Source organism: Chrysoperla carnea, chromosome 1 (assembly GCF_905475395.1).
Source record: "Chrysoperla carnea chromosome 1, inChrCarn1.1, whole genome shotgun sequence".
NCBI classification, from domain to species: domain Eukaryota; kingdom Metazoa; phylum Arthropoda; class Insecta; order Neuroptera; family Chrysopidae; genus Chrysoperla; species Chrysoperla carnea.
The window spans coordinates 76,697,738-76,841,916 of record NC_058337.1 but is presented as its reverse complement, the minus strand read 5'-3'; the positions used below and the strand labels follow the sequence as shown (position 1 = coordinate 76,841,916).

Below are 144,179 nucleotides of genomic sequence, written 5' to 3'. Positions count from 1 at the left end.
TCTACGAAAACAATTTATTTTTGATAAACTTTTCCACATAAAATTTTGTTTTATATATCTTAATTATTTATAAAAGACTGTGGAAGAGCATCAAAAATGTTTTTTTGATATTTGATTTTAATATTAAAACTTTTTTATGATAGTTTTTGTGTTTTATAGGTCTTTATTTTATACATCGAAGCATCGCACTTAATTTCATAATTAAAATAATTTCATCATCCATGCGCAAGGAATGTCCATAATTTGATCACTCAAAAAATATGTACTTAGAGTAATAATGGTTTAACACAAAAGCACCCAACGAGTTACAAAATACGAGAATTTAAAAATTAGTAAATGAGTGTTTGGGTTCCTTAGAAAGTTTTTGATAAAATTTAATCATCAGGAAATTCTTCTGCAGTGGAAATCGAAAAAAAACATTTGAATTTCTTTTCACAAAAAGGAGCTACACCGAATTGCGGCAAATTTATCCATTGACGTCTTTTACATGATCCAACATAATAAATTAAGTGAGAAAGAAAGTAAAAATTTTCTCATTGACTTTACATTTTGGAAATAGCTCTATATTTATATTTTGAAACTTGAATTTTAAATTTTACATTTTGATTTTAATTCTTTGTATACTCGTTATGCGGTGTTTTTATGTAGGTATATGCATTGTGTGGTTTATTAAAATTTTCGATACGAAATCCTAAAGAAATTATTTAAAAAAAAAAAAATGTTTTTTAAATGTTACAATTATGATCTGATAATAATGTCGTCATGTCAGTATTTTTTCAGTATTAAATTTGGTAGACATTTCCTTTGAAAATATTAATTTCCGCCATTAAAAATAATTAAATATTAATTGTGTGTTGAAAATTTATTTTTATTTTTTTTTATTTTTCATAATAAATTAAAGCAAAAATAAAATATCTTTTGGAAATGGAATTTTTAAAAAAATCTGTGAAAAACATTAAAAACAGAAAATATTTTATCGTTTTTATATCAAATAAAGTATAGTCAAAAAGTGAGCAAAAGTTAAAAATTGCGCTAGTTGAAGCGTAATGAATATAATTAAAGAACAAGCTTGGTTCAATAATGTTGGCCAAGCTGTGGGCGAGAACTGAAATACTAGGGCTTGGAAAATCAATCTTGGGTCAATCTTAGGTAAGGGCCTACAAATCATTTCTTGATTTTTTAGCCTGGCTCAAGAAATTGGCGTTAGAAAATCAAGACTCGATTTATTAGTCTTGACCAAAGCCCGAACCAAGTTTGACAAACGGAATGACACAGCGCTGGAATGAAAGGGTTTAGTGAACGAATTTTCAGCGCCTAGGTCGGATAATCTTATATGCAATGCCATCGAATGCTTTCCAAAATTTTTATCAATACATGAAATAATTAACTCAAAATATAAGAAAAAAAATCAAATTACTTACGGAATTTTCGACAGTTTTTTATTCGAAGCTTAGACCTAAAAATTTATTCTAAAGAATTAATCAGCTTTCTTTATGCGTGCAAATGCAACGCAAGTGAAAATACTCAAAAATGTCTGTATATAACAACTCTACCAGCAGAAAAAAGAAGAAAAAAAATCTATAAAAATTTAATTTATAAAAATGTTTAGAAGGAAATGTTAGAGATACAAAAAAAAAAGATGAAACGCATATATGCATGCAAAGAACGAAGATGAAAAAAATGAAGAGAAATACTTATGAAATGCAGTAGTGTGAGAGGTTTGGGTATGATGAGGTGGTTTGTGAGCAAAAACTACACTTTCCATTAAATAGTAGTTGAGACTTTTTTTTTTTTAAATGAAAATATATAGAGAAAAATGTTTTTTAACTCCTCGCTTCGCCTTTTTTTCACAACTGTACCAAAACATACATTTTTTTTTATAAAATAATTTTGTTACAAAAGGCACAACATATATTTATGTTTGAATGTCGTAATAATGCGAACAACAATATTATTTGTTAGAGGATTTTTTTTTTCGTTTTCTGTGTGAGAAAATCACGATGCGTATGAGTTGAGAATTATTGATTTTTTGTCCGTCTAATTCACAGAAACTAAAAGTTTAATGCATTTAGTGAAGCTTTTTTTGAAGGAAAAATTTAGTGTCGAATCTTTTACATTGTATTTATTAGGTTCGGATCGGCTTGAACTGACTTCAAAATAGTGATTTGTTTTACTTTTCACTATTTCGTTTTTAGAGAGTAAATATTCGTAGTTAAACAATTAAGGAACTTATTTAGTACGTTTAGTTTCAAATTTTTTACTTGTGGTCTTGCATTATGTTACTTATTGTTTAATGTTTGCATCAACTTTTGCTCATTTATTTCTTCATACAGAAGAAACTTCAAAAATTTGATTTTAAGTAACACTAAATTACATTGAATAAGAAACATAACAGTTTCAAAAATTATACGTCTACACTATAAGATATAACTTTGCAGTCTGCATTTATAAGTAAAAAAATTTTATGTAATTGAATTTTTCGATTATTTTTGTAATTCTTGGAAACATTTTCAAAAAAGCTAGCTACTACTAAATTCAGACAAAATTCAATTTTATTTTTTTATTTGATAACAAAACATAGAAATAAATTTAGTATACAATGTGTCTTATATGAAATGACGTTGGGTACATCACCAAACCTTCATGATATCAGATAAAAGTTTGAAGTATATTTTGAAGCCTTCTTTGTTCGTATATAAGCTACTCAAAATGAAATTATTAATAAAATCGAAAATAAAGATCCAGGCATTAGAAAATAAGCTCTTAAGTTTATTTTGATTCCCAACTCTATTTTTCAACATTGTGTTAAAATTATTCATTAAATTAAATATTTGATATTCGATTGTCTCACAGCATGTCATTCATGAAACTTGGGCTTATGAATGCATATTTCGATCAATTGAAATTTTGAAGAAAAATAAATTTAAGTGTAATAAGTGGTAGTAAATGAAACAAATTGTATCCTTATACATGGCTAGAAATGAAGTGGTATTTTTGCCATTATCGGGAGGTAGCGATTAGAAAGTTAGATTATTTCGATTTGTTTCGAAACTTTAATGAACTTTAATGATCGAACTTTATTGAAGTGGATTGTTTTCGATATAATTTTTCATAAAATTTTGCTTGTAGTAGTCAAAGCATTTCTTAATTCAATAACCAAGTAATATGCTTAGACAATTGTTTCATCTGATTGAGCAGATATGCAAGAATTTCGTAAATTGCTGCTGTTGGTATATTTTTTTCCCACATTTTCGTATAAATGTCTTCATACCTCCATTTTATTACCAAAGTAAAACTATTTAAAGGTAAGAGATAAGAATTATTTAGTTGCATGTATGATTGGTCATTTAAAAAAAAAATCTTTTCTTCAATATATCTGCAACAGTAAGTCCCATTGTTAATGCTTTTATCACAAGTAATGAAATGTATTAAACGGTGCGTTTTTAGTGACATAGTAGTACATTATTTTTCTGCGTAGAAATATATTTAAAAAAAATTACACGGAAAATAATTACTAATTAATTAGTTGAAAAATGTAATAATTTTATATAGAAAAGAGTAACAACATCGTTCAATTTATATAAAAAAAATAAAATTATTAATGAGTTTCGCTCATTGAACTTGTAAATTGGACACGATATCCGATGTAATAAACACTGTATGTTAAATACGTTTAATAATAAAATATACATTTTACTTTGACAGTGATTTTTTTTTCGTTTAAAAACCAGTATGATTCATCTTTAAATATCTATTACTATACGTACAAAGTATGTACAAATAATTCTGACTATATATTTTTATATTTCCACAAATAATTTTCACAATTGGTAGCGTTGTAATGAAACGCTGAAAATGGAAACTAAATGAAACTTCTAGCTTATATAGTGGAACTTTAATAATTTGAACCTCAAGGGAATTGCAAAAATTTTGAGTGAATGAGTTTTCGACCTAACAAGTAGTTCAAGTTACAGGGAATTTGATTGCTAAAATTTTGACTTAGACCGGCGCGATTATATTTTATTAAATACGACATTATATTCTGCTAACTACGACTTACGGAGTTTGCGATTTGAAATTTACAGAGGGTTAATTTTGTTCGAGTTTCAAGCTCTAAATAATTCGATATACCACGTATGTAGGGGTTTAGCGGAAGAAAATGTAATTTTTTTCAATTTACTGATGATTACGACTGTATTTCTTATCTATGTGTATTATGGCTGCTATATATTGCGCTAGTTTCATAGGAAATTTGAGCTTTAGTTATAGCATTTACCAGTAAAAAATCATTTTAGATTATTGTACAAATGTTTATGCCGCAGTTGCAATTAAAATTTTCAAGAATTATAAAACTATTTTTGTATGTGTTGTAAGATTAATAAAGTTATTATAATTAGTCCAGATTTGTGCATAGGAATGCTACTTTTTTGACAAGCAGAAAATAAAATTAAGGTGGTTGTTTTTGTACAATATTGTAAAAATAGTGTACTACATCATACAGCAGTGTTATGTACGTATAAGTATGCTTAGCACACTCAAGTAAGTATTAATTTTAACATGCTTTTAACTCAATTGTCCATTTATCACGTATTCTGTATGATAATAGCATGATAATAAACCTCTGTTATTCTGTATATAATAGACATCTCTCTTACACTACTTATACTCTAAATATAATTGTTTCTGTCAACAAAACATTAAAAAAAACTTTGAGTAATTATATCTCAAGAATGTCAATAGTTTTGTTTTTTTTTTTTAAGCTCACATGCACAAATTCATGAATGTTCAGTTAGTTTTTTGAAAATATCTTAAATCTAGTTTTTTCTTTAAATAAAAAACTAAAATAAAAAACTTGTTAAAAACACAACAAAACGCAACCTTTCCTATGCCCTCCATGTTAAATATCCGAACTTTAATTGTATTTAACTCGAATTAGAAACGGTCAATCGACTTCAAATTTTTTTGTTTAATGTATTATTATATTCTTAATAAGTATACAAAAATTTAGAATTTTCTGTCGATATGCCTATAGCAAGACAACAACCTTAAAACGATCACCTCTTGCTAACTCCATTGGTGAACAGATCGTGAAGTGAAAACATTTCTATGTTTGTATCGGTACATATACATTAATACGTTTGATTGAATCAAATACATGCACGTCGAACATATACACACATACATACACACATATCATTTTTTTTTAAATGTTACAATTGATTTAAATTAGTGTTTAGTTTATGCTTGTACACATGCAATTTGGAAATATAACATCTGTTGGATTTGGATGATATATGTTTGTTTCAGTCTCATTCAATGTAATAGATCAAAAATTAAATTAATAACCGAGTTTTATATGAGCTTCAAAATTTTATTCGATACATGAATACAGCTTTGCAAAGACATATCAGAGACAAAGAAATCTTCTGGACATTATTATTTAAAAAGTTTCACAATCAGATCCAACGCTTACTTGATCATCGATCAATAATAGCCATATGGAACACAAATTAGAACGTAGATGAAAAAATGGTGGGAGCGCACGGAAATAAAAACGAAAAGCATTAAGCAAAAAATTAAACTGGTTGGTTTTTCTTATCAGAGTTTTGAAGAAAATAAAAACAATATTGGGTTAACCAATTTATTATTGTTTGTTATTTTCGATTTATTTTTAGTCGAATATTAAAAATATGAAAAATATGAAATGGAAACTGTATAGCCTACAATCTTTGAGCTGTGGAATATCGTTACAGCTTGTTTATGAAAACTTTACTGAGCTTTTGTTCTTGTTACACTCATTATTATAATTAAAGCCTTCTACCACTTGCAGAATGAAAATTACAATCAAATAAAATCGTAAGATTGAAACCAAAATTGAAATTTTTGGCAATTCTTTTGTTCAGTGCCAGTAAAAGAAGTCAATATGACTTTTCATATGAATCTGGCTTTTTTATACCTTGTTTTTTTTTTTGCAATTCAATTTTCTTTTACCATCGTACTTGTGAATGATTTTGCAGAATGCTTAGATACCGAAGACAATACAATAATACGGTCTACTTCGTATCACAAGGTATCTATCAATCACAAAATATCATAAACGAATTCGAAACTATGATACGAAATATAAATTTTAATGGTGCAGGTCACGGGAAGAAATGTAGCTTATCGTAAAGAAAGACAGTCACAATTAGATAGCCACACATACTGATATTCTCATAGAATACATACTATGTATCTCGCGCCTAATTTGTGATGTTTACGAAAAAAATGTTTCAAACAAAAGTTGTTAATTTTTTATAAGGAATATTTTTTTACATTTAAACTTTGTTCTATAACGAACCGTTTACAAAATGGGTCCTACGGACCCAAGACCTAATTGACCTGTGATGGTTATTTACGAGCTTCGACCTCATAGTTTACGTACCTCCGTGTACGAGCACAGTACAACACCTATGCCAAAATTTTGTTTGTTGCATCAATAATTTTTAGGCGTTAAAAACTTGGGACTAAACTTAGTATACCTTGTTATATTTAATATACATACATGGTATAAAAACTAAGAAATTGGACTCTAGTCAGGTGTGATCTAAAACGTATAATAACATTCAGTTATTAATCGTGGACAAATATTTAAACTTTTACTAACCAAAATAATGTGGCAACACTGGAAAGAGTTTTTAAATTTGAATATCCATAATTTTAAAATTTGTTAGTTTTCATCGCTCGCATATAATGAAAATCACAACTTCAAATAAGGAATTTCAAGATTTGTGGTTTTTCGCCATTCCGCCTGTGTGAATTGTGTCAAAAGTCTCTTACAATTAATATTTACCTCAACCATTAAGTTTTGAAGCATACGGAACCATTAAAAATTCATACCCGTTCGAATACTTTTACATGATACAGCACAAAAAATGGTTATTAGAAATTATACAAATTGAAGATTAAACTTTAATAGTAGGGTAAGATGTAGTACCTAGAGTTCAATGTACCTTGTATCATTGGTAGTTTCTTGGCAGGTATTGATATTGACTGGGTAGCATTTGTATTGAATTGAGGGTATGTTAAAAGAATTCAGGTAGGCTGAGGGCAGATTTTCAATGTGGTTTCAGTTAAATAAAAACGTACATACTGTTTCATACACCATACTCATGCTAAATAATTATTGTTTATTACTTATTGGAGTTCCATATTCCAGTTTTAAATATAACGTGGTAGTTTCGGAATGTATTGTACAAAAATGGCTGGAAAAGTAGTATTATCTTTGCAATCATTTATATTATTAGCTAATATATTGTATACGTTAAAATATTTTAAAAGAATAATAATTTTTCTTTTCTTCCAATTTTTAAAGAAATAAGTACTAATGGGAGAGCCAGGCCAAAAAAATCCTCTGAATTTACTAAAATTTGAGGATTGGTTATAGAACATACATTGGTTGTGTACACACACACATACTGCGGTCAGTCAAACGAACGGTAGAACAGGAGTCAGATATATGCTATCAAAACTGTTATGATTGTCGCGTTATTTAAATGAATTTACTAAAGCTGAAAATTGTTATACAAATTGTATATTGCAAATAAATAACAGTTTCAACAGACAGTCACTTAAATGTGAGATTAGAGCTTGGCAGTCAGCCCGAATGTAATAAGTATGATGTAATTAATTTTTTTTACCTAAAATTAGTTAAAAAATGTATAGTGTAGGGGAATAATAGTGCTATTCGCACCGTGCGTGTGTTTTATTGGAGGCGTTTCCATGGTAACGATACACTAATTTAATTATAGAATTGTATGGATGCATATATAATTGTATGGATTGCATTTATGACTTACATTGAAAATTTAATATTTTTGTCTCACAAATTTAAGTAAATAATTATGATAATTTTCATTTAAAAATAATATTTATGCAGTTTGATTTTTTATTTTCACAATTTTTAATGCATTAAGTTTAATTAATTAGTGTTTTTCAATAATTTTAATTTGTCATTTACTATACCATTTACATGTAATGAATTGCAAATTAATCATAACAGCCTCCTTTGACGCCAAAATTTTTCACTGGAAGCGCTGGTATCGATTTTATTGTCCCTACCATGACTACGCACACAACGAATAAACAGATACAATTTTCATTTTGATTATTTAAATGAAAATTTTGATTCTAGGCACTACACCTTTCCTATACATATATCACATAACTTTTTTGAACTGTATTATTATTATTGAGAGTTGAGTTACAATTTTATTTTGTGGTAACCATTCGTATAGGTAGGTAGGTATATGATGTAGTTATAAGAAGAAAATTGAAACATCTTAATGAAAAGTAGCTACTGACTGACTGACATTGGCAGACTGACTGGCTGTGTATATAGTAAGAGGAAAAATATCTTTTACAGTAATAATAAATTTGTATATTTATGTCTATGTAGACCGATTGAGTTATAAAAGAATGAGTAAAAGTTTACTTATAGGATGGTTTCTAAAAACTTGTAGGCCTGTAGGTCTAAAGCCAGGTGCGTAGTATTTGATAGTAATTTTAGAACGACTGAAAATTTGAGAGGCTCTACCAAGATGTACCTAGCCGGAGCTTTCTTTAAGGTGGTCCAGACAATCTCGATAAGCTTAAAATTATTGACTATTAATTGAGGACGATATTCAAAGGAGTAGATAATTGAATACCAAATGCAAAAATTGCCTGCAGAAAAAAAAAAAGAAAATTGCAATTTTCAAGATGTCGAACGAAAGTCTGCTTTGTTATATCGTCCTCAATAATGGCTAGTCCTTGATGACTATTCATTCATCAGTTTTTCACTTGCAGGGCGATTATAGTCCTCTGGAAGAGAAGCTCCCGACTAGGGATATTTGTTTTTTGTTTTAAATTCCTAAAAAGTTTTGTCATTTAGTTGTAAAATTAATTGGAATCATTCCATGAAAATAAATTTTAATCTTCATCGAATAAAGTCGAATATTTATAAGAACATTTCGTTGGGCACAAAATTTTTTAAATTAACAAATCGCATAGGAATAGTCATCGACATCTAATCACCCAGTTAATACAAACTTTTGGAGAAGATCCAAAAAGCATGATCAAACTCTTCAATTAAAAAATAATCCCTGTCTTACTTCGTTCATCTGTTGATGGTTGGATATTTTTCTCGCATTTCGTGTTCTCATTTCGTGTTATTAAAATTTCATCTCATCCTGGTAATCTTTATTCTCGTTTCACTTCAAAAAACTTATTGAGAACCGAAAAAACGTTTTAATTGAGCTATATATTTGTACTAGCAGATACCCGCCCGCTTTGCTGGGCAATTTCTCCTTTAAAAACAAAGACCAACATGTTATAGCCCTCACTTATCCTCCCTTTTCTTCACAATTTCATGGATTTTAATTTTTAATGAGGAACTGTAACTTTTTTGAAAATGGAGTTTTGTCCATGATACTCGCTGACATTGTAATTTTCTATAAGTCGATTCATTAATTTAACCTGATTTTTATACTTTTTGGGTCAAAATTACCCCATCCACCGAGTTCAAATTCAAAAAAAAATTTTTTTTTCGATTTTCTCGATTTTTTTTAAAGGTACCCCCTTAAAAAATTGTAAAAAATCGAGAAATTTTTTAGTCTCCAATTTCGATAAAACTCAGTATAAAAGGTAATTTTGACCCAAAAGTACAAAAATCGGATGCATTTGATGACTGGTCGAATAGCTTTTTAGATACGGACTTAAATCGATCCTAATATTGCGATATCTCAGAAATTCTGCATCCAATCATTAAATTAACCTGATTTTTATACTTTTTGGATCAAAATTACGCCATCCACCAAGTTTCATCAAATTCCAATACAAAATTTTTTTTTTTGCAATTTTCTCGATTTTTTCAATTATGTAACATTAATAGAATTCCAAAAACTCTACAAAAAAAAATTGGTGGCGATGCTATGAAGTAAGTAAAGCGCAAGAAACAAGTTTTTTTTAAATGCCTAATAAACATCCTGTATAAAGATTAGTATTCGGCTGACGTTAGCTCTCTGTCTATACATACATACTAAAGAAAATATTTTCTACTACTAAATGAAAATGTGAAAAACCCCTGGTTCATCAACATTATATTATCGAAATAAATATAAAATCAGTTTAACTTAATTGTGTGTACGAAAAAAAATATAAATTATACCTCGAATCGTCTAACTTAGAGACCTGACTGACTACTGTATACATCATACATACATACATACATACATACATACATACATAGGTACAATACATACATACTTATTTACATAGATGGGCCTGTATATATTGAGTAGTAGGTAAGTATTAGATGGAGAGCTGAGTGGCTTTTTTGAGTACATATTTGAGGCACATTCAAAATATTATAGTTGATTACTTGCAAATGTGTGAAATCGACAACCTGGCTGGGAGGTTGGAGGGCGTCAGTGACCTATGGAATTTTTAATTTGAAACTTTTCCTATGCAAAAAATGTTCTTGAGGCACTTTTAAACTTACACCATTTTAAAGTCTAATCTTCAATCATACGAAATATCATCGCCTGGCATGATTTGGTGGAGGCTAAAACAGCCTGGCAGGTGATTTTAATTTGCAATTTTTCCTATGTAAAAATTTTCTTGAGGCACTTTGAAACTTTTATATTCAAGTAGACGAGTTATGATCGCCTGGTGAATTGAATATAAAACATTAAAATGGTGTAAGTTTCAGAGGGCTTCAAGAACATTTTTTGCATAGGAAAAATTGCAAATTAAAAATTTCATCATACATTCGCAAGTTATCAACTTAAATATTTTCAATGTGCCTCAAATATGTACTCAAAAAAGCCACTCAGCTCTTAGACTATATGTTCGTTCAGTTTTCAATGTTACCCGTTAGCTAAAAAATAAATTATACGCCAAATAAATTTCTATATAATTAAATCAACAATATAATATCATAATTTTATTTAATACTTTAATCCATTGGGTTATGCCATCATTTTTATCTATCTATACTTACATGAAAAATTGCATACATTTATTTCTTGCTCTAATCGAAATTTATTGGGATATTACTTTCTTTTTTTTCAAGTCATTATTTTATGGGAATTGGCAAAATTTGGATTTTTTTTAAATTCGATTTAAGTTCACTTGCTGAAAGTCTGTTTCCTTATTTTTGGAGAACCGTAGTTCATTGTGCTGTTCTAACATGATCTTAATCAAGAATAAAAATTTTTAAATAGTTCTTCGAATCTAAATATGTAGTCCGAAAATGTCCGAAAAGAGATTTAAGGAATTTTCGAGTTTTACTCAGTGCATAATACTCTTTCAAGAGTATTACTAACTTGGAAAAAGTTAAATGTGAATCACTTAGTGCTCAAAAATAATTCATTTTTTCTTCAGGATACTTGGGGTACCGGTTCTAGCTAGGTAATAATAATATTGCTTGACTGTCCTGTTAAAAATTTATTATACTGTCATTGTCTGTTTTTAACAACCGAACCATAAAAAGGGGTGTTATAAGTTTGGCCACTATGTGTGTCTGCCTGTCTGTGTGTCTGTCTATGGTATCTTAGCGCCTAAACGGATGAAGGATTTCGATCCTCAAAATCGGTTCAGTTTGGGGAAGGCTCTAAGGATAAAGGTAATTTAATGGAGAGTGTTCTTTGATACGTTTCAAGTATGAGGTAAGGGTTCGAACCTGAAAAATTTCTCGGAGTTTTTTTAATTTAGAAAATTTCATTTGTATCGGTTTTTTAAATTAAGATTTTGCTGTCAAAAAGGCACAAATATTGGCTCCCAAACAGCTGTTTTATGTTGACAAAATTTGCTGCTTCTGCCCAAGTAAATCTTTTTTCGAATTTATATGATTGATAAAAAAAAGACTTTTTTCAAAAAATATTTTTTAACGCCATAGAGAGCAAACAACAATAATTCAAAAATATTATCAATTTACGGCAAATTTTATGTTTTTCACAAATATTTAGATTTTTTATTCTTTAAAAATGGAAACAAAAATTAACAAACATTGAAAAGATTTTTAATCGATTTCTAATGCGTTAGGTACCACGTTAATGTCATAAAGTGCCTAAGGTACCACGTAAGTGCAATGATGTGTATTGATATTGATGTGAAGAAAAGTTTGTTTGGCCTCGAAGTATTTCTTGCCTGGAAATCCCAACGTGCTTTTTCTTTTTGATAATTTTCATTAATTTCCTCAACTAAAATAGTTAATTTTAGAAACTAAATCGATTTTTAAAATGGCATTGCACAATAAAGGAAAAACTAATCCATACAAATATATTACAACACTTTTCACCCCGATTTTTCCTGTTAATATATGAGTCGTAAATTGTAAGAGGTGAGTAAGAGTGTGATTACTGTGTGTGCAGTTACTACTCACTCATATATACGTTCTATATATGCTATAGCAATAACTTTCATTCCTGAGGGACGTTGAGTAATATCCCTTGTTTATAAGTATTACATATTACATAATAATATAGTTATTTTCATTCATACGTTACAAGTAATTTAATGGTCAATTTTACTCTTTTTATATGAATTTGATTATATTATATAAGTATTGAGAGTAGTTCTAATGTTTTATCCGAATTGGTCTCTTTTCTTTATACGTAAGATGCAATTTTAGAATTAAGTTAGCATGAGTATAAGCCAGAATTCAAAATTGTTTGCAACATTTTTTAAGTATGGGCCACGGGTTCTCACAATTTTACGAATGGGTAACTTGACTACGAGCTAAAAGTTGATGAACATCCTTATAATAATAATAATAATAGGGTTTAACCTCCGTTTCTCTGACATAAATGCCTATAACAGAGACCACCCACATCATTATTTGTTAATCTTTATTTATTTAATTACAAACATATTTTACAATTACATTTTGATGTGGGTGGAGTCGGTTACTTCGTTCTTATCCAAGCGGCGACAATGTGATCAATTCTACCGCCCTCATTAATCATAATTGTTCACACTGCCGCTGCCTGTATTCGAATCCGCAACCTAAGTTTAAATCGACAAACAGTCAAAGACAAACGCCTTAGACCGCTCAGCCATTTAGGCTCTATCTTTACATCCTTATAGTCATTATAGTCATTGAAAATACCACTATACTCGAAACAAAATTGTATACTAAGAAATTTAATTTCGAAAATACAATTAACAATTGAAAACAAACAATTGACTGAATTAATGGTTGAAATATTCTATATAGAAAGTGTTGAATATCAGTTCTAGCATTATTTTTAATGAATTAGAAAAGTTTCTAGAATTTATTTTCGTTTCCGAATCTTTCTTAAAAATTCGAATCTTTCACGATTTCATTTTTGAATTTTTTACAAAATCTCTAGTTGAAGTTATCTGGAAATTTTCAACTATCATTTTTTTATAGTTTTGAAGAAAATGGACACCAAAGTTTTGTCCTAATTTTGTTTATGTCTCACGGATATTTACGTTGAGAATGCTAGACAAATTTTGCGCAAAAAGATACAACGAATCGTCCTTAGTTTCTGTGTTAATTTTCAAAATCGCATACTTTTCTTGTAATAACCTTCATACTTTTCTTGTTAATCATTTAAAAAAAAAACAGATATTCATCGTTAACAAAGTGGTATCGATAAGCTTTGTTGAACTTTGTCTTAAAAGCGTGGCTTTTGAACAGCGCCCTTAACTCGATCCTTTTGGTTTATCTAAGAGATTCGTTTACACAAATTTGTTACTCAAACCCTACACAAAATATACACAAAAGACACTCAATATTTATAAGAACTTAAGTACATCTAACTAAATTTAAATTATCAAGAAGAATTTTATGGGTGGAAAAACATAGAAACACTCGATGTGTCAATTTCAATAAAATGTGACTGATGCCTTTAGTATAGACCAGAAAAGAAATAGTTCGAAGATATGAAAAACGGTGGAGGACAAAGAGTATAATAGAATGGAATATTTAATTCGTGTCTTTTTTAATAGCATATTAAATTAAGACCTAAATTTTAAACCATATATTTTAGCAGGGCAAGAATCCAAAATTTGCCATTCCCAAGATGTAGCGGGATGTTTAACTAGAATTGTTATAAATTTTAAAGGTTATTTTTAAAGATTATTTTTATTGTGTGGCTCTTTAATTGTTATATCAATTTTCTACAACAGAAAACTACCGGTATTTTTGTTAAAAAAAAGTTGTTCTCCCAAGACATACAATTACACTTTTTTTTTTCTTCAAATTAATCGTTATTTTTGAGTAACTGTTGTGGATTTAATTATAAGCCAAATATCTATTATGTAACAATTATGATAAAAATAGGATATAAAATATTTAGTACAGTACGTAGGTAAATTTTACCCATAAATAAGGTTTACGGGCCTATTTGCATATAATATTATTAGACCTTTGTTTGTTCCAGGTAACATCAAAATCACGATTAATTCTACATATACCTGGAAATTATCTCTTATATATTTAGGTATCGATTCATAAAGGTATCTTTTTAAGTGGGTTTTTATTTCTAAATTCAATTTTTTATACATCGATTACATTAAAAAAAGCTTCCAGATAATATGATCCATCCCTTTTGGATTTATTAATATTTTTTTAAGGTTCAAATAAGTAAAATTCAATATTTAAAATCCTGTTTTAATTTTAAATGACTTTATTCTTTGAACCAAATGAGCTTTTCATTTTAGAACAATTACCTACTTGACATTTTGGAATGATTTGAGATAATCCGATAATCAAATACCAAAATCAATTTTTTTTTAAATAAAAACAAAATTGATTTCAATTATTAGAAATCAAATTAAAAAAAAAAATTTTTTAAACAAAACAAAATGAAAAATCATTTATAACAGAAAAAAGAAACAAATTAAAATAAATGATATAATTTAATGACGTCATATGTAATACGAACATACACACACAACGATATCCGATTGGCTGTTGTATAAAACCAACGAAAAACGACAGATGCGTTCAAAAAAAATAGAAATAAAATAAACAAATATACCTACATATATAAAATGTAATTTTTCAAAACGATATTAAATAATAAAACTCAATTTTGTTCTTTTCAAAATTTTAAATATCTAACGAACAAAATTTAAAAAAATATTATTTGGTTTTTTATCAAAATATTAGCAAAATCATAAATACCACCGATCCAAAACAAAGCAAAACTACTTTTTGAGCCATGTACTAAAAATTAAATTGTATTTTTCCTGTGGAAGCTGCTTTTCAACGGAGCAGAGGTTGGCGTTTTTATAATAATAATAATAATAATAATGCCCTCTGAACTTTGAAGTAAAGAGTATGAATCCCTTTAGAAATTTTTGTCCTTCGAACATAGTGCAAAAATGGAACTTTTTCGAGTTATAGAGTGTCGAAAAAAATCAAATTGCCTGTCGTCAAAAATATGCTCCAATTTGTATGACTCCAAATAAGCACTATTTCGTGCGTGTGAATTATTTATACTTTCGATCCGTTTAAGCCAGGCGTTTCAAACCTACAATACCTATTTGTTCTGGGGAAGGTTAAAAAGAAAACTATTACATTATATAACTACAACTCGAAACTAGATGTTAAAAAAATGCAAAAATTCAACAGGTAATTCGAAATCAAGATCACTGTGGTTTAATTCTTTTTTCTTAAATAAAATATATAAAAATTAAAAACATCTGGAAGTTTTAGTCGTTTATAAAATACGACGATATTGTGATCAAATATTCTTTCCATAAAAAGTTATTGTCTGGATAAAATTATTGGCTCTATCTTTCAACTATAGATGAAACTTCTTATATATATGTGAAGTGATAGTACCTTAATAATTATAATCTTACGCAAATTTTTCTGAAGATTTAAGATAAATGTTCAAATATTTACAGGATTAATTAGATATTTGCAACTTTACCAAATAATCTATGACCCAAAACTAATCAATCGATTCAGCAGTTTGTAAGTCTATTCTACCAATCAATTTGGGAACGCACCTTAAAAAATTATCATTCAAAAACAGTCGAAAAAATTTGATAATTAGTACCCTTAACAAATTCAAAAAAAATTTGGCAAATTTTTCATTAGCTTAAAGAGCACCTAGGTATGATAATAGCTAAGAGTTTTCGGACTTATTTGTAGAAAATCAAAAAATTGTATGGATATGTAATCCCTGGGTAATCGAACAAATCTGAGAATAGGTGGTTGGTTATAAGAGTTACTATTTTTAAGTTTTAAGCTCAGAAAATTTTAAATTGACACTAAAAAATTAAAGATGAATATCTGCTTATTTTCTTATTTTAATAAGAAGCTACGCAATTCTGGAAAATTGATTATAAACTTTTTGTGATATTCATTATAAAAGCTGATATTCACCAATTTTAAGCTGTTGGCTCAATTAAGAATTTTCTCAGTAAAGTTGGACAACCGAAGGACTAAAATTCACAAATGACTCGGCCAGATTAGGTCGAAAAATGGCTTATGTGGAACTTTTTCTAATTCACCTTAAAATGCTCTTTGGATCATTCTGACCAAAAGCCCTCACAGCTAAAAACATTTTTAACCAGTAGTTTTTGATCTACGTGCGATCAAAGCTACGAATATATTACAGTTTTAGTATATGACTAGGAAAGAGGTTTTCTGTGAAAGTTTTTCAAACCGCTTCCAGAATGTTCTTCAGATGAATCTGATCAAGACTCTTAAGGCATCAAAACGAGTATTTTTCGAGCTATGAGCGATTAAAGCTACACATTTATTATATTTATAGTACTTATATGGCTAGGAAAATGACTATCTGTGGAATTCTTCAAACCATCCCAATTTTCTTCGAATCGTTCTGATCAAAAGCTCTCACAGCCACAAATTTTTTTACGGGTAGTATTCGAGCTACGGCCTATATGATATGTAGGATTAAAATCCTGAATAAAATTGAAAATTCTGGAATTAAAAACTGTAAACGAAGACTTTCCTTCATACTCTGCGTGTTAATTTTTGTGCCTGCAACTACAAATATCCAAGAATTTACAAATAAAATAAAGATTTTGATATTACACTATAATATATGCTTGTTTTTGAAATAACGATGCTCTAGATACAACCAGATTATTAGATACAATCAGTTTATATTAATATTTTCAAAGATAATAAATGAGATCTCTAGTATATTTCGAACTTCTTAGATCAATTTTCCAAAATTGATCTACGAACTTGGGACAAAAATCGAAATTTATTTGAATCAGTTTAATACAATACCTAATGGTGGGAGCGCAAATAAATTTTCATTCTGTTCCTTTTTTCACCGACGCAAAAAGAGGCGCGCTTGTGTTTGTTTGTCTCCCCCTGTCATTCTGTGTCACCGCAGCTCATAAACGGATGAACCGATTTGATTTTGTTAGCTATGTTTCAAGAAATTCAGCTTGAAGGGAGCTACAAAGAAAAACCGAAATTGTATGGGATTTTTTAAATTTTGTAAATTTCACTAGTTTTATTAATTTGCTTTTTTTTTCAAGTTTGTTTTTCACAGTGAAATTTCGTAGCGTTTGTAGAAGAATAATTTAGGAAAGACTCTACTATAATGCAATCTTTTTGACCCAAATCGAACATCGACAGTTAACAAAACTTAACAGCGTATTTTCGAAAGAAAATAGAGCAAACATGTTTCGACCTAAAGACTCTCATCAAAAAATTAATTTGCAAAATTTCGTAATTCATTAAAACACAGTCTTTTTCAAAATTTTCTGTTTCGATTACAAAAAAAAAAAAAAAAAAAACAGAGACAAGAATATAAAATTAGAATGAAATAATAATAATATTAAAAATAACAAAAAAAATGTATAGAACATCATATGTAAAGTATACATAAAGACTAAAATATGCATGAAGGGAAGCAGCTGGCCCTACAATACGACTCTGATGATTATTATTATTATGAAGTGACGGAGGTATACATACATACATACATACATACATACACATATACATACATACATACACAGAGGTGCTACACGCTGTTTGGTGCATGGAATATAGTACGCAACGCGAAGGGCATGCGTTCGCTTCGAGCCCTCACAAACAACACAAAACATTAAAAAGTTCTCAAACACAAATATTATATATTTAAAATACACATCACTATCACCTATGTTATATATATTTATATTATTGTGTTCGTAATAAAAGAGTGAGTGCATTTATTTTTTTTTCGAAAAAAAAAACCATGAATTTTCTCGAAAAATTCCGAAAAAACTGTGTGTGATTTTAATTTAATTTAATTTAATTTATTTTTTATTTATTTTATTTATTTATATTTTTTTTAGACAATTTTTTAATTGTTGTGCGTAAAAAAGTATTTTTGTCGTGATTTTGAAGTGCGAAGTGCATTTTTTTTCGGTGTTTGTTAATTTTATTGTGTTTGTACAGTTTATTTATATATTTTTGAAGTGAATTTATGTTTTAAAAAGGTTTGTATTTTTTTTACTGTACCGGAAATATTATTGTTCCGAAATATTGTTTTTTTTTTTGATGTTGTGCGAATATGAGATTGAAGCAATCATTTAATAACAAAGTGGAATTTAATAATAGATTGTGTTGGAAATGCGGACGGACTTAAATCACTTATTTATTGTCATGTGGTTCGCTTGTCTGTGATCTCTCGCTCTCATGTTGGCTGATTTGTTATTCAAATTGCTTGCGTTTTATTCCAATTAATTAATCGTTGTAAACAAAATGTTATAAAATTTTCTCATAGACATGATACAGCCTTGTTTTATTCTTTATAATTAAATTAAAAATTACTTTTTTCGTCGCTATGAAATTCTTGATATTGTTGTGTACATTTATGTCGCTTTTATTATAATTGATTTTTATCGTTTTTGAATTAACCCAACTGTTAAATTTGATGCAAACAAATTTTAAATTGATGTAAATAAAACGGAGTAAAAAGGAATGTTGTTTTTGGATTATCGGCTCAAGAAGAATTGCATATATAAAAAATACACAAAGACGTAAAATGTATTCGAATTACAAAAAAAGAGTGAGTTAAATATTTTGGATATGTTTCGATAGAAATGCTCGCTTAAAACAGAACCCGCGTTGGGGTTTCAAATATCTTATAAGTATTATCTTGATTTGCTGAAGGAACAATATAAATTTCATACAATACGAGACAAAACGTCTATATAAAATTTATTCGAAAAGTGATTCTTTTCCAATTAAGATTGAAATGACTTACCAAATTCGAAAATATAATTCTAATAATTTGCTGAATCCATCAACACTAGATTGTCTGAATTATTGTTTATCCTGGACAAAGCCCGCGATTTCGGACTGTGGATATTTTTAGAAAGAGTCATTTACAAATTTTGGAAGACTTTCTTCAACTCCATAACAGAATTTGGAAATGTGTATTAAGAATTCGGTTTGGTTACTGGACGAATCAATCTAGACATCAAGACCCTCAGTAAACGATTATCTACTTTCCTGAAATGAATTAGAATGAAGAAAAAATAAAATGAGAAAATGGATGATTGTTACTTATTAATAAATAAGTTGTATACGACGATATTTTCAATAAAACTGTCACGATTAACGAACGAGTCCAATAAAAAAACTGAAAACGTATATATTATTTATTTAAAAAATATAAAAAATTGAATTTAAGTTCGATCGCTCTCCGGAACTACTTTTATAATAAAAAGGGAAATATTTATTACCTACAAAAATAAAATAAAAAATATAAAGTTGCCCAAACTGGATGATTTGTCATACATATGGCTTGAATATCATTCAAGCGTGTTGTAACATGATGGCGAGTGTAAAGAGAGGCATTAGAATGGCTTCATATAATTTTTTTTTATAAAACAAAATGTCACACAAGCCTTGAATAAAATTATTAATATTTTTGCAAATATTTTTTTGGAAGGAGAAGTGCATTTTGTTCTACAATCATTTCATAAAAGAAAAATGCAGAAAAAACATTTAGAAGTGTAAAGCTTATTTAGAAGTGTATAGAAAGAAGATTAACAATTCTTTTTGCTCTTATAAATAATACAAAACTCTAGGTGGATCCGAGTTTAAATGGAGATTTTTTAAAGCTTGGAAAAATCAAAACAGAGATTTGGAGGAGGTCGAACTCTATATTAATGTGGCCCGCGCTTTGGATTTTGCGTGGATACTTTTCTGATTGAGTAAATTACTAAACGATTCATAATCAACATATTCCAAATTTGATGAGCATTTTGTAGTAAAATATTCCCCTAAAATTCAAATATCGCGAAATGAATTAGACTTTACTTCCAATAACGTTTTTTTTTTAGCTTGAACCAAGCTAATAAAATTTCATAGAATCCTTTTAGTTAAAATTTCAAATTGATCTAGTAATTTTTGGGTTAGATGTCGCGCAACATAATTTGGCCAGATATTAAAAAAAGTTTAGATTAGTTTTCGTATTTTGAGGTGAAAGCAACAACTTTATATCAGAAAGTGAATAACGTATCTATGCAAAGCTAAATTTCGAAAACAAGGTAATTGTATACTAAAACAAAGTGACATAACGGCAGGCCTTGCATAAAATTATAATAATAATATTTTTGCAAAAAATAAATAAAAATTAATTAAAAATAACAGTTCATTTGCAAAAAAATAATACTAAAATAAAAAAAAAAGATAAAAAGGCCAGTTAATTATTTTAATTTTTCTGTTTTGTTTGTGTAATTTTTTTTTAATCCACACACAACACATATACACGAATTATTTTTACGTTGTATGATAATGACTTCCGTTTTGAATAATACCTGAAATTATTAAGGTAGTTTGTCATTTAACAAAAAAGGACTATAATATGTGGTGTTTGTTATAGTTCATGTCATAGTATAGTGGTAAAGAGAGTTCGTTCAACATTTATGACTGCCTGATTATGATAAAACGTTGTGTGTCAAGATAGAACATTTTACAGCTATTCTAATTAGTGCACTAAAATTATATTTTATCCAAATACAATCAGTGAGGTCTGATTAATTCATAACGTTGGTAGAAATTGAAAAATTTCAGAATGAATAAATAAATGCTTAATTTCTTGTCTATCAAAGAAAGTTCAAGTTACGTTCAACGGTTGAATTCGATCTATAATTCTGAAAAAAACTTGCTTTTTAATCATCCGGCTATTTTTTCTATTACAAGATGTTAATTTCGGAATAGAAAAAGCTGCTGAGTTTATTAACTTGAATTCGATTAAAATTTTCATAAATTAATTGTTCCCCCTTATTTGTGCTTTATCTGGCTTACTATCCTTAACTCATAAATATATCAAAAATCATTGAATTTTTGTCTTATTCCTAAATTTACTTAGGAGTTATTCATATATACAGATTGAATATATGTTTATATAAATACTCGAGTGACTTGCCTAACCCGTCCGTTTCGCTGGACGATCTCACTTATCCCCCCATGCATAACACTCGAAATATATGTTACTTTTTATTATGAAATCAAAATGTTTTCTTTTTGAAATTAAAATCGTCCAGCGAAACTTCTATCTTTATAAATTATAGCCTATGAGCTATTGTAAGTTTCATTAAAATCCATTCAGTAGCTTTCAAAAGCGGATATCTGCTAGCGTGTGAAGTTAAATAGCCTATAGCCTTTCTCGATGAATAGGCTATGCAGCATTAAAAGAATTTTTCAATTCGAACCAGTTGTTCTTGAAAATTGTTTTAGTCATATTCGAATAACTTAAAATATTGATGGTGAAAATTACAATTGTTCGTGCGTTAAAAACAGTCAAAATTTAAGTAACAACAACTAGTTATTAAAATATAAATATAAATGCCATCATTCTGCGAACTTCGGTTATAGGAAAAATTTACAGTGAATATTTTAGGAACTCTCTTTAATTTTATTTTATGTCGTACTTATAGTATTAATTTGAATAATATCAATTTTGTATATTACGTTGATAAACAATTATCGTTATTTAAAAACAACGAACAAAGGTGAATTCTATTAATCTTAATACTCTCAATGTTTTACGAATTCTTTTTATGGTACTAGACAACTATCGTTGATGAAATGAACTATGATTTTTGTTAAACAATAAAAAATCAACAAATATTTTTTATTATTTTTTGTTTAAACAAAAAAAAAAAAAAAGCATGTGTTATGTTGAGTGTTCACTGAGCGGAACAATATTTAAAATAATTTTTACTACCCTTAATTTTGTTTTGCAACAAAGACATGAATTATTATTTTATTTTCGACATAAATTTCGTTGTATATTTTCGTTGCTAAGTTTTGTTTTACTTCCGATATATCATTTACCGTGGTTTTAATACATACAGTACTTCCAATATGTATTGAATTTCGATGATGGTATCATTTTTGTAATACGATCAGGAAATACTTTGTTTCTATCAGCTTGTAATTGTCTTTAATAAAACATGATGTGAAAGTTTTGAATTAGGTTGGTTGGATATTCATTGACGAAAATTCTCGATTTTCAGGAAAGTTTTCTTCAATTATTTGCATACAATTTTATTTCTAATATTTCGTGAATAGTTTTTCTGGGTATTAATTTTTTTAAATCATTAGTGTTTGTGTTTGCATTATGCAAAACCTACTGAAGATATCGAGTGATAATTTTAAGCTATATGTTTCTATCAAACTGTTGAAGATAGAAACTGTGGAGAATAGGAAAAGAATACATGCTGCAAACGTACAAATTTTGGGCATGAATCTGTGTCTGTTGAAATGCGAATTTATTAAAATTTTTATTGACAATTGAGTGTTGAAGTCGATAATGCATTAGGTTGTATCAAATAATGCTGACTACAATTTGTTCGAAATTTTTTTTGATTAATTTAGGCAAACTTAGATAATAAATAAAAATCTGAAGGGAAAATAAAGATTGCCTGGCAAATTTTATGTTATAAAATAATAAATAGGGAGTGAATTGAAACGAATATATTATTGGTCAATTCGTACTTTATCTAAGGTAATACAAATTACCTACAATTGCCAAACTTACTAGCTTATGTGTCATATAACACAAAGAGAATATACCGGAAGTTGTATAATATTGTGTTTCATAGACATATAGGTACACTTTAATACATAAATGCACATATTTGATCAAGATAACAAACAGAATGAAAATTTCGATGTACACTATAAAAGATTAAGAAAATAAAGTTTTGTAGAAGTAAGAGCAAAAAATTAAAAAATAAATTTTAAATGTGATGAAAAATTTATTGTTAAAAAGCGTGGTATATTCGAATTTTGTAAGTAACCATTAAGAAAACTAGACGAAGCACCACTCTCTTAGTATCATTTTACTTAAAAATTATTTCGAGAATTAGATTTGGTACATTTTATATTCAAACTAATGTAATTTTTCTCATCGCCTTCACCAAATCCAAGCAATTTACGCGATTCATGAATTTTTATATTATTTAAGAATGTTAATTCTGAAAATTCACAAGAAAATTCTGTTTACAGAGTGTCACTTTAGCCTTTTGTCCACACACCACAAGAAAATTAGGTCGAAATAAGTTGAAATGTCCATAGAAGGTTTTTGTATTAATAATCAAGATATTTTATTATTTGATGTAGGTAAATATATCACTTACCCAGCAAAATGCTTAGAAGATAAATTCTAGTAAAATTCATTTGACTTTATTATAAAAATTTTAATTGTTCTAATATTAATTTAAAAAATGTCATGGCTATGTATTATACGAGTTCATTTCGTTTAAAATGGTTCATCGGATCGAAAAATTTTTGTGTAATTTTTGACAAGTTTCGATTTTGCATATTCATTCTTCACAGCTACGATGTGTAAAGTATATTTTTAGAGGCGAAAAGTTTTTTGAGTGCTAAAATAAGTTCGTGAGTAGGAATCAAATAACTGGTGCAACATCTTTTATGTCCGTTTGTAATAACAACTTTGCAAATTGAATAACTTTGTTTATATTTATTTATATTAAAATCGACCCAAATAGTCATTTTTTGGACATTTAATGGCGTTTCATGGATCTCGTGTGGAGAAAGTGGACCGCTCATCAAAATTACCTGTCATCAAAATGCGCCGGTCATCAAAATTAACTGTCAAAATCAGGTTAATTGTCTACCATTCGAACCACTACTTGAACTAACTTTTACCTTATTAAAAATTAATAATTTTCCGATTCTGTCAATGATAAATGTTTCATTTTATTTTTTGAGGAATTAGGATCGAATTAGAATTTTTTAAAATTTAATAAAACAATTATTATGTAATACGTTTTAATATCATCCAAGTTATCATTTTTGGTCTTTTTTTGCACAACTTTATCAAACTCCCTGTACAAATAATATTATCTATACACTATATTTTGTAAAAATAATATAATCGGGACTAGTTATAGAAATTTATATTATAGAGCACACACAACATTACAAAAAAAAATCAATAAAATGTACAGACCTACGACTCTAAATAAAAACGCATAGCATCATAAAATATTAGAGTGAACACACATTATATTGGCAGCAGGCAACACTGGGATGGATGATGATTCAAACGGGTGCAAGGGGGATAGAGATTGTTAAACACACTACACTATAGGGATACGATACCGTAGAGAATGAGGGTAAAGTGGTGATATCATGAATATCATAGACGAGGTGTGGTGGTGCGGGGTAACGATAGAAAAATAATACGCACGCATTTTTCGATATGCAACTGCATATTATATACATATGCTGTATGTTTGGTTTGTTTGCTATTGCCGTACACCGGTTGGTACTCCTGTGGATGATGTTGATAAATTTATATACTATAAGTTGTCGAATTTAGTTGTAATGGCCTAAAACCAAACTAATGTTTTTAGCGAAATAAATCGATTTTATTGACACGAAATATTAGTTACCATTTATTATGTAATTTTGGGAAAATAATTTACCATACCTAAAATTTAATGGTTTATGGATAAATAGTAAATTTTGCGAATTATTCTTTATTATTTTCTACGATAAATTTTGAATACAACAAAAATTTAAGTAAAAAATAATAATATTAAAAAATACAAAATTTTATTTTAATGAGCTAACAAGCTACTATTGTATGAGCTATTTGTAAAATATCATGAAATTAGTATCGTATCGTTTTTAATTTACCATGTTTAACGTTTTGTTATAAACTTCAGCGAATCAAGATTTTTTTATATTGAATTGTATTTCAGTACTCAGGATAAAAATTAGCTTTCGTCTTCAGTTCATTAAAACAAAAATTTTATTTCAAAGTCGATCACTATTATTCAATTGAGTTTCCCAAACATCTCCCTCCAAATTTTTTTAAATGTTTATTACGCCTCCTTAAAATTTCTTGATGCAGCTTATTTAGCATTTATCAAGTGTATTATATTTCTACCCCTATCATGACATGCTTTTCATAGAGCATCTATTATAGAAGTAAGCGCTTCAGATTATAATATTGAGATTATTTTGAAAAAACGGAACCATATTTGTTTGTTTGAACATTACTTCTATCTTTAATTGTTTGAAGGACTGTTTTTTAATTTTCAACCTAGGTTGCAAAAAAATCACGCATTCAAAGGTCCTACTCATAGGAAGGAAGTTCTGCGTACTTAAACCAAATCAAATATAATTGAATCTCGAAAACAATGTGAATAGCGTGTCTGTCTTTGTAGCCTAACAAAATCATTTGGGGCTCTTTACAATTGACATCTTTTCTAATATTAAAAAGAGGAAATTTTTGATTTTTTTGTGGCTAAACTCAATAACTACTGGACCAATTTTTACAATTATTTCACCTGTAGAAAGCTATATTAACAACGAGTAATATGATCCTTATTTTATTATAAAAAAAAAAAGAAAATAGGGTTCTGCAACAAAAAATAAAAATTCTTGAAATTGTAAACAAAGGTGAGCGCGCTACCCTTTTTTTCAATGTAAAGTTGAAATTGCTCAGCAAGGCGGATGGGTAACTGCTAGTATAAAATATTAAGATATGTTGTCCGTTATAGTCAAGTTCCTAAAAACATGCTGCAATATACGTACACTACTTATCTTACTACGTCATATCTGTATACATATACAAATTATACACACACAGTTGCAATATTACAGATTGTTTTTTTGTTTGGTAATAAATTAAGGTATTATTATTAAAATTTGTCATAAATTAAGGTATTATTTAGTGCCTTTTGAAAAACTTAAAATATGTTAGTTTTAGTCGATTGGTACATTTAACACATGCAGAAAGTTCGTTCCAGCCTTGATAGCGAATGCCTTTTTTAACGGAAGGACAATAAACTTTGAATTTAGAAATTCTCAAGTGTGCGATTATTCTTAATATCTGATAAAAAATTTATTTCATTCTCTAAAAGAGTGGGTTTACGAACATTGTACATTAATTATTTTCTGCTGAAAATTTTAAAAAATTTAATGTTTTGTGAGACTTTAAATATTGGTGGAGGGTATGGGAAATACTAAAAATCATATTTGTCTACTTGCTACCTTTTCTACATCAATCTATTTTAGCAACATGAAATTTGAAAATTATTGCACGTTACCCAAATGTTATATTCATGGTTAAAACTCATGTATTCGAATAAATTATTTTTATAATTCATATAAAAATTATTTCTTAGAATTCATTTAGAAAGAAGACACGAATTGCATTAATATCGATTGAATGTAGTTTTTTGTTTTGTTTTATTTTTCTAATTAGGGTGTGTTTCATTGACGATGACTAGACAAGACATAAGCAATTATATTAACACGTTTTTTTATACGAGTATTTTTTTAGCTGAAGGCATTGAATAGTATTATTTTATGCAAGTGTTAAAGTGTGAGCTAAAGTAATAAGTAATTGAAAGTTATTCACCCCTTTGTTTAGCCGTCTTAATATAAGGATTAATCGAGGCTATTCTTTGAATGAATGTTCGTTCTTTGAATATACGTGTTCGATGTAGGTCTTAGCAATAGGTTTTGTACCAAACAAGGAGATTGCAAATGACAGCTCTTACAAGGTGCAAAATTACATAAGAAATTTTTTATTTTTCAGAAGCTATATAATCCGGGCCATAACGAAGGTACATAATAGCGCTGATGGCAAGTCTTTAGATTGCGCCTTATATATATCATTATTGGCTCTAACCATTTTGATGAAAATTCGTATACAGATAGTATTTAATTAGATTGGTGGCATCCCTGCAGAAACGCGGAAAACTCGAAAAACAATCGTTGGTGTAAATTTCATATCGTTGGCGTGAATCAAATCACTTGTCGATTTTTTTTTGGACAATTTGACAATTACATATGGCACTTGTCGTTTTGCAAAGTTTCAATTTCAAAGACCTTTCTCAATAATCCAAAAACCCGAAATATACATCGTGATCGGATTAGCGAGGCGATTGGATTATATAGTATTTGTCTTACTATATTTTCACCATTTAGAGTAATTTTGAAAAATAGCGGAACAACGCGCGGCAGACGAGAATTTGAGGATTGATACGTGTAGCATCCAAAGTGAATGAGACATCACAGCGTGGCTCGGCGATATTCTGTTCTGGCGACAGCTGCTTGCGCGAATATGGAGGTGTTCTTTCTAATTATAGTGCCGTTCGGATTATTGGGGGATTTTAGGAAGGTCTTATACGAATAAAAAGAGAAAAACTCGTAGAAGAAAACTGGACAAACATTCTTTTTATACCTTCTACCTTTTTTTGATCAGACAAGTTTTGATTGAAATGGAAAATTAAATTCTTGAACGTTTTATTAACCTTTAACCTTTTAGGTGATACCCTGCAGTTAAAAAAGTTGAAAACACCCTAATTTTTAATATAATTCATATCATATAAACAGAATATTAATAGAAAAAAAAACTTATAATGATAATAATTTATACTTTTTCCAAAAAGAAATTGGTACGAATTTATTTCTAAAATCGATGTATATAATTCAACCAGAACTGTATAATTATTGCAGACATTATAAAGTCTGTTTTATCTTACTCATAATTTTGACAAACCAACGCTATTTATTTATAAATAAATATATTCATATTTATGTTACAATTTATTTCTTAATCGTAAACTGCACGATTATATTCACCGGAAAACCTTCTTTTCTGAACTTGAGTCCAGTACTAAACAAAACAAAAAATTTACTGGATTCTATTAATCTGTTGTTCCGTGGTAGTATACATGGAATTTTATTTTCGCATTTGTGAATAAAATATGAACATAACGTAAAAGAGCGGACAAAAAGTGAAATTAAAATTAAAATCGACAAGAAATATGTAAGATATACGCATTTTAAACTGCTAATTGGACGGATATTAGACAGAGAGGTCGAACATAGTATTTAACGTCACATACTGTGCTTACCATAAGAACTATATTTTAAATTCTGTTTTGCGAGAAAGAGATACAAACATATCCTTGATGGCTTTTATCTTGGTTGTTTTAACAGTTTTTCGAAAAATAATTTTTCTCTACTGTTTGACATATTAATGAGCTTTTATATTAAAATCAACAAAAAATTTCACGAATACTCCCCATTGACGAGTATTGATGGCTTTAACCTTTTGCATAGAATTTCTTCTCGCAAACAGTAACGTAAAGTTATTTGGAGTTAAGTTATAATAAATTTTTCTTTTCTGAAGTGGCCGATTTTCGACAATTTCATTATTGTATTTTTATTATATTTTTATATGTGAACGTATTAGTAAAGACGTATCGTGGAATTTGAGTAACTTGAAATAAAAGTAAACTTGAGGCGAGGATATCAAACTGGGGAAGGAACTACATTTTAGTGATTTTTCTCGAAAGGTCACTAGCTCTTTTCCTATTCAAGTAACTTAAAGATCTGTGTGTAGTCAAGGGTATGAATTTCGGTTTTAGTACCCTCAAATGCATCATTTTTTAAACAGTTATTGGGCTTTATGTTAAAATCGATATATCATCTTTCTTTCTCTCGAATAAGAAGATAATTCTCGAATAATAAGAAACAAATGCAAAAAATTAATTAAAAAGTACGATTTTTTCAAAAATCATCTTGCTCCAGTGTTATTGGACCTCCAAAGCACTGCAACTCGCAAAAGCTTGCAGTTTTATGGAGGATTTAATAAATCTTATCACAATATTTTGTATCTGATGAATTTACAACAACCACATTAAATTAGAGATAAAACAAACTCTTATTTTTATATTTCTGTACTACGATTTTACTACAGAAGTCTATGTGTCCAATGATTTTATATTACTATACGTATACAATGATGGGGATGCAACCATTATGAGTCATAGTTTTGCACAAGTCGAATTTGTGTATGTGTGTATGTGTGTGTGTTACGAATCGTACATACATAGAACGATGTTAGAGGGGTAGTTTCTGTGCATTTTACTTTCAAAAAGTACAGTCATACACACAATAATTTTAATATAAATTGTATACACGAACTTACATAATGTTGTATATATTTTAAACGCACATTGTGATTGTAGTACGTATGGACTTACATAACAACATGCGTCTTTGTTTTCATCGTTCTTGTATTCGATGATAGTAGCTACTAGTATAGCTAGAGTCATCGAAATGAATGTTTTCGTCTTTGGTGGTTGGATATATTTGTTTGTGTTTTAGTTTGCAAACTTGTTAATGAAATGCTTACTAATAAAACTTTTTTTTTTGTTTGAAAAGAAATTGATTTTCTGTAAAATTCTTGGAACAAAAAACGTGTTCGTCTGAATTTTTTATATATATTCATTTTCTAGTATATTTTACTTGAATTTTTTTTCTTAGTCTTCTTTGGTGATTCATAACTTTTTCCATTTCTGTTGAATCTTGTTGAATCTGAAATTCTAAATTATTAACCATATTTTAATTCACCTTTATCTTAGAGTAATAACTAAAGACTGTAATATTCTTCCATACCTATTTCCAAAATATATCTTTCTCTGACAATTAAAGTTTAACAATATTTGGTGCAATGACATAATGTACGAGAAATTATTTCAATAAAATCTAGGTGGATAAACGAATACATAGAATAATCTAAAGTTTACCGGCGATAGTAAAAAATGTTCAACAATTAATTTGGAAATTATGTTCTGCTCACTTGGTTCTTAGATGATTAAAAATTGTAGTGTATATTCAGTCATACTCTTTTTTTAATTCTAAAAGATAAATATTTTGATAACCTATATTCACTGATTATTAGTTTTTAAGGACTCTTCTATAAAGTAATTAGTTTTTCAAAACCATTTTACGAAAATTTTAATTAATAATTTTTTTAAATTAACTTTCTTTCAACTTAAATTAATTAAAGTATTGCAAGTTAAAATATTACTTCTCCTCAACACTTGACGCGTTACACTTGAACAAGCTAGAAAGATTCATTTTCCTAGAAGTCAGACATTTAGATCATCGCATCTTCTGTGTTAAATTATCTGACTATTTTTTCCAATGACCCGTAAATAATGATGACTTTCGTATTAATCATTAAATTTAGCCGAATATGTTCGAAACGGTATTGTTTGAATCAAGGTATCCACTAAACAAGTAAATGGAAACCAAGTTTACTTTAATGAGAATCCTAACATAACAAATCAGTTCGACCATTTCCATCGATTCAACAACATCACCATCCAACTTATAAAATTAATTGTGGTATTTATTATGTATAAAAAAAATTATTTAAATATAATTAGTGATCTCACAAATGCAATACTAAAATATTAACTTTCGAAACTACATTTTCGATTTAATCATATTTAATCTAACCCCTCATTGAGGTGACAAAGAGCCACAATACTTCTGCTACAGCCCTTTCCTTGTTCTTCTCCTTACAGTGCTTCATCGTGTTCTGGTCGGTAAATTATACAACCAATACAACGAAAAGTTAAAGCAACCTTAGCAGTTTAAGGTGTGACTTATCAACATAGTATCACACTAAGAACTCGATTACCGCGCTAATATATTATTGAGGTTGTATTCATTGTTGAGAATGAGAAGATAACTAAAACTTTTATAAAAAAAAGTTTCATTTTTTAACATCTCAAAAAAAAATTCTCGGAAAACTCAATGAATCAAAATGAAATAAAATACTTTCATCATCACCCAATGAATAACAAATTAACAACTTGAAATATTATTATAAGATTCTCATAATCGTAAAAAAATTATACATAAAAAAGACGAAGAATTTAAGCACCTTTATCCCATAAAATGAACGTTTTTCTTCACGTACAACATACTAAAGTTCACGTGTAGTATGAGAGTATCGAACATATAAAAAAAAACACTAACATTTTATGAATGAAAAACTACAAGTAAATGTACACACTAAATAGTGGTCCGTGTTTTGTTTGTATTCGTTGGTGCTGGTGTGATGTCTACTATCTAACAAGCAGTAGACGTCGACGTCGTCGGTGTCGGACGTCGTGATGTGTGTATATGTGTGTATGTGATATTACTCTCTCTGAAATGTCGACGACTTCGGTGGTATACTCAACCAAACACCTCTAGCCAGTCATAACGTCGACAACGTCTGTTTAGTTAGAGTAATATATCTACCTCGATTCGAGGTATGAACGTAGACATCGTATTCATATTTATTTGTACTTATTTGTTACATACTTGATGTTAATAAAAATTTGGTTCTTCTTTTTTTCCAACTATGTTTAAGTTGGCAAAAGCGATAATGAAATTTTTCTACATGGCAGACCTCAATTCAGAATTTTTTTCCAATTTTATGAACTGTGAACTTTAAGCTTCTTAAAAATGTTGAAGCGTCTTCGGAAATAAGAATATCAACGAGAACTTGCCTCAAACGCCCATTTCACTCGAGCCTGTCATTCCAATAGAAAGATGTTCAGTAATTTACCGAATCAAGAAGTGGCTAACCTGTGCATAGCCACAACTGGACGAATTTGACTGGGTTCCGTTGAAACTGATTCGAATACAGTTGAGAAGGGTGGAGGTTTTGTTTGACTAGACAATGCCAGTTCAACTACCAAATTCAAAACTTGATCTTGTTCATCCCACTTAAGGCTTGTACGAAGGATTATGAAACTTCCATACATGTTGTTTGCATATGTCTGCAAGGAGTTATTTTTAAACTGTTTGGGTCCGAAATTTTGGACTCATCAATCCTGAGGAAAGTCATGTAGCTTCACCTACGTAAAATAGCCCATTCCACTGGCGATACCTCTTTTATTATTTTTATTATTACAAAATTGAATTCTGGTTTTGTATCAATGATACATTTGTAGGTACTCTAGCAACGAAAATTAATATCAAGTGGGGGTTTCAGTCGTGAAAATCTTATGTGTCGTTATTTTCAGAGAAAGGATATTTTTAGGAATTTTTCTTATTTTCAAGAATATAGGTTGATCTACCAAGCATTACAATTTTATCATTATTAAGCTGCCCCCTTCATTCGTTACGGCTACGAATTTTCCAACTGTCATTGAAAGCTCAGTGTGATAGAATTACTTGAGAACGTCTCTTTTAAAATTACAGAAAAGTTTTTCAAAAATATTACGAGATACTTGTGATTGCCTAAGGCGTAGACAAATCCGTCCTTTCAAGTCGAATATAAATAAATTTTAGGAGATTCTTCACAATTCGCAAAAATTTTCCTTTCAATTACATTATTTTATAGTGTATATTTCGGACAATTGCTTTGTATTGATTATTATGTTTTTAATGACGTAAGCATGAAAAATAATCACATTTAAAAAATAGAATTGTCATTGGGAAAATTCTATATATAGACATGTATGAGTTATATAAAGAATTCTTGGAAAATGAAATCATTGGAAAAACATAACAGTAATATTCCACAACATGTCTTGTATTTCGTTAGTATGATATTCGTGTGGGTAATATTTCATTTCTCTAGACTGTCGACGTCACTATTAAATGCACGCGGTCGGTCAAATAACACGAACGACAACGTCTTGACATTTTTTGCCTAAAATATATACAATTTTAAGGCTTCCAAACATGTTCTTTTTGGTGACAGATACGATAATTGATTTTTAAATGCCAAAAAATTTTTGGTTGTTTTTATATTTATATGCAAGTTAAAAATTAATTCACTTGATTTTTGACATAAAAAAATGTTGTTTTTTTTTTTTGCAAAAACTGGTATGTGATATTTAAATTTGGTGGGCCAATCCGTCAATACATTAAAATCGATTGATTAAGATGAACTACAAATGTTATAAATCAGAAATCAATTGGTGGAGTTAATATAGAGATCGATGTTCTTCTGTCACTGATTTTTCGACTGTCAATAATTCTTTCAAATATTTTTATTTTTTGAAATACTTGAATTGAATGTTTCCACTGAATTTAAATGGTTGGGTGGTCTTTTTTATTCAAAGGAAGTTAGTTGTATATCTAAATAATGTCTGGGTAATTGATTCTAAAATCGCGTTAAATGTTCTAAAAGTATTGTGGCATGCCTTTTGATTTCTATTTAAAGGCTGTAATGTATTCACACAGTACCATTAAACTTTTCATTTCAAAAACATCGTTTTTTGCATTGGATGAGTTTAAAACGCTATGCACAACTTAGAGAACAAAATCAATGAAACCAAAAAATAAGGGTTTAATTTGAAGTTTTTGGTATAAGGACATCTGGGAAGAGTATAACAAGTGAGTGCTGATTCGGAATGCCAAAGAGAATGGGAATATGTACGATTCCCACCAAAGTATGTATTTTTCCACAAATCAGGTTTTGAAGTTAGGGATTTTTTTAATTCTTAAGGCTTGAATATGAATCACCTAAATGTAAGTAAACACTCTTTATTTTTTTCAATTCTCTTTAATTTAACACTCCTTCGTTTGTTAACAATCAGAGGAAATTGTTAAAAAAGCAAAGAAATAAAAATATGATAATGTTGTGTCTCCTAACAGGTAAAGTGCTCCTGTTGAATAAACAGAGGTCGAAAGTTTTCGGTTTAATTTTCAGCTTCGCTAATAATGGTTTCAAATTTAACAACACACAAATTGAAATATTCAGTCAAAGTCTGCTAAAGCCTGTTTCTTTTTCATTTCAACTTTACTTTCACTGACATCTTAGATTTTCATTATTAAACGTCACATGTATGCTAGGCATTATTTTCGTTATACGTTCGTTTAAAACAGAATAAGATAGGTATATCTAATTCATGCTGTTAGGAAAAACAAGACAGTATAAGCATATATTTATAATGTGAATGGATTCAAATACCACACTATTAAAAGAAAATTAATGTTATTTTTGTTTGTAAACAAAGCATTTGAAATAGATATATTAGTTTTTATTAGTTCTGTCTTTATCACTTTTGTTGTTTGTTACTTTTGTGTTTTGTTTTTATATTATTGCATGCATTTTTTAAAAATATTTATTTAAAATACAACTAAACTTTTAGTAACATTTAATAAGTATTTGTTTTTTTATTATATTACTAGAAGCTTTTTATCTACGAGTTCATTTTCTAACTCTTTCGTATACGTTATGTAAGCCGACAAACTTATACACAAACATAGATTGGCAATGTGAAGTTAGTTTAGACTATCGCTTCTAAGGCTTTTTGTCTGAAAGGTTGGTAGATGAAAGTGGGTTAAAAAATAAAGAAAATTTATTGTTTGAGCCATGATTGAAATTTTAATTATTTTTATTACCAAACTTACTTTGATCAATCCTCGAAAAGGCTGACAAAGTGACAAAAAGAAAGATAGAAATGATATTTCATTAAATGAGCCTGTTATTATGGCCTAAAAGAATATTTCGACATTTTCTCTATGAACTATGAATATTTCTGACACGAACCAATTTTATCAAGAAAGAGTCACGCCAAATATAAATAAAAGATTTGCATAAGGATTTTTAGAAATTCGTTCGTGCAAATGGAAAACGCAATAAATTTTTTCCTTGAACATTGTGTGTATTAATATAGTTTTCTCGATTATTAACACTATGTTACGGAATCTTTGGACGTAATTTTCACTACTACAAATCGTGGAATGGAATTGAAACTTCGTACACTTATCAAAGACCGATGACAATACAATAGTTTAATTAATTTTTCTGAAAACACGGAACTAAAAAGTAGAAAATAAATAAGAGTATAAAAAAATTAAAAAAAAACGCTTTTGCAACCACAAAAATTTAAAAAAATAATCAAACGCATTTTTAATTATATTCTAAAAATAAATAATAATTTTAAACAAATAAAAACACGCTCTTGTAACTAGCTGAACTAAAGAGTAGAAAATAATTTCTGTAAGTTAAAAAAAAGTATAAATTGAGATACAATAATTAAAATGATTAAAATTTTACTTTTACCAATATCTGTGAATAAAATATTTACAATAATTGAAATCTAGCACCCCACGCTTTTTTACAATAAAACCATTTTTTTCTTTATCATTATTTTTTTCTAGCATCCCACTCTTTTTTTTACAATAAAAGGATTTTTTTTCTTTATCATCATTTTCTTTTTCTTTTTGAACTTATAGATATTATTTTCTACTTTTTAGTTCAGATAGTTACAAAAGCGTGTTTTTGTGTTTGTCTAAAATTATTATGTATTTTTAAATAAAATAAAAAATGCGTTTTATTATTATTTTGACTTTTTGTGGTTTTTTGAAGATAATGCTCATCTCACGTGGCTGTAATTTTAAATTTATGTTCACAGATCTTCTTTCCCCAATCAAAACAAAATACGTATTCTTCAAAATTTACCACATTAAAAAAAAAAAAAAAAATTAAATCTATCCACACACAAAGAAGCAAACTATTCTGTATTCTTTTGTATACAAATTATTGCTATAGTTATTGACTTGACACAATTGTGGTTCCACATTTTGTATTCCGGTTTTTATTATTTTTTTAAAGGGCATTTATAAAATAAAATATAAAAAAAAACTTATTTATTTAGTTAATTTATGACTCATGAAAAAAAATGAATCATGAATTTTTTTTTGTTAGCGAAAAATAAATGTGAAATTTTATATTGTAAATTGTAATAATGATTTTTATACTTATTTATTATATATATTGTAAGTACCTACTTTGTTTAAAATGCTTTATTTTGTGCTGTTTCATGTCTAATAATTGGAACGCATGTTTGCATTCATGCGTACATAAAGAAAAATTTTATTTAATACCAGATTATTTTTCTATTTTGTTATAGCAAAATTTTAAAAACTCTAGTTATCAATCGGTCTACGCCAAATTGCTCCAAATGAAATTCGCGCTTTGCAGCATTTATTAGTAATATGATATTCGAGCTTAATGCTTCTCGTGGAAGGCAGCCAATTTTGACCTGGTGCACTTTCAAAAATTTTGTTAACTAATTCAATATTTCTTCAAATATTTACAAAGGGTTTTTGTTTTAATAGCCTCGAATCAAGAGTTCTTTCGAAATTATTTATATGTAATATAATGTATTCGCCAAAGATATTTTTTGACAGCTCCACCAAATTTTTTGCAGTTTCGAAGGAGGCACTAGAAATGTTATTTCGAGTACCTTTTATTAAAATGCTAACGATAATATGCACATTCAAACGAGCCAAAAGAGCTTGTTGATCACTTAACTTTTTAATCACGCTGGTCTTTGTCAAAGATGAGCACTCTGGTTATCGATGATCGAATCTTTATCAGTGAGAATACTGGCATCACAGAAATGAAAAATCCTAACGATATTAATAACTCGATTACCACAGTGAACCTCTTAAAATATAATGGTCTTTCTAGTGACTACTGACTTGATGTCGATTTCTATGTATCTTTCGTTAAAATTTGTGAGAATAAATGACAAGATCTGAAATAAAAAATTAAAATCGATTGTAAAAAAGAAAAGTTATACGCAATTAAATTTTTTTTCTTGCAAAACAACTTTTGGTATGTAATCTCCATGAGTTCTGACGTCACCACGTGCTAGTTCCCTCTCTTTGTGCTTGTACATATTAAATCCTTCATATTTTCGTAGTTTTTGATGATATCTAAAAATTGATTTCACACGATGTTTTGGCTCGATAACAAGCGTCAATTGAGACAATAAACAAATTTTTGGATACAGGCCTACTATGGACATTATAACCGATAGTCGTTTTAAGCATTATGTACATTTTCATACTAAAATGAAGAGTATACGCAAGCGTAGAAATCTTGGTCGTTACTGCTGCTAATTCTAATTCATCGCTATCATCGATATATGAGTTATGTAGTCCAAAATACAATTGAAGAAACTCAAAATAAATTTAAATAAAGTTCAAAATCACATTACGGCGTTGATGTTTTTATAGCCGATATATTCATATATCTGTTTTACAAAAAAATCGGTCAGGACCTTTTTATTTCGTCCTTATAACCAGTTTATCGTAACATCTGCCTTCGCTTTTCTAAAATCATTGCTAAGATTAAGTCGGTTTCACTTTAATTATACTGTCATATTTTTAATATCAGTTTTTTAACATGAACGAAGCTGCGCAATATCAATAGTTTAAAGACAATAAACAGAAATTTATATGAATCAACAATTTACGAAATTGAAGTTTTCCATCTTTTACCAGAATGAGTAGTATACGTTGAATATAAAAATAAAATGAAAAAAAAAATGGAAAAAACATGAAAGAAAAACTTGTTAAAAAATATGAGTTGCATATTATTTTACATTTTTTTGGCATTTCATTTTCTTGATATTTTCTCAGTAAAAAAACAGCACAGAGAATGTATGTATGTATGTATTCTTGTTATTTTCAAATGATTATTTCCGTTCTCTTGAATTTTAATAATCTGTGTTGGTATAATATATTTTTCTACCTTATATACCTACGTTACGTTGTGCGTTTTGTTTTTTTTTTACATATTTCTAACTTATAACTTAGCTGGTTGCTGTCGTTGATTTCGTGTATGTAGAGTATAAATTTCATGGAAATGTATATATTTTTTTTTTTAGAATAAGAAAATTTTTTTTTTTTTAGAATTCATTCGGTCATACGTTTTCACCGAATGTATTATTAAACGAATAATCTTTAAAAACATTTGTGGCTTTTTTGATGTAAAATACACAAGTTTGGAATGAAATTTTGTACAAACGAAAAAGAGAAAAAACTTAAAAAACACGCTTTTGTCTTATAAATAATGTTAAAAAAAGCACCCCACGCTTTTTACGATAAAATAATTTTTTTCTTAATCACTATATTTTCTTTTTATAGTTTTTAAAAATTATTATTTATTTTTTAGTTCAGCTAGTTACAATTTATTTTCTCCTGTTAGTTCAGTTATTTAAAACTATATTTTAAATTTAAGACTGAAAATCACTAATCACATTTATCAAATATATGTCTTACCTGAGCCTCCACCATTTTTAATTAACCGACGTTCTCAATTCGACTGAATTTTTTTTTTATGTTTGTAACCTCAGAACTTTAAAAGCTCGTGCTTCCTGTGTGATCTTATTTCAATTTGGTCACGTTCTGATGATGGTATCTATGTGAAAGTCTTAAATTAGCATTAAGTATGTGCGCGACAAAAGAACGAATAACTCAGTATCACGTCAACCGTTTTCGATGATTCGTTTTTTAGTGATAAATTAGTTAGTTTATTAGTGTTCTTCAGATTCACTAAAAATCATAAGATAAAAAAAACTTTTAACATAAAAAAACCGACAAAAAAAAAACCAATTTAAAAAGAAATTAATACGCACTAAAAAGTAAAAAATAACGAAAATATAATGTAATTAAAATTACTGTTATTTTTGGCGTCGGTGTCAGCCAAGCTAATGAACAAACTGTTCTGTCGCAGTTGTTTCCTTGACCTTAAATTGTTTTTTTTGAAGTCGGGTTTTTTTGTTCTGGTTATCAGAACAATCGGACCAGCTTTTTAAGTTATTTTATTGGCATCGGTCCTTGATAAGTGTGTGAAGTTTCAATCGACGATTTATTTATTGACTATTTGATCGATATCTCTTCAAATATTTGTTTAAAGTTTAAACAAATAATACTAATTAAAATTAATATTAATAACGCAATAGTGTTGCAACCACCGGGGGCAAGGTTAATAAAAAAATTTATACAATAAACTTTTTTTGCATATTGCAACCCCCGAACTAAAATTTTTTTTCCCATATTCCCTTTTTTTTAGGTCGCGGGTTAAAAATAAACAAATTTTTTTGTTGTAAATTTGTTATTGAGGTTAGCATTGACTGGACAAATATGGATACAGAAAAGTGAAGAATGTAAATATATTACACAAGATAAATGTAATTGATACATCTTGTAAAATGAAAATATTGTTCATGAAAAATAATATTCGCAAATGGTTTTGTTGTATCATTTATTTGTTGTACACATATTATATCCATGCTACAGTTTGTTTGTTTTATGATTGTAAAATAATGAAGTCACCTCGTACTCGTTTGGTTTTATATGTGAGTTGGGAGAAGGGAACAGGTATACAGGAATACATGGGGGTAGTATTAATATTAGTGGTTGTAGTACGGTTTTCATATCGTCATAAACATTTTTTTATACTTAAAAATAAAAGTATTATGTGCGTTTTATTTTTATGCCGTAAAGTTTTGAAGCTACTAGAAACTTTTATCTTTGATTGGGATGCAACTTTTTTAGTGTTATAGAAAGTGCAATGGTGGGATGTTTTATTTCACGTGATAAGTCTATTCACACAATAACTGTAATGGTCTGAAAACCTTGGATTGTATTTTGTACGATTTTTGTCAAACAATGTTTTCATGCAGAATATTTTATATTAAAACTCGTACTACAAGGCGGTTGGTTAGCAACACATATTGATGAAACTGGTTAAACAATACGCTCTGTTCGAAGTCATTTTAAACTAATCAAACATACTGTCAAAACAAGTAATTAACTACGTTTTATTTTGTAGGTCTGCGTTCGTTTTATCAAAGTGCGTTGGCTCTTAAAAAATGCATGTAAAAAACAGTTTTAATCAGTGCGGAAAAAAGAGCTGAAAAAATCTCTTGCTAAGCTAAATTTGAAGGGCCCATCCAAAAATCACTCTTTATAATAATACTGTGGAAATCGAAAGTAAAAATAGCAGTATTTTGTCGATTAAAAAATTGTTATTCACATCCTATACTAATTTTTCCTAGATTTTGCGGTAGTAAATTCATTTATTATTTTATTGAAGTTAATTTCGCACGCTCCTTGATTTTCGATGGACAGTATCTCTAAATTATTTGCCCCATTGAGCTTCGCAAAACGTTTTTGATATACTTTAATTTAGAAAAAGTACGCTCAGCTTTCGCAGTATTCAGAGGGACAGTTAGGAACATTAGAAGTACTGTACGCACAATGGGATAAGCCATCTCCTACTAGGAGGGACCTAAGTCGGAAGTCCCGGGACACTGCCTCAGCTACACTATTTTAGTTTCGGTCCTGGTTTTAATCATTGATAGGTTAAGTAAACTTAAGTGCATTGTAAAAGCAATACAAGTTAGAACTTTAAAAAATTTAAATAAGTCTTGGTCTTGCTTACAATAACAAACCATATAGATTTAGAAGTGACAAAATGTTCAAAAGCTTAAGAAGGCTTACAAAAATCACATTCGAAAACCAATATCCAATTTTGTAATAGACGGATGGGGTACGTATATCATATTGGATCATATGGAAAAGGACAAGGGCAGTAATTTCATTATCGTTATAATTAAACACAATAAAAATTGATCTTTAATGCGGTATTTACATATGACCGATATGTATAACGCCTGTTTTTAGAAAATATAATTAAGATAGGTATGAAACATGTGTTTTATTTCCATAAATAGTATTTATTTATATATTCATGTTTGTATATAATATAAATATAGTATACATTTAATTTTAAATATGGCCGAATTTAATTAAATTCAATGAAATTATTACATACAACAACGTTTTGTCGTATTTATTGAATGAAAAACTATAGAACATTTCAAATTACTTGGAATATTATACATTTCAAACAACTTGAGTTGTGACCGGCCATAACTGAACAGACAACAAAAGTTTATAAAAAATAGCCTAGCAATAATAGAATCCCAGCTAGATAGACATCCAGGACTTCCATTTGCGAACTGCAAGTTGCTCCTCAAAGAGAATACCTTAAAAAAGACCAACAATAAATGGAGGGAGGAATGTCTACAGGATAGATATGGTCTGAGTATCGTAGGCGTCCGAAGATCTTATATCACTTCCAAGGGCCTTTATTAAGGGCAAAATTGTTGTGGCTAGTACAGAACACTAAGCTAGGCGGTAGGTACGCTGAAAGCATGGGCCTGACAATATATCATAACTATTGCAGGAGCTGTCACAGTGAGGAGGAAAAACAAACGTTCTTCTCTGTCACTGCACAGCTCTTGTCACGAGGAAGTGAATTCACTTGAACCAGCCTTTCTTTGACGATCTCTCCGACGTAAAGTTAGTAGACGTCAAAATACTTCTGTTGTTCCTAAACAGCTCTAAATGGATCGTGGAGTAGTGGCCGGGTATGGGCCAACCTTTTTCGGTATCAAACGGACCTTATGGTCTTAGCTTATCCCAACCGTGGACTGCCAGTCTAACCTAATTTATCCTTGCATCTCTTATTCGATGGAAGGCTGAAGGCTTCAATAAACTACTGTTTAGAATATTTGAAGTCACAATTAATTTCTTTTATGAGCAGGTAAATAGCAAGTGGCAATCGATTTTCTATTAAATGCATATTTAAAGAGATAAATTTTTTAGCATTTGTGTGTTATTTCTTCTATAAGTGATTTTCTTTTTCTAAATCTTTAGGGATCAATATTTCACAAACTATGGTATATATCGATAAATTTTTACTCTTAATTTTCGTCTAATTTTCCCATGTTCTAAAAGAAGATAAATAAAATTAGAAACAGAAGTCTCAAGTATGATTATACATTCACTTTTTGAAGAGCTATCTTAATTGTAAATTTCATAAAAATATTTAAGTAAAATAGCTATTACCGCAGTAACTATTGCTAGGAAAAAACTCAACTTTGTCTGTATGTATTCGCTCCGTGCGTGAGTTTTATTGGAGGGCCATGGTAACGATACACTACTTTAATTATAGAATTGTATGGATGCATATATAATTGTATGGATTGCATTTATGACTTACATTGAAAATTTAATATTATTGTCTCACAAATTTAAATAAATAATTATGATAATTTACATTTGAAAAATAATATTTGTGCAACTTGATTTCTTATTTTCACAATTTTTAATGCATTAAGTTTAATTAATTAGTGTTTTTCAATAATTTTAATTTGACATTTTCTATAACATTAACATGTAAAGAACTGCAAATTAGTCATAACAGCCTCCTTTATCGTCAAAATTTATCGTCACTGGAAGCGCTGGCATCGATTTTATTGTTCCTACCATGACTACGCACACAACGAATAAATGAAAATTATTTTCATTTATAATAATAATAGAAAACAAAAATTAAACAATATACAATTCATACATATTTCATAAAAAATATAAACTCATAAACATGTAGCCACAAATAATATTTGGTATATTCACCCCTACTCTATTATTTCAACAGCACCCCTTGTACCAATCAAACCACCTTATGATGTAACACAATCATATTCTGTACTCCCCAAAAAAAATAAATCAATAATAAAATAATAAATATATATATAATATATAATATTATGTATAAATATAACAATTCTGCAATAATATTCATAAAATAAAACAAAAAAAAAAGTAATTTTCGTAGAATATTAAAAATGCTTAATAATTCGATACTAAATTTTTATAATTTAATATAATATGTCCATGAAAAAATGAACTCAATTGATATAATAATATATAGGTATGTTTTTTTCTGTTCAACTTATATTAATTATATATTTCTGTCTCATATAAAACGAATGAATTTGTGTGTACCTATTATGTATTATTTTTTAAAATTATATCTGACAGCTTCAGCTCTACAAAAAATACGTTTAAATATGTTCTCAAGTTCAATTGAAAAGAATAGGAGCGTAAACTTGACGGATACCTGAAAAAAATTGATATTTGTTTGAAAATAATTTTAAAAACTATACAAAATTTTATTTTAAACAAATCTCTTTTTTTGCATTCGTTAATTGCAAAACAGAACTAGCACCAGAGGCATCAAATTTATCAACTAAGTTAATCTCATACACTGTTAATATACATACATAAGTGAGAAGAAAGATACTCTTATTACTTTGTGTGTCAGAGTGGCTACCTTTCTTTACTTACATGACGTAAAACAACAAACGATTGCGTAGTCAACACTATCTATCTCTATATATTATTAATGCGAAAGTAAGCATGTTTCTTTGTTTGTTTGTTTGTTACGCTTTCACGCTAAAACTAGCGAATGGTTTTTAATGAAACTGTACAGAAATATATTCACGGCCATCTTTTCTGATATACTCAATGAATAAGTACGATTATTATACATTTAAAAAAAATAGAAAACCATACATATATTTTACCTGTGCAAAACAATCCTTTCTTTCGAGTGTTATAGAAAGGGGATAAGCGAGAGCAATCTTTATCAATCTTTACTTTTAAACCCAGGGAAGCGGGTGAATATTACTCTAGTACATAATATTTCAATAATTAAATCAGTTAATTGTTTATTTTCAATTGTTTAATAATATAAGTATTTGTTTTAATTTGAAACTTACTCCGATTCTTCTATGATTTTTTTGATGAATCATTCTGTATACGAGAACCTAGCAAATGCCTGACGCCACTCCGTTCGTAAAATTGTCTTAAAAAATAGACTACATAAATACATCACGAAAAATTTATTTATTTACGAAAAACATGTTTTTTAAAAATGATTTTTTCAAATTTTATTTTTTTTTTAAATAAATTTGTCAAAATTACAAGGCATACAAATTTAGTATAGGACACTGTCAATAACAATCTTAAGTATTATATTTGAAAAAGTTTATTTTTGAAAAAAAAAAACTTAAATTTAGTAATAATAATAAATTTTTGTAAAAAAATTTTTTTACAAAACAACCCTCATATTGGAAAATATATGGTTTGAAAAAGAAAATTCAATAATCGAGTCTTTTACTAACTTGAAATGAAAATCTATATCTTTTACAAAGTGTTTAAAAAATACTTAAAAAATTTGATCGTTAAATAAGTTAACTATCTGTGGGTGGGCTGTTTTTTATTTTAGGGCATAGACACAAATCAGCTTGATTCAATAATTATTTGCGGAAATTGAAAGAGGAAAATATTTCAGTTTAAATGCTTTGATCCAGTGTCTACTCACATATCAATGTCATCTTTTTTTATTCGCTAAAATGATTCATCGATTAGAAAACTACATATTTTGCTTGGAATTGTTGAGAAACTATATTTTTATGAAGCACTTTGTAGAAAACAGAAAATTCGTAACTGAAAATACATTGTCAAGATTTTCATGAAAAATATATAAGAAAAAGGGAATGTATAGAATACATATACACGCATATATATATTGTATAAAATATAAGTGAATTCACTTAACTATTTCGAATGTCAGCAACAGCTGTAACTGTAAAACTTTACGCATATACTACATCGCCGAATGAAGTTCCGCATATTTTGTCAATTTCTCATACTACAGAAAACATATATATTATCTTACTATATAGAACTACATAGAAAATTATTTTATTCAAAATGGAGGAAATGTTTTACAAAATTAAAGTTCAAAAATATACCTTTTTTAAATCATACACTTTTCTACATCCATGAATTAAGTCACAAGACATGGTAATTTCGTTTAGTTGGATAATTTTGAAAATTGTATTTATAAAAAAATATGTTATCGAAAAAATTATTAGAAAAGTTGCTTAAATAACTTTTTATACCCATATACCGATTTTCATAACAAAGTTTACATTTTTAATTTTTTAATTATTTTGGTCCTTACTCAAAATTATTTAAGTTTCTATAAATAACGTTAATATGAGAGTGTCTTCATCTTAAATGCGACACACTGTATAAAACACACCTATAAAAATTTTGAAACACCTTGATAATATACTTAAACAAATTACAGTAATTAATAATCTGATTGGCCTATTGCTTACCCCGGAACTTGTAATGTTTTACTCAAATGCGCCCTCTCTCTGCCTCTAGATCCTTTATATTTAATTTTACTTAATCGAAAAATATTTTAAAAGGTTTATTATAGCTATTGAAATAGATCACATACTTTACTAAATTCAATTGCGAGTAGCGAATAAAACCAAAACAATCACCCAAATAATAATAAAATGTTAATTTTAAAAAAATATTTTACTAATTGGATTTTTTTTTTTATGTTTCAGATTTTCAACAGAAAAGCTAACCTAACACTTTCCACAAATAAAATATTACGGTACAAATTTTTTATTAGAATAAAAAAGAGTGTGCGCGTGCGTTAAAAAAAAATTTAGCTAGAAAAAAAAAACCCAAAATTGTGTGCATTAATGAAAGCGATACCGAGTAAAAGTGTGAGATAAACAACGGGAAAATTTTTCATTTAATTTAAAAACGTATTTTAAGTAAAAAATAATACAAAAATACAAAACGTAAAGTACAAATTTTTCAAACCTTAACACAAGTCTGAGATAATCTCTAATTTTCTACTCATAAAATTAATGCCCCCTTTTAAAGAAACAAAAATAATAATTTAGTGATAAAAAAAGAAAACTAATTTTTAAAAATGCACAGAAAATAAAATATTTTATTAAAATAAAAATACCGTATGTACCTCAAAAACAAAAAATCCACAAAAATCAACTCAGCGACAATAAAAATAGAGTTTTCTAAAATATTTATTGCTCAAAAATAAATTACAATCACAAAATTTTTCGATTAAAGTTTTCCCTCAAAAAAATTGTGTAAAATTACATTTTATCTGTAAAATTATTTTTGTCCCAGTCAATTTTTAATTTTACGCGTAATATACCAAAATTATGGAAACTAGTGCTAGTCATTACCTAAACGAAAGAACTTATTAAATTAACCAAAAAAAAAATTATGTTTAAATCTGTTTATCAGTATTATTATGTGACCAAAGTAAAAAATGAGTGAAACATTAAGTCATCAACATTCAGACCCTGGGCCTGATACATTAGGCGGGGTCCCACCTCAAGGTGTGTACACCACACTTACAGCTGCCGCAATTTATCCATCACAACCGGCAACACCTAGTTCAACAATACAAGATGTTCCATCACATACAAGCTTATCGAATTTACCACCATTCTCCACGTTTTCTAGTGATATTGACACTTCAAATACCTCCGGTGGGTTTGGTGATACTCGGTTATTAGATATCTCAAATTGGGATTATTATGGTGAAGGTTTATCTGGTCGATTATTGGAGCGAACGGAACATGGACTATCGATAATATCATCTCAGCCCCAATATCGACCGTGGGAATCAAAACCAATTGATTCAACGTCACAAGATTCGTTGCGTAATACATATGTAACGACAGCACCTATTAATACATTTGCTGATGCATTTGCTACCCAATCGAAGTTGCCTTCATTTCAATCTCAATTCCAAACATTTAGTGATACCCCACCAAACTCTGTTGGCGGAGTCGTTCCCTCAACATTAGCAGACAGTCCGACAACGTTAACAACACTTACCAATTTAACACCAGTGAGTCCGTCGAGCACAAGTCCTGGTACACAAAGTTTAACACAATTAAATCCTTCAAATTTTCATACATTAAGTGCAGTCAATCCACGAAATTATCCATTAGTGCCTGCCCCAATTCAAGCACGTGAAATACCGTCAATACAACAGCAATTTTTGGAAGAAAGACATATCCAATTATATTCACATCCAACTACTCAATTACATTTTCCTGGGCAAAATGGAGCAATAATACAAAACAATCAAATTATTCATCAGGGTCCAACTGTGGTCACCGTTCTAAAAGCAACGGAGCCCACAACAAATTTTGTTGATTTAAAATTAGGTACAAATATAACACATCAAACTGTGGCTGTAACGCAACCACAAACAATGGGTGGTTTACAACCACAACCAACACATTATCCACCAACAGTTACCGCACAATTCCAAAATCCAATGGGTATTTTGGATCATCATACGAATATTAACCATAATCCAAATATATACCATAATGGTATCGAAAAGAAACTAAACGGTTTTAATAATGGTTTACAACCAATTACCGGTTCACCAACACGTAACTCAGATTTTCGTAAAAAAGAACGGCGAAAAATACGTGCCTCAAGCTTAGAAAGTTCGACGACGGAAAGTGATGGTGCAAATAGTAATATGGACATTGGTGGTTGTGAAAATTCGGGACAAGTAGCGGCAATTTCATCAACTGCTGGTTTTAAATCACCACATCATACCAATCTAAATCAAGGTATGGATGTTGATGAAATTACCGGTGGTAATAGTGATAAACAAGTGAAAAAGAAACGGAAACGGTGTGGAGAATGTATTGGGTGCCAAAGAAAAGACAATTGTGGCGATTGCGCCCCATGTCGAAATGACAAATCACATCAAATTTGTAAACAACGGCGATGTGAAAAATTAACGGAGAAGAAAGTAAGTCTTTTTGATCTTTACTGTGCATGTTTTTTTATTTTTTTATTGTGTGTATTTTTCCAAAATTTTACTTTATTGTACTCGTAAGCGTAACTAAACAAAAAAAAAATTGTTAATATTTTCTCACGGCTTGCTAGGCTTTTGCTCAATTCAGACACATTTTACTAAAATTTTCTCTCACTTGTATATTTAAATCAAAAATTATAAAAAATAATATAGTTCTTAATTATTCAAACGAAGCGAAAACCAAATATGACGATACTCCATCTAAATAAAAATTTTTTTTAATTAAAATAGTATTTTAGTTAAATTAGTTAAATTTTTTACCACCAGACTGCGCAGTTACCGTAATTAATCACCCAATTATTGTGGCATTTGTCAGTAGAAAATACAAGCTTCATCTTTTAAGCTTTTCATTTTGTCAGTTCTACTTTTTTCCCAGCAGCCTTTAAACTCTTTTTTCTCTTTAATAAATAACTTTTGGTATGTTTAAAGCTTTTCTGGGGTTTAGATAAAATCCATTTCTCCACAATAATTTTCAGATCTACCGTGGAAATATTCTAGTTACGCTTATCGAATACGCGATAAAATATCCTCCCATACATAGTAGCTAAAATTCTTTTGAAATTTCAAACAATAGTAAATTTCTACACTCTTTGTAGTATTGTAATAATAATAATTGAAAAAGGTTTGACTGTAGTTAATTAATTTTTTTTTATTGTGTTTATTTCGGTGATGGTGATTTTAAATTTTGGTTGATTTAACTGCGATAATGCGATTATATCACAAAAATAATAAGTGCGTATTTAAAAAAAAAATTAATAATTAATAAAAAAAAAAAAAATTATATAAAAATAAAATCTCCATTATTAACGTTTAATAAAATATAAAAAAAAAATCTTTAAAAATAATAATTTATTTAAAAAAATAGATTGAAATGAAACCTTACTAGAACACATTGGAAAAAAAAGTTCATTGTTCTGAAAAGAAGATTAAAAAAACCCTGACAAAAAAAAAAAATTGTAACATCAGGAGGGTGAGGTGAAATTAAGGTGGCACGTTTTTGATTCTATAGTGTAATCAAGTATTTATTGATTTTTTTAAATTAAAAGCGAATATTTTGTTCTTTTAATCAGTAATTTAAAAAAAAATACAAAATGAATGTAGTTTGGTCGTTCGCACATTAATAATAATATATTTTTAATTGAATCGAGTTTCCCGCTAAAAATTTACTCTTTTTACAACCGATGGAAGGTCTGGTGCATATAAGATACAAATCATGGTTTTGTGAATTGACTAACAGAATAAAAAATACGGGGTGGTTCAGTAAGATTTTATTACTTTTATGGTATATAAAAGGTTGCCAGAAAATTTTCTATCAAGTATGTTAGATGACAAATATCCTAATGTAGTATCTAAGCACCTCATTACTTCATCCAATAATAATGCATAAAAAGCATATAAAATAGCCTAATTAGGGAAAAGTAGCACAATCTGGCCAACTTGAGCATACGTTTTACTACCTTTTACTATTTTACTACCTTTGTTCAACATATTGATTACGGAACAACTCGGTAAGCCTAAAAATAATACAGAACTTTATTTGTTAAATTACAATAAATGTATTGTATTTTTTCTAAACCAATATTCTTTCAATTTAAATTCTGGTCGTGATTTTTATAATATGCTTACTTGGAACGTAGCCCCTTTGATCATCTAACATTTTTTTTAAGTACTTCCAGTGAAAAATTTTGGCGATAAAGGAGGCGGTTATGACTAATTTGCAATTCTTTACATGTTAATGTTATAGAAAATGTCAAATTAAAATGATTGAAAAACACTAATTAATTAAACTTAATGCATTAAAAATTGTGAAAATAAGAAATCAAATTGCACAAATATTATTTTTTAAATGTTAATTATCATAATTATTTATTTAAATTTGTGAGACAATAATAATAAATTTTCAATGTAATTCATAACTGCAATCCATACAATTATATATGCATCCATACATTTCTATTATTAAAGTGTATCGTTACCATGGAAACGCCTCCAATAAAACTCACGCACGGTGCGAACAGGTCGTAATGACTTTTACGTTATTTCACGACTTTCTATGTTTGACTATTATATAAGTACCTGTTTAATAAAAGATGGTCAGATTTATTTAAAATAAAATCAATTCGAATCTTTAACTGTTTTGCGAATTTATTGATCGTTGATTTTAAACATATTGTTATTTACAAAAAATAAAATTTTCACTAAATTGAAAATAATTTTATTCGAATTGTCAGTATGCAAATTCAATTTTTCTTACAAATTTAAACACTATAAGTATTTTCTTTTTTCAATCATACATACAATAATTGTTTTGTATGTTAGTATACAACAAAACAGTAAGCAAAGCGCACATACATACGAAGAGAGCTTTTAAAATATCAAAATAATTTGAAAAGACCTTTAACAAATCGATCGATGAATGAAAATGGAAAGTGGTTTTTCAGAGATGAGGAGAACAAGGAGGCGATATTCTCGTGTCTCTAGTGAATATTATAGTTGAGTGTATTGTATATATATTACAGTGTGTTCCAACATGAAAATGTATTAACTATCATACAAAATATCGAAAAATCTTATAAAAATGAATAACTGAATGTGTTGCTAAGCGCAAATCTCGAGAGCAGCTGAACCGATTTTGCAAATTCCTTTTTTATAATATTCCTTGAAGTATGAGGATGGTTCTTCTGGAGAGAAAAATTTTAATAATTGTCTGATTGATTAAGTCTAATAACAGAAGATTCGTAAAAATAATTAAAATTCAATTTGAACTTTAACACCATACCATAAAGTTTAAGTGTTAGTAGAGATGTTCCGGGACAGCAAAACAATTGAGTGACGTTAGTATCGAATAAACATTAATGTCAATATTTATCAATATTTATACTATTGTAACATGACTCAAAAACAAATTGTCTATGGTAAAATTTAAATTGTCTAAAGTAAAATGTCAATTGAAATGTAAACGTCTCTTTGCTGAACCGGTGCCCCGAATAGCAGAATAAGTATTAAAAAAAAAAGAATCGACCGTTAGGCGGTGCGGAGTTCGTCGGATCAGTTAGTTTTGTATAAAAATTTTTGTTGAAAATCAAATTTTCCATCGGATTAGGATTTTTCAAAAAAAAAAAAAAAATAGATAATAACAAAATTTTGCATGCCAAAATAGTTTTATTGTAAAAATTATTGATCTACTCAATGAAAAAAAGTATTTTACGTTTATTATTTAGGAATATATGACAATTTCCAGCATCCCATTTGAAAGGAAATTTAATCTACATTCTTCTTTTGTAGATATAACAGCAATGCCTATACCAATCTCTGCACAAAAAAAGATGCAAGCAAAAAAGCAAAAAGCCACAAAAAATCGAAATTTTGTTTTTTGTTTCTCGTTTTCAGAATATATATATATCTAAAACTAAGATACTAATCGATTCCCTTCAAAGGGTTTATAAGAATTTTAAAATTCCGATTGAACTAATGAAGTGAACTACTAACTAACGAAGCTAAAGAATGGTACACCAACTTATAATAACACTCTCTTTGTTTAGAATTGAAAAACATATTATAAGTAATACTCTTATATAACTGAAATATAATCGAATACATCCGATACTTGTGATATTACTACGTCGTATTTTCTATATTGAAACTAAATTTGCTCTTTCAAATCAACAACTATGTACAATAAACAAATTCATATTGCATCTCTTTTCATACATATTTCCATTTCAGTTCTCTCAATAATATTTTCACTAGTCCTTGTGAAAGTTAGAGCAGTGAAAGTAAGTTGTTATGTATATTCTAAATGCATATACATACATATGTACGTGTATTTGCTACGATACATGTATACATATACGTTTTTCATTTACAACATAACTTGGCAAAGAAGTAGCGAACGCGCGCGCTAGGGTTGTCGACATTATTATGTCTTCTATCGAAGAATGTAAAGTACTACGAAATATACACATACATACATGTTCTACGAATCTGGTATGAATCATATATATGGTTAGTTTTAAACACATTAAATGTATGTTTCGAAAATGTTTTTAGTTTTAGAAAATATCTATCTTTATATATAGTTTATACATTAAGTGTATGTTTTTACTTTATAAATACTAGAGTGATACCCACCCGCTTCGCTGGATTTAATAGTAAGCATTGTTTTACACAGGTAAAATATATGTATGGTTTTCTATTTTTTTTAAATGTATAATAGTCGTAATTATTCATTGAGTATATCAGAAAAGATGGCCGTGAAATATTTTATATTGACTATTTTACAGAAATCTGTAATTTATGGTAATGTCAATTGACTACTTTTACAGAAATCTGTAATTTATGGTAATGTCAAATTAAATTAATTTTTAATGTTTTAATTAATTTAATTTTTAATATATCTTTATAAATTATATCTCATGTGTTATTCTGAAGTATGAGCCATATTGCTGTACAGTTTCATTAAAATCCATTCGCTAGTTTTAGCGCGAAAGCGTAACAAACAAACAAACAAACAAACAAACATGCTTACTTTCGCATTTATAATATATAGAGATCTGAATAATAGTGGAAGTTTTTAGTAAAAAATTTTATCGCTCAACGACACACATTTCTTCATCTTATTCGAAATAGTAACATAAATAAAGACCGTCCAAATGTAAAAAAAAAAATTGAAGCACCAAAAAGTGGAGTCCGAAAGTTATAACTTACGTGGACATTTCGTCATCAAAAAGTAGATTGCAACATTTTCTCATTGATGAAACTGTATTTTTTTCTTTTTCCCCAAATTTATTCTTCTTCTTAGACTTATCGGGCAAGATACAAATGTGCATATAACACCTGACTGACTGTTGTTTTAGTAACTTTTGTCGAAAAAAGTCGAATAAAGCATGTATTTATAAATGAAACTATTCGTTGGGTGCGTAGTCATGGTAGGGACAATAAAATCGATGCCAGCGCTTTCAGTGCAATTCTTTACATGTTAATGTTATGGAAAATGTCAAATTTGCACAAATATTATTTTTTAAATGTTAATTATCATAATTATTTATTTAAATTTGTGAGACAATAATATTAAATTTTCAATGTAAGTCATAAGTTACAATTATATATGCATCCTTACAATTCTATAATTAAAGTAGTGTATCGTTACCATGGACACACCTCCAACGAAACTCACGCACGCACGGTGCGACCAATTTAAAATTCACCGTTTCGATCCTTGGTAATCGTAATCTATCTTTTTGCTACTTGGGGCCACTATCTCTTTTTTTATTAAAAAGTCTGTGTTTGTTTTTTTATTTACAAACAAATAAGTCGTCAAACTTAAAGTTTTTACTCAGAATATTTAATAACAAATATTTGCTAAACGATCATAGAAATTTGTTAATTTTGCTTTTATTTCGTATTATTTATTAATAATACAAAATGTAAATTAACCAAAAAAAAGCAATAAAGTAAATAAAAAACATTAAAACAAAAAGCATCGATTAAACGCTGTAAATATGTCATACAATTTTTTACGAAGGTTCAGTTTTTCAAAATATTATTGAATCAAACTAAACTTTAATTTTTTCAATCAATTGAGAACGTATTACACAACCCTTTAATTTAATGTAACTGAAGTTTCAACTAGTTACAAAATTTGTAACAATTAATATAATAAATTTATTCTCTGTATTTATTGAATTTTAATGATTTTTCGAAATAAAACTAATACAAAAGATGTTCGTTTTTATAAAAAGAATATTTTGGTGCTTGAACTTTTTTTCTACTGCTATCAGTTTAGAAATTAGACCTATTAACCTAACGATAGTGTATATTTTATAAACTTATTTGCAACAAGTTAAAAATTAGGTAATCCTTAGGTAGTCTAACAACACTGTCCGAAACCGTTAACTTTGGCCCGATACTAAACAAAACGTTGTGAGTGAAAGACAATATTTTTGAAATACCTTAAAGCGTGCGTTATTGACAATTTCTTTCATAAATTCAGCATTGATTTTTTGGAATTTTTTTCTGTGTTCTCGAGTAGTAAATGATTGTTGTTACTTTAAAAAATTTTCTATACGGTATTCTTATATAAACCAACATTTTCACTAACACATACAAATTTAGTACTAAATGTATGAGATTGTATTTTACAAAAACATTTTTTGACAATATAATGGACCATGTCACACTGAAATAAAATGAAAAAAAATTTTTTTTTCGTTACACACAACAACATGTCCAATAACAAATATATATAAAATACACTTAAAACAAAATTGCCCTTGAATAAAAATTATTGGAGCAGATACTGGAATGAATATAATCATCACCAAATAACAGAGTACTAGATCAAAGCTCTAGGAAAACTTCCTTCTCATATATAGCTCGCAACCCACCACAAAACGATGATCATCATCAATCCCGACAATCTGATATTATTGACTATACCTCCAGTTTTATTTTATTTTTTTCCCCGAAACAACATGGTCATTAGTGGACACGTACAGAGAGATTCGATTTTTTTTGTAAAATGAAATGATATTCAATTTATAGATTGTTACAGCTATTCAAAAAAAGTCGAAACTGTAATTAGTTAAAACTTTTGTTAGAATAATTCTGTACTGTGTAATAAAAATCATATAATATGGTTTTGTTTAACGGTAAAATCCATATACACTAATCTAAAAATTTTAGCTAATTTTTACTTGAAAAATTTACGAAACTCTCGGTAAAATTTGAGCAATACACACACAATCTGTTTGGTTTAAAAAAAACATTTTTAAATTGGAAAAATTACTAAACAAATTTTTGTTAAAAGTGTGTGTTTTTCGAGAATTATTTTTTTAACAAACGATGTTTTTTTTTTTTTATTAAAGTACTTTTTGCTATTTGATTTTTTTTTTAATTTGTGGAATTTTTTTTTTTTCATTATCGTAAAATCCACTCATCGAATGATTTTAACCAATTTATTTCTATTTAAAATTATATAATTATTCTCTTCACAAACAGAGAATGCGTATATATTTAAAATGTCATTAATTATTAATATGAATATTGATTTATCCTTCTTTCGTTTTTGTAATTTCAGCAAATAAATACCCTTAATTCTGGGAAAACTATAATATTTTAAATTCTTTTGACTGTTTAATTTATAGCTTAACGAGGAAAGAACCCCGAATTTGATCGCCCGTGGTTCGAAAAGTATCATTTAAAAAATTTTGTGGTCGTTTAAGCTTTTGATCAGAACGATACGAAGAAAATTTTGGGTGGTTTGGAAAAAGTTTCACAGAAAGCCATTTTTCTAGTTAAATAGGTAGTATAAATATAATATACGTGTAAGTTGAACGCCCATAGCTCGAAAACTACTCGCTAAAATTTTTGAGGCCGTAAGAGCTTTTGATCAGAATGATTCAAAGAACATTTTAGGGTGGGTTTATAATATAATTAATAATATATGTCTGAAAATCCGACACTTTTTTAAAATAAATTTTTTTTAATTATAAAATGATTGTCTCTCTGAAAACTATTCGAAAATCTGACAGGTAGTGGAAATAGAGTATTCATGAGTTTGTCCAATAGTCAATTTGTACATCTATTACATTTAAAAATTTCATTTAAAAGTTGTAAATGTAAAGTTGCCACACTCAATTTGTAACAGGTTACTTATTTGGATATAAGTAAATTTGAAAATTTTATAACTTTAAAATTATATAAATTATAACTTTTAAAATTATTAAACGTAAAACATTTATGGTAAATAAGAAAGAAGAAGTGTAAACTCTTCCCTACCCGTGTTGTCCAACATGTTAATTTCAGTTTTAAACATAAGAACAGCCTAGCAATTAATGTGTACTGTATATAACCTATTCTACGAAAATAAATGGGATAGATTCTATGATATTGTTTTTTAATTAAATTAAAAAGAAGAAAATCTCATAATATAAAATTTTGTATTTTTATAATTTAATTTGAATTTTTTTTTTGACTACTTGACATTTCGAGATGTGTAAAAGTCAAATAAAAAATTCGTCAAGCCCATTAACAAAATAAATAATAATCTCCACCAAAAATTATTATTTATCATATGAGAAAATGTTCACATTTCAAAACAAACAAACAAAATTACAGAAAACTGTCATAAAAAAAGTAATACACGTTAATTAATTTTCATATTCAAGTAAAATCATTAAAAAAAATAAAAAATCTGTAGAGATAACATTGAAATTTTTTTTAGATTTTCCTCTATGTACAGTTTGAAACATATTTCTACACAATACAGGATCAGTCTTCGCATTCAACAATCCTGAAATTTTAAGAAAAGTGATTTTACTGTTCTTTATACTGTTCTTTCTTAACAATAGAAATCTTTCTTAGCGAAATAATTCTTAGTAGAGTTCTTGCTTCAATTTTCGAAAAAGTCGGCTTATTTCATATTTTCGACAAAAAAAAAAAAAAAAAAAAAATTCGCGAAACACTTTTGACGAGCCGTTGAATTACACTATGAATAAAATGGTCGCATACTTTAAGGTTGTTTTCCAATTTTTTGACGTTTGATATATTTACTTCCTTTCTTTTAGCACGTAGTGTCTACTTGCCTGTCGAAAAAACTTTGGATCGATTTTTCTTGTCATCTAATCGAGCTGAAACTTTGCAGGCAGACTATGTGTGACAACGATAAACAATTAAACAATTTCTTTAAAAAAATTTTATTATAGTAAAATTTTGGACTTTTCGAAATTTAGACGGTACATAATTTTCTAATGTTTGCCTGTAGTGAGGGAGGTCATCCAAAGCCATTTAAATTTCTTTATCAAACCTATCTTGAGCAAACCTCAAAAAAGTCAGTAAAAATAATCAGAAAATGTTCGCTTTATTATGGGCTCATGTTGCCTACCAATTACTTAAGCGAAGTTTTCTAAAATATAGAAGTCGTGTGACGCTCACATTAGATTTGTTAATAACAACAAAAAAATAACTCCATATCATCCATAAACACACTGGCGATGCCCATGTCCGACTCACTGTGTTCCAGTACACACTGCGTTAAATCTACTAAACATAAATATATATGTATACGTATATTAATTATAGACCCGGTAAAATCCGTCATAGAGCATGACTAATTTTCACATGGAATATTTTTACAAGATCCCGTTTAAAAAATGCTCCTGAACGTGAAAGTGCAGGTTTCCGGTAGGTTACTCGGTAGGATATTGTTTAAACTAAATTTTTAAACAAATAAATAATATTGAGCGAATCTCTTCGAAAAAAATTTTATTATTTAAGTGTGGTCAAAATAAAAAAAAAATATTCTTAGGTATTTTTCTCTAAATCTTCTAACAAATTCGTAAAATTTGAAAAACGCGATTTTTACGATTTTAATCCCTAAAAAGTATATGTTATTATCTAATAATCATAAATCTATTTGTAGAGTAAAGCTGACTCAACAACATTCAGCAAAAATTTTTGGCCTAATTGCATTTTCAATGTTTGATTGTTAATTGTTAAGAGAGCGCGCGAAAAATCACCGTAAAACAACTTTTTTGCATTCTATACACGCTAGAAAGATGGGATTTTAATTTTCTACACCGCAAGCCCCCGAAAAATAGTAAAAATTATTTTGCTGAGATCGCGTTGTGGAAAAATGAATTTTTTCAATCTATTCTGTTTTTTTTAAACGATCCTTCAAAAATTGTCCAGCCTCAATAACGGATTTTACCGTGTCTATCAAGTATACATTTTATTTGTATTATTCCTGGATATATGTATTTTTTTTCCTGTTCGTCGACAATTACACGCATACTAATTATATTGCGTCATATGTGTGATATGGTGCTCTTGGTGGTGCTATGTGTTATTGTCGTTGTTATTTTGCCCGTAACTACTACACACATTACTGTAAAAATATATAGGTACAACATTATTTCATTAAAATTAATCCGAATTGTATGTTTTTTAATGTATGTAATAATATTTGTGAATAAATATGTGTACATTTTTGAATCCGGTATTTATTAGACTACATAACAACAACATAATGTAACTACCCTTGCATCACCCGCACCCGCGCTCGTACCCCAACGCTTTTTATTTATTGGTAAAATAATGAACACTGGAAAATAAACAGTTGGCGGAATCTCATACCATTAGGCTTAAAAACAAATTTTCCAAATGTATTGAGTGAATTAAATTATTTGGATGATTTACTATGATATTTTTAGGATAATATGACAGCTAATGATTCGGTTGTTTTAAAGGGAAAAAATGATACTTTATTGTCACAAAATTTGTGATTTCTATGCCGTTCCTATTTCATACTTTCATAGATTCTTACTTCTCTTTACCTAAACTTTATTCCCTCAATCTACAGATCAATTTTATTGCATCCTTTTCAACTCCTTTCTTTCATAGAGTTTTTTATACATTCTTCTGGTTGCATTATTTCATTTTAACTTTCATCATTTTTATGTAGGGCTTTTGTGCACCCTCTTAGTGTAGTGGCAGAACCTTTTTTAAGCTACTTTTATAATTAATATTAAATGCTTAAGCGAAGTTTAACTCGCGGTCATAAAGACAAGTTTAGTGTCACAAAAGAGTATGTACTAAATCTTCGATGCATACAGATCGAATCAGAAGTTCTCGAACTATGTGCCGCGTGGATACTTACACCTAATAAAGCCCATTTTCCAATACTTAAATAAATAACAAATTAGATATAATTTACGAAAACAATGTTTATCGCAATATTCTCTATTCATCTGTAAAAAAATCAAGATTAAATTAAAATTATTTAAATAAAATCATTTTTAAATACACGTAGGCATTTTTTTAAGAACATAGGTAGTTGTCATATCTTGCTGCTTGATATGAATCAAGTAATTATTTCAAAATTCTTATGTAATCAATCTGTTACGGTGAGCTATGGAAAGCTCAATTAAACTATGAATTAAAAAAAAATTAATTAATAAGTATTAAAATAAATTTTTTAAAGTAAAAACAAGAAAAATTTTGTAAATTAACAAAAAAAAATTTCGTTACAATTTCGGTAGACCTATGAATCTTTTTACCAAAATTTCGGAAGGCCATCTTGCGGATTAAGAACTATTTCTTTTTAATGAATACCAGCAAAGGATACAAACACCTTTTACCTTCCTCGGAAAGCCCTTAAACATAAGTAAATTGGTATTCAAAAAAACACGAAAAAAATTGTTTTTGTAAAGAAACACTAACAATTTCGTGCATATGAGGTTATGTATAAATCGTAGACAACGTGACTGACAAACTATCAACCACTACAAAATAACAAATATAGCGGCTCCCTACCTTTAAAATGAACTTACAGTTTTATCTTTGGCACTAATCGAACACGAGCGTGAAATTTAAACTTATTCAGATGTTTAAAAGTTTGAGATTTTGAAAGTGAGCCATGTAAGGCGCAGGAACTTTAGTTTATGTTACACTCCAGACATTCAGCTTCCTCTTTCATCGAAAATCATCACAGTTTCAAGTTCTGCTTTAACATGAAAAAAGGAAAAACAAAAAAAATTAACACCATGACTCTGACTGAGAAATATTTGTATAAATTTTTCAAAAGCCCATGTAAATATATTCGTTGTGTGCGTAGTCATGGTGGGGATAATAAAATCGATGCCAGCGCTTTAAGTGAAAAATTTTGGAGATAAAGTGGGCTGTTATGACTAATTTGCAATTATTTACATGTTAATGATATAGAAACTGTCAAATTAAAATGATTGAAAAACACTAATTAATTAAACTTAATGCATTAAAAATTGTGAAAATAAGAAATCAAATTGTACAAATATTATTTTTCAAATGTTAATTATCGTAATTATTTATTTAAATTTGTGAAACAAGAATATTAAATTTTAAATGTAAGTTTTCAATGCAATCCACACAATTATATATGCATCCATTAATTCTATAATTAAAGTAGTGTATCGTTGTCATGGAAACGAAATTCACGCTCGGAGCGAATAAGACAAAATAACAAATATATGATATAAAAAAAGATTAACACTAAATTATTAATATTTTTTAATTAGTTTCTTGTTTATAAAAATGTTGTAGGTAATAATGTCATTCTATTTTTTTTTTTATAAAAAGTACTTAGGTAGGTTTTCCACTTATAATGTTAATAATAATATCACATACAGAGGGATTTTTCACAAAACAAATCTTGAAAATCTTCTGTACTATAATACTAGTACACTACACTACACCATATATACATACAGGGGTTATTAAATAAGCAATATGGCGGATGTTACATTTATATTGGGGGTGGAAAACACATATACATTTATATGTATACAATTTACCCTACCGGACCTACCCTAAACTATATGGGTACGACCCAATTCGAAATACATATTATTATTTGTTTGTGCGTATATGATAACAAAGAATTTACTTATTGAAACAAAACAGTAATACTATATTGATACAAGGGAAAAAATTCAGGTGAATAGGTAATTAAAAATTGCATATATATCCCATTATCGAGTATTGATTTTAAGGATTATTGTGCATCATTTCCTATATGAACAGGATTATGTATAATGGGTGTTCTAGGGTAATGGCCATTGCAATGTGGTTCTTGGTTTTTTAATGGAAGAGCCAGGCCAAAAAAAATTCGTTGATTCACTAATGCTGATAATTTGAGGATTGGTTATAGTAGTTGTGTACACACACATACTGCGATCAGTCAAGGGAACGATAGAACAGGGGTCAGATATATGCTATACTAAACGTTAAGTTTTAAGTGGTACTAAAATGAATTTACTAAAGTTGAAAATTGTTATACAGATTGTATATTGTATATAAATAACAGTTATGCCAGTCAGTCAGTTAGGTGTTAGAACAGGGCTTGTCAGTCAGCTCTTATTTATGAACAATTAATAGATAAGATTCATTTATGATTTCCGTGGTATTTAAATGAATGTATTAAAGCTGAAAATTGTTAATCAGCAATATACAATCAGCTTTAATAAAAATAAAATAGTGCTATTTATAGCGATCTATCGCGGATATCCTAGCCAAGAATTTACCATGTGCTATATCTATTATATCGCTGATTAGAGGTTTGATACGGGCTTGTCGGCCTTAAAAACAAGACAATTTAGTGTACACGAAGTCAATTTTACTGGCTTATATATTAATGCTATGCGATTCATGAAAATTTCTATTGTTTAACTCCTACGGTATAATATATGTTACATCGAAATTTTCTTTTAAGCAGTATCCAAATCAATTATCAATTTGTATGATAAAGATTTTTTAATGATTATGATAAAAGCTGACGCAATTAGAAATTTCTATACATTTGTGTAACAATTTATTATACTTTAATAATTAATTGTTGCATCATATACTCTCTGCGTCATAAATGAATTCACTTTATGGAATAGTGAGTTTCCCAAATGACGATATTTATTAATCTACCTTAATGCAGTTGACGTAAATGAAGCACAGAAAGAATCAAATATTTTGTTTTGTTAAAATAATATTATCAATAAAATTTAATTCAAATTTCTTTATGAGATAATTTAAGTCTCGAATATTTAACAATTATTTTCATGATTTGGGTAAACATTCCTTTAATAAATTGCAACAATATTCTTTGATAGTAGAAAAAATGATCTTGCCAATGAATTTTCGATCAAACATGGTGATTGTTATTAATGTCAAATATTGTTTTTTCTATTTTTAACAGTTTAATCGTATTTTTTATATTAACACGCTTTTATTAGCTGCATTGGTTTTGTTAATATGTAACGGAAACTTTGAATATGCTTTTGGCCCCTTTCAAAACGTCGTATTAACTCGAAATTTGGCGTACTTATCAAGGACCGATGAAAATACAATAATTGAATAAGTTAATTTGATTATCCTGATCAGGATTTTCAGGATTTACGATTTTCATATCTTTAAATATACACATTTACTTGCGCTCCCACCATATTTATACTGAATTTTTGATATATAAATAATAGTCTAAAAAACTAAAAAACACAAAAATTTAAAGAAATTATTTTCTACCTCAAGACTCTTTAGCAACTAAAATACTGATACCTACATAAGCTGGAATATTTAACAACGTATTTAAATTAAATAACATACGTTTTACCATTTACTAACTTTTGTTTAAAACTTAAATGAACACAGCTGATCTTAAAAATTCATTCGCTAGATCTTTTTCTCCATCGTTTTTATAAAAATTATTTAATCCAATTATGCTACCATTTTTTCACTGATGAATAAAAAAAATACAAACTTTATAAAACTTTCTCATATGAATACAAAAAAATTTATTCTAAAAAAGCATATTAAGGTACCTACACAACAAAAAGGGCCTAAAAACCATTACATCGCACACAGAATATTTTGATAAAATAAATAAATTAGTTGTAGAAGAAAAAGAAAACGCACAAAAAAACATAACATCTTCGTCTTACTAAAGTTACATTAAATATTTATTCTACTTTAAAAAGTATGAGAATATTTTATAAAGCCACTCTGATAATGCCTTTTTTGCCAAAAAAAAAAACATATATATATTTACGTACCTAGTCCTATAAAGATACTTTCATATTCAGGTATAAAAAGGTAAGCAAATATAAATTTATTTAGGTAAAAACATTTTTGGAGGCTTTATAAAACGGTATGAAATATTATTTTTTGGTGTTGTTCTTAATTGAAATGTGTGACAAAAATTTTTTTTTTGTACATCGGAAATTATAAGCGTAAATATGTAACTGTTTTTATTTAATTTTTTTTACGAAGGGTGCGTTCTTCACATCTCTTACTCCAAGTTCTCAAAAATATGTGTCGTCTAGTTAATTAAGTAAAAATAATAATTATTTTGTTTACTAATTAGAGTATATTTTCAAGACATTGTGAAGTATTTTAGTGTGATGGAGATAAATTAGAAGATTTTTTTCTGAATTTAAAAATTGTTTCTTTTGCATTTAAGATAATTTTTAAATAAATAAAAGACTACACCTTTTTCCGTTGAAAACGAAAGCATATTATTTTCAAGTCAAAGCATTCGATGAAAATTTAATTTAATATTATATAAAATTTCATTCAGGAAAGCTTCTTGCTTTGACATCTTTGAATCTTTTCATAAATTCACGTTGATGACAAGTAAAATAGTTTAATTAGACAGGTTTATATTTGTGAAATTTCGATTTTGGAAAATGTACGAAATTGTAAACAAGGCCATGCTGTCTGAGTCAAATCGAGTATTTTTTCGAGCATATAATTTAATTTAATGATTTTTTGATCAAAATTCAGTAAGCTTTTAATTTTAAGAACGAATGGCTTTAGCCGGCAGTTACTATAATTCTATTAGTGTAGGAATTTGATGGATAGTAAAAATTTTGTTTCATTTCAAAAAGAAAATTTAAGCTTTCTACATTTATGTTTGATAAGAAACGACGAATTGGATTTTAAATTTTGACAATTATCGCTATTTATTCTCATTCACACAAAGTTTGGATTTGTTAACTGTCTAAAATGAAAATAATATTACTCTGGTTCTGCGGCACCGCTATAAAGATTGTTACTTTTTTTTAAAATAACTATATCTAAATCAATTTTTGTGAAATTACTTTGAAAGAGACCGTTATCCCAAATATTCTCAGGTAGAAACCAAATTTAAAATCTTTAACTACAATAAAACTTAAATCGTTAAAATTCGATCAATAATCTTCTCAGCTTTACCTAACACATAAAGTTCGTTATCAAATTAAAGCATATTATTATAATTTTTATCATAATGTTTAAATTTGGATAATTTTCAAGTAATCAACCCACCGAAATAAAATAGAATTCGCAAGATTTCAATCAATAAATAATATATATGTTTGATATAAATTTTATAGAATTAGCAAATAATAATAATAATAATTTTTTTGAACCAACTGTGAAATACCACTGGCATATGTGTGTATATATGTAGGGGAGAATGTAGTACCATGCATTAAAATATCAGAATAAAAATAATATTTTACACATACACACTTTTTGTGAGAATCTGTACTTTAAATATAGCTATAGTACACCGATTGTATGTTACGGCGCACGTTTCAAGATGATATCTTGACATTTCAATCTTGGGAGCAGCATCATAGAATGTATGTGATTACATCCAATTACAGGACCAAACGGGCATTTTATTGACCCGCGGAATGATACTTTTTATTTCTATTGGTATTACGCTAATCTAGAGAAGGTAAATGTGATTAAAAACACATACACAATATATTTTGCAACACTAAAAACTTATGATAGAAGTGTTTAAAAATCAATAAAAAGAAGGGGAGGTGTCGTGGGTTACCTGATCGGAACTGTGTTCCTATGGTATCTTCGTATATTATAAATGTAGCGCTTACTTTTTTTTTGAAAATACAAATAACTCTATTGGTCATTAATTATAAATTATAGTTCTGTGCTACCTTGCAGGTTTAGTATATTTAGTTTCTTTTAATTGTTTTTTTTCTCTCTCGATACTTTTTCTGTGCATTTTCAATTCAATATCCTCTATGAATTACTTGTAAATTGATTTAAAAAAGATATACTTCTGATTAAGTTGTCAACCCAATATGTACGTATATTACCCAAAATTTGTTTGATCAGAATATTTAATATGACATAACATAAAATTTTCTTGCACTTACTTTAAATTATCTCTATTATGTTGAACTTCTGATAACTTATTTAAAAAAAAACATAAAATTTTGATAAAAATACAAATTGACAGATTGTTAAATATTTTTGCATATTCTCAAAATTCATAACAAGCTGAATCGATTAAAAAAATTTTTGTTTCCTAGGTCACCTACAGGTCGGATTTTGGGAGTCGTTTTAAGTTGTTGCACTTTGTTTGGTTTTACCTCCAAACCAGTACACAAATCATAATGTTCGATATGAAATAGTTCCAAAAATGTTATATTCGTTTTACTCAAAAAGAAATGCACAGGGCTCAGTCTTTTTTCCGTTTGCTTGCCTTCTAGTAAGTTCACTATGTCTTCATATAGTTGCTTGTCTTAAAAGTAGTAATATATAAGCAAAGAATAGAAACTATAGAAGGACTCATAGTCAGCATAGAAACTATAGGACTCATCAAGATAAATGGTATCCATGGTACTACACATTACGCTGTATATGTATGCAGTGTTGGAATATTATATTTATAATATATCAAAATGAAATTTACCTGATAAAATAAAAATATTCTTTCACTAAAAACTGACAGCTGCTTCTGTACAATAAATACAAAACGCATACATTCAAGCGCACATATACATGTATGTATGTACTTTGTATGTATTCATTGGCGTTTATTCTCTAATAATAATATTTCGAAAAAAAAAACTATTATAGACCGTAAAATAAGTAATGTTTATTTCGTAAATATAACAATGCCACAATGTTGAAGATTCAAAAATATGATAGGTATCATGAAGTATGATGACATGGTGTTTTTTTGGCGACAAAAGAATAATATATTATAAAGATTGTTTTTTGTTATTTTATCGATTAGATATTGATTTAATGATTATATGATTAACTTGAAAATCAGTATCTTTGTTTATTTTAAACATATTCAAAATTGGCACCCGAATCAAGCCAAAGATAATAGAATAAACAAATTCTTTCCAATAATAGTAGATTTGTATACATTCGGTTTAACAAACGTCTCCCTTCAGAAATAAGATCAAGATGATTATAAACTGACGAAGATTGTGATCCGATTTGGATACCTATTCACCGTTACAAGCTTACATCTAGATCTATTAATTATCTCTCCATCTCCACTTCTTTACCAGCTACGGTATTCTTCTGTAATTTGGAAAGGAACTGTCAATTGCTAAAGGGCTAATTACATATTGAGGTTTAAACATAGGGATAATGCGAATATATATATTAACAGAAAAGAGATTCTAACTTTTAACTTCTATCGATATTTCATTTACATTTTCCCGACTTGAGATAAGTTCAAATAGTCTGATCCTTATACGAAATCTTTTCGAACAAAACTTGTCTATTCGAGGAGGTACGAAATCTACTGGAAACCAAAAATTTTACCATAAAATACAAGATATTTTTTTCAACTATTTTTGTCTCACGTATTTTATAATTCGTAATAGGTATATAGTGAGTCTGAGATCTCAAATAGTTTTACTGTAATTTAGGGATTCGTTCAATTGGCAGGTTGTGGAATAGATCCTTTGAATCAGATATATTCAACCAAGAACTCATACGTAAATTTACAAATCTATTAGCATTATATTAGTGTGCAATAGCTGTACCCTTTGGTTTAAAGTGTATTGGCTACGTATGGGGATGGGGGGTTTGCAATATATATCATCTGTATTTTAAACCCATCTCATATGGCAATATTAGAATTGATATCAAGAAGGTATGCATATCAAAAGAAGTTTTTAATTTAAGGAAAACTTTACTCAAGCATTTAAGTTTATTTGTAAATATTTTTGCTTAAATTTATTTAAAACTTTTGTTTCACGGGTTTTTATTAAACAATTTTTTTAATTTTTATGAAAAAACAGAAACTTAAAATTCAGTGTTATGGTTTTTTTTTTTTTTTGTTAATAATTGTAATAAAATTGTCAGGAAACCTAAACCAAAAAGTACCTACACTCTACATACAAACATTAAACTCATAAATACATACATGTATATTAATAAAACAGGACAAAATATTATTAAATAATAATAAGTAAGAGTGAAACAGAAAATAAAAAAATATATAAATACAATTTTTATAAAAGTACATAAGCGCACAGCTGTCTTTCTTTTTTTTCGCTGGCTTTTATGCTATATATGGTACATATATTTACCATCTGTTCAATTCATTAATAAATATAAAATTAATATAATAATATTAATCAGTATTTAATATGGTTAACTATAAATTGCACATATGTAAAAAAAAAAAAACTGAAAAGGGATTAGAATTTCTGTGTTTGCATTTTTATTTTAGAGACTTTATACTAGGTCTACTCTACCTTAACAACAACAACAAAAAATGATCCATGGATATGATTCTTAAAATCCAGAACTATAACTTTTTGATTAAGAAAATTTTTATAATAAATGCTTTTAATTTAATTTTCAACCATTTTCAGTACCTGAATAATATTCATATAGCAAACGAAGTTAAAAATTTGTATTTGGTTAGTGGAGCAGTGCTTTTTAGTTTTATATTTAAAATACAAAAGCAAGCTAAAATATTTTTAATTATAAAGAGGTATAGTCTTTATTAAAAAGCGTGCGGTGCCCGATATCTGTTCCGTAGTCTTACTTTAAACATGTTTGTAGATCCTACATTGTAGAGAGAGCATCACGAACGATGCTCTTTCAGTTAAAATGTGCTAGAAGTATCATACACCAAAAATTTGTCTGCAGACAACGTACTAAATTTGTTGATTTCAAATTTCGGGATAAAAACAATAATTTGATATCAGAAATTTAACCAAAAAAAAATTTTTTTGTTATAATTTTTAATTTAGGAAACATATGTAAATTATAAATTTAATATGGTTCGGTGAAAAATATTAAATTAAAAATATTATTATATTATCCGTTTGTTATTTATTTGGGGATGTCATGAACTATAAATTATTTTTAATAATTGTATAGATTAAATATTATGGTTTTTCCGTTATGAATGATGACGTTGACGTGTTGACCACGTTAATAATAGTCTTGACCCACCAATCGAATAAAACTTATGAGAAAAAATGTTTATTTTGTTTTATTTTTGTTTTTTAGAACACGATAAATAGCCGTTGACATGACGCTAATATTTTGAATTAATAAATTTAAATTGTTTACAAGCAAATAACTACATTTATTAAAAATTATAAAATGAACTTTTACTGGTAGCGTGTTAAAGAGAAAAATAAACTTAAATAGCTTATTTTGAAGGTAAGGTTAGGTTATATTGGCTGTCCACGAAGGACACACTTAGGCTATAGAACCCATTGTGATACCATATATATGTTTTACCACCTTTCCGCAGATAATTTCATTTATGAGCTCCTCAATTTCAGAGGCTGAGTGCACCTCCTTCATGCATATACCATGCACTACACCAGCCCATCACAACTATTAATTAGATTAATTTTGTTGCGACGGCGGGAATCGAACCCGCTACTCTAAGCATACCCCGAACGGAATTGATTACGCTCCTTATTTTGAAATTGAGGATTTTAGTGTAGAATGAAAAATTAATACTTTATTTATAAATATATTCAGAAAGAGATCCCATTCTTTATTCCATGAAAATTTAGAAGTATATTGTTTTCATTTTTTTAAATAATATTTATTAACTTATCTTTCTCGCTATTCCCTGCACTTCCACCAAATAAATAAGCAGGTACAAAAATGGTTTTTTGTTTAAGTACAAATAATGTTCCTATTTATAGATTTGGTTGCCTACCTAAATCCAGAGACATATAAAGAACCTAAATCGCAACTAAATATTGTTTTAAAAAAGTTTCGTATGTATCAAGAAATATCAGCTCTGGGTTTACCGCAATAAAACGATAACGAAGCGATACAAACTTCTATGTTTATTACAACCCACTCTGTTTTTTATGGCCATAATACGTGTGTTTGATCAGAGATAGAATTGATAAAGTTGTCTGCTTTATCTGTTTATTAAAGCTACTTGAGGTTCGATAAACGAGAATAATAATTAACTCGACCAAAAATAAAGAAAAAGCTAAAGATTAAACTTTCGTTGAATATTATGCAAAGTATCTAGATCTAGAAACAAATGAGAGCACCATTTTGTAATTTAAATCTGAAGTCACTTAATATCGCTGACGGCTGTTATTGCTGACGTATAAGTTATTGCTTCAAAACCTTACAATTTGCGCATGTTTATGAAATTTTGTCAACATTATGAAGGTAAAATTCACATTAATGTATCAAAAATTTGCGACGGAATAATAAAAAGCAAAATGATTATTTCTCAAAGAGTTCGAAAATCTATATTTCAATTTGTATACTCCTTTAAACTTTTCTATAGTTAATAATAAAAGTTTCGTTGCACTAAATAAATTTTGCATAATGCAATATTTCAAAGTCATTAATTATGGAAATATTTAAATTTCAAATACATATTTGAGAAGGAACATAGTACAAAAAAAAAAAAAAAATCCAAGTATTATAGTCACATATCGAGCCGTTAAAAATCAATTCAAATCTTGAATTGACAACCGTACAGCGTACATAATTTAATGATTAATGCATTATTAAGCAAAAAAATTATCGTTCTAAAAGTTTAACAATTATCAACGACAAAAAAACCGTTATTTTTTACAAAAATAAATAGAAAAATTTCTAGTTTCTATTGAAATAATAAATCACAGTTTTATATTCTTAAGATGATATAACAAAAGCATTAATCAAACAATTCACTAATATTCCATTTTAAATTTAAATAAACATTCTCAGACTACTCCTAGACGTTATACCAGACAGATATTATTATTTAAAAAAAATCCCAGACCCCCTTTTAAAATTTTTAATTCCCATAGATTTTCTATTAAAATAATATTTATTTTTACTGACCATTGGTCCAGTTATATAAATATAACAGCATCCACGAATAAACTAGCTTAAAACCCGCATTATTTTCTAGTTTATCTAGTTTTTATTGCAACCCTTTTTTCTGTTTGAGTTTTTGTACAAAAAAGAATCTATTCGTCTTTTGATAAAGTATCTATGATGGTGATATCAATGCTAGACTATATACTGGTCTATTATATACACATAGATTGAAGATAGTTCCCATCGACAAAAATTTACATAATTGAAAATGTCGTTTTATAATTACAATCGTTAAAGAAAAAATTTTATACTTTGTCCACACTCTTTAAAACGATGATGTTCGTTAATTATGTAAAACGCTATATTAAAATTCTGTGGCCATTTCACTTGATATTTCATTCGAAATCATCGGATCTTAAAGAAGAAAAATATCTTACTTTTGTAATGTTTGCTTAGGTTAGGTTAGGTATATTGGCTGTCCACGAAGGACACACTTAGGCTATAGAGCCCATTGTGATACCACATATGTGTTTTACCACCTTTCCGCTGATAATTTCATTTATCAGCTCCTCAATTTTAGAGTCTGAGTGTACCTCTTTCATGCATATACCATGCACTACACCAGCCCATCACAACCATTAATTAAGTTAATTTTGTTGCGATGGCGGGAATCAAGCCCGCTACACTAAGCATACTGCGGAGGGAATTGCTTACGCCTTAACCAACTGAGCTAATAGGGCGAAGTTTACTGAATATGATTTGATTTTTGTCTGTTATGTTGAGGATAATTTATATTGCTGTTAAAAGCTTCAACTTCAGCCAAACACAGAGGTAAATCAATGTATTACAAGTATATACGAGAGTATAAGACCGCGTATTAAAACCTGATAACCGCTTGCTAACGATAAGGAAATAATATTGCCTTTATAATTATCAAATTCGACTAGTGACGTTTAAAGTATTAATCTTGCGAAACATGAAGGCTGATACCAATATACTAATACTATAATGTAGCATTGATCTTGCTCGGTTTTGAATTCTAACAGAAGCAAGAGTGATAAACTAGACTAAAATTGTGATCATACTTATTGAAACTACAAAAAATCTTACACCATTGCACTTTCAATATAAAGACTTAAGATTCTCACCAACAAGATCTAATTCGAAAGCCTGGGTGAGATCTTACTAATGTGTTTTTACTTCCTGGCACGAGAAACTTGACCACATAAGATGGGATAAGTCACTCGTTTCTAACACTTACGAAATAGATTATTAACGCTTCTCTGAATCAATTAATTAATCCGATCTACAGTTAGATTAAACGTTATTAAATTACCTCAAACAGGTTATAATATTATTCATTGGTACAAAATTTATGGAAATCAAGTTGTTTATAAATATTTGCTTAAATTATTACACTATCGTTATAAGAACATCACCAAGCCCTTCTAATAAGTTAGCCCTTTTTATAAATAAATTAAAATTGACACACTTATGACTGACCTAAAAATAAACCTCATCTCCAAACAACCCTCAAGTCAAACTACAAATTTGCAAAAATTACAATACAGGTGGAATTTTTTTCCCTGTCTTAGCAGCTCACTAAATGAATTTAACCCTCTTATAAAAAAATAATAACAATATGTTTTTGGGTGGTGTAACACCAACTGCCCTACAAAAAAATTGCACCCTCAAAAATCTCAGTAGTGTCTCCTCGATATATGCACATACTTTAGCATATTAAGAGAACCTGCTACTAATTTCGATTATTTTTACATATTAGGGGGTTTACTCCACATATATACACATTATATACCCATTTCCCTAATTTTATATTAAAATGGGGCGAAAATTTGTCGTGTACTAGGGTGAATACCTATATATTCCTCCCCAACCTGTTGTGTATATTGTCGATGAATCTCCTTCGAAATGTTTAAGTAAATTTGTTTGCAATTATGAAAAAAGGGTTAATTTGTTTTGAATAAGAAGTTTAGCGAATTTATCTAAAAACAAAGAGTATTACTATAACGACTTTTTTGTGTCAAAAATTTTACAAATCACATTATTTAATAAAAATGCCATAAATTATGTTTTCTGTTGTGTGTAAAGGGGCTTTAATTCATTGATATTGGTAGAAGAATATTGTATCTCTATATCACTATTATATTCAATTCGAAACAGAATTCAAAACATACACAGCTGCTGTTTTGTATTTTGATTGTTTCATTTGTTTTGTTTAAGTCCATCCGTCTGTCTGTCTCCTATCATATTTATCCATCTGTCCATTTATTATTCTTTTTTTGAAAAGAGATAACAAACTTTAACTATCTTCAATTGTGTATTGAGTTTTTGTACACGTGCCATACCGTTTTTTATTATTTCTGACCGATTTATCAAGATTATATGATAACTTTTAACGGTTTTTTCACTCAGCTGTTTTGAAAATACGCGCCAAAAACTTTTAAATTGGCAACCCTGTATTAAATGACATAAATATACATAACCTAGTGAACAATAATAATAATGTATGAACAGTTTACGATAAAGATGGACGCATTGAAGTGTACGTTAATGCTTTTAAGGATTTTTACGCATTTTAAATATATTACATACATGTTGTGTAACATATTTATAGAATATTTTATTTTATCTATTCAAAGCTAAATTCATATTAGTTTCACTAGGTATAGTCAGCTAATTCCTTTAAAAATACAGGGACCAAGATAATTTTACCGGGATATATAACTTTAATGTTCAATTTCTGGAGTAACCCTTCCCTAGGAAAGCGGAAGGCCTAGATATTAAATGTATACTCCACTTTCTATTACTGAGATAGTTATTTAATTCAAATAAATGAAAGACAATAACAAATTTTTGACAAATGAAATTTAGAAATGTCGGAATCAAACCACTGCATGACAACGAAGTATTTTCTCAACTAACCACTGCATGACAACAAGTATTTTCTTACAATGTCATAAGACGCCTTTTCCTGATATTAATATTAAATCAACAGATATCTCTTGAATTTCAATAGTCAAAAGTCCTTTAAATTTCATCGGAGAGTCTTCCCAAACTATTGCGGAAATATCACTACAAAACTTGATACTCCTTCTCGAAAATTTATTATTATAAATAGCAGGATGGCAAGCTACTTCAACTCAGGTATAGTTAAGTAAAAGCCTTTAGAATCTACTCTTAAATACAGTCTTGTTATTTTAGTGTCAATAAATAAAATGTGTAATATATCATACATAAATAAAACATATTTGCTTTTCCAATGAGAAAGTAAAAAGAGACTGAAGTTATAGATTTTTTTTTTATTTCTATTATAATTGTAAAAAAATTTGTTGTTTTATAATTATAGTCTTGATGAATAGTAGGTGTAGCTGTACAAGGTTTTTGTCCATTAGAATCTGTAAAACTTTTTCAGATTATATAAAGAGTATATATTTCATTTTATTAAAGAAATATTTTCTCCCTGTCATGTGATTATCCTAATGTTTGCTGCTTATACACACTTTTATACATAAAATACGCCGATTAAATTGCTGGAACTTGACTTAGTGTACTCCCATGCAGATACGTATTGAAGAATCAATAATAATATTATGAATGTAAATATCTAATGATTTTATGCGTGAATAATAATAAATGCATGCATGATAGTAATAATAATATTTTATTAATTCATTTGTGAGATAATTAATTTTCATGTTTATTTATAAAACCTCTCACGTTAATGAGTGGATATGTTTGTCAATCTCATATTAATTATCAAAGTAATATCATAAAGAGATGATTTTAAAAATAATGTTAAGGGTAAGTTTATGTTTAGTAATTATGTTGGGTAGGTATATGGGTAAGGCAATGTATCTTAAAGGGTTTGATGGTTCTCCTTTTGAAAAATTACTCTGAAACTTTTGAAAAATCTTTGACAGTTTCAATTAAGTAGGTTTTCGATCATTACTTCGATAGCACACATGTCATGTGTATTTTATAATGCATTACTTAGGGAAGAATACCTTTACCAAAAGCTACAACTGTGTTTATCTATCTTGTCTTCTGTTGCTATCTGTTGCTAAAAGTAGGAAAATTCAAAACGAATTGCCTTTTTCTTTCTGCGACAAAATGAATTTAACCATTCAATTGAAGTCATATGGTGTTTGTCGGGTGCCTGACGCTTGCGCAATATAAGACAAATTTCACAGTTTTCTGGCATGGAAAATGCTATAGTGTGCTTGCATCCAGAATGTGTCAGCTAGCAAGACGAAATATACAATTTCAAATGAGAAATAAGTCTTCGAATTAAAACCAATCTTGATAAATTTAAGTTTGAGAGATCGTAAATACGAAGGCAGATATGTTTTTGACACGTAAGAATTCGTTTCCTTTATGATAAGAGCCAGGAAATTAAAACCAAAAGGCAATTTGACTTTTATGACAAAGACCCTTTGTCTAATGATACATTTAAAATAAAATTATTCCAGAACAAGATAGCAGAAACATCGAAATACGTAAAATTCAATATTTTGTTAAATATTCTAAATAATATGAAATAAAATATTTAAATTGATTGAACATTCTAGAAATTATTAACATTTGGGATATTGATGTAACAAATTATTAAGCTTACATGAGTATTATACTTATTTACCAAAAAGCGGGTATAAGAGGGTTACCAACGGTGTATGGTGGAGAGTAACGGGGTATATATTACAACAAAACGTGCTGTGATTCGTTATTTACACGTGGGGTTTAAACATACACTCACACACACACACACACACACACACACACACACACACACACACACACACACACACATACACACACACTAATACACTCATACACACGTAATGTGGTTGAATTGTTTGATATAAATGAGTCATTGCACTTTTTTTTAGTTGGTTCAAAAAACCGAAACAAATGCTACAAAACTGGGTTTTACCTCTAGAAGTGACGTTCACCTGTGATGAGCAAGCAATCTCAATTTATGCAAAAATACTTGAAAACCTTTAATACCTTAATTAATTCTTTGATCGTATGTTTTTTCGTCCGGATATTGAATATCCCCTTGCTAAACTAAATGTCAAGTTGTTACAAAATTTTAGGGGGTTGAAGTCAATTATTGTATTTAATTAAGCATATCCCCCTGTTCTAGTTGGATATTTTGCGATTCAATGGTTTTGACGAATGAAATCAGTAGTCAAATTTGCTTTGGTTTTTTTTTTTGCAATCAAGAATTTTTTCTTTGACAAAAAATTTGGTAAAACAAGATTCAAATCTATAAGCCTCTAAAATGTAGTATCCAAAAGTTACAAAATTAATTAAAATTTTGTGGCGGTACAGGAAAGTTCGTCACAGAAATATAGTTCTTTTAATAGTCAATTTAATTTTTCAATGTTACGTATTTTTATTTGCTAACTTTTTAGAATTTTGTAACTCTATAAATGAAATTCGTAACTCTAAATTTTGTAACAAGCATAAAATTCTTATATCTAGAATTTATTGCATGTGAAAATGCTTTATCAATGTATTATTATGGAGGAAGCAAAATAATGTATCATTTAATTGTAACAAGATCCGTTTTTATTAAGGCTTATTGTTGGCTACAATTTAGTATGGTATCAAGTTTACTTTATTTTGTCCGTACAAAACCTTCTATTCAAAAATAATATCTATACACACACAAAAAAAGATGTATTTTACTGAGAAAAAATATGTTATTTCTATGAATTGAAATAATAAAATATTGAAGAAATACTTTACGATACCCATATTTTTTATGTCTGTGTAGTTTTATACCGGACGGAAGCATTGACACACCTCTGAACTCATCTTTTATAAATTTAAACATTAAACTTTTAAATGTAGACAAATTTCAGTAGACTTATCGTATTTAATCATATAATAATATAAAATGGTGTATCGGATATTAAAATGGTAGGCGTCAAACAAAATATATACTTTTATTGTATTTTGTTTTTTATGCTCAAGTACATTTGTTTATTTGTGAGAAATTATCGAAAGACAACTGGAACAAGTGAAATTTTCAAATAAAAGAAACGCCGACGAAAAACATACTAGCTTTTTACGGAAGATATTTATAATAATATACAAAATTTTGGAAGCTTGAGAAATGGATAACATTGAAGTAGTAGTATTGTTATTTATCAATTCATAATTGCTGTTCTTCTCAGCGCTTTCAATTCAGATCTTTGCATGACTAGGAGAAGACTAATTAATTTTAATGGTTTTTCATACGTTTTAAAAAAACTTGTGTTAATATCTTGATAAATATAACGCTAACGTTATTCGTTTTTTACCCCGACGGCGGCGAGGGTTATGTGTTTAACTGGAAGTATATATGTATGTTCATCTGTTCCTTCATAGCTTCTAAACTACTTATCATAACTTGACAAATGAAAAATCGTTGGAAGCATCTTGATCGTCCGCTGGTTATAGGCTATGTGACGTCACTTCGTATTGAATATGGCGCCCTCTACAGAACATACAGCTTTGAACTAAGAAATTTTTTAATAATACCGTCTTGAGTATTGAATGAAAGGGCTTCATTAGCTTTCCAAAAATACCCTATTGCATAATCATATCTCCAAAATAATTTCAACAAAAACCCCGACGACTACAAAATTATGCTTTAAAAACTATGACTAAGAAAGTCTTATCATCTGAAATTGTTATAAGTAAAATCGTCATTACAATCAGGGGACCGTTCTCTGGGCTGTAATGCCGATTTTACTTAAACAATTTTACTTAACAATTACATAAGATAATTTTTTCTTGTTTCATACGTTTTACAGCATGATTTTGTAATCGCCGGTTTTTGTAATAATAGCTACTGGTAGCCACTGTATTAGCTACTGCTTGATAAATAACTGGAATACTCCATCGTTTGTTAATATCTGGAATACCACCCAATCGAATGTTAATTATGTCATTTTGGCGATGAAGCCACAAAACAAATTCTTGAAAGCTTCGTTGAAAGTAATTCTGTGTTAAAAAATTAGATATTTAGAAAAAGTTAGTTATCCATGTATTGAAATTATATTTTTAAGGATGAAGCTCAATTTAACAGGTATCGACTATAAAGTACAGAAAAGAAAATTAGAAATAAGATAAAATACGAAAAGAACATTTAAATAAGGATATTATTTCTACAAAAAAGAAGACAAAACTCATCTACTTTCTTTATTTTCTTGATAATTCGAGAATTGTAGAGATAATATTATCATAGACACAGTGTTTTAAAACGATTGAAATAGATTGTAATCAGACATTTCCATACACTTTATAAAGCTTTATTGGTGTACATAGCATATTGTTTCATATACATATAAACATGTTTATTACGCGACATACTACTGTATCTATATAAAATCTAAAAGGTGACCGGAAATTTAAGTTTCCAGTAAAAATGAACGCATATTAACACAGTCTTATATATAAATTAAATAATATTAAAATATCACAAAGCACACTATGTGTGATTTAAAACTAAAACAGTGATACTCAATATATCGCTTAAGAAGTATCATTTGTGTTACCATCCAAAGGCACTTATAGACATAATTAATAAACTTAAAAAAAAAATTTAAAGTTGTCTTTGTATAACTCTCGAAGAAAATGCACTACAACACATTTAAAATATTGAAGATTTATTATTAAGTTTATTCATTTTGTGGATTTCCCATGATTGTTATGTATATTTTTGGGCCTTTTCTTAATTTTAATTACCTACATATGATAGAAAGTTGTTTGTTATATAAAAGCTAAAATTAAAAAAAAAGTATGAGGTAGTAAAATTAAATTAACAAGTTATTTTTAAAGATTAGCAAATTTTGGCAATTTACTTTTCGAAGGACCAATATTCGAAAATTTAAGTAATTCGCTCCAAAATGGGTGTCTTGGGGTTGCTGATTACAAATTTTATGTCAAATTTTCATAACTTTATCCCCTTAACCGCTTCTCAACAACTCCCTGTATCAAAATTGGAAATGTGGCCAAAATTCGAAAAATTTAAATAATTCACTCCAAAATTGAATCTAAGGGATTTTTGGAGTCACTGATTACAAATTTTATGTCAAATTTACACCCTTTAATCCCTTATCGACCACCCCCTAGGGTAAAATATCAAATTCAAGTAGCAAATGAATTTTGTTTTTTTTTTTACTATCTAAAACTTTTTCAGTAACCTCAATTGGTTTAAAAGCAGCATCCAACAGCTTGTTATTACTGTTTCAATTAACAATTTGAATTTTGTTAAAAAAAAGAAATAAAAAAGAACTTTATATTTCTATTTCAACAAATTTTCTGTTGCAATATTGATATTCACAAAAATTTTTTATGTATTTCATTAACTTCAGACGTAGATTCCATTTGGTTTTGTTGGATTTCCTTAACTCCAAACACTTTCACACGTTTATGACTTTTACCTTTGTATCTACAATAATTTTGTCCTTTACAAAGGCAACATTCCGATTGAAAGTAAAGAGGAGAATTAGGCTACAGAACGTTACTGTGAACAGTTTTCATTCCTTAGAGGATCCCTGTAGCAAACTTAATGATGCAGAAGCCCTCTCTAGAAACTTTTATCTTCGAATTGTTGCCGCATTTTCAACCTTTGGCCGCCCTCTTGGTCGTGGTGTTTTTTCATTTGAATTTATTTTTTTTAACAAAAAATTTTTGTTTGGAATCTTTGTTCCTCATTTGAAAGTATTAGGGATTCTTTTCCAAGTGATCACTTTATACATTTGACCCTAAAATTTTTATTTTAATTAAAACCAAATAACATTTCAAAACTAATCATAGACTTTTGAAATATTAATAAACATATTTAAATACGATACACCACTGGTGTATAAATATATATTATTTTTTTTGTTTTTTGAATTCAGCTACATATATCCTGACATAAGTGAGCGCAGTGCACATATGGGCTGTTGTTATATGGTATAGGTCCACTTCCGCCCCGACATTTCACATATGATATACTCTCTAAAACATCCCTCTCCGCGCCCGCCATAGCTCACACTACCACTACATAGTTTTTTTTTTTAAACTAATGTTTCTTCACCTAATACCACCTTCATCAAGCACTATATTGGGTGCTGTTAGCTGCACGTACATGTTGATCATTTACGCTCACAGACGACATACTAGACGATGTTTTTATTATTTAGAGCAGTATTATAGTTTAACGCATATTGCATCTATCCTAGACCAAATAGTTTATTCAGAGTGAAGAGGGATGAGGGGGTCAGACAGAATAGTATGCCTGCTGCATTTCATTAAAACAACACTGTTACATCAACCCCCGCGAATAATCTACTAATTTTACAAAAATTGTACCTATACATGTTTTTACATTTAAAAGATTAATGATAGTCTAAAATATACAACGTAAAATGATGTTTGCTTTAAAAATGTGTATTTTATTTAAATTTTGTTGAATAATATATTTTATTTTATTTAGTACCTAAAATACAAAATTTATGCGAACAATTGTAATTGTATTTTTGATAGATTGTAACACACCAGCGGACCCGACAGACGTTGTCCTGTGAAAACATAACTCCAATTCATTAATACCTATACTATGTTCAGTCTGCTCGCTTAACCCATCAACAAAACCAAATTTTTCTCCTATCTATTGGACAAACCACGGCCTGACCTTCGGTCTTGGGTCTGGCTTTCGGCCTGGTTGGATCCTTTGGCACTGCAGCTCGCTGCGCCCTATCTCTAATAAATACCTATTCGCAATACTTGAATAATAATAAATGATACCTCAATACTATTAAAAATAACTAGTACATAGTAAGTTGTAATAATAATAAAATATATTATTTATATGCGCTCCCACCATTAAAAAATTTTTTTTTTGGTGCGAAACCCTCAAAAACAGTTGGAGTGAACCTAATTACGAATCTAAACCATCATTTCTTTTCTATAAGTGCATTTAGCGATAGTCTTTCGAATAAATTAAAAAAATATGGGGTCAAGTTCATATGACTTGAGTAATAAACTGCCTTCAGTAATATCGTAGGAGCAGAAATATTGAAAATAAAATTTCCAATTTGTCCACTATTATTTGAAATACTTGCTGCGTCCATTAACTATCTTTGACATTTTAAAACTCATAGCTAAAGATAAAAATAAAGAATATGCAAAAAATTTAAAATAATTATATTAGAGATATAAATAAATTGTATTTATCAAACAAACAAAAATTATTATCTAAAATTCGTTCAAATGATACTCAAAAATCATCAATAGAAGAATTTTACTTTGTATGTTGCACAAATACAGCATCTCTCTACAAGAAAATGACTTTTTTGATTAACACTTCAAGTGGCTTTACTTGTGCCATTTGTAAATTGCAAGATCTACTAATAAACAAGATAATAACTTATTTCTAGGTCGCTTTTGATTTAATTTGATTTATAAGGTGATTTAATAATTTATTAATAATGAGCTTTGTTCTAACAAAGGAAGTGAATCTCTAATTCGATAAATGTATTCATTCTAGTATGTATTTTTTTTTTATGAACCTCAGTAATTTGAATGAAATTTGCTTTAAATACAGAATATACCAAATTTAAATGTGTTACATATCTGTTTTCTAATAGTCTGTGAATTGTTGCTACCTAATATTCGTTGTGTTCGTAGTCATGGTAGGGACAATAAAATCGATGCCAACGCTTCCAGTGAAAAATTTTGGCGGTAAAGGAGGCTGTTATGACTAATTTGAATAGAAAATGTCAAATTAAAATTATTGAAAAACACTAATTAATTAAACTTAAGGCATTAAAAATTGTGAAATTATTAATTTAAATTTATTTAAATTTGTGAGACAATAATATTAAATTTTCAATGTTCAAGTCATAAATGCAATCCATGCAATTATATATGCATCCATAGAATTCTACAACTAAAGTAGTGTATCGTTACCATGGAAACGCCTCCAAAAAAAACTCACGCATAGTGCGAATAAATAAAATCAAAATACAATTATTTTAAAGAAGCAATTGCAGAACTTATGTAGAAAGTTTATGAATCTTATAAAGACAAGTTTGTAATTGTGATTAGAATTGTATTATCTGGCTACAAAAAGGTGTAAGATACTCGCGGTAATGTTTAAAACTATCTTCCACGACTATAGGAGTAAATTTGTGAAAATTTAGAATCTTTTTCGGAATTCTTTTTTATTAATAAATTTTACTTTAGTATAGTTTTGGCAACAGATTTTCAATTACATACACTCAGTACTATATATACACGTTTATAATATTATTTATTATTTAAACTGAAGTGAACTGTACAACAACCAATGATGTATAATACAAATTGTTACTAAAACTGTTTGGAGCTTATGTTTGATTGTTGAAGTGATTTAACAATCTATTTCCTAAATTAATTTTTATTTTTAAAAGGATGTATGTGTTAAAACTTATTGTAAATAATTGTTTTTGATTTAGTTGTGTGGTATTTATTTTATTTATTAATATTATTATTATCATTATTTATATACAAGTTAAATCCTTTTTTTGTTTTTTAATTTGTTTATTTGGTCACACTGTCACTAAATCAAGTGTCAGTGTCATATTATAATATTAAGTTTCATTATTAACATGAAAAGAGTCATTGGCGTGTGTTTATTCACTTTGAAAATTTGTCTTTCAAAATCTTGTAGGTATAATAATAGGTTCGTTTTATAGGTAGATTATTATTTAACATTTGATTTTCAATTAAAAAATAAAATATGGTAGTTGCCATATTTTCAAATTGACTTCAAATTTCGTTTGCGTGTTTTTAGCAAATTACCGAAGGAAATGGAGCTATTGCTTTTGTACTGATGATGGATTTTTGAAAAACTTTCTTCGCAATTTAACCCCTTTTTGAATAAAATTTGGAAATTTTTTTTTGTATTTGAAAGTTTATCATTTTGATCAGTTTTAAGCAAAAAGTATTTTTGTGGTTTTTCCTCTAGACGCTTAGTTTTCGAAATAAAATTCTTGAAAAATTAAAAATGCAATAATCTATTTTAAGAATTTTTTTCTGTCGGTATTCGCTTAGCTAACGCAGCTCCTGCTCTGCGAAACAATTCTTATTTGTGCTTCAATCAGATAATATTGATGGTCTAGTTACTAAAGTTTGAAGAAAAATAATTCTCTACATTGCAATTAGTTTAGTTGTCTTACCTACGATTTCCTCGTCTTTTTCCTCAAGTTGTTGTTTACCGTGATGGTGTATTTTAGAATCATAGAAACATAAAAAAATCTTGGAAAATTCAAAACATTTCTAAATCGGTATCATTTGGCTAACATTTTTAGGTATTTTTGGTACTTTTCGTAAAGTTATTTGCTATTTTTATTATTTCAATTAAGTATTTTTGGTAATTTTCTAAAATTTCTTAGCTATTTTTATTATTTCAATTCAGTGATTGATTGGTAGACTACCGCAGAAGGTAGCTGATTATAAGTATCCACCCAATTTACAATGAAACCGTTTCGTATGGTCAGTACGGTCAGATTTTTATATGTTCAGTATGAGTTTTAGTAAATTTCATGACAGGCGATAGTAAAATCAAGTTTGTGGTTTTTCTTTGGTATTTAATGATTCTAACTGTTGCCTTATTTTTCTTAATATTGTGTTATTCAGGGCCTGCAAAATAAATATGATTTGTCTAGTATCAAAAATGTCCACCGAATACTTTGTACCATACCCATCGAGGTGACGTCGTCGGACGTTTCTATTGGTTTACACATTCTATTTGCCTTTTGTAAATGTAGGTAAAATAATATTTTTGTAGCAGAAAAAACAAAGAAGCCCTTGGATGTGTAAATAAATTCATAGACTTCTAAAAGTACCACACGTAATTCAAAATAAAACAAAACTTTACAAAGTTAAAAATAAATAATGATAATATTTTACAAAATAAAAAAAATAATGAGATAATTGCCGCCCTAAATGCAATGAAATTAAATTAAATTGATGTGGTGATTAGTAAAAATTATATGAGATATAGTTAAGTAAAAAATATATATATTTAAAAATTTAAAATACTATAATATAGGTACACAACAACTCAGTATAATATGTAATCACGTCATATTATACATTTCAATTGAATAAACAAAATATTAATTCACATATCTATTCATATCTATGATAATTATTATCAATTTCATTTAATATTAGGTTTATAAATAAGTTCTCATCATGTTTATTTAAATATTTTATTAGGATATTTTAAATGATTGATACTGACACTACCTCACACTTACATTGAATCTTCATTCTTTGACATCTAAATGTTATTTTATCTTCCAGTCAAAGAATAAATAAATAATTTAGAACTAGAAAATTTTTCTAACCTCAGTTAGTAATTTCTTTGTCTTCTATTTGACTGTATGGTTTATAAATAGTTAATCAATATTTTCGACATTTATTAGACAGAAAATATTGTATATTTACCAAAATACTTGTTTTAAGCAGTTGGGCATAATTAAGGTGGCAATGAGTTTTATCCGATTTGTTGTGATATAACCCGTTTCAGTATCACAATCAGTCATCGAATCCGAATGTTCTTTGTGAGTGTCAAACAACGATTTTTAAATAGTCTAGACAATATTTATTCAATGTATTAGACCAACAAATATTCTTTGGGAACATGCATAAATAACGTGAGCACTTTTTTTTATTCAATGTTGACGCCTCCTCTCCCTCTAGGTGACATTTAGTGAGATTTGTTGACTCCCCCCTCTCTTACCTGATATTTCTTTTCCAATACCAGTTTATGTATAAATTTTTACTGAACGAATACGTTTATATAACCTGCATTTTTTTCTACTTTCGAATTTTGTTAGGTAAGTCGGACAATATATGTATGATAGAATATATTAGACACATAATAATGGAAGTACACAGGAGTACAAAAATGAATCTTATTTATTTATTGTACATAAATAAGGGTTGACTGACCAGCCTTGTTCTAATATTTTACTGACTAATTGTCATAACTGTTATTTATATGCAATATACAATCTGTATAACAATTTTCAGCGTTAGTAAATTCATTAAAGTACTACGTAAAAGATGTGGGTGTACACAACTACTATAAAAAATCCTCAAATGATCAGCTTTAGTAAATTCAACGATTTTTTTTTTGCCTTGGCTCTTAATCCATAACATATTAATTACTAACGTCTGACAGTAAACCTTTTCTTGTTCAATTTCAAGTGTTTTATATTTCGTTTTAAAAAAAGAGCTTTAAAAAAAGAAGTCGATAACTCAAAAGCATAATATATGAACTTAATGTTACTTTTCAATGATTTATTTCGTCGATTGTATAAGAATTCATTTTAAACATCCCAACATAACAATTCATATAATGTGTACACATATACATACATACACATATATTCACAAATACTTTATCCAATTACACTAACATGAGTATATACTTAATGTGATTGTTTTATATACATATTTAAATGAATATGACATCTTTGTCGCTAGATTATTATATAATTTATATATACACATATACATATATGTATATATAGTTAAATTAAACTATTGATTTAAGTATTTATTTACTTGTATTTATTTAAATATATTTAATTAATTAATAATTTCTATATCCTTTATCAAATATCCTTTTTTAACATTCTCACATTTGAATAATATATTATTAATATAAATATATTCATATGTGTCATGAATAAATACATATACTTACTTGATTACTTGTAATTGTTTATTAAGACATCAAGTCAGACATTTTGAATGAATTTTATAAAACAATGCTGGTCTTTTGATTGAAAATAAATAAATAAATTTTATTATTATATACCTAAAGTTATGGAAATTCATTAATTTAATTAATGATGATTTAAAACAAGTGAAAATACACAATTGACTGAGTTAATTGTTGAAATACCAAGTATAGGCAGTGTTGATTACTCTGTTATATTAAACACACATACATGTCACACATATATAACACATATATCCATAACATACATACTATACAATTTGCACTCTCACGGGTAAACAGTGATGTTTACGAAAAACTGTTTCAAACAAAAGTTATTTATTTTTTTATAAGGAATATTTTTTATACTTAAACTTTTGTTCTATCTCTAACGGCTTACAAGATGGAGAAGACCCAATTGACCAATGTTGCTCTTTTACGAGCTTGACTTCACTTTTTATGTCCTCAGTAAGCTATAAAAAATTTCATTTTGATATCTCTTTTCCTTTTTGAGTATTGGTGATGACAGACGGACAGACAGACAGACAACCGTAAATGGACTGATTAGATGATTCTATGAACACCTATACCAAAATTTTGTTCGTAGCATTAATATTTTTAAGCGTTAGAGAAAATTATTTGTTCAATTTGGCGCATACAAAATGTTCGATGACCATGAAAATCAATAGAAGTTGATTGAGATTAAGATACAAAAATTAATTTTTTGAGAAATTATTCACAATTAACCTGGATTACTACTAGAACCGAAACTTCCAGTTTATTTGAAGGTAATAAATATATACTCATCCGCGCTACTCCAGAATTACTAAATTGGCAATGATTATGACTTTTTTCGAATCTCTTTACAATTCTATTCAAAAGCTAAGGACAACCTTATTTTTTATAAACAGCTGTTTTATTATTTTTGTATAAAACTGCAAACTTTTTTCTATACTGAAACGAATTCAATATTAAAGGGAAGTATAAAATCTCACAATTTTCCGTATGTACTATTTAGTGAATAGCCTTCCGCACCGTTTCAAATTTGCATCATTAATCCTAATTATTTTTAAGTAAACTAAATATTTTTTTTTTGTTAAAAGGTAGGGTCAATGTCAATCGATATTAAGTAGCAGAAAAAGTTTTCAATTCATTACTTAATGATGTTACTTTACCAATACGACCACCATGGGAATACTTACTAAAATTCGTTATTTTTTTTCTTAAACTATTTAAAAAGCTAAAAATAAACAAACTCAAAAAAGTTCTTATTTTTCTTTTTAAGTATTGCAACAGGCGAATTGTTATAAATTGTAATTTATAACAATTTTATAATAATAACGGGGTTTAACCTCCGTTTTTCTGACATATGCCTATAGCAGAAGCCACCCACATTATTATTTGTTAATCTTTATTTATTTATCTATACATCGGTTACTTCATTCTTATCCAAGCGACGCCAATGTGATCAATTCTATCTACCGCCCTCTATTAATTATAAGTGCTCACACTGCCGCTGCCTGAATTCGAGCCCACAACCTAAGTCGTAGTATTCAAATGGTTAAAGTCTAACGCCTAACGCTCTATCAATTTTAATATTAGGTAAATCCTTTTAATATAAGGTCAATAAATTATAATAATTGAAATAATATTGGATATTTTCATAATGTTAAAATGATGTTCGTCAAAGTTTAAAATTTCTTGCAGTTACCTCTTGATCTAAATAATTTAACAATCCTAACTGACATATTTACCTAATTCTGTAAGAAAAACGGGTTAATTTATAGAAAAGAGTATCATCAATAATATTTCGAGATATTACAGAAAAAAAATCCCTTTGATAAAACGATTTCAATTCAAGCATAATAATTAGAAAATGATTGAGTTTTAATATAATTTCACAACGTGCGAAAGAAAAAAATTCTGTGCATAAAAACAAATTTAAAAAGGTGTAGTATAAAATTTTTGTAAGAAAGTCTCAAGCGACCTTTGTGTACAATCATACCTACTCTACTTGAAAAACTCTGTACTGGAAGTGTCTATATTGGGTGAGGCAGAGAAGTAAGTGATTTTGAAAATAGTGTTACACCCCCTTAGTCGCAGACATTAGGTGGGATTTGGACTAATTCTTGTCAGATTCGCTCTTTAGGTTCTTGCTATTATGCCTTGAAAAGTGAATCTATGACAGGAAAAACGTTATAGGCGAAAGGAAAACATGACCTACTGATTTCCAATCAAAATATACCTATGTAGTTTTAAAAATATTGATTTAAAAACATGAAAATTTCGGAGGATGAATGGAAGTTTGTTACTCTTTAACGGAAAAACTACTGAATGGATTTTAATAAAACTTTATAGTAATATATAGCTCATATATCAGAATATCATACTATAATTTATAGAGATACAAGCAGTTACTCACCCGTTTCGCTCTATGATTTCAATTTTAAAAGCAAAATAAATTTATTTTTTTTAAAGTAACATATATTTAGATAAAGAAGGACGAGTGAGGTCCTGTAAAGCGGGCGGTTAGCTGCAGTTATTCAGTAGCATGACAAAAGATTGGCGGGTAGGATGACAAAAAACATACCCGAAAAGTTATAGACACAATGCCACACATAAAAGAGGCTAGAAATTGGTAATCATAGCCGAAAAGACGAAAATTGAAATAATATATTTCCATAAATTCGAATATACGGTTACGATTAAACGTCACTTTTCTTTAAATGGCAGATTAAATATTCAGTAAATTTTGACTACATTGAAGGCCTTAACAGTCAAAAAGACTTTATGAAATATGTAGGTCGATTTTCAATATAGAAAACTTAGAGTTCTAGTGTATAGAGGTGAAAAATAAAGATAAAAAAACACATATATAGCGTAAAAAATTCCCTGCCAGTAAAAGAGATAACAACAAATAAAATAATGATTGAGAGAAATAATATTGGTTTTAGTGTAATGTTTATCCCTTCAGGATGAAAGTCCTGAATATAATATGAGTTGAACATCAGAGTTATATAGTCGTCGGAGCTATGTGATTGTGTATAGTTAAAGTATATGTGAGCTTTATGTATTGTATGATGACTGCTATGGAATTCACCCTAACTGATTTACGAACATCACCAATACTTCTATGAAGGACGGAAAACCCGTCTGGTAGTTATACATTTTCCATTCTGGTGTTGTGTGTTTGTTCGTTATATTGGCATAGGTCGGGTATGGACAGCGGTATATCAACAGCGTGAGATTTTCAACAACATAATGCCCACTCAATTTTCTTTTCTACCATGTATTTACACCCGTTTTTCTTATATACTTTCATTTTCTTTTTATACATCTTTATACTTTAATATTGATTCATTTTCTAACACTTGTATGCTTCTTTTGAAATGAATGATAATGTCTGTACTATATACTTTTTAAACGATCAATTTAATCGGAGGATTTTATAGCGGGAAAACTTTGTGAGACATACTAAAGGTAATATCTTTAATCAATTAGTAATTTTCTGGTAGTTGGTTTTCTTAACTCTTTTTTTAAGTTAACAATCTTTCTTTGAAGATTTTTTGTACTGCGACAAGTCTGATAAACTAGTCACTCTGGGATAAGTCCTTTTTCTGGCTATTTTGAACAACGTGCATTCTCAATTTATAAAATAGAGTGATTCGATAAAAATATAAAAATTAACTTTTGTTATTTCTGAGTATTTGAAGCAAAAGATTTCGATAACGGAAGTTTTAGAAATTAGGAAAGGTTTCCATGTACAGAAATGCGAGGAAAATCATTAATACGGGAAATTTAGAGTGGGAAAATAGTGTATAGATACATATTATAGATTCACTACTATTGTTCCAAATCACTCTCGCTACCGGTCTGCTTTATTGTATGCATGCAAAACGTGGACTGTGACAAAAATAACAGAAAAACATCTGGAAGCAGCGGAGATGTGCTTTTTTGACGAAATAAGCGTATTTACTTTAAGTTTAATAAATGGTAAGACATGCATTTTTTCGTTTAGGGCTGAGGTGAAAAGTGTAGAGGAGGACAATGAATTTTTTTATCTTTTTCTGTGTTTTCTTCAAAGACGCAGGGTGCAAATGCCCTTCCCCCTACAGTCCCTCCCCCGTCCTGTCGCACATGACAATATTGCTAAATTATACCTACACAAAATATCAAAACTTATAATCAAGAGTTGGCAGCCGTATAGGACTGTTGAATTATAAGAAGAAGTTAGAATGGATAATCACAAGGATGACTCACTCCAATACTGATCCTCAGGTGAGGGATTCGAATAATATTAAAAGCTTACAGCTAGTTTTGTACGTGCGTAATAATGGAATCTCCAGAGCTGTGAACACTAGAATAGTAGTAAAGCATACTATCTCTTCGTTAAGGCAATGAATATATTGATTAATTTTTTCTTGAAACTTTGCATTCCTTTCAAAAACAATTAAAGATATTGGTAAACAAATATCTTTTATAAATGTCCAAGTACATCATAAAAACCATTCAATCACCTTCTCAAGGTAATAGCACAAGGTATTAACGTGTAGGAGAGCCCTTTTAAATAAACAACCCTCAAGAAAAGTACCGTTTGAGAGGGGTCACTCACTCAATAACAATAATATAAAAAAATTAAATCATAACACACCAATTAAGTAATTTCAAATTTTACTTTCCATTGTCAAAATAATAAACTACTTCTTTCTACGTTAAAAAACATAACTGTAACCAATTTTTTTTTTAAATACGAAGGGGTCGTATAAAAATATTATAAAAAATATTAGGGTCGTAGCTGTAGTGTTATGATTTGTACAAATGTATCCGTTATAATCCTCATATTTTGCTGACCACACATACACTAAAAACACCCCCTTATTTTTAAAGAAAAAATAAAACACATTCTTTGTGTTTGGTACCTATATCGAAGTGGGTTAAGGTTCTGTGTTGTTGTTTTTTTTAAATAGGCACATACCATCATTATTAAATCCATACACTTACACTGAGCAGCAACTTATTACCACACAATAACATAAACACAGGTGTATTCGTCACAACTCCAGTTTGTGTGTGGGGAATATTAATAAGATTGATAATTTTTAATACTTAAGTATGTTTGTATGATAAAGTTAAACCTTCCTTGTTGTATAGATTAAGAAGGGTAAAAGTATATTTTAGAAGGTGGCTTAAGTATTAATATTAATGACTTTTATCAAATACCCTGATTTGTTTTTGTTTTATTTTGGGTTGACATCTGGTGACAAAGTTTAATGAACTTTTAAAGACCGTATAATTGTTTACAAATAAAATGGGGAAAATATTTATTTTTACTTGAAAATTTGCTTATTAAGAAATATTTATGTTAAATGGCTTGCTTTAGTAAATTATGGATCATGCAAGAAATATATTCCACAAATTACTGAAACAATAATCCTAAACAGTAAAATAACTTGAATAGTAATGATTGAACTAACATATGAAGACTCCAATATAGCTCTTAGTGTCCTGCCCGCAGAGAAGAGTATTTTTTCAAGTTATCTTAATACGGTAGTTGCCTGATGTCAAATTCGCCATATTACGCGTAAAAATGTAAAACTAGACTTGATACCATAAAAAAAATTGGAAAGTGAAAATAAAATTGATTAAAAAATGAAGAAGTTATAAGCATTCAAAGATTTTAGCCCATCTCCTTTTAGCAAAACAAAGTTTCATATGTATTTTATATGTATCTCTCTGCTAATATCGGACAATGTCGTCACTAACCTATATCTTCCTCTTTCTTTAATTATGAAATTTTAACGTTCATTGTCTGCGTACTTCTAAAGATTTTCAAAAACCAATTTCACTTTTATGACCGTGCAGTGATAATTCATCATCTGAAGTGATAAAGAAAATTTAGTCAACACACCTATTTTGGACAATTGTTTGGGCTTGATTTGATAAATTGTGAACTGTAACCAGTTAATTCACTGACGTACGACAATTGGCTCTGTCTTGTTGAATTCTGCATGTTGCAGGTAATTTGTTTGTTTTTAATCAGCAAAGATTTTGACTATCTCAAGAAATCTACTTCTGTTTTCTGTTTCTTTTTTAGTGTACTGAATTTACTTAGATAGTATCTTCTTAGATTGCCATGATTACAATTCTTAGTATTTAATAAGAAGCTCTTCGCAGATTCCATGATATTTTCCAACTTTTTATCCGTTAAACATTTGGGTTTGCCAACAACTCTTGTTATTCTTCTTAAAGGGTTATTGCACGCTCTTGTAAACTGCACAGATTTATGATGTTGGTTTTAAATAGTCTATTGCCGTTCATTACATAAGATGCTCTGAGAAAAAAGTATCTGGTGGCGGCACAATTGATAACATAAACCTGACCTAACACAATAAAGGTATTTTGATTATATGTTCGCGTGCCAACACTTTAAAAACATTAACAAGAGGGTCCACCACGTTCATATACCTACACACATATACAGAAATAGGAAGGGTCGGTCCGTTTGTCGTCAGCTAATAGTTCTCTAGGTCTTTACCCTTTTACAACAACAATAACAACAAACAACATTATTTTATCGGAGTCGGTGTGTTTGTCACTCACTACTACTGCCTACTTACTCGCCTAGTGCCTGGTGAACGGCAACAATATCAATTCTTTTTGGTGTATATGTGAATGTGATCCCTAAATATATTTATCACATCGTCATCATCAGATAGAAGTTGTAAGTAAGTAAACGTAAGGCAGGGCGCCTCGCCACGCCGTCAATGTATACAAATATAACATATAAGCGAAGAATGGATAAGTTAAATATTATTGTGGTGAGGGTGTTTTGGAATTCATTCTCTTTCGTGTTGAGTGTCGGTGGTCGTTGGTAGAACATCAACTTCCACTGCCTGCTTGATGCCATATCATCGTGTGTATATGTTTCGGCTTAAAGATATATATTTTTTTTACTACTGTGACACTACAAAAATGTCTCTAGGTTATATAGTAAAGGTTTGTTTTTTTCGTTACCCTTTCAAACTCACTTTTTTTTTCATAATTATTTTCAAGGAAGCCCTATTTCTTGAATCATTTGTGTCGGTAAGATTTGCGATAGCTCAATGGATGGCTTACAGCAAGTTAACAGTGACAAAGAAGGATGTTCATCATTTCCTCTTGCTAAATAGAGACACAATTTTTTGTCTTAGAAGTTTTTGGGATCCTTTTGATATCTCATTCGAACTTGCACGATATGACCCTGCGTTTTTCTGAATAAGCAAGCTTTGAAATTAAAATGCACTACTTTTGTATTTATAACCAGTGGCGAATTTAATAAAAAAAGGTCCAGTGGTCTAAAATCTTCCTATGGGTCTGACATTTTTTAGGCTTCATTAATAAACTGGGTACCCCCTTGTCATGTTCTTTTTTACAAATTTGTCTTTTATCCCCTTTTTTATTTTTTTTTAAGTTTTCGTAAATTCACTTCCGACCCCCTTGTGGTGCCCTATTTCGAAGGCCAAGTGAGCAACTGCGCCTTTTCCACCCCTTAAATCCGCCAATGCCATCAACCAATCTTCCTATGCTTTGTATAGAAAAGTCAAAATAATTAAACAAGTATCTATTAGTCTATCAGGCAAAGGTATCGAACGTTTTCTATGAGTCTTCTATATGAATTTAATCAGCTAATAGCATATTAATTATGTACAGAGGATAGATACACGGTATAATATGTATTAGTTTTACAAAATATAACGTGTTTGTAATGGAAAAACATTAAAGTATGGTACAAAAACTGCACGCTTAGATTGAAAAATGTTTTAATTACAGATAATAGACAATAGTTTTAATAATATTAAATTCATAAAAATTTAAAGAAACAATCGACATAAAATTAAGGTCTGATCCATTCGTGGCCTCGTAGCTCATAGCAGTTCATCCAGCTCATCCGTTTAGGAGCTACAATACCACAAGCGAATCGATCAGACCGGATTTTGTATCATCGTAGATTCTATACGAAAAATCAAAATCAATAACTAATAACATCAACTTTTTTAATAGTAAACTTACATTATCCATTCATCATCTCTATAGTTGAAATTCATAGCTCATTATAGTAAATTTCGTTGGAGTTAAAACAGACCAACCAATTGTGAATTTGTTGGCGTGTATATTTGTATTATATGTTGTCAGGGAGTGAACACCTTTTTACAACACCATCAGAGAAGTTTTTGTTATATTAGATGTGTGTTTATATAAAATCCAATGATCTTTCTTGTGATGGTGTCATCAGAGAGTAGAGAGAAAAACGCACAAGCCCGTCCCGTCACTATACTATACAATATATAACACATTCTAGCGAGAGTTATATTAAATATATTATTATTATTATACACACTTATATTGCTACCAAATGTATTTCAAGTTTATGTGTATATTTACAAATTCAAAAATATTTTTTATATTGAACTAGGTCAGTTTTTAAATAATTTTGATGAAATTTCTGATTTAAATATAAAATCAATGCCAACCAAAATTTGTTATCATCATTTTGGAGGTGTAATCTTTCTTTTCTTTGAAAACGTTACTATATTCCGCCAATCATTTAAACTAAATTATATATATCGTCCAACTTAATTTATTTTTAAAAAGTCTTCAAAATGAATAAAAACTGAAAAAGCCTTATGGCTAAATGTAGGAGTATTGCATAAATGATCTTAAATAGTTTGGCATATCGAGCACAGATTCAGTTTGCTCAAACATTCGAAAAATGTTTTGAGTAGTACTAACTTTTTCTTTCTATGGTTTCTTAACATCAAGCCGCGTATAGTTTTTTTGAATTCTTCCTTTATTTTAAGGTTACAAGGTTTGTAGTAGATATGTGTCCACCTCACAATAGAGATGTTCGACTTTCTTTTACATCATTTGGATTCAGCCCATTTACGAAGGCAATACGCTTCAAGTACTTTTAGTGAGACCAAGTCCGAAATCGCAATGAAAATTTATAATCGTTATTGCTTTTATTATTCTACGCTTTTGCGTTTCTATTTAAAAAAGTAAAAAGATAGATACATTCAATCGAATTAAAAATCATTTTTTGTTATAGAAATCGATTAGGAACAGTTCCAAAACATTAAGCTAGTGTGCCATTGAAAAAGCTGCAGTTTTTATGTAGAGGAACCAGTAAATTTTTAATTGCTTCATTAAAATTAAAATTGATTTTTTATTTCGTTAAACTAATAACAAGATAAAAAAAGCAAAAATGCTCCGTTTTTCTTAAAAGTATCCTTTCTAGGGATTTTGGACTTTGCGACAAAACTATACTCGCACGAATTTTTAACTTGTATCAAATAATTCCAAAAAATTAACGTACAAAAATATTTCCACTTATTATAATATGTCCTTGAAATGTAATTAATTATAATTAATTGTAAATAATCAAGTGAAAATTCTTATAATATAAATTACATGCAGAGCATAAAACGAATATTGTAGCAAATAAATCAAAAATTATGAAGCAATTATATCATGTTTAAAACTATAACAATAATCAAGTCATAAATTAAATATGTATCGCAAAAATATATAAAACCCATATTTTTTTAATTATACTAAACGTATAATAACCACGATAAAAACAACAAAAGAAATGACGAAAAACAACGAATATTATGTAAATTATTAATAAATAAAAAAATAAAAATATTAAAATTTTGTGAATAGATAAGCATTATTTGCATTTAATTTTATATATAAATTATAATATTATTTTGTGAGATGACCTTGTAGCCTATATTTTACATAATAGTGAAATAAATAATATTGATATAAATAGGTATAAACGAATATGCATAAGGCGCTAACTATAGCATTTCATGAAATATAATTGATACCACCTTTGAATAATTTGTTACTAAAAATAAGTTATCATACATGGGGAATACCCTTGGAAATATCTACAATTGTATAGATACTTACATCGAAGTATGCGATGTAAGTATTTACATTCACGTTCTGTAACAAGTGAATAAATAATTGGGTATTGTGATACCGCGCGCTTAAATAATCATTTAAGACTAATATTCTTAAGGAAGCCTCCGATGATTTTTAAGTTCTCGAGAGTGTCGTGGATTTTTAATATGCATTGACCATGTGTAGCCGCTCACGTTATCGAAAATGACCATAAAATTGACAAATCAATCCTTGCGAATTAGACGCTTATGAAAGCATCAACATTCAAAAACTTGGTAATGAAACAATGTACTTGGACAAGGGACCTACTCCAAATTCGGATTTAATAAAAATTGAAAAATTGAGGTTGAATTTCCAAAATTGTTAATACGTTGTGAAAAAAATAAAAGATTATTTACTTGCTTGATTTATTTATAATTTTTTAGTTTGATTTGTAATTTAGTATTTTAAACGTCAAAATTTAAACGTAAAAAAATACTCGAATAGGCTTGCGCATAAGTACCATGCTCATTGGCCCCAGCACTAATCAACTGAAGGAAGCTTGAAAGATTGGCTGGCGTCACTGACACCATAATTTGACAGATACTTTGAACAGTATAAATTGTAGGTTCACGAAAATATCATTGTGCAGTCCGCCACCAAATTAGCAACGAGTAATATGTATATTAATAAGAGTAGCTACGATTAGCTAATTCATACTGATGATGACTACTCGAAATACGTATTTATAAAATACAAAAAACTAGCAAATCTCTAGCAAATTGGGGCAAAAATCGAAATTTATTTCGAAATATCCTAGAGATCTCAATTATTATCCTCGATAATATTTATATTATTTCTCTAGCCTGTTTTTCCACGGGTCGAGGTAGTTATTTATTATAAAAAAACAGAAATATTGATAAATTTTGATGATTTCCCTAATGTACGAATTACACAATTATGTTTATTTTTGAACCTGTCACTATGATTAAGAAGTTTATAAAACCCTCATTTACAGAATATTTTATGATCTGAATAATACAAAAGAACATACAAAACTTTTACAACGTGTACTTATTATACAAACATTGTATGTAACAGTAAGTGTAAGAGTAACAATGTAATGTCAGCAGCAGCATCAACATCAGCAGGGGGTGGAAGTGTAAAGGGTTTAATTCTTAAATAACTACTTAAGTAAATTAGGAAGAACAAGTTAAATTACCTTACATTATTATTATTATTTTATAAAATAGATATATACATATAATTTTACCTGTATGTTATGTTTTACGTGGTTGTTTGTTTACACGATAACATGCTTCTAATAGTTCATGCAATTTTATATTGCTGATTTTTCAAAATCTACTTTTTGTGCGGTATAGCAAAAATTGGCTGTGAATAATTGAAATTCAAAAAGAATAGCGTGCTAATAAATTATCATATTCATAAAAACTTATCAAAGAAAGTACGTTAAAGTTTGATGTGTCGTAAAATACGAGATATAGGGATAATCACTCAATCGAATCGTAGCAAGAATCAGCTACAAAAATTTTAACTACCGACTACGAAATGCGTGCCCTAACCACCATTAATATCCACCCCCGTTAGGTTAAGCACAGCTTAAAACAGTATAAAAACACCGAGTACTAATATCATTCCGGATGCTTGTTTAGGTATGCTTGATAAATATCTGATCAGCTGTTTGGAATATCATCAATCCTTTTTTTAGTTGACATCTAATGAACGATAAAAATGGTGGAAGCGGTGGGTAAAAGAAAATTTGAACGATTTAAAAGGTAAAGTTGTCTAAAGAAGCATCATCCATCAACCACGTGATCCGCTCCAAAAAAGGAGGGGATTACTTCAAAAGCCACTCTGAGTTACGTCAGGGAAGGGGTGCAATGAAGTCAAGCTACGTTATTTTCTTGATATATTTTTTAACACAATGAAAATAACATTGGTTACTATTTAAATAGATTATATTTTATGAACGCCATATTCAACCAATTCCGTAATGCCAGTGTTTTAGAAAATACAAAATTTTTTCTAGACTTGATAATAAAAAAACTTCATTCGTCCGAGGGAGAGGGGTTATAGTAAAGGCTACAGTAGCCTGCCTGGAGGGATGGAGGCGTTTTGAAGAGAGAGGAGTTGAGGCATGTAGTTTATCCTTGGGTAATTGTGAATAATGAAAATTTTATAAAGCATTACTTTAGCGCTACCGTGTAATTAGATCATTCGTATGGTTTATAAATATAAAGTCTTCATTACTTGCTTTTACGGATGGGGTTTGGTAGTTTTTGAAGAGTAAAGAAGACCCTCTACGATAGTAGAACTTTGAAAGGTGTAAGAACAGCACAAATATACATATATAAATACCAACCTACAGGTATTTAAAAAGAAGAGATTTAAATTACATAATAATAACATTTTGTATTTATGATGATAATAATGTTTTCATACTTATTTTAAGAGTTTTACTTTAAAATTATGTTCAACAAATTATATGCAAAATTAACTTGTTCTTCAAATCATTCAATTTGTTTTTCATTTTATCCAAATTTTAGAGATATTTTTTAATATATCTAAACTTAGATTTGTCACATTTTGATCATATGCTAGAATTTTTCAATCTCTATATATTATAAATGATAAAGTAAAGGTGTTTGTTTGTTTGTTTGTTTGTTGCGCTTTCACGCAAAAACCACCGAAAGGATTTGAATGAAATTGTACCACAATTTAGCTCATACATCAGAATAACATATGAGCTATAATTTATAAGAATTTTATTTAAAAAACTAAAAATAAAAACTAAAAAAATTAAATTTAAATTTAATCTGACATTTTACTGCTCCATCTATGATCATAATTTTGAACCATGAATTAAAGATTTCCGTAAAAATTTAAAATAGTAAATGTCAAAGAATTCATGGCCATCTTTTCTAATATACTCAATGAATTATGACTATTTACCACTTTAAAAAATTGTGCATACATTTTAGCTGTGTAAAACAGTCCCTTCGAGTTTTATGGAAAGGAAACAAGTGAGATCAAGAGACGTGGAGGCTATAAAGCGGTGGTTTTTACTTTTAAGTCCAGTGAAGCGGGCGAGTATCAAGCTAGTTGATATATATTGATAAGTTTGGCAATGTATGTATACCTACCTACTTTAGTCGAAATTAAAGATGGCAAAAAAATTAACAGCTTCGTTACCTTTTCGTTTTTAGAAATTTGATTAAGTATTTCAAGAAATTTTTGTGAATTGTTTTTGCTCTACCTTTTTGGGCTTCAGGGGTGCTATTTAAAATGCCGTCACCAATGACATTTTTGAACATTATGTTTTTGAATCAATTTTGAATTTCCTAAAATAAAAAGATAGTTTAATTCGTAGAGTAGGTATTTAATGCTTCATTAAACGTGTTTAGAGATTTATTCTAATGTAAGAAGTACGACCTTGATCTAAATTTGCCAAGTCTGGCTCTTGGTGTTTAAAATGACTAAATACGCATTAGTGAAATATCATTAACGCTCTTCTTAATTAAAAAAGGTGTTGGTTGCATGCTTATTTATTTCTATTTCTAACTAGAGCGAATATTAACTAGTTATTGATTTTAAACAAACTATATTTTCAATGCTATGAGTTTACTTAGAGATTATTGAAGATTTTGTGAAATTTGTCATCAATATATCAAAAATATTAATAACCTGTAGAAAGCTGTCGTAAGAAATAGCTTATTTATTTCAGCAGATATTTTATTTATCTGATTTGATCTGAGAGATACATAAATGGTGGCTTAAAACGATAGTTTTTTAAAAAATAAATTTTAGGTAGTACTAACTTCTAGATTATGTATTTTATATCATAAATACATATTTCGACAAAAAAAGGTAGTTATAAGTTTTTTTTTCTTAATTTTAGATTCTATACGCCCCGGATGGTAGCTTGCTGCGCGGACAATCTAGGAGGGGAAGGGGGAGAGGACGAGGAGGAGGCGGGGTATGTTGACAATAATATAACCATAATTTAGTAGACATGGGTTAGAAATGGTTGTGGTTTTTATTTTAATATTTTAATATTTTTAGTATATTGTCAATCATAATAAATCTCCAAAATTGAGATAGATTCGTTTTAACTAAGTTGACTACAAAGCAACTTTGGCCGTTTGAAAATTTGTTGTAATAGGGTATTCCACTATTTTTGAAAAAGTATTTCAAAATGTTGATTTTGCTAAGAAAAAGCCACCAAAAATTTATTTCGGAAAAATACACACGCTTTCTTGCCAAAAACTTAAATTTTAAACCTTTTTTAAACTGTCAAAAACGCGGGCATCCAATTTGATGACGTAATATGGGTATCACTATACGAAATAACACAAATAAGTTTGACAGATATATTCATAGACATCTGATTATAATAATTATAAATACTTATTATCTATGTATACATTATACCCAGTTGTCTACACTGAACTAACTGATGGTCTATGACGCATACCGCTATGACATCACAGCAGGGCTTACCGCGTTTTAGATCACGTGATATACAGTTTAAAAATTACGATTTTTAATTTTAATATTTTAAAAGAAAAATGTGCTTTTATGACTCGAAATCAGAATATTTAAGTGTATTTTTACATAAATTTTAACTTTTTTCAAATTTCATGATTTATTTTTGACTAACGATAATACCCTATTGTGTAGGTATCGGTTTCTAGCTCCCGAATCAAAAAAGGAGGTGTTATGAGTTTGACCGCTATGTGTGTGTTTGTGTGTGTCTGTCTGTCTGTCTGTCTGTAGCATCGTAGCGCCTACACAAATGAAATGGTTTCGATGTTTTTTGTTTCGTTTGAAAGGTAATTTAATGGAGAGTATTCTTAGCTATGTTTCAAGTGTAGTTTAGAGATTGCGTACCCGGGACAACTAAAAAATAAGCGATGATACTCAAAATCAGTTCAGTTTGGAGAAGGCTCTAAGGGAAAAAGTAATTTAATGGAGAGTGATCTTAAATATGTTTCAAGTGCGAGTTTAGGGTTCCGTATCAGAAAAATTGGTCGGGGATTTCTTCAATTTTGTAAATGTTACTTGTTAACAATAATTGAGGCATTGGTCCATGTATCTAGGTCGTCAGTTAAATTTCAAATAAGAGTGTAATAAAGGTCTTCCAAACATCTCGTTTGTTATAATTGGATGTACTGACAAAACCGTTTGATTGTTTCGATTTTCTTGCCTAGTGGGTAACAAATTTGGTGAATGGAATATGTTAAACCTTGTCATGTGTCTTTACACAACTGTGAATATTACCTATACTCAAATATTCTAACGATACCACACATTGCCGATGTCGGTATCGATAAATGTAAAATCTTTCATTTAGCATTTATTTACGCTAAATATTGTTTAAGTAAACAATTAAAAGATATCAGGCTGTCTGAATAAAGATGTTGAAATAAAGTCATCCTTAATCACTGTCAGATTATTGAAACAATTACTCCCAAGAAATAAAAAACTTTCATCAATCACCACCAAATAAGATACAAAAAAGTCTCCAATGATAGTTTTTTATAGAAAAAAATACTCACAAATTACAATTTAATAAACTCAAACAAAATGGAACAAATTTCACAGAACACGGGTGTAGAATGAAAAAAAAAAAAAATAAACGAATCATGATTATCCAAAATGATTAATGAATTTTATATGATTGTTCGGTAGAAAGAGCGAGAGAGAGAGAGAGATGAATCAGATTATATAATGTTTGGGACTACCCTAACAGTTAAATAATCTACTATACAAAGTTAGCCAGTTAATTCATTGACAAAGAAATAAAGAACACGGAAACATGTTACCCGTTGGGGGTGTTAAAAACCATTTATTTAGTGGTAGATAAAGTTAAATTTAGTGGTACAACCACGTTTGACCACAGAGGAGCTCTCATAACATGACACAAAACTCATATATGCCTGCCTATGCATATATAAAACCTTTTCTTGTTTTCATTCGCGTGCCTACAATATATATATAGAGTTATTATCCTCTGTGAGTCCTGTCTATTCCTACATCCTGATGGCTATTTGTTTGTGTATATATATATTCACACCTACAACGATATAGAGCTATAACTTCGGGACCAACCACATCAGTAGACGGACTACCAGACTAGCTCACCATACTACAACACTTCTCGTATCTTGTTTTTGGTTGAAAGCGGACACAAAAAGGGAAAAGCGGGTGTGTTATATATATATATATATTACCCAGAGTTTTGTGTGAAGGGTGCCGCACAATTTATACTACTATGTCTAGACATTATGTCCATAGAGAGAAAATAACCTAACCCAACTAACTCTTCTCTTTCATATCATCAACACAAATCCATGTCTGATCCCTTTTTCATTTCCTTCATCTTTTATCCTTTTTGACGTCATCAAATGTTTACAATTGTTGTTTTTCTCAAAAATTGATAATAAATTTTTGTATGTATACAAAAACAACACGTGGTTTATTCGTTAGTTAAAATTTATTATTTATAGTTTTGTAGTTCGTTCGTGTACTTAACACCATCCGGTAAATAGCGCTGTTACTGCTGTTGTTATGTTTCTGATATAAAGTTACTATTTTCAGACCGAAAGAAAAAATTGAAAATTTTATAATATTTTTACTTTTTGAGGTGACCAAAATATTATTTTCAGTTTTTAATAAACTATTTGCGCATTAGTATGTAGTCAAAAAATTGTCAAGAGATAACTCCCCACCTTACTTTCCGATTGATTGTAAAAGTAATATATTCTATTAGATTTACATTCATATCGGGGCGTAATTACGAAAAGTTTTTCTAGAAACTCAATATTTAAATTTCTCATTGTCGGTTGTATTAAAAGTTAAATGAATCTATTAAACATAAAAAAAATTGTAGGATATACATTTTAATCTAACGCTTCTACGTTTGAACAATAATGGAACTGTAATTTTTTTACAATTTTCCCATTATAACACAAGAAAAATTTTCCACCAATCCATTTAAGAAAAATGTAAGTACTTTTTCTGACATTCATTTAATAAAAATATCCTCTAAAATTTTTCTGCTAATCTAAAAGTTATCTTTTAAGAAAAAATTTTGGGAAATCATTTTTTATTTTTTTCTGAGAGATTTAATTTTGTTTTATTTACTATTTCATTCGAAGGATAAATTGGAACTTCTGGGGTCATAATAATGAAATCAAAATTTTTATCACAACTTGTATAAATTAAGTTTTATTACATTCTTGGATCATGCATGTACCATTAAATATTACCAAAAAATATTTACGTTTTTTATAATCCAAAAACCTAAAATACAAGTGAAAACAAACAAATGACTGAGTTAATTGTTGAAATACCTTGTAAGAAAATGCTTGCTAATGTTTTAATAAATTATAAGAGTTTAAAAAACCAGCACATTTGTTTTGGTTATATTTTCTTTATTTTCGGCAATCTTTCACAAGACCACTATTTGAAGCTACCGGCAAATCTTTATAGTTTTGAAGAAAGTGGACACCAAATTTTTGTCCTAATTTGCACCCTCACTGGTAAATTATGATGTTTTCGAGAAAAATATTTCAAACAACTTGTTTATTTTTTTATAAGAAACATTTTATATATTTAAACTTGTGCTCTATATCTAACGAATTGCAAGATATTTCCTACAGATCCAAGACCCAAATGACCACAAACTCATTTTTTAGGTATGAGCATGTTATAAAAATTTCACCTTTATATGTCTGTTCGTTTTTGAGTTATCGTATTGACGGACGGACGAACAACCGGAAATGGACTTAATTAATTGATTTTACCTATACTAAAATGTTTTTACTATAACCGAGCAATGTACTGTATTTAATCAGAACGTTATTGAACTGACTTTTAAGGCCTAATTCACTATAAGTTGTTTGTTAATAGTTTTATAGTTGCACTATATAGACACCAGGTGTTTGTTCGTTATGTTTTCAAATTTATTATATTGCATATTTCTATGATGAAGAATAACAACAGCAACAACAAACCCTTGAAATTCATAGCCACAAGGGTTTTACAAAATTATTATTGTAATTATTTTATAAATATTCTTGTTCGTTAAACAATTTTTTTTAATTATGTGTCTAACTTAATTTTCCACTGTTTATTACATTAAAAATGTTTACGGTTTGGAAAACATTTTTTAATTGATTTTTTAAATAGACGTGGCAGCCATTTTTTAATTATATTTTGATATCATTCTTGAGATGAATAACAACCAAAATAGGTTCATGTTAAAATAATGCAAAAAGGACGCTACTAACATGTAAAATTCTTTTCGTGCCGTTTTCTTTATGGATTCCTACCTAAGTTCGGCGGTTTTCTTATGAATTACATTCTACTTGCAAATATAAAACTCTCCAATCTACAGAGATTTCTCTGGATAAGGTAAAGAGGCTTAGAAATTCATTTTGAACCATGTATTAGGATAAACGACTTTTTCAATCTACAACGCAGAAACTACTAGTCTTTCTATACAGCAATGAAGCCATGCACTCCACAGTCCACACAATCTGAATTTGACTTGTAAAAATCTCTTATATTTTAACGATTATTCTCACAATGAATATACATTACCTAACGATTTCAAAAGTTTTGAAGTTCTGACTCATGTACACAATGTGCATTTTTGACGCAAAATTTACAAAAATAATTAAATATCAGAAATACTTAATTATAAAAAAATTAAAAATACAAGACATCAAGATGGTGGAATAAATTACACACATCACATTACTTAAGACAACACTAACTCAATTTCATATTGATCATTCGGAAGATTTGGAAACTAAAGAGATGGGCTTTGACCTTGTTCTCTTGAAGATTAATCACAGACGAAAAACAGTAGCCTTTGTCTAAAAGTTATTACGAAATAAAATTTTAATAAAAAATTATATCCCTTAAAACATTTTGCAATTATTTTAATGGATATTACAGTCACATATGGTAATAAACATACATTTGAATTAATAATTTAAACATCCCTGATGAATTTAATACGATGATAGTTTGGCTGCCTTATTGCACTTAAGTATTGTAACACGTGGTCTCTTTTTACACAAATATTGATAACAGCTGTTATACACTACGATCTCTTTAATATGATGATTATGGTCTTGGTCCTAAAAACGAAAAAAAAACGTATCTAAACAAAGTCTATGAAAATACTTTTAAAAGCTTATAATAAATCAATGTTTCTAAGAAGACAAAAATGGAAATAAAATATATAAATAAAACGGAAATTTAAGTAAACAGGATGTATATACTCTACTTAATTAAATATTAAAAAAAATTGTGAAAAAATTCTCCCATAAAAATTAATATGTAAAAACGAAAAATTAATAATTATGACGACATATTTTTTATTTTAAAATTTCAAATTAATATGCATTGTTTGTTTTTTTTTACAAAATTATACACAAAGTATATATAATATTATAAAATAAATAATAATTAATTTAGAAAAATTATAATTGTAAAAAAAAGCAATATTTATTGCTTTGCAGCAATGCGGATGGTAAAATTCAGTGAGAGTAAAAATATTTTCATAGAATGAGTATTGTAGAGTAGTATTAAAAGTACACGCAGTATTAAGTAAACGAGGCGGGGGGAGGATGATAATGGTACGCGTATGTTGGTATGGTATGAGAAATTTAAAATGTGTAAAGGGGGACCTAACAACATCGTCATCAAATGTTAATATTTGCTAATTACAGTAGAATTTACTTGGGGAAAAATATCACAGAAATCAATAACGAAAACAGCGCGTGAATGAACTTGATTTGAAACACGCTACAAGCGGGAAAAGATTGTACTGCACAACAATGCATCCTACTTGCTGCGCTATCTTGTAATAACGTTCTGTAACTAACTATAGTAGTTGAGTGATTTTGGTTTGAAACTTTGCTAAACTGTAGTTTAATGTATGAACACTAGATGGTAATAGTAGATGTAGCTCTGGTTTGGGGTTGAATTTTTTTTTTGAATTTTTTGAAAATAATTTTATTTTTTACTTTATTTTTTTATTTTTTAGAATCTATACGCCCCGGATGGCAGTTTGCTGCGTGGAGAATCTAGACGGGGCAGGGGGAAAGGACGAGGGGTATGTCTACAATAAATTAACCATAATTCAGTAGACATGGTTGCTTTTTTGATTTTTTTTTTTTTTTTTTGTTCTAAATATATTTTTATTTGCAAAATTATTTTAATTTAAATAACTTTAAGTAGTTTGTGTGTTTTTCATTTTATATTAAAAATAATTAATTATTTCAATACAAGACTATGTTCGTTTTAATTAAATTTTTTTAACGAAAGGGAAAATAAGGCAATAAATAATAGATATGAACGGACTGAACTGTGAAAGAGACAAACAGACCAAAAACTACTATATTTTAGATATACAAATACATAGCACAACATACACATACAAATGTATAGGTACATATATAGTGAATATAATGATGAGGCAACTTAGAACGCGACTGTACTTTAGGTTCTTCTTTCTATATCATCCACAAATACATACAAAACATTCGACGAATAATATATTGATCCAAACATAATACGCATGCGTTTATTTCTTGAATACATTTAAACAGAAATTTGCAATTACCGGGGTACACTCTCATATAAGAATTATTTCTGCAATGTATGTATGTATGTGTATGTATGTATGTATGTATGTATGTATAATATTTTATACAGAGTACAGTACATGCTAATATTTTTATTAAATTATGCATTTTAACAAAAATAAATAAAAAATGAACGTGCATATTCACACGTTAAAATTACAAGAAGTTTTAGCAGCTTAATTACTGCCTTTATTACTTAACAATAGAAAGTTTTCTGAGTAATTCAATAGGTATTCGGCAAAGATTAGAATTTTATTTAAAAAATATTTATTTATCAATTTATTCAATATAATTTTATAGTATTATTAGAAAAGGGACAATACTTTAAATTAAACAGATATAGATTAAATGAAGTTAGTATAAATTTGGTGGAAGCGCAATGCATACACAATTAATATTACATGTGGATATGTTATATGCAATTATTTACGCTTCCACCAATATAATGACTACACTAGTCAAGCGCTGAATGAACTGAAACTATTGTTTCGATTTTCTAAAAACTGCAACTAAAAAGCATATTCCTTTTTTGCTTATCAGGTTTCCTTGGTCAACTTCTTAAGTGGTAATTAGTTCTCATTTTGTACACAACGCGTGTTTTTAGAACTTTTCCTTAGATTTATTTTTTTTTTAATTATTTGAACACACAGAGTCGACTCCTTTGATTTGAGAGATAATCAATCGTGAGACACACGATTGATTGTAAAATGCAATCGTAAGATGCATGCGCTACATGTGCGAGATATTATAAAAATTTCCAGTTTTCTTTTAACGTAGTAAAGTAGTATATACTCATCGGCAGTATTTTTTAAGTTCACCGCAAGTTCATTGGGCTTTGGGCAGTAACTGAATTTATTTGCCTATTCGTTTTTATTACCAAGATTCACCAAAAGGTTTACTAAGGACTTTAGTAACAACATTTTTTTTTTAATGAACAAATAATTCTTAAAATATTAGTCGCGTATTTTTGTCACTATTGGTTTTTTTATTGTTCACGAAAACGTAAACATGTTTGATTTTCACACTTGGGAAATTAAAGCTTTGTTTGTGATTTTTGCAATGTTGCCTCATCATTGCCTTTTCACAAGTAATAAGGCATTCATCCTATCACCTCACGATTTATGAGAGTGAAAGCAGCTTGATGATATTTCGCGACTGAGTATACATAATCGTGGTTTCACGTTCTGTAGTAACTACTCAAGTATGGTATTCCGCTTTATCCAGAATTCGAGTTTTTCGTTAACTATATTGTGCAACGAATGAGAAGCTATTAACTGGGGACTATAATTATATTAGACCATGCTGAAATTTTAACAAGCTCATGCTGAAATTTTTCGGGTGAAATGGCTCACCAGGAAACATGTTTTTGTACGGCATTTAGGTAATTTGCTTCACATATCTATGTAGAGTTAGTATTCAGCCACGCTGTACATATTTGCAGGTGCAGGGGTGAGATACCAAGGGGTGTAATCTTCATATTCTCATCTGTACTCACTTACTTTTACATATAGGAACATATTTTTCAACATGATTCCTGGTGGGTAATTTCACCCGAAAAATTTCGGTATGGGCTTGTGTTCTACATCGTCAAAAATTGTCTCGCGTAATTTACACGTGAAACGTCATACTTAACGTCACTATAGTTAATTCAAAAGTTCTAGCAAATTTATATTGGTATGAATCATCGTACAACAATGTATATTGTACTATGACTCCGATGAAAAAACTCGGGTTGCTTAAGGTACATAAACCATCGAGTAAATGGCAAGAAACACTGTTTACACGATAACATGCAAACAGCAACGAAAAATAAAAAAAAGATAAAATACATTATACTCACACTATCATTAAAATACGAAAAAAAAGGATGAGTATATATATGTTATAATTTATTCTTGAAATACTTGTTTTTTTTTGCGAATAATTCTAATTTAAATTTTACAAAAATAATTTTTGTAAAAAAAAATAATAATCATTAATATTTTTTTCTACTTTTGTTTTTGTATAGTTCGTTTACACTTTTTGTATTTGTGTATGAGATAGGTATGGAAAGTACAAACTGAATGAGACACAAAAATAAAATAGAATGAATCAAATTCAAATTGTAAAAAAAAGGTTAGATAGGTTATGTGTGCGTTGACAGTTGTTTGTTGATATGATGATCGTCATATGTAAACATTCACGCTGTGTGGGGGTAAACGAACTAAACATTGTGTTTTTTTTATATAAATATATATAACAATTGCTATTTTTAACGTACTTTACGTCCATGTGAATACTATATCGTATTCGAGGAGCAGAATTACCTGGAACTGAACAACACAATCAGGCTGATCTATAGCTTCCGAGTCACTCTGGCAGCAGACTCGTTGGCACAAGAGGAATCGTCTCAAACGCTCCTTCTATCTGAACCTGTCATTGCCATAGCAAAATGCTCTATAATTTAGCGATGAATCAAAGAATGGTCACGGCAATCCCATCTTGATTACTGGGACTTTGCGCAGGGCATGCGACGGGCCAAGTTGTCTGTAACCAAAGCTAGACCATTCGACTGTGCTCGCCTGAAACTTACTAGAGCACAGTTGAGAAGAGTGGTGGGACTCTTGACAGGACACTGTCGATTGAACTATCATCTTCAAAACATGGGGGGGGGGTTATTTCAAATTATCCCACCTGTGAAGCCTGTGTGGAGGATGACGAAACCTCCATACATGTTATTTGCACTTGTAGAAGTTTGCAGGGCGTTATATTCAGAATGTTCGGGTCCGAAACCTGGGATCCATCAATCCTGAAAAAGATCCCGGCGGAGAAGCTGTGTTCTTTCTGCGTGGCGTCTGGCCTAAATTCTTTGGCTTCATCCGATTTTAATAGCGCCTCCTACCCGAAGACGTCTCGTCTTCGGGTGACAATTCGTTCGCAAGGAGGGCACAGAGGACTCTTGGTCTAGTTGCTAGAGACCTACTTGCGGTACTCCTCTTTTGTTTTATTATTATTCATTTATATTATAAACATCCGTATCCTAATTTTTACTGGACATGTATATAGAGGCAAAATGAGTACAACACACCAGATTTTCCCATTTAAGCTTTTATTTTCCCATTTATGCTTTTTATTAGAAAAACCAAATCCAAACTATATATAATTAATTTTCATCATCTTTTTTTTTATTATTATTATTTCATTTTTAATTAATTTTTATAAACAACATGCCTTTTAAACAAATTTCATTAAATATTCACTAGATGGCATATTATTTTGTTTACATTTACATTTAAAATAACGTATTTAATTTTTATTGTATATTATACAATTGTTTAAGTTAGGTTATGATTATAAATGTCAAATTTAAACTTTTGAAAGTTATGACGTGAATGTTTATGAATACCATCAGTGTATTTTCATTCGATTATTTATAAGCTCTTCAATTTAAATAGAAAAATTGGCATATATAACCGTTATATCACAGAATTTTTTACCAAAAATATTCGATTTAAATTAAAAAATTATTTTTTAATAAATTATGTCGAAAAAAATTCATTATAATTACAATTTTTTATTACATGTTACGATTTTTTTTTTAATAAATAAAAAAAGTAATTAAAAAAAATGTACATATCTGTGATAAATTTCCACAATTGCGAGTAGAAAAAAATTGACGATGGAAAGAGAATTGGGGCAGGGGGCGGAAGAAATAAAAAAAACGACGAAGAGAACACATCATCACATATATATAACACGAAAAAAAGTGTACTGATGCAACAAGGAGGAGCACAGTCGAAGGGGACAAGTGAGGCATCCATATAGAGAGTAGAGAGATTTTTTTTCAATTTTTATTTTTTATTTTTTTTTTAAATACCAATATTGATTTTTAATCAAAGTTGATGCTTACATAAATAAAAAAAATAATTTTTTTTTGTACAACAGGATTTTTTATTTACAAAAAAAATTTTATAGGTTGGGAGGGGGTTTTACTAATTGAAAAAAATATTATTTCTCATTCAATTCCCTGAGAGTTTTTTTTTTTTTTTTTGTCTTTAAAATCGTTTTATTATTCGAGTAGATAATAGTTCAAGGCTATTTTCATTATTATGAATAACATAGTGCTCAAACCAACAATAAAGTCTCTCTCTTGAGAAGAAATGGTTTTATTTTTTCAAATAATTTTTTTAAATTCTAAACTACAGTATAATTATTTTATAATGTATTCTGGTATTAAACAGCAATAAATATTAAATATTATGGCATGCAATTAAAATGAGATTATAAAGCCCATAGGAATTCAAAAAAAAAAATGATTACGTTTTTTTTTTCATCATCGTAAGAAAATTTAAATAATAATTTCGTTCGTTTTTTTTTTTTTTTTTGGTAAATTCATTTTCTGGCCTGATTCTCGGATATGACGAAAAACGTATATAAGGATGTTTTATAACTTTAAAAAAACACAAACCATCTCACTTTAAATTTATGTGTATATATAGTTATCCTTCTCTTTTAATATATATTTATGTATGTATGTGTATGTATGTATACACTGTTGTCTAGATTAAATTCTGCGAGCACGACGAAGTGAGTGGTTCCCTTGGTTGGTCCGTCCACCACGAACCAACAATCTCTTCGACTCCACGCTGTTCTGCTGCCGTTCGCCGCCGTTTTGTGTTCATCGTAAACATATATACCATACAATATATACACATGTTTTTTGGTAGTATGTGTCTTGTAATATTTTATTGGTGTGAGTGCCAAACAGGGTGGTTTGGTACTATAGAGCTCCAAAAATATTTTAAGGATGAACATTGCATATTTCACGATTTTTCACTTAAAGCAATTGAAAGCTGGACACTTAAAAGTTTTAGAAAATACAGTGCAACCTTAATATAACGAACCTCAATATAACGAATTCCTCGATTTAACAAATTTTTCGCAATCCCCTTGAATTGTCCATAAGAGTCAATATAAAATATACCTCTACATTTCGAATATTTTTTGCGAACAGTCTCTTTATAACGAATTTTCAACTATAATAAAAAATTTAAATACCTCTAAATAACGAAATTCGTCAATTCAAAACCTTTATATAACGTATAAAGTTCCACCATTATATGACAGTTAGTATGCTCCATAGTATGTAATTCATGTCGCGAGAGGTTCCGACACTTTTTTCCTCTTTATAACGAATTTTAGACCAACTTAACCTCAATATTACAAACCTCAGTTTAATGAATTACTTGATATAACGAATATTTACTGGTTCCCTTCAGATTTGTTATATCGAGGTTGCACTGTATGAAACAGAACTAAAATTTCTAGCATTCGTTTATTCACTATCGAAAAGCTTTCGATCTTACACAAAATTGACCTGGAAATTAATCAATTCTCATACGAGTTCCAAGTCCCTATGACATAAAGAAGTAAAATTTATTTTGCTCGTGGGCCACCCTTATTTGACTGTAAAAGCTTGAGGGGTTCAGAGCGTTCTATGGTTTTTTATTTCATTTATGGGTAATTTATCTCTTGCTATTGTTTTTATCAAAATATTGCCATTTGATTACATCAATTATTAGTAATTTTATGGTAAATACCAGATTTTCATCGAAAAGTCAAACAGACCGATAAACAGACACGATAACTATTTTTCTGAGTAAGTTTTCTAACGCAATTAGTATTCGATTACATTGCCTATCTTTGAGATTACACGGCCACTACTATCGTATTTATTAAATATACACGGTATAAATTAAAGTATTTAATGTATGTTCTGAAGAGAGGCTAAATTCAATTTATCAGAGATGCCTAACAGCAAATTTTTTAGTCGGACGATACATATTTATATATTAACAAGTGAAATTTACAAAATTTAATAAATCCCCGACAAAATTTTTCGGGTACGGAACCCTTACGCACTTGAAACATACCTAAGAATACTCTCCATAAAATCTTCTATCAAACGAAACCAAAAACATCAAAATTGGTTCATCCGCTTAGGCGCTACGATGCCATAGACAGACACACACACCGGTCAAACTTATAACACCCCTTTTCTTAGGCCGGGGGTTAAAAATAAAGTTTTTTATTTTATTTAAACCAGATTCTAATGGACGTATAACCTTAATATGAATAGTTATGCTTCTAAAAGTATTCCTCATTTATCATTTCTAATTTTTCCCAGCTCTTCCACCATTTTTATATGTTTATCATACACATTCACATTACTCATGATATCTTAAATATTTGCTATGTTAAAATTGTGCTGGATTTTGGAGATTGAAAGGATTATTAAAACTAGTTTTTGCGAAAATTTGTTTAATAATTACATATAGTCCGCATTTAGTAATAATTTTTATTAATTTCCATAATTTTGACATATCATTCATAATAATGAGTCTAAAAATTAATATTTGAGAAATTTTTTGAAAATATCGCCCCTTCGACAAATTTTTAACGAGTTCACAGGCTTACATTTATCAATATCTCAAAAATTGAAATTTCAATAGTGTCCAACACGGAACTGTTTCCATTTTTCTTAATTACAATAATTTTCAATTTTAAACTTTTAAATAAAAAAAATTTCAGTTTCTGTGAACGCAAACGTTACATTTTTTAGAATTTTCACAATTAAAAGATATTAGAAATTCGTTGTAATGAATCCACACTAGAAATTTCAAAATTTTTTTTTACTTGGTTTTTGCCATACGAAATAAATTTTTTTCATAGTTCATGGGTTTAATGCCAAAACAAATTTACCACTGAACATGCAACTTGTTTTCATCTAACAAGTAAGCAAAAATTAAAAAATTGATTCATATTTTGATCGAAAAATTAATTAAAAATATTATTTCAAATTAATTACTTTTTTATTTTATTCTTGGAATAATTAATTATTTTATCGGTGTTTACAAACCAATATTTGATTGAAAATTGTTTAAAAGGTTTTTCATTACTAATTTTCGTGTAAATATTTCTTGAAACTATTACGTCTTTTGTTGTAAATATGTTATTGTCCTTCAAATTTTTTAAAATTTTTTCTGAAAATTATTACCCACAAAAAATTCTACCGCAAATAGATAACAAAAAAATTTTTTTTTTTTAAATTAAAAAAATTTTTTTTTATAAATTAAAGTAGGAAATAAAACAAAATTTATTTATCTACCCTTAACACACAATATCAAAGGTACAAAAATCTCATTTACTAGTCGGTATATTTCGTTGCATCTCGTTCACTTTCGTTCACGATGCCCATGTATTCGAGGAGGCAACGACATACGTCTGAACAACTTTCAATATTATCTTGAAATGTAAAAACATATAACACAATATATAAAGTACGTCCTAGTGCAGTTCCGCACTTGTCTGGAATGGGTGGAGAGCAAAAATAAATGCTTAGAAATTTCAGTCTACATGTCTAGGATACGAATTTCACCATCCTTTTATATCATCACAAAGTTTCACGTGCATCAATTTTTTCGGAAAAACTTATTTTTCACTCAGTTTTAACTTATCACGTGAATATAATATAACAAAAATTTTTTTTAACTAAAAATTTTCTTAAAATCAAACGTGTTTTTTAATAATAATATTTTTTTTTTAAATAAAATATTTTTTTGTTAATTGTTGAGAGATATTAATTGTTGACAGGTTTAATTTTCGAATGTTGTTTTTATGTATTTTTTACGTTTTTTGGCATCCAAACTGACAGATCAATTTTTATTAAATAAAAATTTTTCATTTTTCTTGTGAAATGCCCCGTTAATTAATCAAATATTTGTTAATTTTTTGTAATAATCAAAGCTTTTACTTAAATTGTTGTAATTTTTGAAAATTTTAAATTGTTGTTAAACTTTTTTTTATGTTGTTTACAAAACAATTTTCATATAAACAAAAAGTGTTTTCCCTGCAGTGATTAAAACTTACAAAAAATCATTTTTTGGGGTAAGTTTTCGCCAGAATTTGTTAATTATTAATTTTAGTTAATTAAGAGGAAAGCATGTGTAAAATTACATTTTCATATTATATTGTAATAGATAATTGAATTACATTTTGTGAAAATTAAACCAAATGAAAATTGATTGTATTACGATACGATATATTACGAAAAGGCTTGGTTTAATTTCATTAAGACTAAAAACTAACGCCTTAGAATGTAATATGGAAAAAGTATTGTCATCTCTCTCAACTGCAGAAAAGCGACACTGCATTTGTCTTGCATTCGACTTCGGCGCGCTTATATCATCATACACTCAAATGAGGACGTCGAGAGACCAATGTTGTGTTCGAAGTATATATATATATATATATTAGGTTGTGTTGGGAAAAGGGTTCGCGGTTGGAAAATCTACTATATACCATTATTTCCCGTTCCCTCATTACCTCCTTCTTTTGCTCCCCCTCCTCCTAACCTCTCCTTACACCACCATCATCACCACACATCTTCGGCCTACAAACTATGATGGTCGCATACAACCGTTGTCGTTGCCTTTGCCAGAGTGTGTTATAACATCACTTGAACCAACACTCGTAATTTTTTTTTTTTTTTTTTTTTAGTATTTTAACACGAACATTTAATGAAGAAAAATTTTATTGCAAAAAGACTAATGGAATATGTATGTTTATATGAATTGGGAAAATGGGCGGGAAAAGAAAAACTCATATATTATTTAATTTAATAGCTATGATATATTTTTTTTGATTAAAATTTATTAAGTTTATGTTTGGGTACGATAACAACCCGAATTGTGTTTCGGGAAAACTATTTATCTTGAGATTTTTTGTTTTTATTGATTTTCTTTAATTTATAATTAGCACATTTTAGTTGTAGAAAATTTCATTTTTATTTCTTCAATTCATTTTCTTTATCGTAAAACTAGTAAAACTCAAAAATACTTAAAGCTGTTGTCGCGCTAGGTGCATTGAGACAGAAAATTCTAAATTTTTTTATACACTTATTAAGGATAAGTATTATAATACAGTTAACATGAAAATTTGAAGTCGGCTGACTGTCTGTAACTCGAGAACAATTTAATTAAAGTTCGGATAATTAGTAGTTTTTTAATTAAAAAAAAAAAAATTAGAGTTAAGATTTTTGCAAAATATTAACCAAACATTGATTTGGTCTGAGTGAAGAAAAAAAATTATTTTCCGTTTAATAACTGAAATATAATTAATAAAAGTTAATGAATTTTATTGTTGAACAGAAACAACCATAGTTACAGTATAGGTAGTTGAAGAGAATAGAGACTTTATTACGAGAATACACTTTATTTATTACGAAAATATCTCCGCATTGTACATTAGAGTTAAAAGTAATGCATGTAATGTATGTGTAATATAGTTAAACATGCTTAAGTGTAGTCCAAATAATTTTTTCAAAACTCTACGGAGACAACAGCCTTAACTTATAACGAAAATGTAGTATCGTATCTCTATTTGCTTAATTAATTTTTTGGTCCAAAGAATTTGTTGGTTTGTCAAATGGACACCTCACGCAGTTGCTTTGCCAATGATAGATTAGAAAATAACATTCTGATTAAGATAGATAAATTATTCGATGATAAATTAATTTTCTTTCCTTCTTTAAGCTTTGATTTGGCTAGAACCATCGTCCTTTTTTGCTCAAAGTATCGACGCCTTGAATTTAACTACAGGTATGTTAATGGCAGATATATAAGCCACACACACAAAATTCAAAACATAAAGACATCACATTAAATTTTTAGAGCGAATAAAGTAAATACCGATCAGGAAGTTTTCCAGTGTAAAATACGAAATTTATAGTGAAAATGACGAATATTTCTCAGTCTACATACTAAAAATACGAATATTCTTGCCAATTAGTTTTCTCCAATTTTTTTTCATAAAAGTTCAATGAGTCATTGTAATTTTTTTTTGAAATAGCTTTTTTTCAAGGTTTAGAAAGACATAAATTATGAATATATGACTCAGTGGATTTCTCATTGCCATTAGTCAATTAAAATTTCAAACCAACCGACCATATATTTGAGCTATTTCTTAAAAAGTACAAAACTGAGATTTTCATTTTGCCTCATATATAAGCTCATTGTAAAAACTCTTAAAAACTTTTTAACTAATACATATTTCGTAAATTAATTTTTCCTCAAAGCAATGAAGCTTTTTCTATTTTTAACGAGAGAATAAAACTTCTTGTAGATACTATAATTTTATTATTTTTGTCAAGAACAGTCATAAAATTTTCACTGAGCTTTTCACAGAATTACAGTAATAAGAGATTCATGATTCATAGGTTTTATATCCGATAAATTTAATTTTTCTAGAAATTTCTTTATTTATGTCTAAAAGAAAAACATCAAAATTGGCTGTGAATCAACGAAATATTTTAGGAATTTATTTTCTCCTTTAAATTTTGAAAACCTGGAGGTTTAATTTATAAAAAAAAAGTACACATTTAATTAAAAATAATCCAAAAAGCGTTAAAAATTTTCTTATGAATCTTAAATGGTATTTACTGGAAAAATGGGGTTTGAGAAGACACTCTACGATTAAACTATGTGACATTTATTAAACCTTTTTCATCCCTTTTAATACCTTTATTAAAATGAAGAATGATGCTATAAAATTTATTGTTAGTATGAAGGGAAAAATTTAATATATTTAGTAAAATTAAAAAGATTAACTGAAAAATATTTTGAAACGAATGCTTACAGAATCATTTCTAGTTTAAGATTGAACTTCAAAATTCGTTGGCGAGTATGTAAAAAGGGTTAAAGTACATTTTTTTGTGAAAAATGAAATATTTCTACAGTTGCATTGTTGAACTGAGATCTTTCTGTAAAGATATATCTTAAAAGATGTTTATTTAGAGATATTTCGTCAAAGATAGTTCTCATTTTCGTTCCATACGATTCTTCCTCTAAAACAAATTGATATCTTCGTCAGTTGTAAAAGCATGTATAAAAAATTATCGTGCATGGAAAATATGATTTCTAATTTGTTCCAAGCTTTGATGAAAAGAAATTTTGCTTAGTAGGATTAAGCTTATTATGGGATTTGCTCGATTTTTTAAATGCTTCTTGTTTTTAGTATTTATTTACGATTAGAATCTATATTTCAAGTACGAAAATTTTTTTATTGAATTACTAAACTTGTTAAAGGGGGTGAAAATAGATTTCACAAATTTGTTTACAGATATTATAACAAATGAACGTAACAAAAGCTCATAAAAAATATTTTTAAATGAATTTTTCAAAAATAATTTATATGATATAGGTATGTACCTAAAGATCGCTTGAATAAAGTCAATAATAATAAAGTTTGACCTCGAGACGGGCAAGGACAACCATACCATAGGCATAGGCTGAATGACCGTGTGTCTATATTAAAAATATCGTTTCATTCTTCAATACTTACTATACTATACAATATACATATTATACTTATACTATATGTGCTAAATATTATTCAAGTTATTCACTCAATTAATATATTAATATAATATTTCTGTACATGCATTTGAATATTTTTAATATTATATTAATTTCTAACAGAATTTTTTTTTAAATCACATCGATCGCAGCGCTGTTCACTTATTAAATTTGTAATTAATATTTCGTTTTTTTTTTTTAAATATTACTATATTTTTACATGTAATTGTTCTTTTAAATGTCAAATAAAACTTATTGAAAATAACAATTAAGGTAGTTAGGGCATTCTAACAAAATCTTAAGTAATCTTCAAAATTGTTAATATGAGTACAGAAAAACCCTATTACACACGTTGTTAAAATTTAAAGATATTTTACCGCGCCTAGCATGAGATAATTGCAATTATAATTCACATTTTTAAGAAATTTTACTATTTATTCTAAGATAAAAAATTCAAATATGTATGTATATCAAAATTGGTGGAAGCGATGGGATGTAAATGGCAATTTAATTTTATAATGCTTCCCCCATACTTCATCATTTTTATGCCCTATACTAGCCGTTCTATCCACCCACTGTAAAGAGTGACTGGAATTAAGAACCGATTCGATGTATCTATTATCCATCTTTCTCTAATCCTCTTACACCACTCATTCCACCCCTTTATAACTCTTAAATATAGCGCGAAGATAACTTTGCGCTATATGTAATCCCTGTATTTAAGATAAAACTTTTTATTATTTATCTCTTTTAGGAGTTGATTTTTAGAAAATAAAAAGGGTTTATGTTCATTCGTGAGGCTCGACATATCCCGATACCAAATTTCATCAAAATCAGATCCACTTTATTAACCATTGGCCTCAATCCCTCAATTTCCCAAAACATATTCTTTTCTCTCAATCCTCTTACATTCTCGATTTACTTCTTTAATTCTATTACCTCTTATTAATTCATAAATAGGTCTTCTTCCTTAAAGCTTAATATTTTTCACCTTTTTTACCCCATTTAACTTTTTTAGGGATTAATTTTTAGAAATCAATCCTTTATAAAATTACTAATATTATTATATACCATTCGATTTTCATACAAAAGTCCTGTGATTTGTATTTCTCTATCTCATGAGGGAGTGCCTTAATTTATTAATATAAAATTTTTACCAAACAGACAAACAAGCAAACAAGATTACGTGCAAATAAATTGCTTTGTAAGAACAATCAACTAAATTTTTGAAAATCTTGGATAGTTTATCAAAGAATTAGATGTTGTTATTTATAAATACATTGTAAAAATATCCCTATACTTGCCAAGATATTATGTGTCTACAAATCAACTATATAATTTTTCTATTATACAATACTTTTATATAGACGTCATAAGAGTATTCCATTCTATATAAAATTTTTATTTTATTTTGAAACACGCCACATACAAACAAACATTGACCTTTATTTATGCACAAAATACAATTTCAGATAATTGTAATAAAAAGGTGCGATAAACATCACATTTATTATCTAAATATAATTAAAATTAATTAATTCCAACTAAACATAAAATTATGTTTATATTTTATTTTGGATGTTAAATGAGGGCTATGTGATGAGTTAGGTGATGGTGTATACCATTAATTGTGTCAATAAAATATAATAATTATAATAATAATAATTATTATTATAATTATTATACTGAATAGCTTAATTAGATTAAAAACAAGTGAAAACAAACAATTGACTGAGTTAATTGTTGAAATACTATGTATAGACAGTATTAATTACGCAGTCTTTTGTTTTTTTTACGTCATGTAAGTGAAGAAAGATAGTTACTCTTAGGTAGTCACACACATAACTGATATTCTTATATAATGCATACTATAATACTCCAATCTTATTTGTGCCCTCACGAGTAAATAGTGAGGTTTACGAAAAAATATTTTAAACAAAAGTTGTTAATTTTTTTATAAGGAACAGCTTTTGTTCTATCCCGGTTTACAGGAGGGGTCCAAATAAAAAGAAATAGGAAGCAATTAACATATATAATAACAACTTTGGTGGAAACGCAAGGAAAAGGCTTGCAATATATGAAATATTTTAACTTGATTATTGTTAAGAGTTTCATGCATAGGCTATGTTAAACCAAATTTAGCAATAGGATTGCTTCGTAAATAAATTTGCGTTCAAATGATTGAAAAAGAAATTATCATGACTTTTAATGACCAAGACTTGTTTATAATTGATATATATATATATATATATATATATATATATATATATATATATATATATATATATATATATATATATATATATATATATATATATATATATATATTAATCGGTGCTATTGAATGTGCTACTTAAGTACGACTAGCAGTGCAAGGATGTCCTACAAACTTAAGATCTAATTGACCTATTTACGAACCCAATCTCACTTTTTACATCCTGAGCATGGTTTAAAAATTCCTTTTCGTTTTTGAGTTATGGTTTTGACGGACGGGCAGATGGATAGACAACCGGAAATGAACTAATTATGTGATTTTATGTACACCCATACCAAGATTTTGTTCGTAGCATCAATATTTTTAAGCGTTAAAAACTTGGGACTAAATTTAGTATACCTTGATATATTTCATATATACATGATATAATAAAATTATTAATCCTATACCTTTACTGTATATTTATTTTACATAATAGCCTAATTCCGTTTTAATCGAAATCTTTTGTTTCCAAAAAATTTTGTAAGATGTACTTTTAAACATTTCTGTCTAATGTTTAGTTCTGTTTTCTCTCTCACTTGGTGAAACCTCCTCTATTTCATACTAGATTTATGCATGTTTGATTGAGGATGCATAATTTGCCTTTGTGACATCACGATATTATTCTTTAAAATCACGCTGACCTGCGTGTTTCAATTTTCCATACATCTTACATGACGTAGTTTTGTATTAAATGTTGCTATTGTAACCAACAATAAATGTAACCAATTATTACTTGTCTGACGAAATATCAGACTTAAGACAACTTCGCCAAAAGTATATGGAAAGCTCTGTTAATAAAAGTTAATAACAAAATATGAATATTTATTTCACAAATTTTTGCCAGATTTTAAATCTTTATAACTAGTAGAAATTTTTTGTTCACAACAGGATTTCAATTTCGTAAAGATGTGAATTGTATTTTCGGAATACAAATCGAGCTCAGCATTCGACAAATTACCTATAATTAATCAGAATTTATTTACTATAACAAACAGCTTCATAATTCTAAGCACGTATAATAACGAATTCATATAATTTGTACCTTTGGACTGTTTGATATAAAAGATATTCTCTGACTCTCGTACTATAGCATAATTATTGTATATTGTAAATATATTCAAAATTAGAATAGAATTGATTAAAATTCATTAATAATTAAACAATTATTTGTACTTGTTTTTAACAAATATAACACTGACATGTATTGACATATCATTACAATAAATTCCAACATATGCAAAATGCCATACATTCAAACAGTTTGTAGTATGCAAATCATAAGGGCTATAGGTGAAAATAAGTATAGCATATCAATTTTGGTGGAAGCGCAAGGAAAATGCTTGCAATATATGAAATATTTTACAATCTTGATTCATATAAAGAATTTCTTCATATAGTCGAATCAATATATAGTATAGAACAAAGTCGCTTCCGTCTGTTTGTCCCTAGTCCCTATGTATGCTTAGATCGTTGAAACTAGCTAACAGATTTTGATGCGGTTTTTCCTAATAGATCAAGTGATTCAGAGTGATTCAAGAAGGTTTTTTTTACAGAGGATGATTTTTATGTAAATACAGAATACTTTTATATATCTTATTTTTCAATTTTATTGAACTACTACGAAAAGCCATTTCACGATTGAACTGTCTTATAGTATATATATCTTCTTAATTTCTTACCTTTATTATTTTTTTTTTAATTTTGTTAAAGCTTTTTTCAAAAATCTGCCATACAACCATTAACCAAGAAAGTACAATTAAATAACAATAATGCTTTTAAATTCATATCATCTTAATTGTAGAGAAAATTGTGGGACACTATAATTAAAAGACTTCCAATTTTTCTTTAGAAAATTTTCAAACTGTGACATTTTGAAAATGTCTTTATTAGACGAAACATGTCATGTTGTTAATTAATAAGTTATTAAAATAAAATACAAGTGGACTAAGCTAAGAAAATTGAAAGTAAGTTTTTTATCTTATTTATCTAAAATTTCACCAATATCACAGTGCAGCTGCAGAGCACAACATTAATGATATATCACATCACATATTATATATCGTATAGTTATTCTCATTATAAATAATATTTACATGAATGACCATCACAGACCATCACAGACCATCACAGTTGCAATCGACAGTTTTCATATGTTTAGATATAGTAGGTAGTACCTATATGATATATCTATCTATGTTATTATTACATACATATATTGAAAAGTTTTTGGAAAATTGGTTTGAGGGTATGATATAATAATAGATAATCATTACAGATAGAAATACGTACATAATAAGGTAGTATGTTGTAGCCTGGGTACAATTGACCTTGAGTCATAAATTTTAAAATTTAATATTTTACTGCGAAAATTTCTAAAATAAGATGGATTGTAATGCGATTGTATTAGGTTCTAGAAGGTATTTATAAACTTTGTAAACATAGAAAATTATGGGGAGATAAGTTGCCTCGTTTGTTCAAAATTTTTTTTTTTGTTCATTTAAGTAAATTTTTCATCAAGTTAGACAATAGGCTTTTGTCCACTAAGAATAAGTCGGTTGGATAAAAGTTTCTAATGATTAATCATGATATGTAAATAACAGAACACAAAATTAATTTTTTATAAGAATAAAGGTTATTATTATTTCTAGATAATAATTTACGTAAAATTATGCATCCGGTTACACGACAGCAAACACCAATCAGATGTATACTCAATGTCACAAAAAATGCTCGTTTTAAAACATTCTAAGTGTTACTATTATAACATAACATATGATGCGTACGCTTAGAATGTTTTAACTGTGGCACTTTTTCTAACAGTGAGTGTACATTGAAAATATTACGTCACGCCATATGAAACACTATGTAAACTTACATATACAAAAACATGTAAACTTGCATATACTTGTAACTTACCTATACAAAAATGGTTGTATGTCAAGGTTTGATGTCATTCAAGACGCCATGACTCTTAACACGGTTTTAGAAATAAAATTGAATTGGTTTTTTAAAATTCAAAATACATAAGTAAATAGTATTTTTTTTAATAATACTTTCTTGATGTAAATCAGATACTAATGTAACGTATAGACCAATTTTTTAAATTTAGGATAAAAGCATATTGTTAATTAACAAAATTTTGTCGAATTTAAATCTTCGTCATAAGCAAAAAAAAAAAAAAAAAAAGTTTAAATAATTGCATAAAATTTAAAATTTGTTGACTTCGTGGAGACCATCTTGTGTATATACTTAACACGATCACGTTAAATGAGTTTAAATAATTTTAATACATTGCCTATAATAATTTTTTTAGTTAGCCAAAAATAAAAATCCCTATATAAACATAAATTTTGATCACTAGCTGGTACTAAACACTCCCGTGTTATGTAGTTTTACACACATTTATAATATCGTATTATGTTGATAACAACATTTTACAATTTATAATAAATTGACTAAAATATTATATTATATCAAAAACATATTTGATACTATTATTTAATAATAGTTAATATTATATTAAATAATTACCTTATATTCTGTTTTCAATATATTTATTATTTCCTATTATTTAATCACACATGTGTATATTGAATACATATATGATGTACCTACATATAGGTATATTTATTTATTTATATGTAGTTATGTTTTTATTTATCTGTTAATTTAATAATTTGATTATAATTATTTTGATTTTAATTCTTTAATACTTTATGTTTTATTATTTTTATATTTTTATAGTCACGTGACTAAAACTTTATTTAAATTCGACAACGAATTAAAAACTGACGACTTCAAGTAGTCAAATAAGTAGTAAGTATAAAAAAAAAAGTAGTCTATGGAACAAAAACCATTAAAAGACTGGGCTATGAATGACTATTAAGTTAATTTTTCATATTAATGTTGTTAGTTAGTATGGTTTCTTTATATCCATCTATTAAATCCCTGATGGGAACCCAGTTCAAATCTGTTATCTTACTTCTATTTTACAATAGAAGGGCAAAATACATATTTTAATTATAAAACCAAATTTTTACATTTGTTTCAAACTTTTGTGTATATATATTGTGTTTTTGTTATATAATTCAAAATCTCTCCTATATGATACTTTTAACAGCTTTTTCCATCTTAACACATTTTGCCACTTAACTTATGAGAGCGATATTTTAGAAGGCAGGATTCAAACCCGAGCCCTTTAGATATCCGGTCTAGGACGTAACTAACTCCGTCACTTCTATACTATTTCAAGCGACAATTGTAAAAATTTGGTTTCCTAATAAAAATAAGTAATTTGTATCATTTATATAACAGTGTGAAATGTTTGTGTGTGTCGTATAAACAAACACACAAATTGAGTCACTTACATAGAAGAGAAGCGACGGTACTGGTTACGTCTTTGACGAAAATTGAGAGGATCCAGAATGAAGAACCAGGTTCGAGTCTCGGCTTCTGTGTAATTTTTTCGTTTTTTTGTTTAAAAAGAAAAAAAAAAAGGCAAAATTTCACAAACAAATTTTTTTTATTCTTATTTTTTTGTTACTTAATTAACTAATTCAAAGTACAAATAATACAAATACCAATTTATCCTAATAAACAGTAATTGGTATTATATTCGAATTTGCCAAAGCTTTTTGATGATTTACGAAATAATTTCTTTTATATGAGCTACGAAAAAATTATTATTTGTTTGAATTTTTGTAGTCCTCTTAAATTTTAAACCATCTACTTTTAAAAACCATTCCCACTAAATCTAGAAAATCACTTCTAAAACTATTTCGGACTAACATACGATAGTTCCTTATGACTATATAGAGAAAGGAATCGACAGTCCCCATAACCCAAAGTAATTTGGTTAATATTATCGATATAAACATGAACTAGTTATTTGAGTTTTGTGAAACATAAATTGGATTATTAATTTAAAATTAAATTACTAGCTAAAAAATTTTTTTGGTGGAGGCGACGATAAATTAATTATGAGATATTATACCAGTGCAAAAATCAACTAACAGTATTATTATGGTTCAATTGTTGTGGTTCAATTGTTGGATAAACTCACATTTTATACAAGATATTAAATATTTATCACTAAAATAGTTAATCAGCAAATCGTTTTAAAAAAAACATTTTTTTTAGTAACCTCCTTTTGTTTTCTCTATAATATTTTATGATAAGGCACACTTGGACGCAGAGAACAAAATTTGACGTTGTGAAGGTCTAATATACAATGATAAGTCAAAAAAATTGTTTTAAAGTGCTTAAACATACGTTTTTTAAAAACACTTTTTGTATAAACATTTTACATTTAACTCTTTGTAAATACAGAGTCAGTTGACTGTTGAATAATACGGCATAAAATGTCAAAAAGATCATAAAAGTTTTTCTTTCAAAGAGATCCTAATAATTTTGTCTTACATTCATGATATTTTCGTTAGGAAAACGTTAGGTTAGGCAGGAAAACGTTACCTGCAACATGAATTAAAGTTGAATTAAATTTAACTCCGAAGGTTTGATTGTGCACTTATTTCGATAATTGGGTAGAACCTACTTGTGATTTTTCCACATCAAATCCATTACTGTTATATATCTCAATGTTTTTCTAATTAAGAATTTTAAACGTTCATATTTTGCGTTTTTCTAAAGATTTCCAAAAACTAACTTCACTGTCCTATATGTGAAACAATTTTTCATCTTAAACATTTTCATCTGAAGTTAAAAAAATATGTAGTTACCATCGATATTGTCAAAGCTCGAATAATCAATGCACAAGATGTATTATATGAATGTGACTATTCAGCGATAAAAGACAAGTCACCTGTTAGAAAATGTATGCCAAACACGTTATACAATCTTGCGTTTCCCGTTTTCAATAATAAAGTGGGTATTCAAGTTACAATAAAATAAACAACCTACCAAATTACTGAACGTCTATAAGATGCTTTAGAGATCAGTACTCGTCAAGAATGAAATAATAACTTTCAAACACACGTTTTTACCGTGTCAAATCAAAATAAAAACATCAAAACAAAATAAAAATGCATGACAAACACGCGCTACGTTATACACGGTGGCTAATACATAAAAATATATATAAAAAATACATTTGATATAGAAAGTGACAACATAAATATTATGTTTTGTTTGATACAACAACAACAACAACATAACATAATCATCATCATAATAAATAATGTAATAGGCTAGAATATTTGTTGAGGTAGTCCTTTTCAATATAACCATGTCTACTACTATGATACTAAGGGGTATATAATAATAATATATAATATTTATATATAAATGTGTATGGTAGCGGGGAAAGTGTAGTGCCAGCAATCAAAATTTATATTTATGTGTTTATTAAATAAAACCATGGGCATAGTCACTGTTTAAAATTCATATTATACCATGTATATGAAATATATGAAGGTATATTAAGTTTAGTCCCAAGTTTGTAACGCTTGAAAATTTTGATGCCACGAACAAAATTTTGGTACATGTGTTCACAAAATCACCTAATTAATCCGTTATCGGTTGTCTGTCCGTCTGTTTGTCAACACTATAACTCAAAAACGAAAAGAGACTAGATGAAATTTTTATAGCGTATTTAGGACGTAAAAGGTGAATCTTGGATACTTAGGACTCATCTTGTAAACCGTTATAGATAGAACAAAGACTAATCAAATTACTTACCGGTAAGCAGTGATTTATGTCGTATGCAATTTGAAACAAAAACCAAATAAACAAAAACAAATTTTCACTCTGAAACATTAAAAAATGTTATTACTCTTTTACAAAATGATTTAAAGGACATTGGGTCCAAGGTACTTCACATTACCTTATTATGTTGAGTGTAATATTATAAACACAAAAGTCTACTTCTCATATATACAACAAACATTTCAAACAACAACAACAACAACAACAAACAGTAATAGTAACTCATCAGAAAAGTTTTACTTCAGTACAGAGAAGTATACTCTCTGAAAACACATTCGTAGTCGTCGTCAGTTTAGTCTATGTGTTTGTTACAAAAGTATATCTATACATAGATGTATAATCATAATGCCTATATATATGTATATACGGTTAGTTTGTGTTGTTAAACAAGTGGATAAAGGAAAAAGCTCAACTTTACAATAGATATTTATACCGACATACGAGTTTTACATTACTGTGTGATTCGTTACAATAATCAATGCACACCAATATTGATAACTAGAGCTCTATATATGTAGGTAAGATCGTACAACGTCTTGCGTGTTGTATATAATGGTGTTACATATTAGTTTTGGTCCTACAAGTCTTGTCAAATTGTCCTTTTAAGATAGTCAAATTATTATTATCCTTGTTTTATGCTTAGGGCTTAATTTGACTTTGAGCGAAAGATACAAAAGCAAAGATAGAAAAATATTACTGATGAGCAAAATTAGTCTCAGTCATACAGTCTTGATTTTGGTCTGACAAATTTTTCAAGAACAAGATAAAGACCAATATAGTTATCACTTCGAAAAGACCAATACCATGACCTGGCAGTTTGGGTGATAGACTTATGTATAAAATATATATGTAGATAGATAATTAATTTCTTGTGTAACGATTATTGAAAGAAAAGCTCCAAAAATTCTGAAATAGTACAATAAAACTTAATCGAAACTTAAAGTTCAAAACATGGCTGATCTATGATCAAAAACAAACAAAACTCAATTGATCAAGTTCGAGACTGGGATTATTTTTGCAAGAACAAGGCTCATCTCTGCAAGACCAAGACTCGATTTTGTAATACCAAGACCAAGTTAACTATAGTCTTGGTCTAGCTCATCACTAAAAAATAAGATAATTTAATACGATTGTTTCTCTAAACAATTGAAGTGTTCGGTTGTATTTTTGGGTTTGTAACTCTCTTGCCCTTATCTATATCAAACTTGAAAAATTTCAGTTCGTTTTGGAAATGACAGCATTCTAATTTTGGTACAAAAATCTCAATCTAACCTCAATCATAGAAATATATCTCCATATAAAAATTTCTAATAGTAGTTTGTTATTTCAAGAACTGCTGTACGTCATATATGGATACAATTTCTTCTAATTTTTTACACGGATTAAGGAAATCATTTTCATCATTCTTTAAAGGTTATAACATACAATTTTATTAACCTATATTCATACTTTTATTAAATTTGAATTCGAACAAGAATTTCTAAAAGCATGAGTTATTTTTTCGGATAAAAAATAATCTTGGTAACTCTTGAACTTTCTAACTATCTATCTAGTGAAACGTCGCACATCTGAAAAGAGAACACACAAATAAATATTCAAAATTATTTTATTACTACAGATACATTAATAATTTGTACAACCCAAAGACATGAACAAGTATAAAAAAGTGTAATTATGTAATAATTGTTTCAAACTAGAAAAGGGATAATGCTGTACATATAGGAAAAAATTATTCATCGAACGAAAATAAGGCTAGTTAGAAGAAGCATTATACTATTTGCAATAACTTAGGAAGAAAAAAAAATTTTTTTGTACTACGATATGCTCACTTTTTCTTGCGTTGTATACTTCGTTGGCGTCATCATCACACAACACAACACAAGAGTAACATGACAGATGATTGGATCCCCTTGAGACGATAGACGCCTGCCGTTTACTACTTACATACACAACAATCTAATGTTGACGACGTCGGAGTCGACCAACTGACAACTACCAGTAGAAGACAGTCCGTTTTCTCTCTACGTTTCTGGGTACTACGATGATATTTTCCACCCATTTTCCTTAAATGTTTGATATGAATATATGTGTGTAACAAACATACCACTACATCCTTCCTTTTCTAAATCGTGTTTTCAAAGACTTTTTTTTTATAAAGTAACAAACATTCAAGAATATAAAACCACGTGGTTCGTTTGTGTGTATACTTTTTTTTATAATATCTTTGTGTTTATTTGTTTGTGACGAAAACGTGTTGATGTTTTTTTTATTTCCTGCTTGTTTTGGCGCCAATCACAACGTGGATTTTCTGTTATGCTTTGATATTTCTTTGAAATTTGTTTACTTTTCTTTGAAAACTCAGTCAATATTAAAAATTCTTGGAAGGTTTTTTATTATTTTTCATACATGTCTTTCGGTTTATTCAGGCTTAAACATTTGTTTCAATGAGTTTTGGTATTGCTGTTGCAATCAAATAGAATGGATGCTAAAGATGTTACAAGTGCCACTAAAGGAAAAATTTTTTATGTCGCGGAAAAAATTTTGTTCTAAAATAGCAAAATAAAATTACATGTAGTAATATAATTACGTTCTCATACCTATAAAAATTACGTTGAAAATTAAAAACGTTGAAGATGGGTTGTAGTTACTAACGTATCAAAATGTGAAAATAAAATTAGATTTGGTAAATAAACAAACATTTTCATACCTTTTATTTAATCAAACAGGCCAGGCCCATTTTTTTTTTTTAATGTTTTGATCACTAATGCACATGCAGTGGCGAATCCAGGATTTCGCCCAGAGGATTATTTCATGATTTTCCATTTTTTTTAGATTTTTGAGATTTTGAACCATTTATTTTGAAGATAAACTATATAAAATGACATATTAATAACCCATAGGGGGAGGGGGTTGAAACGGATCACCCTTCCGTCGAGGATCCGTCACTGTTTCACATGTACATAACGTTTTTTTTGAAATGCTTACAATGAAACATGAATCTTTTCTATGGTAAAATTGAAAAGAAGCATTTTTAAAATAAATTGAAAAATTAATTTCCTGTAATAAATTTACGTAAATGTCAGAATTTATTCACCTGAAATAAATATTTAACAAATAACTACATCTTACATATAGGATTGTGTAATAAGGACGGGGCTATAGGTGAAGGGTTAGAACTATGTTACTATTAGACAGATCTGTTCATAAAGGATAATTGAAAGGACATTTAGTATAATTTAACAATCAATTGACTTGATAAATTGGAGATATTGTAGCATAACTAACAATCGTATAAGTACCTATTATTGATTTGTTTATTTTGAAAATTTGGATGATTGGTTGTAGATAGACTTTTAAAAATTAGTTTCCTAAAAATGTATGGAATCTAGAAAATAAATTTAAGTAATGATCGGGCTATGTTCATTTATGAATTTTTGATAGATTTACTAGATTCTAGATTAGACTGGACTAAAATACATGAGTGTTGGGTTAAACTAACATAATCTTGCAATTTTCATTTGTTCCGAAAGTATAGCTTTGCATTGAGTCTTTGTAAATTGACAAAAGCTCATTCAAAGTATGAAAACAAATGGACCATTCTTTACTGCCGATTCACTGTGTATGCATAAATTTTAAAAAGAAAATTTTTTTCGGCATTTATTGTAAAATTTATTACGAAATATCGTTAGCGATATAAAACTACACATTTTTTAAAAGCTACACATTTTTTGAAAGAAAATTTTTCATATGTTGGTTAATTTTCAACTCATTGCTTTTCATAGTAATGAATATACAGAGTGTATCAGTAATATTGCCATTTTAATGGAAAATTACTTCAAAAATGTTATAAAAACCTACAATTCAAGACTTTTCATTTTCGCAACTTACGCAGTTTGCAACAAAAGTAGAATGCCAGTAAATAATATGTTTTCAGATTTCTATACTAGAAAAGTAGTTCCTATAAATATGCGATCATTGCAATTTTCATGGTCAATATAAACTTTTTTCTTTCGTTTCGGAAATATACTTTATATTAATGATATTATTTTCGCAATATTGTTCATACATTCTGTATAATTGAAATGTAATGTAATATAATTAACTACAAACTTTCAAACTTAAGATTTATATTGGAATGAAATTAAAAATTTTCTTTTTTTTTTGCAGAATTATCGTGGACGTAAACCAACAGGAAGTGTTGTAAGTGGTGGTGCACCCCCATCAATAAGTGTTACATCTCAAATAGTAACAACATCCAGTGGCCAACAACAATCGCAGCAACAACCACAACAACAAACTGTTAGTAGTGGAATCACACCTGGTGGTATCTCTTTACCAGAGGCAAGTCCACAATCCCAATCAGCACCAACTCCTGTAGTGCCCTCTGCACGACCTTCCCCGCCAAATTCACATCTTCATCCACAACAAGTGATGTTGAAGCCTGATCCAGCGGCAGTACCACCCACACACCAGCCAATGGTAAGCAAAAACAGCATAATATATTATGTAGCTTTATATATAAATATACATACACTAAAAACAAAAAAACCAAACCAAAACAAAACAAAACATCGAGCACGACGGATATCACTCTATTACTTTTTAATTCATATTGTTTTATGATTTTTTATCTCTTTTTAGTGCAATACATTTACATTATATACATATATACATTATACATACGATAATAATAAATGCTTAGCATTCAAAAAAAAGAACAAAAATGTTTATAAATTATATAGGCAGCCATTCTGTAGTCGTTCTGGATGCTTATATGGTGATTATAATTTATCGAAACATACAGGGTGCTTAATAAAACACGTACATTATACAACGTGTTCTGTTATTGACTGCGGAAACCTAGCATCCGAAAATAATCTCATCAAGAGCAACAAAAAACTATTTTTCAAATTTGGATCTGAGGCCTAATTTGGGAGATACGAGTATTGCAAAAATTGATACATTTGTTCATTCACTGACTATCATTCGATAACCAGTAGCCAATGATAATCAGTAGATTAACTTTGGAAAAGAGTTCTTTGTTACTCTTGATGAGCTTATTTTCGGAAGCTAGATTTCTGCAGTCAATAACAGAATACGTTGTATAAAGAAGAATAGAAACACGAAAAGGCTATACAAATTTTCTAAGAACCAAATTCAAATTTAAATATAAGTATCGTTATCGCGGTAACCCAATTATCAAATAGGCAACAGTCGTTTTGTGTCAAAAGTCAAAAGCGCTCATTGAGCATTCTAAAAAACTTTAGATTAAAAACACAATTTTCCTTAGGTTTCCATTTTCTCGATAGTAAATTCTACATTTACTATTAAAATTATTTTGTATTTTTTAGTCCACATAAATCGTGTTTTCTTAGTTTTAAAAAATATGCCATGTTTCTTAATAAAATATATATAATATAATAGTTCAAAATCACGTAATAGAAGTTGAACAATCAGAAGTAAAATTTTCTTACGATAAACCCTATGAGACCGCATAATTCATTTTTTTTTTTTCGTTTAATACCCCAAAGAATTACAAGAACTGACTTTTTTCTTATTCGTAACATAAACTAATTTAATTTACGTTAACCTAGGAATCACTTATTTTGATGTCGTTGGTTGTAAGCAGACTTGGCAACATTGATATTAAGAATTATTCGTCTCTTTGGTTATTGAAATGTTTAAATAAAATATTATTTTTTGAAATGAAGTTTGCTCTTTTCATGTCTGTGGAATGTTTTTGTTGTTTTTTTTGTTTTGTTTTTGTTATTTCGAAGTGTAGTTTTTTTTTTTTTTTTTTTTTTTAAATATATTTTGTATGGTCACGGATGGTTATTTCATGGTTTTTGCTATTTAAATTAATGACTTTTGTCATAATATTTTTACTACAACAAAAGAAAATCTTAGTTATTTATTTTTAAGATTCGTTAAATATGAGAAATATTTTTAATTATTGCGAATTATTTCAAAGCTAAATACGAAAGGTCAAACTAATTTTAACTAATATAAACAAAGATTTTTCAACTTCTTACCTACAATTGGTATCCTCGGAAGTGGAATATATTTCATTCTCCACAATGGAATTTTTTTTCCCTAAATTTTTGTCTATCTATAGCCTTTTGAGTTTTGGTCGAAAACGAGGAAAGAATAATAAAATTGAAATTGGAGCCTTCTTAAGTTTTTTTAAGGTTGGTTTAATTGAGATAATTCTTACCTTTCAATGTGTTTGGTGAAAATTATCTCTGTTTAAAAGTTAAATTTTCCGATATATTCAAATCATTCCAAATTTGAATGCTGCAGTTGAAATAGTCGATTTGATTCAAGAATATTACTTTTGTACGTCTCTGATTATAACTGAATAATTTTAAATTAATTAATTTAATGTTATTCAAACAATTTTACGATTTTATAAGATACGCAAGAATAAAATCCAAGCAAATGTGAATACCTGTGTAACACGAATGGAACACGCATAGATTCTCGAGATAGAATTACAGAGATAGCATAAAACTCAATAAATTGCATTGCATCAGTCGATTAAACATATGTTCAAACCTAATTTTCCAAATCTTTACTATTTTAAACCTCATTACTTTTATAAATCACAATCTTTGAATAGAAAGAAGTATTGATAAATCAATATTTTTAACCCTCGACGAAGAAGAAGAGTTTTAATTTTCTCTCAAAAGTGTTATTGCTGGGTGAATCTACGAAAAGAAATTTCAAACAAAATGAACAATTCAATTGTTAATCAGATATTTTTTATGCCAATTTATAACTAGGAGTTTCAACCTGCCAACTGGTGATAATAATTCGTACTAATTAAAAAAGAAAGTGGGTCCGTTTTCAGAAGTTCCAATTTAGACCACCAGATTACAATACTTGTACTTACCATTTTTAAAGGACAATCAAAATATTCAATTCAAATTCAAATCTGATAAATCTCGCGAAATGGCGATAAAAATTCGTAATAATTAAAACAGGAACTTATCATTTACCAATATAATCAAAGAAAATCAATTCAGCCATTTGAATATTATTAAAATTTTTCAAGCTTACCCAGAGCTATTCTTTTCAGAGCTAACATGCTTATTTGAAACAAAATGAAATGTTCCTGCACCTCCACAAAATTTTAACTATACAGTTTGCTTTTACCTCAGACAAAAAATACAAAAACTAATCTACAAAAATATGTTAGATAAGTTTTATGACAAACAGCGATAGACTCCAAACTTATATCACTCCTAGTTTTTTGTTAAACAAGTGAAAAAAAAACAATTGACTGAGTTAATTGTCGAAATACCATGAATAGACAGTGACGATTACAGAATCATTTGTTTTTTTACGTCATGTATGTAAAGAAAAACCACACATACACACATGACTGATATTCCTATATAATACATACATACAATATTTGAAACTAATAGTCATGTTTTCGAAAAAAATGTTTCAAAGAAAAAATGTTCTTTTTTTTATAAAGAACATTTCTTACATTTAATTTTTTGTTCTATCTCTAACGGTTTACAATATGGGTCCTACGGGCCCAAGTCTAATTGTTGCTCATTTACGAACTCGTCCTCACTTTTTATGACCTGAGAACGCTGTAATAATATGAACTTGATATATTTTTTCGTTTTCGAGTTATCGTGATGACAGACGGACAGACAGACAGACGGAAATCGGAAATGGACTAATTAGTTGATTTAATGATCATCTATACCAAAATTTTGTTCATAGCATCAATATTTTTAAGCGTTACAAACTTGGGACTAAACTTAGTATACCTTGATATTTTTCATATACATGGTATAAAAACATCATAGGAAAAACAAATTGTTTGAAACATAAATCCAGTATATTCTTGTAACAAATTATTTGAAATATTAATCAAAAATATTCTTGAAATTCAACCAGCCCATTACATGTATCGTAGTCGTGAATGCATTCTTGATCATTACATTGTCTGGAACATATATGTTTAACATTGACTATAATTAAAAAAATTAATTAAATCAAAGGTATATATTATATTTATTATAAAAATACTACATTTATTTATAGCATAGCATAGCAAGCAACATTTCATTATAGATTTATTATTATATACCTACAATATATAATATATAGGTACATTTAATACCTACGTATCTTTACTATAGCTATGTTTCCAGTAAAGATAGTAATATAGGAGGTAATAATTAAGTTGGTAACACGTCTGACTCATCAAAAGTTCCTAATTAGACAACAAATAAAACAACAAATACAACAAACTGTTTTGTTATATTTATATATTTAGTCATATTCTATAGAATGTCATAAATAGAAACGGTTGGTTAACTTGGCTACCTTATAGTCCATGGGACATTAAGGGTGCTTTTTAAAATGATACATATGTACGTGAAATTTCACGAGTTGCTTCATTTTGGTCAATCTACCAAATTTCTCTTTACGACTTTTTTCGAAAGCGCTGCGTTCTCAAATGAGCACGATGACGTCTTATTTAAACTATCGATCTGAGAAAACGAAGCAAGGAATTTGTCGGACATCATGACCGCTTGATAACTTTAAATACTATTAAGCAATAAAATATTTTGTTCGACGTAGTTCATTTTTGCTGAATTGTTAAATAATTATTCATATTATCGAGTGACCATAGTGTCGACAAATTCCCTGGTACGTTATTTCAGATCAATAGCTTAAATATGACACCATCGTGCTCATTTGAGAACGCAGCGCTTTCGAAAAAAAGTCGTAAAGAGAAGTTTGGTCGATTCGCCAAAAGGTTTCAAGTATATATATCTCATTTTAAAAAGCACCCTTACTGTCCCACGGAGTATTATGCACTATACATGTAAACAACTTTATTACTAAACGCTTGTCAACTATCTATTTTTCGACTCGCATACTTTCTGGTAGTACCTAAGGGGCAAAAACAATTTAATTTAACCCATCCGATGGCTAAGCTGAAATTTTTATACCTTGATTAGGACATAAACACTGAATTCGAGTTCGTATAAATGAGTAACATTGGTCAATTGGATCTTGCAAACCGTTCGGCCTCGCATATTCATTGATCACCTGCAAATTCCACTATCTCGTTCCTCCATCGTTTAAACTGGCGCTCTCTTCTCCTTTTACTATTATACGGCCGCGGCGTCAATAAAGTGTAAATTTTTAATACAATAAATTTTAACAATTAAATACGTTTTAAAAATGAAGTACCTATTATAAAGATTTTAAATAGAAACAAACGATTGGAAAAGAGAAAAGAAAAGCAGTTTTTCTAACGCTTTCATTATATTTTTTTAATCAAATATATGTCATAATATTGTATTCTTATGCAATTTGCAATGCCCTAAAGATCTTCAACAACTCCCTGTATCATTGGGAAGGAATTTTCAAACACTGTCAGATTCATAGAGCAGGTGACCATATGATACGGAATGATAAAAATCGACGATTATAAAAATTTGATACAAATTTATTTTTTAATTTTTGGCACACACCGTGTGTATGGGGATGGTGGAAGTGGGATAATAGTATAAAACATTTGAGTCTGGTTAATTCTAAAACAAACTTTATATTCGAATTTCCGTTTGTCGTTTTGTTGTTTATATGTATAAATATGTGCTGTTTATTTGCTTAAAACTCAATGTTGATTACGTTAAGTTTGATATATTACTTCGAATTCTATATTTAGAAACGTTCAACACAATTTATTTCCTTTTAAATCGTAATATATATTTGTAAACAAACCTACACAAAATTTTCGACAGTAAAAATTACCAAAATTCTACGAAAAAAATCTTAAAAGTTTTGAAATATATTTCAATTACTAAATTGAATTGGTATTCTCGTACATCCATACTAAGAAGTATCCGTATTAAGAATCACAGCTTTTCATGAAAATAGTCAACTATGAATTTTCGATTAGCCTTGTAAAAGCAGGAATAAAAAAGAAATTTTAATCCTTCTTGTTGTGCTGGGTAATTATTATTTTCTGTTGAACGTGTCAATATACATATTGCATTACAATTTACTTACTATTCCACAAAAATTCTCAATGCGAACAACAATGCTTTATTAATCTATCCGAGTATATGCAATAGTTATAACATAAAAGAAATACACGTTGCTCGATTAAAAAGAATATAATACTTTCTTCACAATAGAAAATATTCGAGTAACACATAGTTTAAATAATAATTCGAATTGAAAAATATTTTCACAATTTTTTATGAAAATATTTTTCATTAAACGGAAAATAAAAATATTAAAAAAAAAAAAACATCGAAAAAAATAACCATAAAACATACATACACGACTGACTAAAGGTATTTTTTAATTTTAAAATTTATAAAATTCTTACTGGTATTTTTCTTCATAAAAATATATACCAAATAAATTTTTGTTATGTAAATATATATTCTCTATATAATATTATAACATGTATTCTATGTATATAATAATGTATGTATGTGTGTATATTCGCTGTTGTGTTTATTTTAGAGCTAGTTCGGCTCGGTATTATTATAAGAGAACCGAAGAGAGAAACAGCATAGTAAAACATCATTCTTTAGCTCCCTCCACTCATTCCTCTTTTCCCACTATATATTATATACATACACACATACACTGACACATACACATTTTACATTTTGATTGTGCAAACATTAAAGTTGTGACGTCAACGGTGCATCGATTGTTTCATCCCCATAACACCCCCTACCTTCTATCATAATAAGTTTAAGGATATACATTTATATTAATGTTTATATCAGTAGTTTGAAGTAGCGGCATATATTTTTAATATGAGATAGTACGAAAAGTTTTTGGTAACTATTTCAACAATATTTTCTTTTTTTCAGACACCAATGCCCTTTTATGCTGATCCAAATCGGTTTCCAACTCCAGTATGGCAAACAGATCCATCTCAAGGTATATTTTTGATTTAAAATAAGATATTACCTCTTATGATTCGGTTTGAAATATAAATTTACAAACGTTTTCCATAAAAAATTCAGCCAGCAAATAATCAAAAAAATAGTGGCTTCCAGAATGGATGTTGATTAAATTCAACATCGATTGGTCCAAGAATAAAACACCCTATAAAACACCCTAAAAGCTTAAGGAAATTGAAATAAAAACCAAATGTCGCTTCAATGACATGAATATAAATTCAAATAATAACACTGATTCAAGTAATAACACTTCAAAAATGCTTAATACGATTTTTAACGGATAGCGATGACTAAAAATAAATTTTATTATTGTCCAATCCTGCACTATTTAATCCTCAATGTAATTTATTACAGTACACTTTTGGATTAGCAACATTTAACCGATATGAGTACTCAGAACTCTATATTTTTCCTTATATTGTAATTTTGTTTCTTTTAAAATAGAATATCGATTTTGAATGATTGATTTTAGATTATCGATGGGATCAATGTCTGAAAAGTGCCGAATAAACAAGCTAAACGTTGTTATTCATAAAATTTCAAAACTTTTACAAAACGTTAAGAAGTTGTTATAGTTCAAACTGAATTATTAAAATAGAAATAAATTCCCATTAGCATTTACAATTTTAACAATAATTTTTCAGGATGGGCGCAAGGACAATTTATTCAACAGATTCCAGCTCAACCAGGATTGGATGCATATCATACACAACAGTATGCAAGTCCTGCAACAATATATCAAACAAATTATCCACAGGCAGCTGCCACATTTGAGCCAACAAATACGTTTTATGCGAGTCCTGTACAAGTACTAACAAATACACAACAACGTCCACCAAGTGCTTCCAGTCATGCCTCATTAACACCACGTGCAAATGGAAGTTCATATGCACATACGCCAAGTCCATCACCAATTGGACAGCAACAAAATACTGTTAATCAAAATGGAATACATAGGCAAACACAACCACAAACACAGCCACAATATACGACCACAGATTACAATAATATGAACAATCAAAATTTTCAACCATCACCATCACCGAGCATGGGTGAACAAGTATCACGTCCAAGCTCTGTAAGTAGTAATGCCCCAAATAATGGTATTATTACATCAAACGCAAATTTCCAAAATAATAGCAATACAATAAACACGAGTCAACAAAATTTTGGTTCCACAACAAATTTGGTTCAAACGTCTAGTGCGTTTACACCACAAACTGTCACATCGCCAGCAAATTTTAGTCCAAATGCCAACGCAAATACAAACTTTGGACAAACAAATGGACAAAATAATTATCAACAGAATCAACAAAATAGTAATCAACAGTTTAATAATACTAGTAATCAACAGTCAAATTTTCAACAGGTCAGAGGTAACACGTCGGGAAACGGCAAGCCTGGATATCCACCGGTGAACACGAATCCGCCGGTCGGTTCACACAACTCTAGTGGTGGGTATCCAGGCAGCCAGCAACAACATCAATATGGCGGAAGTCAACAATCTAATAATAATTTACAACAAGATTCTTCACAACATATGCATAATCAAAGTATAAATGTTAGTCCAAACAGTAAAGAATTAATTTCGCATAATACTTGGCAGCCACAAATTAACAATCAGTACCAACAGCAACAGTCGAATCAACAACAAATGCAAAATCAACAAAGTCCACCAAAAGAAAATAATCCACAAAATTGGGGGCAACAAAATTGGGACCAACAACAACAGCAACAACCCGAACAATTTTCACAATCGGATCGAGTCAATTTGAATTCTCGAATAAAAACAATGATATTAAATAAGCATCAGCCAGGAATGGAGGGAAAAAATGAGCAATCAGATCAACGGATGTCTGGTGAAATTAGAGATGACCAACAAAATGTATCTACCGGTCATTTTTTATTGCATAGCCACCATCGTCGACAACCAAATGTTGGCGGTGGTGGCGTCCCAGCATGGGCAACTAATGTTGCTCATCAACCACCGATACCTCCCCCACCTAATCCTCCCCCACCATTACCTCAAAACACGGAAAATACTTCTTCAGCAATTGAAAATTTTATGAAATTTGCAAACAATGAAAATAATTTTACTCCAATTGCTGCCTCCTCTTCGGTACCTCAACAACAATATCACCAACAAGAACCTCCTCCTCAGACACAACAAAATAATAATCCTGGAGATTCAAAGAGAAATTTTCCAGTGATGCCACAAAAGAAAGTAACGCCTAATGAAAACTCTAATACATCTACGTCTGGTACACGAAATATTATGAACGAAATGAGAAATTTTCGTACGGAAAATCAACGGGAATTATTAAATCGTAATTTAGAAAAATCAAATGATATTCGAAATTATCCTCAAGAGATCGATAAGAAACCTATAAAACCACCTCTGCAAACACCTCAACCACCTCAACAATTGCCTCAACCACCTCAGCAATTGTCTCAGCCATCACAACAAATGCCTCAACCACCTCAGCAACTGTCTCAACCGCCTCCGCAACTTCCTCAACCCTCTCAGCAGTTACCCCAACCACCTTCGCAATTGCCGCAACCACCACAGCAATTACCTCATCAATCTGCTCAACAATTGTCTCATCAACCTGCTCAGCAGTTGTCTCAACAACCGCCTCAGCAGTTGCCTCAACAGCCTTCTCAACAATCACAAATTCAACCATCAACTCCCCGACCTATATTACCCCAGTGGAATCTAAATAATACCATGGAAACAAGTGAAGATAGTAAAGCATTTCAAAGTCGGATGAATTTTGGACCAGCTGCATTTCAGTATAACTCTATCCTAGCAAGTGAAAATTCTGGGCGTATTCCGGAACATAAATATCCTGAAATCAAGCAGGAAGCTGGTGTCAATCCATATCAATATCAACAATATGAACATCCGCAAATGCATCAAACTCAATTTCCAAATCATTATCCTCCGAAACGTGTGGATCAGTACCATGAAAATTATTATAATCAACATGACAGACAGAATATGGCATATCAACAGGACATCAAGCATCATCCTTATCAATACCCTACAAAACAACCAGAGTTAATGGATCGAACACAGATAAAAACTGAAAATATACCCAATGGTTATGCATATCAACAGCCTCACCAGATGCCTCCACCATTCCATCAGTACGGACATGAAAAAGTTCCCAATCCATATGCGCAACACTACGAGAAGCAACCACATGAGTATTATCCCGATTCAAATGCTCAATATCAATACTCAATGAATCGAAATATGTATCCACCACAAAATAAAATGTTTCATCATCCACATAATCCATATTTGGAACATCCTCCTCCTCATCATATGGATACATCTAGTATGTTGTCTCCAGAAAGTGAAAAATCAGCTGTCTTAAAGAAACCAATACATCCTTCAGTCTCTATGCTAAAACGAGATGGTCCTTACATTTTTCCTGGTGATGGTGGTCCTATGAAAATAAAACCACAATCTGGTTCATGGTGTTGTCGGCAAGGTGGTACAGAAAATCCAACTCCAGAACATTTACGCGATGGTGCATGTGCAGGTTTGCAAACTCAAGATGAAATTTTACCTGAATCCAGTGAAACACCCCCAAATAAGAAAGGAAATGGATCTACAGAAAATAAAGATGGAGCAAAAGGACAAAATGCTGAAGTAAAAACTGAAAAAGGAACTACAGAAACAGCCACAGAAAAATCTGGTGGTAAAAATAACGCTGGTGTTCGCACAGAAATTCCAGAATGCAGTTGTTTTACTGCAGATAAAAGTCCACCAGAACCTGGAAGTTTTTACACTCATTTAGGTAAATAATTTTTTTGAATTATATTTTAGAACTTTTTCTAACGTTTATATGTTTTTATTTTAGGTACTGCAGCTACATTAGCTGATTTGAGAAAAGATTTAGAAGGTCGAACTGGTTTGAAAGGTAAAGGTGTTCGAATAGAGAAAGTTTGTTACACTGGAAAAGAAGGGAAAACTACACAAGGATGTCCATTGGCGAAATGGGTAAGGTAGTGTTACAAAAATTTAAATTACTTTGTTATATTGAGGTCCAGAATTGATAATTTTGCATTAATTTTCCATTAGTTCAAGGACCTTAATGTAATAAAATCTTCTTTGAAGATTTTTCCATTTATTTGTATTTGTTTCCAAATAGTTTATTCGATCCATTTTTTTTAGATTATACGTCGAGGTAGCTACGAGGAAAAAATTCTTGCGATTGTTAAACATCGCCAAGGACATTCTTGCAGTACAGCATATATTGTAGTATGTATTGTAGCATGGGATGGAATCCCTTCTCAAGAAGCAGATCGTGTTTACAACGTTCTAACGCATAAATTAAATAGATATGGTTTACCAACTACTCGTCGTTGTGCTACAAATGAACCACGAACATGCGCATGTCAAGGATTAGATCCAGATACATGTGGTGCTAGTTTTTCATTTGGATGTTCGTGGAGTATGTACTACAACGGTTGCAAATATGCAAGATCAAAAACTGTTCGTAAATTTCGGTTAAGTGTCAAAACCGAAGAAAATGAAATTGAAGAACGTATGCACGTATTGGCAACACTTTTGAGTCCGTTGTATACGAAGGTAGCACCCGAGGCATTTAAAAATCAATGCATATACGAACGAGATGCTTCTGAATGCCGATTGGGCTTTAAACCAGGGCGACCATTTTCTGGTGTCACGGCCTGCATTGACTTTTGTGCCCACGCTCATCGTGATTTACATAATATGAATAATGGATGTACAGTGGTAGTTAGTTTGACAAAACATCGATCTTTGAGCAAACCACCCGATGAACAGTTGCATGTTTTACCCTTGTATATTATGGATGAAACTGATGAACATGGGTCTAAGGAGGGGCAGGAAGAGAAGATAAAAAATGGAAGCATAGAAGCCCTTACTAAGTGAGTAACGTATCAAATTTTTGAACTGTTTTACAACCGAAGAATTTATCTTAAAATTAATTGCTATTTTTTATCTTAGATTTCCTTGTGAAGTACGAGTTCGTTCAGTTCCATTACAACCATGTAGACGACATGGTAAAAAACGAAAAGAAGATGAGCCAGATGCGATAATAAATGGGGGCAAGCCACCAAAAGATACCGGAACTTCTCACTCACCGCGTAGTACAACAAGTAATCATTCACCGCGATCACCACGCTCTCAAACACCAGCAAGTCAACCACCACATGGAACATCTGCTCCACTTTTAGATATGGTTTCAATGCTGGACAATTTTACGGATGCTCAACTTCAAAGTTCCCAAGTATCTAGTACTGTATTAGACTCACCAACAATGTATCCAAATTGGTCTTATGACAATTCCAGTCACTTGTACAGTTCCCAAAATCAATATCCAAATATGCATGTACAATCTCAAAATCCATACGCAGCTCAATATGGATCAGTTCCACCGAACTCACCGTGGATTGATGGTCAATCAAAAAGGCAAATGTTTTATAATGGTTGGGATTCATATGGTTATGGAAATTCTGGATATAAAGAAATTAAGGAAGATCCAGATAGTACAACAATGAATAACTCAAATTCATCAGAATCAGAATCTGGAAATAATAGTGCAAATAATACGGGAATGAGTAATATGAACATGAATGATCCAAATAGAATGATGCAACAAAATCAAAACCGGGCGAATAATTCCGTGCAACAGTCGCAACAAAATCAAGACACGAAAAGTATGAAATCAATGTCAGGAATGGATTCATATTTGAGTTTAAATGAAAATGAATTGCTTGAAGTGAGCAGTAATTTGAGCGAAACTGATATGAATAAGTCAACTGTACCCAAATCGCCGGCTACAATCAGTACAACGGTTGATAATAGTCCAAAAACAATGAGTGTTCCAAATAATATGAATAATAATATTCCACCAAATGTGCCAGAAAATCAAAGATTAACAGATTCATCTGATTCATTAACAAACAGTATGCCTTGTCCAAATACTCCATCACCAGCACAAGTTACTCAAAGCAATGATAATTGGGGTATGGGACAACAACAGCAGAATACGCAAAATCAACAGGGTTCATCAATAGAAGATAGATCGACTCCGTATTCCACCCATACGACGTCACATGTACAATCAGATCCAAATGATGCTTCCCCATTTCGAATTCCAAAAGGACGCCCTCCATCACGTAGTCAACATAATACTTCAATGTCACCCGATACCCTGTCGCATAACCCTAATGGAAATAATTCAACATTTTTAAAACCATACCCACCACAAGATAATACAAAGAATCCAAATAACATCCCACAAAGTAAATCGCTGGAGAGTTCAACAAATCCACGAATGCAAGATGTGCTAAGCTATCCACCATCAAATCCTCCATCATGGCATGGCCAAGAAGATATAAAACAAAATTATCCAGATTATCATACGGGAGCAAATATAAATCCTTATAGTTCATATCCAAATCCAAGTACTGGTTATGGTAATTTTCATGGTCCATTTGCTCCTCCTTATGGTCATCCATATAATCCATATGAAACAAATCCACATATTAACTATCCAAATTTGGATTATGCAAATTCAATGTATAATCATGAGAAAATCAAACGCGAGGAATATTTACGAAACACAGCATGCTATAATCCATATTCAGGTTATCAAAATTATCCTCCGCCGCCACCACCACCACCAGCACCACATAATTGGAACCATACTCCAAACTGGTGTCCAAATCCACCAACACCAGCTGCTCCACCAAATCCATGGTTCACATACCCACCATTTGGTATTCCACCATACGTACCAGAGCAACCAAAAAGTGAACCAATTGGTGAAGTTACAGATTTCACGGATAATGAAGAATGTTTTAAGGATTCGCAAATGGGTGGTGTTGCCATTGCTTTAGGGCATGGTAGTGTCCTTTTTGAATGTGCCAAACATGAAATGCATGCAACAACTGCCTTACGTAAACCAAATCGGCTGTCCCCAACAAGAATATCATTAGTATTTTATCAACATAGGAATTTAAATCGTCCCAAACATGGCCTTGAAGAATGGGAACAAAAAATGCGCTTACGTAAATTAGGTATTACAACCACTACTGGTGGTAGTACGAGTACAACAAATACTGCCCAAACACAATCGTCAGTATTAACTTCGGAAAAAGATAAAGAAATTTTACCTGACGGTGGACAAGAATTAGCTGCACTAGTTGAAGCGACATCATCAAATAACCGTAATAGTAAACAAATTATGATGCGTGCACCAACGTTAACTACAATGTCCTGGACTACGCTATTCCCAATGCATCCATGTTGTGTCACAGGACCATATCAAGAAAATGGTACAGCTGTTGGATAGGATTCAAAAGGACATACTAAAAAGTCTGAATAAATTATTCAGGTTTAAATTTTAGTATGTCCGTGATTTCGTACACACACAAAAATCAGTCCATAATTTAAAAAAAATTTTAATTTCCAAAATTTTCGTGCATTATACGTGCGCAAATTTTTTAGATAGTATTTTTTTAAAACAACGTAAATAAATCTTGCCATTCCTTAATTTTAATTCGATCCCAAAATATTTTTAAAATAATTTTGAATGATCTCATAACTTAAGCAAAATTTATCGATAACATTCTCATAAACTTTTTAAAAACAAAAAGTACAAAGAAAAAACATTTCCAAATTTTTTTTTTAAATTGTTAATCGTGCCATTTTTTACGAAATTTTCTTTTTTAACTTTTTAGTCATATTAAGTGAATTTTTTGTGACATCTACGCAAAAGGTTCTAATTTTATTCAGGGTGTATACAAATAATTGTGTTTCATTAATTCGATAAATTTTACAATTACCGTAAGAATGAGAATAATTATTTTGATCCATCCTATTGTAATCGAAAATAAAGTTATAGAATTTTTCTGGTAAGAGTTAAAGCACCATAAAATTGCGCACGAAAAAATAACTTCGACGTAAAACCACAACCCGGTATCTTAACTCTTATTAAATTATTTCTATTAATTTGAATTTAGCGCCATTATTAATGTTAGGTTATATTATATATAAAAAACTTATTTATTGTTTTTATTTTTATTTTTTTAATTTAAAATCGTTATGCCATAATAATTTAAACCATGATTTTTTGAACTTTTTTTTATAAAACTAGTTAGA

The 144,179-nt window shown here is 28.8% G+C and overlaps 1 protein-coding gene across 2 annotated transcripts; it reads left to right on the top strand.

Moving 5' to 3' along the window:
- Positions 1–46,008: 46,008 nt before the first annotated feature.
- LOC123297879 (DNA N6-methyl adenine demethylase-like) lies at positions 46,009–143,577 on the top strand. 2 transcript variants are annotated; one of them, XM_044879692.1, is made up of 8 exons: positions 46,009–47,624; positions 104,081–104,149; positions 129,219–129,530; positions 135,923–135,992; positions 136,660–139,824; positions 139,888–140,027; positions 140,202–140,938; positions 141,018–143,577. In XM_044879692.1, the coding sequence occupies exons 1-8, from the start codon at positions 46,110–46,112 to the stop codon at positions 143,368–143,370; spliced, it is 8,361 nt and encodes a 2,786-aa protein (XP_044735627.1). In that variant the 5' UTR covers positions 46,009–46,109; the 3' UTR covers positions 143,371–143,577. The 2 variants fall into 2 exon arrangements, with proteins under 2 accessions (XP_044735627.1, XP_044735636.1); XM_044879701.1 differs by lacking the exon at positions 104,081–104,149.
- The last annotated feature ends 602 nt before the right edge of the window (positions 143,578–144,179 follow it).

Coding starts and splice junctions, on each gene's coding strand:
- LOC123297879 (XM_044879692.1), top strand. CDS start 46,110: ATGAGTGAAACATTAAGTCATCAACATTCAGACCCTGGGCCTGATACA. Junction 129,531..135,922: donor CACCCACACACCAGCCAATG/GTAAGCAAAAAC, acceptor TCTTTTTTTCAG/ACACCAATGCCCTTTTATGC. Junction 140,939..141,017: donor AGCATAGAAGCCCTTACTAA/GTGAGTAACGTA, acceptor TTTTTATCTTAG/ATTTCCTTGTGAAGTACGAG.